This window comes from Plecotus auritus (assembly GCF_963455305.1).
Source record: "Plecotus auritus genome assembly, chromosome: 3".
Classification (NCBI taxonomy): domain Eukaryota; kingdom Metazoa; phylum Chordata; class Mammalia; order Chiroptera; family Vespertilionidae; genus Plecotus; species Plecotus auritus.
In genome coordinates this window covers 186,668,484-186,812,662 of record NC_137772.1, presented here as the reverse complement: position 1 = coordinate 186,812,662, position 144,179 = coordinate 186,668,484, and the positions used below count along the sequence as shown (strand labels likewise).

The 144,179-nt window shown below is 38.4% G+C and overlaps 1 protein-coding gene across 1 annotated transcript; it reads right to left on the bottom strand.

Moving 5' to 3' along the window:
- Nucleotides 1-44,613: 44,613 nt before the first annotated feature.
- Nucleotides 44,614-112,409, bottom strand: SYT10 (synaptotagmin 10; the record flags this gene model as incomplete). The annotated part of the gene is made up of 7 exons (XM_080662783.1): nt 44,614-44,988; nt 48,593-48,722; nt 51,164-51,335; nt 55,065-55,185; nt 76,979-77,546; nt 92,338-92,698; nt 112,259-112,409. The coding sequence occupies 7 exons, from the start codon at nt 112,407-112,409 to the stop codon at nt 44,917-44,919; spliced, it is 1,575 nt and encodes a 524-aa protein (XP_080518909.1). The 3' UTR covers nt 44,614-44,916.
- Between the last annotated feature and the right edge of the window lie 31,770 nt (nt 112,410-144,179).

The window sequence follows — 144,179 nt, the reverse complement described above, 5'->3', positions numbered from 1 at the left end:
TGTGTGTGTGTGTGTGTGTGTATATATATATATATATATATATATATATATTTTTTTTTTTTTTTTAAAGAATATGTACTCATTGGTTACAATGAGGAATTGATAAGTCTTTGTCAAATAATCAGAACAGTGCTTGGCATATGTCTTTGCTAGAATATTTTTGTATGTTCACATTTAAAAATTTGGAATAGCTATTGATTCTGGGATGTGGGGATAACAGTCTGGATATCTGTTTTCAGAAAAAGATGTGGTTTTCAGAGTATATTCTTACACTGTACATTTCCTACCAAATTTTTCTACCAATCATATAACTTAATTTGAAAAGACCCAAAATAAATGAGAGTACAATCAGTAGAATTTCACAACCATAAATTGCATTGCCAGTACAATCACAGAAAAGTAGATGGCAGATATCTGTGATTTTATTTTGGACATTTGATCATATTATTTTACACTATGAGAAAACTGAAAAACCAAGAAAACTGTTCATTTCAGAAGCACTGTCCTATACTTTAATATCCTATATAATTTTCATAAGATATTCTTCCTTTTAAGTAGTTCAAATATTTTTGGATAATATACATTTAAGATTTTCCCCATATATAACTATATATTCAATTGTCAGTTTGATCCCATTTGGAGAGTCTCCTATTTTGGACAATAGAAATGGATTTACAACAGTGTCTCTTCAACCTAAATACTAAAGATGAGCTCAGAAAAAAAACAAAAAGCTTTGCACACAGAAATAAAGACAATATAGTACCAGGACAGCCGTGTCTATGACATTATGATAATGTTTAAGAGGGGCTATAATCTATTCGACTGTGGGACCCCTGTGCCCACAAGAGGATAGAATATTAGGTTCAAGCATAAATTTTTAGTACCTTCGGGTAGGAATGAAAATGAGTCAATCCAATTCCCAGGATTAGCATTACCCACACAAAAAGAGAGAATGGGCCATTGTATTTCTAAATGTTGAATGGTAGAGACTCCTGAGTTGGAAGGAATGAGAATACAGCATACTGGAGAGGGACCACACTATGAGCCTCTCCTCAGCAAGGCAGTTGTCAGTCTCAGGGGAAGGAGTGAAACACAGAATTAGCATAGTGGAGAGCTGAGAGCAAGGACAGTCTCATTCTTGCCTAGAAGTTTATTATCTTGCTATTCTTGTGATTTAAGTCATCCATTGAATTACCAATATCTCTCTCTTTGGCATTACAAAAGCTTTAGAACCTCTTGTCCTTATTCCAGACTCTCCCACCCCCACCCCCATCCCCACTTTGGCATTAAGCATAAAATATTCTCCTTAATGGGATTTTTCTTCCAAATACCTCAATGTTTGTCTTCATTTTCTGGTACCAGATATTTGGCCAAATAGTGTAGAGGAAATGTCCTTTCCTGTCATGCCAGATGATAAATGTTTACATTTCTTTCAGATGGCAGCATCCAAGAGAACTACATGTTGGTCTTTGAGCCATAGGCTAAGGGCTCCTGCGTGTCTTTGCAGTAAGCTCCTGAGGATCATCCAGCTTATTTTCCCTCCCATCCCCAAGGTTATGGTCAGTAGGAACAAGAGGTGTTCAAATCTTAGGGAATATGATTTTCTGAGTTCTTTATGTGGTTAGCTACTAGAAAATAGGGATCCAAAGTAAACACACATGACACAAGTAACAGAAGTGTCTCAGTCACCTTCCAAGGGACTGCTATAACTATTATTTTTATAAATAACATATGTGAATTGAGTTAATATTTCATGTAATCTAGAATCTAAAAATTGGTGCCTTCTAGGCTTCAGGCTTCTCTTAGTACCTTCACCCCTATGAGGCTTCATACCCTGAAACTTCCTTCTGCTACAACAGCCACTGCAAAGCAAATGAATGAAACCTGCTGCTGTCAGGAAGTATTTCTATGGTGACAGTAGGTGACAAATCCCTTTTTGTTATAGATGACTAATATGGACTTCCCTGGGGACCACTGGCTATGAAAAGGCAGTAATGCAAAGCATTCAGGACATCTTATGGCATGGGACTCCCATGTAACTGAAGTGGCAAAGTGTGTCCTATTGTTATATTGTAAATCAGCGAGCTTAACAGAGGACGCCTTAGTAAGCCAAATTTGGAGTCTTTATTATGCTAGTGGTCTCAGAGGAGTTGTCTCTCAAAGTCTGAGCAAAAAACATGGAGGAAATTTTCCCTTTATACTTTCCCAGTGTCTGTGTCTCCCAAATAGGGGATTATACTTCCAGACCTTTCTCGGGCTTTGCAAAAAGCTCCATGTGCTGGGATGGGGGCAGTGAGATCATATCTCAAGGCCTGGCCTGGCGCCAGCATTGATAACTGTGTCTGGGGGTTGTATTGCTCATGGTTTATGGCTTCTCTAAAATGGGAGTAGTACTTTGGGTAAACAGGTCTCGCAGGACCAGATAAGTGAGCTCATTTTCCCTATTATTCGAGCAAGCGTGTTTACAGAAACTAAGAATAGCAGAGTTAATACACAGAACAAAGGACCATTTTAGTGGAAAATTTCAAACAGCAGTTTTTTACAACATAGAGGTTACTGGAACAAGATGGCCTATGCTTCACTATAATTTATGATGTGGAAAGTGTATCAGAGAATCAAATTTCCTAATTTACCTTCTCTTTAGATGCCTGTTTAGAATCACATTATTTGAGAGTTTAGTTTATACATATTTTATGTCTTAACATACCTTAATATTATGAAAACTAGAATTCTACTTGCTACAGAGATGTCTTCAGCTTCTGACAAAAATATGAAAAGGGAAGAGAGAATAGGATGGTGCTGTAGGCCCCAATAGAACTAACATGAAAAATACATCAGTTGGAGTTGCTTTGAGGCCCTAAATATGGTAAGTTCAGAATCCTTTCTCTATAGCCAACTACCTCCTTGCCTTCCCCTGACACAGAATGATATGGATTCCACAACACTGTTAACAACAGAGCTCAAGGATTTTCTTTTAAGTCATTTCTTACCCACAAGCATTTAATAACCTAACACTATACTAGGTTCTTTATTTTCCTTTTTGGGAACAAAGAAAGGGGGGCTTTAGATATGGTTCCAATATTCATCTAGTGAAATGTACAATCAGAAAAATATTTTGGATATAGAAAAGAAAGACACAACAGAGTTTTCTGAATAAAAGAGGTTCCATAGTAACTAAGGATATAGCTTATCATAAAGGAGACTCCTGTATCTGGTCTTTTTCAAGGATAGGGGAAGAGAAAGAAATGAACTGGTAACTTTTCTCTAACTTATATGCCTGGAGTTCTTGTATAATTGTCAGAAAGAAGAGACCAGTCCTTAAAAAGAAAAGAGGAAGCAGAAGCATGCTGCCTCCTCCTCTGAGTTTGGGAAGCTCGCTTCATGGCAGGGGTAAGCTAAAGGGCATTGACATGAGCTGATATATGGGAAGTGCTTAGAGTAATTGGCACTCTTATTATGCTCAGCACATAATACAGGGCTTGGAACATCATTGATAATCAGTATGTATTTATTAAATTAATAATTCAAGAAATGCTGGGCTCATGTATCATAGATGTTCAAAATATGTGAATCCTGGGTTGCAGATGTATAATCATGGAAATGAACTAAGGAAAGCAATGGGTCAAATCTGTAACTGTTAACCTATGGAGCTGTGTGAAAGGGAAAATTGAGAATTTAGAGTCTTTCTGGGTTGGGAATTTTAGCTCTATTTTGAGATAATGAATATGCAAAAAACTAAATAAACTCTGAAATATAATATTTACAAAGGTTTTAAAAAACAGAATACAAAGTATGTTTGATTTTATAAGTGAGTCCAGATGAGAGATGTAAAAAAAGCAGGAGTAAAATAAACACACACATATATGTACTGGGATATGTACTGTTTTTAAATGCTCTGGAAATATTAAAATTTTTAATTATGCAGAGTGTATGGAAGATTTGCAAATTCATATGGAAACAAAAAATGAAATGTAGGGCAATATAATTATAAGAATTAATTCTCCTTTTCAAAAGGTCAGAAAGTGAAGAGACAAAAAATATAAAGTACGGAGAATTATCATGCAAAAGAATAAAACATAAGGTTTAAAGAGCAAAAATTGATATTCTTTACTACACGCTCAATTAATTAAGTTATAGGCTAGAAAATTAAAGGTGAATATATTTATACAAAAATAGCAAAATCAGAATAAATGAGTAATTTTGCAGAAAGGTTTAAGGTTATGAAAATAGCAGATCAAGAAAGATTCAATATTTAATGATTGTGCAGGACAACTTCCGGGCACAATTAAAATGTGGTAAGATATAAAACTGTAAATAGGCTGGCATGAAAAATAAAAGAAACAAGAATAATTAACATTAACACATTAGAAAGGGGAAAGAGAGGATATAAAAATTAGTATGATTGTAATATTCTATTCAAGAATGTTTTTATAAAGACCGACAAAAGTAGCCCAAATCTGAGCAACCAAGGTACAGCAATACATAACAGACCCAAAATAGATGATTTCCATGGGAACTTAAAGAAAATGGATCAAAGGATGGAGTGGGGAATTTTTAAGTTTAGATCACCAAAATGCTTCTGCTTCAGTAAGTTTTGATATTCTCTTTAAGATTATGATATGCTAGTTATGTTAATGGAAAATTAGATTTTATTTACTAAAGTAATCCTGTATATCATAGTACATGTTACTTTGATAGGCAAGGAACATAATGGAATAAACTGAACCTTATGTTTTGACATGCCTGGCTTAAACTCCCACTTCAGCAATATTTGAGGTATATGTGTATCACTATGTGATCTGGGGTTAGTTCAATTTTTTTGAGGTTATAATTTTTTTCACCTAAAAAAAGATTACGAGTAGAGATAAAATATGTAAAATAAATTGCACAGAATCTGTTCAAGGTATTCAATAATTTGTTCTTCTTTCCTCTCTTCCAAATTGCACATTTTTCTCTACCTTCTTTCTGAAGTGGGGATGTATCTTAGAAATATCAAAAGAAACTTGCTGGCCACCAGGACAAGGAGTAAGTTTCTATTGCCTTTGCTTGTGAGGTTCCTTTTTACAGAGGTTCCTTTGATTGTCACCTCAATAGATTCACTTAAATTGATAACTAATTCCACAGGCAATAAAATAAGTTATTTCTGAATTCCTACTTCTTGCTTAAAGTGTCTTTGGAAAGACTGCATTGTGATGCCGCATTGAAATGTAAAGTTACATTGTGTACAGAAGATTACTTGTCACAAGCCAAGTAATTTAGTGACAGAAAAAATCTCTCAGAATAGAACATAGAAATTTTCAAAGCTAGGAGAGATTGAAGTGACTGATTAGTGTGCTATAAAAAACCATATCACTCAGATGCTATCAACGATCTGTCAAAAATTTCCAGGTGACTAATGAGAAGTGTTTAACTTCCATTGATACATACTTCAATTGATGACAGAGAGAGAAAGAGAGAGAGAGAGAGAGAAATAACTTAATAGGAATAACAGGGAGAAAAGCCCAGAATTTTTCAATATGCGTTATTGTCCAGCAAAAACAAAACAAACAACAAAAAACAGAACCCCCCCCAAAACATAAAGGAGCTACAATAACTATGAAAATCTGTAGTCTCCATGATGACTTATGTGTTAATTTTTAATTTATTTTAAAGTTCTGTCATAATAGTTACTATGAGCCAGGTATTTCTATATATTATCTTAATTACAAACTAACTTATTTAATCACAAATTAACTCATTTAATTTAGAAATATAAACTCAATTTCTCTAACAAATCCATTTATGAATGAGGAAGTTGAGGGATAGAAAAGATGAAAAGGTCACAGAATGAGTAAGTGGTAAAGCCAGGATTCAAACCTCCAGCAGGGGTCCTCAAACTACGGCCCGCAGGCCACATGTGGCCCGCCGAGGACATTTATCCGGCCCGCCAGGTGCCGCTGCCTGTCCTGCTTAGCAGCCGACTCGTCCCGGGCCCGCAGTGCGCATAGGAATTTGTTCATAGTTTTTTTTTTTAAACTATAGTCCGGCCCTCCAACGGTCTGAGGCACAGTGAACTGGCCCCCTGTTTAAAAAGTTTGAGGACCGCCAAAACCAGTTTGGCTCAGTGGATAGAGCGTCAGCCTGCGGACTGAAGGGTCCCAGGTTCGATTCCGGTCAAGGGCACGTAACTTGGTTGCGGGCACATCCCCAGTAGGAGGTGTGCAAGAGGCAGCTGATCCATGTTTCTCTCTCATCGATGTTTCTAGCTCTCTATCCCTCTTCCTTCCTCTCTGTAAAAAATCAATAAAATATATTAAAAAAAAAAAAGTTTGAGGACCTCTGCTCCAGAGTCTATGTTCTTATTCTCTAAACTGCTGTCTTTGAGACTTTGTATATAGGGAAACTTTAGTCTAAGTCTATCTTAACAGGTTCTGTTCTTAACATTTTTTTAAAATGTATAAATAGGTTTAAATCTTGCAAGTTCAGGAGATAGATACAATTTCTTAGAGCTACATAGAGGTGAGGTAAATTATCTTAACCATTAGGCTGAGCCTGCCTGGCTTCAGAACATAAGCAGCCAGTCTGGCTTTAGACACATGCCTGTAAGTTGTAAAGCAATTTCAAGAAGAACTTAAGTAATTAAAGATGCAATACAACCCTAGTTATCCAAACCTTTGTTTATTGCCACAAGGTCTTCTCTGTACAATTGATTTTCTTCACAAAATGGAAGCATGACAATGGATTACTGCATATAACAGCCCTAAGTGCTAAATTGAAATAATATGCTCATATATCTATTTATTTATCAACTCTGCTATGAAGAGGAAAATTTATCTCACCTCATAATCTCCTTTTTAATCCTTCAAATGTTTGTTATATTATTGGCTACTTTTTTTTTTAAATATATTTTATTGATATTTTACAGAGAGGAAGGGAGAGGGATAGAGAGCTAGAAACATCGATGAGAGAGAAACATCGATCAGCTGCCTCCTGCACACCCCCCACTGGGGATGTGCCCGCAACCACAGTACATGCCCTTGACCGGAATCGAACCTGGGACCCTTGAGTCCGCAGGCCGACGCTCTATCCACTGAGCCAAACCGGTTTCGGCTATTGGCTACTTTTAAATAATAAACGTACCCCTATTTTGTGTTTAATCAACATTCCTCAATATCTTGCCATTGCTCGATATAAAATAAGAATTATCATGATATCTCCTTTCTCTGTTTTTACTTCCTACCTTCTATCAGTTATACTTTTATGTTGCAAAGACTACCAATGTTTAAACCCAAACCAAGGATTAGTGCATTGTCCACAGGTTGACTTTAGATGTTGAAAATTGGTAACCACACCATTTATTTTATTATGACACCAGATATGTTTTACACCCACAACAAGTATTTATTCAGTATTTACTAAGTGCCTATCATGTGTCAGATACTGTTTTAGGCACCAAAAATATAACAGTAAACAGGATAGGTAAATAACCTATGCCCTTAGAGAACTTGCATTTTCTTGAATTTTTCAACTCTGTGGAGCCAATGTCACTGTCATTGCCTACCTGAAGGAAATGTTTCTAACAAGAAGGTTTAAAGTTTTCTTTCAATTATATCCCATTCATTACTTAAAATCATACCATATTTTACTTGTTACTGTTTATTTTTAATGGAAATGATAAGTAACTAATTTAGCACTTAATATGTGACAAACATTCTGCTAAATATTTCATGTATATTTTTATAACATCTCTCTGAGATAGGTATTGATATTATCATTATTTTATAGATAAGGAAAAGAATATATAAAAAGGTTAAATATGCCACAGAAGGGATGATGAATCTATAATCACTGAATAGAATCACACTCAAATATATGAAAAAAAAACTGTTAAAGATATAGGGAAATATTTTCAGAAATGTAATCATATGGAGAGCTTTTTCAAGCTGCAAAAATAAATCTATAAAACATAATGTAAGAAAATAAAGGTGCTAAATGACAAGGTTTATTTGAAATCTATAAAGAAAAACTCCTATAATTTATAGAGAATATAACCTTTCCCATGTGGCAATGGAATAATTATAAACATTTTATATAGTTTTAATAGTGATTTAAAATTATGGAACACAAAAATTTATAAATCCAAACATTCAGGAGTTATTGAAACTATATAAATTGATTCTTTTCCCTTCTAGCTTCCTTTCCTGCTGTTTCCTTCCTGGAATAATTAAGTGATGACCATGCTCCAACATCCATGTTGGAACACAAGGAAACTGACGTTGAAAGTCATGCACTGAGGATGGCCAAATAGAAACATAAACACTAATGACCAAGAAACAGTAATATCAATCCTGGCCTGTTTCAGGACTTCTTTAAAATTGAGAGAAAAAGAGCCCCACATACATTTAGCTAGTAGTATTGCTGGATTCTGTTGTTTCTGTCCCATGAAGCTAAATCTCCTTCTCACTGATAGATAATATTGCTCTCATTTTTATTCTATTCCCAAGCTTTTAACTAAAATAATCTAAGGCGATATGGTCTATAGATCGTATTATCTTTTAAGTAAGATCTTGATATGGGAAACAAAAGATAATTCTATCTGCTTAACCACTGCTTTGTGTAGATTTATAGGGGAGGTCCCTGAGATGCATAATTCCTCATTTTTGCTATTACATTACCCCGCCGCCCCGCTTTGTCTACGGGTAATATGTTCCAAGACCCACGGTAGATGCTTGAAATTGCAGATAGTACTGAATCCTATATATACTATGTTTTTCCTATGCATACATACCTATGATAAAGTTTAATTTGTAAGTTACACACAGTAAGAGATTAACAACAATAATAGAGCAATTATAACACCATCCTATCTAATAAAGAGGGAATATGCTAATTAACCATCACTCCATCACAAAGATGGCTGCACCTACAGCTGAGGCCAAGTTCCCATAAGGAGCCTTAATGAGCAATCAGCAGGGACCTGAGGCTATGCCCTCCCCCACCCCTGTGGAGCTTGAAAGGGGACCTCAGGCCTCGACCCCTGCCCGGTGGGGCTTGACGGGGACCTCAGGCCGCGACCCCCGCCCGGTGGGGCTTGATGGGGACCTCAAGGTGTGCTTCCCATCCTGGTGCTGGGCTAGGGGACCTCAGGCTGCTCCCCCCACCTCGGCGCCAGGCCAGGGGACCTAAGGCCATGCCCCCCGCCCTGCGGGGCTTGATGGGGGACCTCAAGGTGTGCTTCCTGTCCTGGTGCTGGGCCAGGGGACCTGAGGCTGTGCCCTCCTGCCTGGCGGCGCTTGACAGGAGACCTCAGGCCGTGCTCCCCACCCAGCGAGGCTTGACGGGGGAACTCAAGGTGCACCCCCAGTGCTGGGTTGGGGGAACTCAGGCTGCACCCCCCCACCCAGTGGGGCTTGACAGGGAACCAGGGGCTGCACCCTGCTGCCAGTGGGGCTTGACAGGGGACCTAAGGCTGTGCCCTCCTCCCGGTGCCAGGCCGGGGGACCTGAGGTTGCGCACTCCCACCTGGCGGGGCTTGACGGGGGACCTCAGGCCATGCCCCCCACCCAGCGGGGCTTGACAGGGGATCTCAGGCCATGTCCCACACCTGGCAGGACTTGACGGGGGACCTCAAAGCATGCCCCTGGCCCTGGTCTGGGCTGGGGGACCTCAGGCCATGCCCCCATCCTGGCGCCGGGCCAGGGGACCTGAGGCTACATCCCCTGCCTGGCAGGGCTTGACAAGGGTGGGACTGGCTGGGTCTGGATCTAGCCCAATTGGGGGGGGGGGGGGGGCGGCTGGGTCTGGATCTCACACGATTTTGAGGTGTGTGAGGGTGGGCGGGGACTTGACTCTGGGTCCCGTGGTGTGCCCCAGACTCTGACAGGAGGAAGGTTTTCATATACATTTTACTAATTTTCTTTCATCTCTGACACTTCTATTATAGAGAAAGGGCAAATAGCAATATTAAATTATTTCCTCTAAATAATCCCCTTTTAATGTACATGAATTTCATGTACTGGGCCACTAGTGCTGTAATAAAAGGTTTCTGAATGTGGTATCTTTCAAAACATCTAACTGAACCGTACTCACCTTCTTGTGCTGAGAGACGATAACATGCGGAAACAATTCCTGAATCTGTGTAACCATCCCTTACTTGTAGTAAAAGGTTCGATGCTACTTCTTTCATGGGATCCCTTGGTGAAGTCTTGGTGTGGCTCACCGCTCCCTGGCCCACATGTTGCCATCAACTGGAGCACATTCTCTGTTCCTGCCTTCCACCCACAAATGAATGCCTTCTCCATCTTAACTAAGCACTTATCAGGCACCGTGGCTGTAACTTTTGCAGTTTCAGGTGAGACAGCAAAACTAGCACGAATTTCTTTTTCCTTCTTCACAGTTTCATGGATAGAAGACCCCCTCTCACCATAGATCTCAGCAACCTCAGCAAACGCCGTTGTTTCCTTATTACCTCGAGAATTCCCACATAAAAGAAGCACTCCGGGCTTCCCTTTGCACACTCGAATCGCAGCAGCACTAATTTGCGCTTTGGGGCCACTGTTAAGTAAAATAAGTGTTACCTGAACACGTGCCGTGGGAAGCCTCACAGCAGAGAGCCCATTCCGTCCAGCAGGCAAGATGGAGGCCGCTGGGCGTGACCGAGGGGCGGGAGGTGTGCAGATTCCCGTCCGGGGTGAATCTCGCGAGAGTTCATCACGCCTCTCAGAATGGTGTGCAATTTAAAACGGATGAATTGCTTATTTATGAAATTTTCCACGTAATATTTTTCGGGCCACGGTAGGCTGTGGGTAACTGAAACCACAGAAATCAAAACTGCAGATAAGTGGAGATTGCTGTCGTTACAACCTCCGCCCACAGCTGCTTAAAGGATTCAACGTAAGCATTAGGGCGCCTTCCGAAGCAGAGGCAATAAAACACTTTTAAAGAAAGGGGGTCTAAGCAATCTCTGTGTGACTGGAAGTTATCTGGTGTTTAATGTGTTTCACAATATAACTACAATCCACTTTAAATAGCTAGATTTCTGTCGGAAGTTACACTCGATAGAAACATATGTTTGAGAGGTAAATGGAAAAGAAATATATCCTTATTGAGAATCCATTTTGGGGAGGGGTACATGTTGCCATCTCACTTAACCCCGAGTATTTTGTTAATCATTACAATAGTCTCAGCCCTAGCCGGTTTGGCTCAGTGGATAGAGCATTGGCCTATGGACCCAAGGGTCCCGGGTTCAATTCCGGTCAAGAGCACATACCTCCCCAAGCCCAGGCTCTGGTCAGGGCACGTGCGGAAGGCAACCAATGGATCTGTTTCTTGCACATTGATGCTTCTCTCTGTCTTTCCTCTCTCTTGCACTGTCTCTAAAAATCAATGGAAAAACATCTTCAGGTGAGGATTTGAAAAAAAAAAAAAAAGTCTCAGTATACATGAGCATTTATATTTTTTCGGACCACAGTAGACTGTGGGTAACTGAAACACAGAAATCAAAACTGCAGATAAGTGGGGATTGCTGCTATTACAACCTCTGCCCACAGCTGCTTAAAGGGTTCAATTTAAGCATTACCATGTCTTCCAAAGTAGAGCCAATAAATATTCTGTCCACTCAGTGCTCTTGTTTTTCACTTTAAAAAAACGTATTACAGATTACTCATTCATACTATAAAAATACACACTTTACATAATTATTTTCCGGCTTAACAAAATTCAAACACACTATTGCAAGACAGACTTGAATGAGAATGATGAGAAATGAATAGAGTTTTTGCTGTGATCTTAATGACAGGACTGCAATTAAGCTTTCAGAAGCTAAGAGAGAGAGAACACATGTGCACTCTGTGTTTGACTGGAGAACGCTGTTCAAGCGGAGCACATTATGTACAACAGATTCAAGGAAGCAGTCTGCATATCTGACATACAATAGGCGATGGGCCGTGAGATATTAGTCCCTGGAAACATCTCTACCATAGAGCTTACTCGCTTCACATAGTCTGCATGTATGCATGTAGACCTTTATATCTGAGTAGAATGAAAATATAAGCAGATCTAAAAATTAATACTGTAAATGAATAGGCTTTAGAATGAGTGATGATTTGATTGTTTGAGGACTTCCTTCTTAGGTCTCATGCACCTTGGTAGTGTGTGTTCAGGCACCAGAAGGCTGAGTCATATTTGACATTTCTGAGGTCTTAAGGCAGCTACCTTTTTGGGCAGGGTAACTGTTTCTCATGCTTTCTTATTAGTATCTTTGTAGGCTCAGAGCCCAATAAAAGTTACAAGATTTTTTTTTTTCAATGGAGATGTTAGCAGTTTGTATTATCTGAGAAGGATGCTAGGTCTATATAGCTCAGGTCCTGCAGGTGCTCCTTTACTATAAGCCATATTTTCTTCATGAATATAAAATATCTATGGAAGATTTGGAGGATAAAATAGAAAATGGGAGTAAAATCAGCCTATCCAAAAGGTCTGTCTTCAGTAAAACTTAGTCTTCTTTTTAAGTTTTTGTATTTTTCTGGATGACATGCCATTGCTCACCTATTGTTTCAGCTTCTAACGGACACAATTGGAATAAATGTGTGCAGTGCCTTATTTAGAGATGTGTCAGCAAAGTCATTAAAAGACGTAGGTTTTCTTGTTTCATAAAAGATGGGCTTAAAATGTAAAAGTCATGAGTCTGAAATATTTAAAAACTCTTTAAATTCAATTTTGCCACGGGAGGCTTTGGAAAAGGCACATGTGGTGGTTAATTTTATGTGTCAACTACACTGGACTCTGGGGTGACCAGATATTTGGCCAAATATTCTGGGTATTCCTATGAGGGTGTTTTTGGATATCTAATAAAAGAGTAATATGCAGATTGACCATCACTCCAACACACAAGGTGGCTGCCCCTATGTGGTCAAAGATCCTGCCCCCATGTGGACACAAGATGGCCACCACAAGATGGCCAGCAGGGAAGGGCAGTTGGGAGGGACCAGACCTGCAGGGAAGGGCAGTTGGGGGTGACCAGACCTGCAGGGGAGGGCAGTTAGGGGTGACCAGGCCTGCAGGGGATGGCAGTTAGGGGCAAACAGGCTGGCAGGGGAGCAGTTAGGCATCAATCAGGCTGTCAGGGGAGTGGTTAGGAGGTGATCAGGCTGGCAGGCAGAAGCGGTTAGGGGCAATCAGGAAGGCAGGCAGGCGAGCAGTTGGGAGCCAGCAATCCTGGATTGTGAGAGGGATGTCTGACTGCCCGTTTAGGCCCGATCCTACTGGGATAGGGCCTAAACGGGCAGTCAGACATCCTTTGAGGGGTCCCATATTGGAGATGGTGCAGGCTGGGCTGAGGGACACCCTCCCCCCCATGCACGAATTTCATGCGCCGGGCCTCTAGTTTTATTTATAAAACATTTACACATGAATAGGACTTGTTTTGTCAAAATGATTTACTTTGAAGATTAAGATGGTTGTGAATGAAGCTAGAAGACATGGAAAACTTTAAAGTATAGCTTCAGACTTCATTAGAGTTTAACAGGGTTATACAGTATAGGATGGCAAGATGAATGGATGCCATTTGGTACCTACTAGTAGTCATTTTCAGATTGTGTTTCTTATGAGAGGGTAAGGTATCCCTTGGGGGCTTTTTACAAAATGGGGTAGAGGCCCTAAAAATCATATCCTTTAAAAGACCTGCATTCTTTGTATACAAATTTTAGCAGTGATGAATTTAAGTTTGGACCATTCAATAGAAAAAGAATAGCCATAAGCTGCGCTAAGCACTCTGCTCAAATAATTGAGTTCTAGAGGGAGAAATGTTTACTTATTTAATTGGTTGCCTAAAGCTGATGTTTGAGGCAGAAAACCTTTTAGTCAAAGGTGGAAAGACAGGGAAGGAAGTTCTAAAAATGATTTATATTTAATTCTTTTATCTTCAGTTCTATGAAGATTTTTTTAAAAGCCCACCTGATATATAAAATGTGCTCATTCATATAGATAGAGTATGCTTTTTTCCCTGTTTTGGAACATCTGCTTTAAAAAATATCACTCTGTATCAATTTGTAGATATCTATGAAGCCTTTCTTAATTTCATTTCAGAACTGATCATTGATTTGTTTGACCATTCTATTAAGATAACACTTTGACATCATTGGAATTATCAAAATTAGTCCTTGAAGTTGGAGAGAATCAGGATTTAAATCTTATTCATTGTCTCACCCAAAGTCCAACTAGTCCCCTGGGGATCAGCAAAGTCCCAGTCTAGAATAAATATCCTCAGCATCCAATTGCTCTGAACTCAGAATGCTTGAGGACTTTGGTATTTGAACAGGTGAGAGAGTATGCAGTTTCCCAAGGGGCCTAACTAATGTTACAACTTACAGGGAGCTTCTTTTAATAGTAGCAATCAGAGGTTAGCCTATAACTCCCCTGAAGAATTTCTCCAGTGAAAACCTGCTTATTATGAAGTCCTGTGGATATAGGCCACCTCTGTCTTTGAAAAGGAACTTCTCTCATATTAAAGTTAGACTTCACTCTGCTTTGCTGATGGATACGGCAAACATAATTTATCACCCAAATTGAGACAATGAGAGTGAAGGGCACACTGATACTATACACAGGAATCCCAGTCATAAACCAGCACTGTCTCAGGACGTATATGGTCACCACACCAACAGAAATTCTGATAGGATGTTTGGTTCTGTTATTACATGAATCAGATTGTTTTCTTTTTTAACTTGTTTTATTTGGGGGGGATTGGATTGTGAGTTTATCTAGGCTGGGTATCAGATTGAAAGTTTCTCAAGGCAAGACATTATCTTTATTTCATTTTGAAGAAACTGCAGAGGAGTCTTGTTTTTTTGTTTGTTTGTTTGTTTGTTGCTTTTTTGTTTTATTCCACATACATCTATGTGATAGTGTAACTGGACAATCAATGGGTCCATGCTGCCTGTCACTACTTGAGTCAATTAAGCAGAGACAGGGTTGAATCATATGAGCATTCATTCCAATACTGCCAGCAGTATGGGAGAACAGCAGGTCATCCACAAAAATCTGCTCTGCCCCCCACCCCCACCTCCATAAGCCAGCTGCTTATATTGGATAGGACAAAGATTACATGGGGAAATAGGCAAAAGGGCATGCCAAATGGGCAGTTAGGTAATGCAAGCTGGAGATTTGCAAAGACCTGAGGGTATGCAAAGGGCTGGAAGTCTTCAAAGAGCTGACATCTCTGGTTTCTGCAACAAGGTTGTTAATCTTTCTGTGATAATAGGCATGATGGGGAGGATGGGCTGCATTTCCAGGTGAGCTTGCAGATCCCATATGCAACTCCCAGCCAGGTTAGAATGTGCCTTCTTTAATCAGAACAGAACAATCACAGTTAAAAGAGCATGATTAATATTTCTTACAATTTTAGCTGGTCCCCAATATTCTATTTCTGCCCCTATCAATAGGAATAAAGGAAAATTGCTTATGTCTTTTTCTTTCCTTTTCACCTCCATCTCCTCCCCAAACTTGTTCTCCCATTTGGCCCAGGTTTCTAAGGAGGAAGAATGACTTATAGCTTGGTCAGCTAAAAGTCTTTGTTGTGCTCACAAGACTAAACGTGCTGAATATAGGAGTAGGGACAGTGGAAGAAACTGAGAGGATAAGATGACCACCAGTATAGGAAATGCCAAAGAGAAATTAATCTGAGATTGGAAGTCAGGGGCTTTGTTGAATTTTGCAAATAGGAGCAGGGGTCCTCAAACTACGGCCCGCAGGCCACATGCGGCCCGCCGAGGACATTTATCCAGCCCGCCGGGTGCCGCTGCCTGTCCTGCTTAGCAGCTGACTCGTCCCGGGCCCGCAGTGCGCATAGGAATTTGTTCATAGTTTTTTTTTAAGCTATAGTCCGGCCCTCCAATGGTCTGAGGGACAGTGAACTGGCCCCCTGTTTAAAAAGTTTGAGGACCCCTGCTTTAGAGACTCCAGTCGCTGCTATTTAAAGTGACACTTAGAGGGAGTTGGGAACGTTTTACTGTTTAATGTGGAAAGTAATTCCAATACATTTTCAACTGAACTGTAATAAAGGTCAGCAATATTCTTAATGTTTTAAGGAACTGGACTTCTATATCTTTTGAATGTGATAAGATAACATAGTTTTGTGTATTGTATCTATTAAGCATGTATCAGATAGCAGGCAATCTATTTGAGGAGGCAATATTGAATAAAGCATATGCAATAGAGGATGTTTGTTGAGTGAATGAACAATGAGTGCATGAATAAATGACCCACGTGGAAGATCAGAAGTTTTTCTCCTCTGGAAAATTTAAGGCAAAGTTGCATACATTATGACCCTCTACCCCTAGTGTATTGTTTACTGGATCTTCTGGGAAGTTTTTCTAAATCTTAGTAGACTCTATCAGTGGCTCAGGAAACAATAGGAGGTCTAGACAGATTTAAATTGGTGTGAGCTTCCAAAGGTACCTAAAAGGAAAATTTGCAAATTTGTTACTGACAGGTCAGTGCCAAGATGTAAGTCTGCAATTCCTTGCTGCTTATTAAAATTTTGATCCTTTCAGTTAAGTTAAATAAGTTCTTAATTAGTTACTAGCATTTAACATAGGGATTTTGGCTGCTCTTTAAAATATGGAAGAGGTCAATGGGCGGTGGGGAGAGAGACATATGTAATACTTTCAACAATAAAGAATTTAAAAAAAAGATATGCATTTACAAGGCAACAATCTGCTATAGGTAATAAGCAGCTGACCTCTTTAGATGAAGTATATGGTTTGGTTCCTGCCACACCTGTTTCAATCATTTATATTCCCTGCCTGGCTCTGGGAGGCATTTGAGTTTCTGACATCTCTATTAAGGGCTTGGAAGCAGCCTGTTTCAGGAGGTGGAAACAGGGCCATGTCAAGGTGATAATTGCCCTCAGAGAACACACAGAACTCGGGGTGTTTCTTCTGTGGCTCCTTTGCCTTGGCCCCTGCTGTGGGTGATATTTCTTGGAAAAAATGACGGATTGACGGACTGACCCCAAGAGTCACTGTGACTCCTTAATTACAAACCTCTGAAAACCTTTCAGCCCTAGCGAGTTAACAGTTGTGATCGGGGAGGCAGTGCTCTCACTTAGACACAGTATCCATGCATGAGGCCAGGGCCAAGGACAGACTCGTGGAGCTTACACTGTTTGTTCAACTGGCAAGGCTTCCATCTTGCTGCTATTGGACTGGCCATTTCCTAAGAGGGGACCAGTAGAGGTAAGGAAGAAACATGGAAGCCATTGATTGGGTTGATCAAAAATATAAATGGCTTCATGTCATGATGTTGGCTAATACTCTTCTTTGGATTCCTGTTGCAAATGAGTAATGTCTTCTTTATCTGCTCACACTGCTCCTGACCCTCTCAGTGGTAGCTCCATTATAATCTTATGCTACTCTATCCCATTCACTTTGCTTCAAGCAACAGCTGTAGGTCTCCTGCAGGTTTTGGATGTCTGTATTGAAGGTTTGGAAGTAGTCTCTTTGGGGAGGTGGAAAACAGGGCTATTTCAGTATAATGATTTGCTCTGAAAGGACATTGATCCCAGCGTGTCTTCTTCAGGTTCCTCCAGTCTCTTCGTTGCCTAGGGGATTGGCTTTTGCTGTCGACTTTCATCTTAGCTGTCTCTTGTTCTCCTCTCATCTTGTAGGTCTCAGCTTAAATGTGCCATCCTCTAAAAGGTCTTCTTTGATTATCATATTCAAAGTGGGTTCACTCATTTACTCTTCATTCAGATTGATATCTTTATATTTAACCCAGTTATTAATTAACTGGAAAGAAACAAAGGGAAACCAAATATTATAGGCATTCCCAGTAAAGTCTGGGTGACTCAGGAAAGATAGTTGACTTTCGGCCATACCTAGACGCAGGTCATTGGCCAGAATGGGTGTGGCCACTGAAAGGGTGGGAAATCTGAGATACATAAGCTCTTGAACAAAGGAGGTCCCTCTCTTACACTCTTGCCTGCTCTTGCTGCTCGGCCTGACTCCTGGCTTGCAGTGCTCTCACACTCTGCACTCACCCACAGGGCCCACAGCCATGTGGACCCCACACACAATAGACTGATGGACTCGAACTAGCCTGGTGCTGTGCAAGTTCCACATGGAATGGAAACTTTGGACCCTGACTCTGCTTCTAGCTCTGCTCAATCCCCAGCTGCATCTTTTCCAGGACTGGTTTAAGGGAAAAGGGACTTTGCAACCCGAGAAATGTAATTCCACACAAATAAAGCTATCACATCTCATTCTCCTCTGGGGGCCTCTGGGAATTCATATTCCAGTGGCACCAGAAGAATCCTTCTCCTACTAGGAATAGAGAAGGGCAATCCACCCAATTCTCCGATAACAATATCACCTTATTTATTTTTATCTTAGCATTTATCACAATCTGGAATTATTTTTTATTTATTTTTATTGTCTATCTCTCTACCCCAGATCTGTATGTAAACTCTCTGACCACAGCAACTTTGTGTATCTTCTTACTGATATATTCTTAGCACCAAAGCAGTGCCTGGCTTATAGCTGTCATTTTGAGAAAGGTAATAGAATGAATAAATGTGTACCACATGTTGAATCCTTTTTTTTTACTTTGTAATTTCTGTCTTCAATTTCTAGAAATAAATTATATTATTGGAGGACATTATATTAATTATTTTCACTCTAGGTATAAACTAAACTGAGAGCGCCAAAGTATGGAAGAAGATTATCATTTATTCGAATTAAATATTGATTTAATGTTCTTAAAATAGAAATCAACAGTGCCATACACTTCTATTTCTAATAATCTTCTCCCATGATTCCTTTTGAAGGTCATAAGTTTAAAAACATGAGAGTAAACTTTGTGGATAAGATTGTGTCAATTTAATTTGAAGCACATTTATTTGATAGGCATGTCACATGAACACTATAATTACCAATAGGTTTTAATATATAATTAAAATTATTTTAAGTCAAACTCTGAGATTATAACAGCCAGTGCTTTATTTTCTACGTTCATTGGCATTTGATAATTCTAAAATAAATTTATTCTTTTTAAAAGTCAAGTTGACTTTCAGAGGATGTTATAGCTCTTGAAAGCTCACCTTTGCATTTCTCTAAACTGAATCTATCCAACCTCCTCTGTAGGTATAGATATACTCCATACTTATGATAGAGAAATTTAGGAATCTGTGCCATTTGCATATCCACTCAATTTTGAGTTAGCTGTTGCTGCTTCCAATATAACCTGAGGTTCCCCAAGCGGCAGTGGTAAGATTTACCACCCCGATGCCACAGAACCCAGCATCCACAGTCAGTCAGCCCCTTTTTTTTGGCTGTGTCCATCTTTTTGGGCCATCTATCCTTTGCCTTCTCCATTATTGTTCTAGATCTTAGTTTTTACTCCAACTTATATCAATTTTCATCTTACTCTATACCCATTGGACATGCAGTTATGTATATGATTCGTTTTTCACACTAGTCTACTTTTATTGTGTTTCACTTGTTTTTAGTTATATCAAGCTTTGTATTTCTCTTACAAATAATCCCAAATGAAAAATACTAGATATCATTATATTTATATAATGGACTCTGACTTTCAAGTTGAGTTTCATTAGAAACAGTCTTTAACATTTTCAGGTGTCCTTATTTTGATCATGATTCCCCTGGTGAGTTAATCTCTAGTCATCTCATTTTGATCATGGTTCCCTTGGTGAGTTCCTCTGTAGTCATCTCACCTCTTATTGACTTAGCTTTCTTGTTTCTAATTTTCTTAGGTCCACAGAAATGTCATTGCCTTCCTTATTTATGCTCACAGCATTGCCCAATACAAGTTCCATAGGAGATCTGATCTAAAATCAGACCAAACACCAGTGTTACTCTATCTCAAAGTATTTTCCTTCACTTCATTATTGGTTACCTTGAGTTCTAGTTTTAGCAACTCTTTATTCCCTGCAATAGTGCTTGTTGACTATCAAGCTGAGAGGGTTATTTCTGTGATTAAAATTTCATAGTTTCTTACATCTAAGTTCTTTGCTAGAGAGAACATTGAATATTCTCTGGAGGAAAAAGAAACAGCACAATAATTTTTTGTGTGTGCAGAAATTTACCATTACAAATTCTAAGGCATGCCCTTTCATTAGTTCTCTCCAGGTGAAACAGAGTAATGATAATAAGCTGCTTCGCTAAAATCAGGTTTGACAATTTGTATTTATAATAATAAAATAATGATATATTTTATATATGCAGGATGATTTTTTTCATCCAGATTTTAATTTTCTGGACCAAATAGAAAATAAAATTGAGACAATTAAAACAAGAATATGCTATATGAAAAATTTAGTCCTACATTATGCTATTTCCAGCCTTTCTATGGTTTATTGATTCTGCTAATATGATCATGTTCCTCAGAATTTTTTCTTAATAAACCAAGGATATGTTGTGCAATTAAAAATTTGGAAGAGGAATCTTAATTGAATTAAGAATTGACCATAAGGACACAAATGTAATACCTTAATCAATTAAAAAAAAAGCAAAAAACATTTATTATAATCCTGACATGTGCCTAGTTCTATATTGTTTACTACAGGAGTGGGAAAAAGTAGATTTATGGTTCTGAGTACACAAAACACAGGAGTTTATTTTTGTATTATTATTGTGAACAACTATAAACCTATGTTTTCAAACCCCTGTATGAAGAAATTAATTTCCTTTGCTGCTGTAAATTTATTAATCATGACAAGGAAACAAGTAGAAAGGGCAATCCATTATAGATATTATTAAGTTCTAGTTTATAACCTAAAAGCTAAAATATTTTTAAAAGTCTGCATGTTGAAATCTTAAGGGGTCATTAATTAAAGGGTGTGTGATTTTGATTATCTTTAAAGGGAGTATAGGAATTAAATTACTGGATGGGTGAGGAGGAAAAAGGAGAGGATGTAATAGAAAAGAGGCCAGTTTCCATCAAAGGGTGTGCAAACTTCTTCCTTCCAGGGCTGTAAATTTTTGTCTAATCCCCAAATTTCATTGGGCCAACCCTCCACAATGTGAATAGTGCTTCCTTCAGAACTCTAGGATTTCCAGGTTTCTTGCTGTTCATAGAAATGAACAGGCTTCATGGGGTGACTTATAACAACTGAATTAGAACACATTCAATGTTTTTCAATTTTGCCACATGTGTTGAGACACTGCCTTAGCTCTGGAAGTTATTTAGGTTTTATTTCAATAATAGGAGGTTAACTGGTAAGGTCGCATTGTGACTCAGAGAGGAAAGACAAAATGTTCTGAACCAGATAATGAAATAAAGCAAGACATATGGTCAAGATTGTTTTAGGTACTAGAATATGAAACATATTTTGTATGTTGGAGAAAAACAACAACAAAATTTGATGAAATATGTTGCACAAAAGAAGTAACGTGATGCTGACAATTTTTGCATATAGCATGCATCAAATTTTAAGTAGCTCCTAAGAGGTGGGGTTTTTAAAAAACATATTTTTATTGATTTCAGAGAGGAAGGAAGAGGGAGATAAAGAAACATCAAGGATGAGAAAGAATCATTGATCAGCTGCCTCTTGCATGCCTCCTACTGGGGATCAAGCCCACAACCCAGGCATGTGCCCTGACTGGGAATGGAACCATTACCTCCTGGTTCATAGGTCGACACTCAACCACTGAGCCACACCGGCTAGGAGAGGAGGGGATTTTTAATATCAAATAGAAATATTTAAGATTAGTGGCTTCTGGGAAGTTAGGGAAAATGATTTAGGACCACTTAACTTGGAATTTGTTCTCTTGTTATCAAAATTCAGAAACTATAGGACCTTCCCAGTGCTATTGTTGTATATGTGAAAGAAATTGAAAGTAGAGGTACAAAGAGGATTAAGATAACGAGAGACAGAGGCATACATAGAGACAGAGAAACTGAGAAAGAATAAGGCAAAGAGAAAGAGACTGGATGATGAGTAAAATACGATTATCAGCTCTTTCCTTTAATTCAATACTTACTGCTATGAACTGATTTATGTCCCCCCACTAACCCAATTCATTGTTTAAGACTTAACCCCTAATGTCACTATATTTAGAGATAGAGCCTTCAAGGAGGTGATTAAGATTAAGTGAGATCATAGGATAGATCCTTAATCCAATAGGACTAGTGTCCTTCTAAGAAGAAGATACACCTGAAATCTCTCTCTCTTTCCCTCTATGTCCACAAAGGCAAGGTCATGTAAAGGACACAGTGAGAAGGTAGCCATCTGTAAGCCAGGAAGAGAAGCCTTACAAGAAACCAACCCTGGTGGCACCTTAATCTTGGACTCCCATCCCTCAGAACTGTAAGAAAATAAACGTATGTTGCTTAAGCCACCCAGTCGGTGGTATTTTGTTATAGCAACCTGACCAGACCTAAAACACCCAGTATGCCAGTAAAGAAATAGTATGCTTTGCAGAACTGGTTGCAGTGTCCAGAAGTTAGGAAGACAGGTTGGGGCATTATCTGGAGATTGGTGGCTTCACCCCTTTTCTGTTCACTGTATTGTACTCAGCAGGTATACCTCAGAGTTTCTATCTGAGAAGTAAAGTCCAAAAGGAGCTGAGATGTATCTTCTCCATGACATGTACACACTTTTGCTTAAACCTGCTGGGTGAGCATAAAATTCAAATATAAAACACCACTATCTGCCCCTCTCCCCTAAACAAAACCTCAAACCAAGAACTCTGTGTGAACATGTAGATATGACTGTGAATCCTGGCTTCCCTGGGTCTACCTCGTCTGAGCCATGAAGCTGAAAAACAAAGAACATAGCATTAACTTGAGGTCAGACAGCTCCAAGGTGCATTTGGGGTGGGAGACCAGCAGCGCTGGGGCCAGCAGCCTGGCTTTCTAGCTCCTGAACATTGATATACCTATCAAAATCATGTTTGTCTTCCTTAATGTGACACTATCATTGCAGTAGACAGTTCAATACAACCAAGTCTTAAAAAAAATTAAAACATATTATTAATAAAACATTCTGTGAATACATAGTAAGTTATTCCAGTCTTGTTCTGTTAACACACATGTAATCCGGTGCCCATTGCAATGCTTACAAGTTGCTTTCTGAATCTCTTCATGTTTTCACTGGGCAGTAGGTTCTGTGCGAGGGGTTCACTCAGCCTATGCTCCTTATGTTCTGACATGGGGACTTGGAGGACCATGTGAGGCACCCACACTGCTGTGTTCAGGGTGAGTCCCTACTAGCAAAGTTAGGTCAAAACAAGTTTATTCTGGAACAAGAGCCACAGCAGCAACTTCTAATCTTGTACCTTTTAGAATGTAAGAAAGTTCTCAAGATGAAGACTTGGAAAGAGGAGAAAGGGAGCAAGAGGGAGGGTGAAGGGAAGTGAGGGGCAATCTGGGCTAAGTGAAACAACCATGTCTGCCTATATCCAGTCTATCATCCTTATTACATAACTAGAGGCCGGTGCATGAAATTCATGCACGGGGGGTGGGGGTGGGGGTGGGGGGTGGAGGTGTGTCTCTCAGCCCAGCCTTCACCCTCTCCAATCTGGGATCTCTCTCACAATCCAGGACTGCTGGTTCCCAACCGCTCGCCTGCCTGCCTGCCTGATTGCCCCTAACTGCTTCTGCCTGCAGCCTGATCACCCACTAACCACTCCCCTGCCAGCCTGATTGATGCCTAACTGCTCCCCTGCCAGCCCAATTGCCCCTAACTGCTCCCCTGCCGGCCCGATTGCTCCTAACTGCCCTCCCCTGCTGGCCCGGTCACCCCTAACTGCCCTCCCCTGCCAGCCTAGTTGCCCCTAACTGCCCTCCCCTGACAGCCTGATTGCCCCTAACTGCCCTCCCCTATAAGCCCGGTTGCCCCTAACTGCCCTCCCCTGCCGGCCTGGTCGCCCCTAACTGCTCTCCCCTGCTGGCCTGGTCACCCCCAACTTCCCTCCCCTGCAGGCCTGGTCCCTCCCAACTTCCCTCCCCTGCAGGCCTGATCACCCACAACTGCCCTCCCTTGATGGCCATCTTGTGGTGGCCATCCTATGTCCACATGGGGGCAGCCATCTTTGACTACATGGGGGTGGCCATCTTGTGTGTTGGCATCATGGTCAATTTGCATATTACCTCTTTATTATATAGGATGGCTCAGTAGTCAAGAGGAGCTCAATTTTTTTCACAGGGGTGTACATTCAGGGAAGACCCTACAGAGTATCTATATTTGTAGAAATGAGCTGAGTCATCTGCCATAAATATGTATGTGCTTCTAAAGCCAAACTAAGACAACAAATACAAAATAAAATAAAACAAACAAAAAAACTATCACCATTTCTTCTTATATTCCTTACTTCCTCACATCAAATAAACAAGCAAACAAACATACCAAATCTCATCCTTGAATAGCTTAACCACTGTCTTTCCTGTATGGAGAAATGAGATGAGCATCTTCATTTGTGTCTCAGTGGAGGTGACATCACACCTGAGTTGGCTTCCATTTTGCTAGCACAATGGGTATGCATTAGGCCACTGACCAGCTTACAAAGATCATGAGCTGCATTCCCACCCAAAACCAGTTACAGTGACGTTCCCTAAATTCAGTTCTATTACAAATTCAATCTCCACCCCTTCTTCCAAGAGATTGAAGTGAGTACTTTGTAATTGCAATACATCGGTAAGGGTCCAAGCAGCATTACAGCACTGGCAGACTCACTCCCTGCTAGGTGACACTCAGTTTAGAGTTGCCTGTGGTGCCAGAGAAGTCTTATAATCAGTAGGGAGCTTAACCAATGGGAATAGTGGTGGGTAGTGCTGCCTCCACTTTAACTGCGGAAGGTCAGCTTTTCTGTAGCTGCCAAGTGCTTAAATAAAGTGCTTCCTGAGAGTGATCCTTTGCTTCAAAATCCCTCATTCCTGTCATGTCAGGCCTTGTCATCCTGGCTCAGCTCCCCACCATCCAGCCTATAAAACCTGTTCTAGTCTCACAGGAGTTGAAGCGGAAAAAAACTCTGCCTTAATTTGACTAAGTCATCTCTGTGCCCCAATGAGTATTGGCTTTTGAAACAAAAAAGCCAAGAAGAAACTCTTTTTTTCTTTTGTCATGTTTCTCCCCTGAGAAAATGATCATGGAAAATACTGTACAGCTGCTTTGACTGTGGCAAGCAGAAGAAGAAAGAGTAAACAGAGAAGAAAAAGTAAACTCCAAGGAGGAAGGAAAAAGCAACAACATTGCTAAACCTCTGAAAATAGTTTCCTCTCATGCTTGTTATGCTACTGGTTGTATTCATGTATGCATGTAAAATGCTACAAGCCCTTTTCTACTAGCAGTTCCTTAAGAAGGAATTTAAAGAACTGGTGACCAATGGGAGCATGTTTAGAAATGTCACACAGGCTTAAACCATGGAGAAAGAAGTAATATCATTGCATCAGTAGTTGTCAATAAGAATGACACTCTCCCAGGATGTCATAGTCCTAACTCATTTAATGAGAAAAGACCAGAGGTGCTATTGTCCTGAAATATTCAGGGGCAGCCTTCACAAGAAAGAATTGTCCAGTATCCTGCATGATTTTCAATTGATCCACAGAACATCAGATAGATAAAAATCTACTCATAATTATCTAAACTTAAAACTTACCTCTGTTTTACATATAAACACAAAGTATTTTTGCATAGTGTTGAAATGCATTTAATTTTCCAGGAATAATGCTATTGAGGGGAGATTACACTTTGAAATTTGCCGCGAGTTGTTAACTGTTTGGAAAAATCATGCCTCCAAAGATAAATGGTGCTCTTTAGCAGTCTAAGTCCAAGCATCTGACTACATTATATATTGTAGTCATGCCCAGACAATTCCATATTTAAATATCTATTATTTTATTACAAACTAGAGGCCCGAGGCACAAGATTCGTGCAAGGGGCTTGGTCCTTGCAGCCGCAGCGGCTTGCCTCAGCCCTTGCAGCCCCGGCTTCGTCCGGAAGGACGTTTGGCTGTCCAGTCTAATTAGCATATTACACTTTTATTATAGATAACTTTCCTTCATGTGTTCTTTTATATTAAAGTAAATATCTTGTATGCTTAGAACAGAGTCCAGGGAGATCAGATTCAAGCTCATGGTTGTTGTCTCCCAGTGGAGTCACATGGACAGTGTTTAGTTCTTCTAGCCATAACATGTATGAAGTGTTGCCAACTCACTTAGACCATGGCACCCAGGATTTTTATTGGGGGTCAGTCACATAGCTATGGAATACCCATATGGCTGACCTTACTCAGTCTCCAGCAACTCCAAGATCAAATTGACACCATGTGGCTCCATAAATTACTTAGTTAACATAAACTGTCTGCTGTGACCCAAAGCCATAGGTAAACATAGACACTCTTTTCAGGCATAAGATTCTAAGGGCTCAGGTATTACCTTCCAGGAGCCAGTCAAGGGCCAAACCTTTGTTTGGAATGTGCAAGGTTTGGACAACTCAGGCCTGCTGAGTTAATCCTTTACTGAATGCTATCAACTTCATTTCAGAACATGAAATATTATATTTGGAATAATCACTGCATTGAGCATAGAAAGAGATTGAGAGACAATAGAACAAAATCGTATACTCTGGAAGGGAAGGAAAAGTCCACCCCCTCTTTCAGCCTCCTTAAGGTGGTGGAGTACAACTTTCAGTATATGAGTCTTTGGAGTTGGGCTTCTGGACTGAAAACCGGACCCTACTATTTATAACTAGTGTGATTCAGGGGAGGCTGTTGAAATGTTCCATGACTCAGTTTCTTCATCTGTTAGTAAACTAGAGTTGTAAATGCTCCTACCAAAAACATAGTCAGTTATGGATAAATGGTTCTTAATAAGCACTCAAAGTCTGTTAGGACTACTCATTGTATTAACTCTCCTAAGAGAAGAAATGGGATTACCAAATTCAGAAAGCAAAGGAAGGTTCATGCTCATTTGAAGTTTGGGAAGTGGTACCTTTTCAGGTTGGGGTTTTGGAGGGCTCTTGCTCTCAGTCTTTCTCCCAACTAATGAAAGGAACACATGCTATTGGAGATGAGTTTTGAATTCTGGGGAATGAGAAGCCAGGATAATGTGTCATTTATCTTCTGGGAGTTTGTTTAGTGCTTTTGGTTTAAAAAAAGAGAGAGAGAGCTTAAAGAAAAACCTCTTTTTTAAATTCCTAAATTGTCCCAAATTATTCTCTAAGGTACAAATAAGGGAGAGAGATTCAGGGCAGAAGCTCAAGTGATAAACATATTGGTGCCTCTCCCTTTGAGAGGCTTAGAATAGAGGCTGCATATGGTATGCTCCACACACATGACAGTTAATGGACAGCCTGAACTCATAAGACTTTTCTTACTGAGGGTGAACAAATCACATTACATAAAGAGATTCTGAACTGCTCTAGTCATTGCTTTCACAATATAGACACAACTGATAAGAGTATGAGAATGATTCATTTAGCCGAAATGGGTTACATAAATTGACTTGTCAAAAACAACTTAGAATAAGAGAATCAATTAATTACTGTATGACACCTCAGCTAAAGAATCTCCATTGATGGAGGAGGAACATACCACTTGATCCAAAGGTAAGTGTCATCAAGCATCAGAAAGTGAAAACACCTACTTTAGTACGTTAGAGAGCTTGCTTTCTAGGTCAGCCCACAGGGCAAGGGGGTGGTTCTTGGGGAGGAAGTGACTCATGCTCCCAACCCTCATTAAAAGCTATTAATTTTTCTTCTTTGGGGGGAAACCTGTTAACTTTTTCAGAGAATTAAAGTATAATTAAGCTGTTGGATACTGCAATTTCATAAAAGAAACATTTCCTAGGAGCTTTCCACAGCTGTCACTTAAAGATATCAAGAAATCTTCCCTCCTTGCCCCATCACAAACCACAGGCCCTCTTTTCCAAACTTCAGCAACCCTGGGAAGCTGAGAGCCCACCACCCTCCAGCAACTATTGAAGTGAAATCCGCTGCTTGGCGTTCCTGTGGTTCTAGACACCCTAGTCATTCTCAACCACTTTCAAGTTCACATTCTCACAATGCTCTGGGGTTTCTCTACTATGCTAGTCCCTCACACCTTTTACACGCCCTTTTCACTGTGTGTGCCATTTGCTATTCCTAATCCATGTTCAGCAAAATATTGTATAGCCTCAGTGTCTTCCACATGTTTGCTTTAACCTGATCTCCTCCTGGTTGTTCACCTGCTCTCATTCATCTCTAGGTCATATCATATGAAACACTTAAGCTACTATGCCTTGGTCACCTGCCTGAAGTGGTGTTATTTCATCCACCTGAGAGTCTCACCTCCCCATGTTCATCCTGTACCTTTTGTTCAACCTTAAAATACCCAATTCAGAAATTTGAATTAAGGCCACAACTTCTTATATTACTTGTCAGCTTATATAGCCTATTGGGATAATTGTTTTTCCCCAATTTGATTAAGATATAATTGACATATAATGATAATGTTGTGTAAGTTTGAGAAGTGTACTGTACCAATTTGATTGATAGATGTGGATATTACAAAATGATTACTACAATAAGGTTAGTGAACACATATAACTTTCTCACGTTCTTCAATAACTATTTTAGAATTTTCCTCTATTTCCTTAAGCACCTTACTTCCATCTTACTCTCAGCAAATAATTTGGACTACTTGCCATAGATATTTAGATCTTTCTGTCACCTCAAACTGAGTATGTGGAAAATATTTTTTGATCTCCCCTCCTCCATCAAAAATACCCCTTCTTCAGTGTTCTCTGTTTCACTCTTGTATCCTTACAGTCCATTCTATCAATATTTAAAAAGTGTAAACTGGAAACTCTCCAGTCTGGGCGGAGCGGGGGCGGGGGGAAGGATCCCATTCTCCTATTAGAAAGTCCAAATGATTAGTAGTCGCACTGCTGTGTAAGCTGGCTCCCACCTAGCTATCTCTCCAGCCACATATTGCACGGCTCCTCACTGCTAATCTTTTTGTTCTATCCGTAGTCAGCATCTTTTATTTCTTCTAATATACCCAGGGTCTTTGCACAGGCACTACTCTCTGTTTTCCATCACACCTACCACCTTTTCAGACTTCATGACTCAACTGAAATATCCCTTCTTCTAATGAAATTTCCATTGACCAAGCTCCAGCAGACTAGGCTAGGTCTAGCTGTTACACAATATTAAAAAGTTGCATGTCTCAATTAGAAGTATTGATTAAAATCTCTTTCCTACCTTAATTTATGCTCCATAATGGTAGAGTCTGGATCAATTTTGTTTACTCATATAGATCATCAATAACATCCATGAAAAAAGTGAATGGCCTGGCCAGCATGGCTCAGCGGTTGAGCATTGATCTATGAACCAGGACAGGAAGTCATGGTTCAATTCCCAGTCTGGACACATGCCTGGGTTGTGGGCTGGATCCCCAGTAGGAAACATGCAGGAGGCAGCTGATCGATGATTCTCACTCATCATTGATGTTTCTATCTCTTTCTCTCTTTTCCTTCCTCTCTTTGAAGTCAATAAAAAATAATATACATTTTTTTAAAAGTGAAGGAATGACTTTAAATCAGCCTGTTTACTACCTTTAAAAATTGCAAAATTTATAAAGATCTCTACAACACAACAAAACCCCAAAAATCTAATTAAAAAATGGGCACAGGACCTGAATAGACATTTCTCCCAAGAAGACATACAAATGGCCAATAGATATATGAAAAGATGCTCAACTTCTTAGCTTTTAGGGAAATACAAATCAAAATAAGATACCACCTCACATCTGTTAGAATGGCTATTATCAACAAGACAAGCAATAACATGTGTTCAAGAGGTTGTAGAGAAAAAGGAATCCTCATTGACTGCTGGGAAGAATGTAAAATGATATAGCTGCTATGGAAAAGAGTATGGAGGTACCTCAAAAATTAAGAATCCAGTACCATATGACACGATGACCTACTTTCTGGGTATCTACCCAAAACATTTGAAAACATTTATTTGCAAAGATATATGCACCCCTAGGTCATTGAGGCATTATTCACAGTGGCCAAGACATGGAAACAACTGAAGTGTTCTTTGATAGAGAGTTGCATAAAGAAGATGTGTTACATATATACAATGGAATACTATTCAGCCATAAGAAAAGATGAAATATTGCCATTTGCAACAACATGGATAAATCTTGAGACTATCATGCCAAGCAAAATACATCAGACAGAAAGGGTAAAGAACCATATAATTTCACTATGTAGTGTATAAAACTGAAAGTAACAAATGAACAAACAAGACAAACAAACAAAAACTCATAGACACAGACAACAATACGGTGGTTACCAGAGGGAAGGGGGTATTAAGGGTAAAGGAGGTCAAATATATGGCTATGGAAGGGGATTTGACTTTGGGTGGTAAACACAGTGCAATACACAGATAATGTATCATAGAATCAAGGGGCTTGCCCCCCTCCTCCCCCTGTTGCCACGGTGGCTTTGTCCAGAAGGTCACCTGGAAGGACCTCTGGTCTAATTAGCATATTATGTTTTTATTATTATAGATGTCATCCCAATAAATTTAATTAAAAAACCTTACAATTATTTCCTCTTTATTGTGACCAACAGCAGTATAATTTTCTTTTCTCATAGAAGACATAAATAACTGCAGCCCTCTATTTTCTCAATTTCATGCCTTGCTCTTGGGTCACTAGCTCCTATTTTTCCAGCTTACTTTCTTTGTTAATCCTATTCTATCAAAATTCTGTGCCTATACCCCTGAAGCTGAGCATGACTGGAGAAAAGCACACAGCCATGCTCACTGTTCCTACTTTAAATTCATGGTCACAAACCTAGAAGTAAAGATTAATTCTGCCCAGCAATCATATTACATTTTCCCCAGGCTGCTCACCCTCCACTCTTCTGAAAGATTTTCTCATCTCTTCCTTTCTCAAGATTGTTTTGTTTTTTTTTTTGTCTTTATTTTTTATTTTTAGTCTTTTTTAGTCTTTATTTTTAGTTTTTAAAGTATTACATATATCCCCTTTTATTCCCTATTGATCTCTTCTAGCCTGCCCCCTCCCCCACCCCCAGCCCCAGGCCTTCACCCCCCTATTGTCAGTGACCATGGATTATGCATATATGTGTACAAGTTCTTTGCTTGGTCTCTTCCCACCCACCCTCCCTCCCTTACCTTCCCTCTGGGGTTCCACAGTGTGTTCCTTGCTTCTATGTCTCTGGATCTATTTTGTTTATCAGTTTATTTTGAATACTTACCTGTGACCTTCACCCTTAACTGACATCCTTGCTTCCTTCTCCCCTGAGAACACTGAAGCATTCAAAGGAGCACTTCCCTCGATCCCACTACCGCATCTACCAATGTACCAACGACTGTAGCTAAAAGCTCTGAAACACATTGGTGCATGAGCTGCCCCTGAAGCATAGTAACCTCCATCTTGGGTAAAAACTGCTGTTTAAAATTTAATCCTGCTATTCTGGCTTCTGTAAACGTTTGCTTGCTTAAATAACAGGGAAAAATAAGACTGTTCCCCATTCCAGAGAGGCCATAAACTATGCTCCAGACAGAGTTGTCAGTGCTGGCACCAGGCCAGGCCTTGAGATATGGTCTCACGGCCCTATCCCAGCACACAGGACTTTTTCTCAGAAGGTCCAGAAGTCTCATTCCAAATTTGGAAAACAAAGAGCTGAAAAACATATAAATAGGAAAGACTTCCACCATATTGGGTCCCAGATTTTGAGAAGCAAGATTTCCTCTGGGCCTGCTAGCAAAATGAAAAGGACTCCAAATAAATTTGGCTTATTGATTAAGGCATCTTCTGATTAACAATCTAACACCCCTGCACCTGATTTAGGTGGATCCTTCCACTGGTGTATTTGACCTCAGCTCCTCTCACTCAGGTAAAGACATTGCTCCAGAAATCTGCCCCCCACTTCTTGTACTGTTTTCCTAGTTTATACTGTTATTCTCAAAAAGTACAAAGTTATTTTTCCCATCTGAAAAAAATATTAAATCTTTGTTTGATCCCACTTTCCCCACCAAATACAGTTTCATTCTTCTGCTCTTTATAGAATCTCATGTTCACTGACTCAAAATCCCTCACCTCTAATTTATCTCTTAACCCCCTGCTTTCCTTCTCCCAGCCAGATGTTGGCCCCACCCTTCTATTGTCTGACTATCTGGCTAGAATTTAATTCCCATAAGATCACAGATTTTGATTATTTTTGTATTTTGGATCATTTATAAATTTTACAACTCAAGAAAAATTTAGTAGCTGCTCAGTAGGTATTTATTGAATGAACTAATGACTAAAAGATTGTCTTTTGTTCTTCCTTGTTAGAAAATCATTGGCATGTATTGTAAAATGTGTTCTCTGTATGTGAAATGTATTAAAATAAAGAAGAAACCAATCACACCAGAGCACACTATCCTGAAACAGTCACCATTTTATCTACTTTTAAACTTTTTCTATAGAAGAAGATGTAACTGAGATGCCAATAAGACCACTCTACCTCTTCTACACTGCTGTGTGCTCTCTCTCCTCCCCTCACCATCACTCTCACATGGAACTTAGCACATTTACAAGTCCCCTACAGGATCTATCTGCTCACACAAATATCAATGTGAACAATGAAAACTTTATAGAAGAAAGAATGTTAAGGAGGGGTCACAACAGAATCTTAAAATCTCTTTAGGCACTGTGTTCTCTGATGCCCTTGGTTTTGCTGTCATCAGAAGTTTCTCTGAACTTTCCCTATAGTTCCCAAGTCTTGTTGGTGCCAATCTATCACTTCCCTCCTATTAAGTTCAAATACTTCTTTCTTTAATTTTGCAAGAGAATTCAGCTCTGTCTCAGTTTTTATGTTGAGATTGATATATAAAATTCCAAGGAGAAGATCAGCAAAACAAAAGACATTTTCACTAAACTTTCTTCCAAAAACACAAAAAAATGGCCAACAGACACATGAAAAGATGCACTACATCACTAATTGTCAGAGCAATGCAAATCAAAATCACAGTCTGGCCGAAACCGGTTTGGCTCAGTGGATAGAGCGTCGGCCTGCGGACTGAAGGGTCCCGGGTTCGATTCCGGTCAAGGGCATGTACCTTGGTTGCGGGCACATCCCCAGTGGTAGGTGTGCAGGAGGCAGCTGATCGATGTTTCTCTCTCATCGATGTTTCTAGCTTTCTATCCCTCTCCTTTCCTCTCTGTAAAATATCAATAAAATATATTTAAAAAAAAAAAAAAAAGAAAAAAAAAAATCACAGTCTGATATGAGCTCTCACCTGTTAAAATGGCTATTATCAAAAAGGCAAAAAAATAATAAATGTTGGTGAGGATGTGGAGAAAAAGGAACCCTCATAAGCTGTTGGTGGTAATCTTAACTGTTGCAGTCACTATGAAAAACAGTATGGAGATTCCTCAAATAATTAAAAATAGAACTATATAATCTAGCAATTCCACTTCTGGGTATTCATCTGAAGAAAACAAAAACACTAATTCGAAGAGATACATGCACCCTTATGATCACTGCAGTACTATTTACAATAGCCAATTTATGGAAGCAACCTAAGTAGAGAGTGTCTTCAATGAGAAGAATCTGGAGGTTGTTAAATCAATTGGTGAGACTTATAAAATGCCGATAAGAGGTTTCAGGGCCTGAACTCAAATAGTGGCAATGGAAAAGTAATTTTAAAATGAGATGTGATTAGCAGGAGTCTATCGAACTTGAGCTTATGCACCAGGTTCCTTCTCTTCCCTTCTTTGCTCTTTTTTCTAGTCAGGTCAGAGTCAATTTGGTGTATTAATTTCCTTCTTAGCAACTTGATCTGTACATACACCTATCTTAAGGCTCTTAAAAATACTTATCTCACCCATGGATTTCAAGTATTTATGATAGAAATAGTATTGGTTAAATAAAAAAACAACAACCTAGTAACTACTATTGGCATAGTGGTTTACATCTATGATAATAGAAGGGTAATAAGCTAATTAGACCAGATGTCCTTCCTGATGAAAGCCGGGGCCAGAGGGAAGCCAGCCTGAGTCCCGGGTGCCTGCTGGCAGCCGCCGGAGGAGGGAAGCCCAGATACGGGAGCAAAGCCGATGCCGGCAGCTGGGGGAAGGAAGGCCTACTCTTGCATGAATTTTTGTGCATCAGGCCTATAGTATTACATAATTGATACATACATTAACTAGTTGATAGGTCAGATACAATTGATATCAATTTATAGATGAGTAAAGGTCAATGAAGTTCACAATATCTTTCATCTTGGTGATTTATATAAAGAGGCACAAAAGTCAATGTTCTTCCTAGTTTCATAGCATATTTAGTGTGTTCTACTCAAAAAGCACCATGCCTGATGTGAATGTAGTTTGAGGGCCAAAGACATAGATTTGAGGCCAGTCCCACCTTTTATTACATGACCTTTAACCACAATCACCATCTCTGTGAAATGGGAGTGATAAAAACTTACATGCTTTGTGTTAAGATTTAAGCTACAGGAAGTGTAAAAGTATTATTTTAAGTTGAATAAATATTTGTTTTCATATTTCATGATATGTAGAGACTAGGAGGTCAGACTTTGGAATGAGTTAACCATGTGTTCAAAGCTGTGCTCTAGTATTAACTACATGTATATCCACTCAATTAATCTAAGCCTCAATTTCCACGCCTTAAAATAGTCGTACATCACAGGGATTTTGTACAGATTAGGGACAGGTTTGTAATGAGCACAGTGCTTGGTGCATGGTACATGTTCTGTATGTTTTAGGCAATATGTCCAACTTAAAAAAAAATCTAATTCTTGACTCTACTTTTCAATTACAGCTTCTGGGTAAGATAACTCTGTAGCGTTCAGTACTGCTTCTCCCTTATTATTCAGGTAATAAGATTTGTGTACCCTGGGAGGCATCATTTATACAGGCTATCGTGTGATTGATGCCTCCAGGAGTTGTGCAATTTGGTGGCTTGTTTGTGTCTTGTGTTTTCATAATGATCCTTACATATTAGGTCTTTTACTTTCCGGTTTGTGTTCCCATCACTGACTCAGGTTTAATTTCCCATTTAAAGTAACATTTTCAGTCATATATGTGCTGAAGTTTATCAAAGAAAAATAGTTGATAATGAAAATACACAGAAGCTAAACAATTAGACTCACTAAATGCATTCACAGTGGGAACTTATTCTGTTTAAACAATGTACACTTGCATTTGGAACTTTGGATGATTACTTTTTCATTATTTGGAAAACATGAAAACTATCAAGTGTCTTATTTGTGGTTACTATTCAAATTTTTGGTTGTATTCTCTGTAGACATTAATGAACATACCTTCCCTTTGTTCTATATTATTGTATGAGAGTGAATAAAATAAAAAATGTTTAAATATAGCACAAAAAGGAATTTTAAACAATAGCATAAATAATGACTTATCCATGAATTGGATGTTTTCAAATTCTTTCAGTGGTGACAGCCCAAAATTACTTAGAAAATTGTCAATATAACAACTCATACATTTCAAGAGTTCATTAACTTTTAATTGCATTTGCTTTCTATTTCTCACATGTTTTTCAATGTACTAGGTGTACCAGATAAAAATGTGGATTTTTTTCAATAGATGGAGTTACACATATGTTGATATATGTGACTCGATATGTATGCTATTTTGTTGTATTGACAGCAAGCTTCAAAACTTTATATGTCAAGTTTGCTGAAGGTGTTAACATCATAGATATTTTTACGCTTACAAATGTCGAATTTCATGCCAAAAAAAAAGAGCATTTGCGGGAATTTTAACTCATTACTTTATTTTGAAGAAAAAGTTATCGTGTACTTCGGGAAGCTTATGGTGAACATGCTCCATCTCAAGATACTTGTGAACGCTGGTTTAAATGCTTTAAAAGTGATGATTTCTATATGAAAGGCAAAGAACGTCCAGGTCAACTGAAAAAGTTTGAAGACCAATAATTACAAGCATTATTGGATGAAGATGCATGTCAAACTAAAAAACAACTTGCAGAAAGATTAAATGTTGCTCAGCAAACAATTTCTGATTGTTTACAAGCAATGGGAAAGACTTTAAAGAAAGGAAAATGGGTGCCACGTCAACTGAACGAAAGACAAATGGAAAACTGAAAAGTTATCAGTAAAATGTTGCTTCAATGGCACGAAAGTAAGTCTTTTTTGCATCAAATTGTGACTGGCGATGAAAAGTGGATTTATTTGGAGAATCCCAAATGCACAAAATCATGGGTTGGTCCAGGTCAACCATCAACATTGACTGCAAGACCAAATCGCTTGGGAAAGACAATGCTCTGCGTTTGATGGGATCAGGAAGCTGTGGTGTATTATGAGCTTCTAAAAATGGGTGAAACCATTAATACTGATCACTACTGACAACAAATAATCAATTTGAAACACGCTTTGATTGTGAAATCACCAGAATGTGCCAGAAGACACCACAAAGTAATTTTGCTTCATGATAACGCACCATCACACACTTCAAAACCAGTTAAAGACACTTTAAAAGATCTTGCCTGGAAAGTATTAACCCACTCGCTGTATTCACCAGACATTGCTCCTTCAGATTACCTTGTTCTGATTGATGGCACATGCACTTTCTGAACAGCCCTTAAAATTCCACAAATTACCTGAAAATGGGGGAAATGGGTAGCTAGCAATGGACATTACTTTGAATAAAGCACTTTTGATGTTTCTCTTGAAATTATTGTGTTTTCTTTGATTACAAAATCTGCTATTATTAACCGGTACACCTAGTATACGTTTTTCATTCATATATATTGTATAAATTGTCTTTACAGCCTATAACCTAATATTATGCCTGCTGCTTTGCAGAATGGAGATCAGTTTGAGATGTGGTCATATGAAGAATTTGTCTCCATTAAAAAGAAAACTAGAATAGAAACCTCTATAAATCAATTAGGAAGACAATTCTAACAGAAGAATGGGAAAAAATATTATACAATGAAATCCAAATTGCCAATCAATATATATGAAAAAAATGATCAATACCACCAGAAAAAAATTTTAAAACACTGATGAGATACCATTTTTGTCATGCACAAATTGGCAAAAATTCAAATAATAAGGCCAAGTATTTATCAGAGTATTGGAAACGTATGTATTGTTAGTGGGAGTATATATTTTTAAATCAGTGTAATTATAAACATACTAGAGGCCCGGTGCATGAAATTCATGCATGGTGGGGGGCGGTGTCCCTCAGCCCAGCCTGCACCCTCTCCAATCTGGAACCCCTCGAGGGATGTCCGACTGCCTGTTTGACAGTTTTGATGGGCAGTTGGACATCCCTCTCACAATCCAGGATTGCTGGCTCCCAACTGCTCACCTGCCTGCCTTCCTGATTGCCCCTAACCGCTTCTGCCTGCCAGCCTGATCACCCCCTAACCACTCCCCTGCCAGCCTGTTTGCTCCCAACTTCCCTCCCCTGCAGGCCTGGTCACCCCTAACTGCCCTCCCCCACAGGTTTGATTGCCCCCAACTACCCTCCCTTGCAAGCCTGGTCCCTACCAACTACGCTCCCCTGCTGGCCTGATCGCCCACAACTGCCCTCCCTTGCAGGCCTGGTCCCTCCCAACTGCCCTCCCCTGCTGGCCATCTTGTGGTGGCCATCTTGTGTCCACATGAGGGCAGGATCTTTGACCACATGGGGGCAGCCATCTTTTGTGTTGGAGTGATGGTCAATCTGCATATTACTCTTTTATTAGATAGGATAGAGGCCTGGTGCATGGGTGGGGGCTAGCTGGTTTGCCCTGAAAGGTGTCCAGGATCAGGATGGAGGTTCCCTTGGGGCATGGTGTGGCCTGGGCGAGGGGCATGTGGTGGTTTGCAGGCTGGCCACGCCCCCCGGTGGCCCAAGCGGAGGCCCTGGGATCTGGGATTTATTTATTTTCTACAATTGAAACTTTGTAGCCCGGAGTGGAGCCAAGCCTTCTGCTTGCTTCGTGGCCACAGCCATTTTTGTTGGGATTTATTTATCTTCTATAATTGAAACTTTGTAGCCTTAAGCAGAGGCCAAAGCAGGCCAGGGCTGCGGAAACTTGGCTTCCTCCATCGCCAGGGGCAACCCTAGCCTCCCGCTCTCTCCAGCTCCATGGCTGCCGCCATTCTTGTTGGGATTTATTTATCTTCTATAATTCAAACTTTGTAGCCTTAAGCGGAGGCCTGGGCCGGCCAGAGTGTGCGGAAAGCTTGGCTTCCTCTATCACCCAGGGAAACCCAAGCCTCCCTCCTGCTCTGTTCGTGGCTGCAGCCATCTTGGTTGGGTTAATTTGCATAGTCTCTCCTGATTGGCTTGTGGGCGTGGCTTGTTGGTATAGCAGTGATGGTTAATTTGCATATTACTCTTTTATTAGATAGGATACACTTCAAAAAAATAAATATAAATGCTTCCTGGGGAAATATTTAGAAATATTAACAAGAAGTGACCATTTGTTTTCAGAAGAAGTTTAGATTTCAATCAGGCTCCCCCATTTTTTGGATGTAAAGACTTAAGCAAGGGCAGACAAGTCAGATCATTGACTCTTCTTTACCCTGCATTCTATACAGATTTATTTACTTGCTTCTTTGAGCTGTATCTCTTTTATAACAATGATTCTAGGTACAGAACATCTGGTTTTTCAACGAATATAACTTCTTTTGAGCCAGTGCTGTATTGACTACCTAGTTGCTACAAACATTCCTTATGAAAATATTTTTTGAAAATTTGAGGCAAAGCAGAAACAAACAAACAAAAAATAACCAGTATACCCCAACTAATGGATCACCTGCTAAGGTATTTATAGGGACTTTTTCCAGATGAAAAAATGTAGCTAATATGTGTAAGTGGTATTTACCTCTTTTAACACTTGACTAATGATTGTTTAATTACCCCTTAATGGAAATTATCCAGAACCTTAAATTAATAATTTTCCGGGAAAAAATGTATGTATTAAGTAAAGTGTTTAAGATATAGTTGCTTGAACTGTTGAAATATTGATACATGGGTTACACTGCTCTCTCATGAGTGCCAAAAAGATGACTAATAAAGAAACACTTAGCAACACAGATGTCTCAAAATTAGATATGAAAAAAGTTATTTTCTTCAAAGACAGACAAAAATAATTTATAATCACTTTATTTATTTTTTCAAAATACATATGAAACAGTAAAATTATATTTCAAGTGCTTTTCCATTTTCTTTTACAAAAGTAATCATAAACTGTACACTTCATAACAGCTTTGAGGTTTCATTGTTACATAATTCATCTGAACCTGACAAATATGTTCACACATTCTAAAGAAGACATTGTAAAAATACTGAAATGTGTACATCTTTTAAAGGGGGTTGCAAAACATTTGTTCTCAGGAATACAATTATATGCTGTCAAGTTTCACAAATGGCTGGTTACTGTGTACAAAAGCCAGAAACACGAATTTCAAACGATTTCAAAATGTTTCTTCTATACTACGGAAGTCAACGATATTGATTTTAACAAAGGCTACGTATTACATCACAAAATTCAGTTAAAAAGTCACCTTATGAACAATGACTGAAGGATACAAAGAAGGATTAAATATGATGGATCCAAATTATTCAATTTTCATGGTTGCTGCCAGTTTAGAATAATTGGAAAATATATTGGACTATTCATTAGCGAAATTGCTACATTTACATTGTCAGGTAGTTCTTTTCTATTTCTGACTTCTTCTTTCTTCAGAATAAAATGAGGGTCTCACTTCATTGTGATCCATAATTTATCCCTATTTTGCAGATAAACGAAATCACATTTTTCAGTTGGAAAGGTCAATAAAAAGTTAATGCGAATGATATGAACCTGGGTTGAATGATTTGTTTACAAAAATTATAAATGCAAATATTTTGTATCTAGTCTACTTGCTTCTTTCTTATACAGTAATAGAATTTATAAAGTTAGTCACACTGGGGGTTATTGTGGTGTTTGTTTTTTTTTTTAAATAGAAAGCTTAGAGGATCTTTTTAAAAGAAAAGGCAAAAAGATTTATAATAAAGCCCACAATCTATATAAATAGAAAAAAATCATGCAATTTTTATAGCGAACGATTCTGTGGCCAGTTTGCACATAGCTTTAGGAATGATAGGGATTCTTTTGGTTCACAAATTTTATTCTACAGCAAAATCCTAGTTAAACATAATTTCATGTGTTGGTATTCAAATGGGGAAAATGTTCTTTGAAACACAGAAAAAGACAAAAATCCAATGTATTAACCTTTCAACGCTGAGACTTACTTCTCTTAACAATTTTGACTCAATTCTATAACATGCATTGTTTTCTAACAAATTAGTTTTTGAGGGAACAAAACATGAAATTGAATAATTGAAACCCACCACCCTGTACAGTCAATAGGGATTCTGTGCATAGCAAATGCAAATCTCATCATAATTTCCAAAGAAAATGGCCTATTTTTACCCTTTCATGACAAGATCAGGTATAGCTTGCTCTTTGGAGAAGGTTCTCATGACCCAGGTGAGCTTAGAAGTTATTGTCAGTTTGAGATGAAAGTGTTTCCATATAAATACTATCTCCATCTCTAGATCCATCAATATCAAGTCATTTCCAGTATGTCAGCATAGATACTAGTAAAAGTAGGATTATTCTAATCAATTCCTCCTTGTAGGAGTATATTTAAATCATTTCAGGCATGAAAACATCTATTTTTCTCTTAAACATCTTCCACTTTTTCTTCCAATCACCATTTCTAGTATTTAAAATGTTGGCATTCAATAAATCATTAAATCCCATCTCAAACCTTAATTTACTGATTTTTTTTAAAGTCTCTATGGCATAATATTGTCATCCCATCAAGTCAAACCCTGGTTACCTACCTTCATGATGAACAGGGCAAAAATAAAAACAATTCTTTACTTTGATGAGAAACACTTGAATTGAATATTAAATGCCTCTGTTCAAATATACGTATTTTGGTGAACTGTTAATGGCAGAAGACAATGCATCTTTTATTAAATTACAATTCACTCTAATTAATGTAAGATTGAGTCAATGTATGAAGTCTTTTAACGAAACAGAAAATTCTTACTTTAAAGAACATCATTGAATAACGCATTAGAAATAGCATTTAGTTTAATTAGCTCTGTTGCTTATGTAAAATACAAATTCACTATTTTCTTTACATAATGGGTCATAATAGTTTCAGATGAATCATATCCTGAGCCATTTCACTAACTAATAAAATAATGTGTCATGGGTTGTTTTTTTTTGAATAATATTAGAGGATTCACTTTCCATTAAAAGTTAAAATACTAAGGAGTTTTTTGTTTTGCATTCAGATATGTTTATTTCCATATGCTATAACGCATTCGTTTACCATTTATTTATGTAGATTCTTACTTTAAGTTATTTTATGTTCCTTGCTTTTGTATAATTTCTTATTGTCAGCAATACATTTTTAGACTGGAAACTGAGTGTATCAATTGAAGTACCTTGGAATAACCGGAGTTGTTTCAAAAAAAAAGTTGTGAAGAAAACAAATCTCCGCATTTTCACTTAAATTTAATAGAATCTCTTTCTTACATCCTTATCAACGCTAGTTTTCTTTTTTAAATTATCAGGTTATTAAATTACCTGGTCATAGTCACAACTAAGAAAAAAAAATTTCACATGGAACTCCATTCTACGAAAACTTTCATTCTGAGATAATATCAAGTACACTTTTTAAAGAAGTAATTTAAGAAATTACCACGTGTTCAATGTTAAGATTTTGTGTCTTTTTATTTGTAATAGTCCTTTGGCTCTCTGGATAACTTTCTGAAATAACTTACAATTTGTTTTATGGGTAGTAAAATTTGATAAAAGAGTGGAAGTTTGGCTTTTTCGTTTTTGAAACAGTTAATCATTAAGTGAGAAAGCCTTACGACATTGATAGTTCTTTATTGAGTCTGCAAAATGTTTAAATAATAAACATCACAGGAGAATAAACACAGGTGAAAATGTCAATTAAATATCACAACCAAACAGGTTCAAATATATTTGCTTTTATCTAAAACCTGAGTCAGTATTGATCAGTGTGATCTCCCTGCAGTAACTGGAACACACACTCACTCTCCAAACTGCATAAGAAAGTGGGTGCTTGGCTCTGCCTTCCTGTGTCTTGTTCCCTGGCAATAATCTGGGTGAAATTTTCACTCAACTGTGAATGTACGAATATCATGAGTTTTACATGTAAATAAAGTACCAGAAACAGGGCTGGTCTGACCAAAAAATTAAAATTGTCAAGAAAAATATTTTTAAGGAGCCAGTGTAAAAAAAAGTCAATTGTTCAGAATTCTGTGAGATTACATATTCCACAAGCACTAATGCTCTTCATATTCAGTTTCCTCATTCTCCTGATCACTTAGTGAATCAGGTAAAATAAATAAATAAATACATACATAAATAACCGAAAAAGAACATCGGTGGTGTTATGCGAATGAATCAACATTGGCTCCTTTTTCCTAGACTTAAGTTTGGCAAGTCCCTGAATAAATCCCTGAAAATTAGGCATTCGTTACCTAAACTGTAACTTCATAATGTGTCAGTGTTATCTTCAAAATGTGGTATCCCACACAAACTAGTGGAGGAAATCTGTAACATCAAACTTTGTTTTAAACACATTTCACCTTCAATCACAAGTAGAAAGAGGATAAATTCTGGTTGTATGAATGTGTGGCTGTGTAGAGTGAGGAAGTGTTGTATTGAAAAGTGGTGAGATTCCAATTTTATAATATGAGCTATCATTTTAAATGATTATGCTTTATCAATTATGAGTGTAAACCTCTCTCATGTATTGCATGAAAGACGACTTGCTGAGTTTATTTTAATCCATGGGAAACATTTCTTAAAAATTACCTTTAAAACTTATTTTAATCTACAATCCTGTTTGGCTGATGGCATTTTTTTTTTCTCATCACAATTGTTGGCTTTTTCTCCATATGAGGCAAAGAAAAGCATGAGCTTTAAGAATGAGTATAAAGTCCTGAAAATATGTTTGCAGATGAAAATAGTTATTACATTCACTTAAAAAATATATTTACTAATTAATCGTAAGCTGCAGCTACATCTACTAATAAAACAAGTGCCTCCAAAAATGTCATTTTATCAAGAGGATAACTTGTCTTCCCACATGACAATTGTTATTTTCCAATAAAATAAATAATTCCAAAATGGGAGTATCATATTCAGTGATTCTGTCTACAACAATGATTCTTTTAGGCTTGATAAGATAGCCAGGTATTTTCAAACAGGTTTCTTCTACTGTTTTCAATTAGAAAATTTAGCTAGAAATACTTGTTTTCATTAGGATGCTAATAAGCATTTGAAAAATTTTAGGAAATTGTGTTTGCCTTTATAATGTTCAAAGTGTAAATTACATCTTAATGAACAGTGATGCCATCATTATGAGAGATGCCAATAAACAAGTTTCAAGGTTTTAAAACTTTTTATTTTTTAATATTTAGAAATATGGGATAAAATTTTAAAATTGCTAATACAAATTTCTCATTTTGATGAAGGTGGTTTTATATATTAAGTACATACTTTCTTGCCTTTTTGTTGTATTCTTTTAACCTCCTATCTTGGGATAAGCTTGAAATATGCACTATCCACAGTACAAATCTCAAAAGTAAGGTTGGGTTGTTCAATACAGACACCTTCCAAAAGGGCCGAGAAGTATGACAATAAAAAGTTGACATGATTTAAAAGAAAGTTCTGTCTTGTAAAAACGTTTGCATAGTTTTTACCGCTAGTGACCTGATCCTTGATCCTTATTTAAGGCAAATGCCTTTTATGAAAGGACTGTGGGTCTGGGCCGTCTGAATTTATTTTTATTAAATGTTGAAATTGTATTATTTATGGTACATTTCCATAATTTCCTGAAAAATAGGTCATCCTTTTCTTTAAGAAAATACCCAATTTTAACGATTAGCTTCCGATTGGGTTTGAAAGTCACCAGTACTGTGTACAACCTAAATGACAATGAGCACAGATATTTATTGTACCTTTGGTGTCTGTTAGTATGATCTGTCAGAAACACAAGATCTACACAAACGCTTCATGTCACAAAATATACGTCACAGTACTTGAAAACCTTACGAACACAAAAAATGAACGAATTCTAATTACTTAGAATACTAGTGCTACATTTGAGATTAAGATTATTAGAATTTTAAAATATCAGTTAAACAGTGTAACAGATGTGTGAACTAATGTAACATTAAGATGGTATAAAATGGTAGCCCAAGTGGCTCAACCTCCATTTTCCAGCTATTAAATATTACTTTTTACATTTATATTCAAAATGTTTCTTTAAATTATAGTTTTAACTGTATGTTTTAAACAATAAGCTTGAGAGACAATGTTCTGAGTTTAGCAGAGCCAAAACTCATCAAGAAAATAATTTACTGAGATCAAAGATTATCAGAAAAGTAACATTAATTTGATGGCACAAGGATTTAATCCTGTGCAAATCACGTTCAAAATTTCCATTAAAGCTTATATAGAAATATGTGCATAATGAAAAATGAACAGTTTAATAAAATCAAAACCATACATATGTGATGTGCTACTTTATATAATAGCAGCATAGACTATATTAAATTTTAGATAAGTATCGATTCTTTTTAAAAATGTATTTCTTTGCTTATGCAAATAATTACAACTTAATAAAACACTCTTTGTGCTAATAGGCATGATGAAGAAGAATAAAAAGCCTTGTGGAAGTAAGGACTATCTGTTTTCAAGTAAAATATATCAAGATGTTCAAAGTTAATACACAGACAAAAATGTAAATGAAAAATTGCACAAGTTTGTTTACTACCAGGATATATTTTAAATGAGGAAATCAAACCTTCTGCTTTTTTTCTGATCTGATGAGCACATGTCATGGGTCCTCACTACAATGATCTTATTTTGGAGGCATTACGGTGTGGAAGGTGGTTTGGGAGATGAACAGGATCCTTGACTATCAAAACTGTTCGCCCGGCCAGGTAACTGAAAGACAATAATTTCATAATGTATGATCTAGTATAAAAATAATAAAGTGGGTAATTATTGCTACCTTTTATTTATTTTTAAAAAATTTATTTTTATTGATTTCAGGGAGAAAGGGAGAGGGAGGGAGGGAGAAAGAGAGAGAAAGGGAGAGAGAGAGAGAGAGAGAGAGAGAGAGAAATAGCAATGATGAGAGAGAGAGAGAGATAGAAACATCAATCAGCTGCCCCCCTGCACGCCTCCTACCGTGGATCAAGCCTGCAACCTGGGCACGTGCCCTGACCGGGAATCAAACCTTGATATCCTGGCTTATAGGTCGACACTCAATTATTGATCCACACCAGCCTGGCTGTTGCTACCTTTTAACAGTGAATATTCACTCATGATATGCAAGCCTCTGAAGAGAAAATATACACAACTCCCCCTGCCCTCAACAACTCACCTCCTCAAGTCACATGAGAGGACACAAATATATCATAGAGATGTAGGCAGGGTATGGTACACAGATGGTATGCAGAGCAGCCAGGCATGGACAACTATTCCTTTCACAGTCTATGACAGGTGCTTAGTTCTTATTGTAAATTAATTACTGGTTTACTGTAATGGGGGGGGGGGTGGCAATTGCTAGGTAAATGCAATAAGAGATTCTAGACACAATAGACTGCATTTCACTTGCTCCAAAGCAGAAAGTGACTTTTATAGGAGCAATTAATGAGATGACAGGGACTAAGTTTGGCAAATGGGAGCCACAAGTGATGAAGAATAATTTCTTTCAGTCCCCAAATATTATGTGTATTTTAAAAGTTTAGTTACAACAGAATAAATTCGTGATCATCTAGGTAGAAGTAACCAGATTTTCTAAATGATGCTTTAGTCTCTGTCCCACCAACTTACCCAGCTCTGGAATTGTTCCCTTCTCATTTTAATCCTTTCTCTGGCAACAAAACACATAATTACACACGCATCACTCTCCCACAGTGCAAAATCCAGCCAGTTCTTAGGTCTCTAGTCCATATGTTCTGTTTGACCATTGAATGTAGGTACAGGAGTTGGATAAAAGGTGCTGTTTGCTGGAGAAAGTATATTTACATATTTTAGTCCACTTATCCTGATACTCCACTGCTAGAAAAATATCTGGGATCTTCTGATATCCATATTGTAGCTTATTCTTCCTGTATATCCTACAATGACTGATACAAATACATGCCTAGTCCATAGCTCCCTTTCATCAGATAACATATAACTGCTTATTAAACAGTCATATGTCATTATAATATGCCTTGGGTTGCACAACATATGCTTTTTCATTAAAGTTCTTGCTCACATTACCTCATTTCTCCCTACATAGTGCCTGTGAAGTCTGAGGGGCATGCATTTCCATTTTCATTAACTATGGAGAAATGCAGCTGTAGGCAGAGTGAGTGGTCTGCCCAGGATTATCCAGCCAGAGGAGGAAGATTAGAATCCATGTCTCCCCTTCAGTGTGGTTCTCTGCCCAGCAAATTTCACTCCCAGGCCTGGATTCTTAAAATTAATATATACTTTTCACCCAGCCAGTGTGAACCAGGGGTCACTGGTTTGATTTCTGCTTGGGGCACATACCCAGGTTGTGGGCTCGATCCCCAGTGGAGGGTGAGCAGGAGGCAGCCCATTGAGGTTTCTCTCTCTCATCAGTCTTCCTATCTCTCTATCCCTTCCCCTTCATCTCTCTCTTTTAAAAAGTCAATAAAAACATATTTAAAAAAATAAATTAATATTCACTTTTCAATCCTTAAATAAAAACAAAGAGGAAAATGATCGTAAATGTACAATAAGCAGTAGAGTATACTTTATACTTGAGACAAAAACACTGTTGAAATAAAATACAACCTTCCCAAGACTCACTGAACTATTTAGAGCAGTGGTTCTCAACCTTTCTTATGCCGCGACCCTTTAATACAGTTCCTCATGTTGTAGTGACCCCCAACCATAAAATTATTTTCGTTGCTACTTCATAACTGTAATTTTGCTGTTAATGAATTGTAATGTAAATATCTGTGTTTTCCGATGGTCTTAGGCGACCCTGCTAGCGGTTCTCAACCTGTGGGTCGCGACCTACAGGTTGAGAACCGCTGCTGTAGAGCCTAAGACATCGGAAAACACAGATATTTACATCACGATTCATTAACAGTAGCAAAATTACAGTTATGAAGTAGCAACGAAAATAATTTTATGGTTGGGGGTCACCACAACATGAACTGTATTAAAGGGTCGCGGCATCAGAAAGGTTGAGAACCACTGATTTAGAGGATATACTTGTCTCTCTTTCTCAAGCACTCTAGGGGAAAGTGCTGTGTACGTGTGCATTTGTGTGAGTGTCTGACTTTTAAATGATGATGTGAGGTAAACATGTGAAACACCCACACATAAGCAGATATCTTTGATGACAGTTCACCTCTGTTGTCTGAGCATGCAATATTCACACCACATTCATCCAGTTTTCTCTATAATATCCTGAGTAACATGGCCAAGGTCACATTTTTGTGACTAAGCTAAGATTAGGACCTGAGCCCACTGGCATTTAGTAGTTAATTACACTGCACCCAGTGCCAGAACAAGCAGCAGAATCGTATCCACAGCGAGACAGCAATACATCATCCACTTACCATGTGGTTATCATAACTGTTCTTTTTATTGAATTGCATAAATTCCATCATCTGCCACAAATTTTTTTGCCAACATGCATCACCTCTCAGTTAACCAGGTCATATAAATGACTTACTCTGTGACTCTTCCAGAGGCTCCAACAACTGCCTTTCCATCTAGCAACATTCAGTGTTTCGAGTAGACTGACAATTAACTTCACGGCTAAAAATCCTGATAGAAGCTGGTATTGATACCCATTCTGGCTAAGTAACTATTATTATAATCAAAGCTAACACTGCGTCACACTCAGGGCTAAGAGTTCACCATTCAGCATGTTATTTAGTTTTACTCTCTCAGTTTACTACTATGACAGAGTAATAGCAGAACTTAAGTTAAAGTAACGTGCCCCAAGCTTCTCCAATATGTAGTCACATAGCACAGGCACGCTTTGGTCTCAAACAAGCGGACTCCTCTATATTTAAAAAAATCTGTGAGCACTTTTACTTCCTGGCCAGAGTTGGGGTAGATATACCTGTCCTCTGACATAGATGAGTGATATTCATTGACAGGACCTCCAGTTAGGGTTTCTGGAAAAGTTTGGTTGAGGTGGCAGTTTTCACAAAAGAAAAGCACCGACATTCCTTTTCCAGTTGGTAATGAATTTACTGGAGCGCCCCACCATTCATTGATGTAAGTTTTCCCGCTATGGAAAGAAAATAATAGACTTGCAGTTTTTAGGGGCTTACTGTCCAAAGGAATATCAAACCCAGAAAGCTGAGTGATTTTGGAAATCTAACAAGACACAGAGAACTTTGAATACTGGATGACAGAGTCTGTGGGGCAAAGCAAGAGAAACATCTGAGTGGTGTTTTTAAAAAAATAGGTGAATATATAAAACATCAGAGAATGGTTAGCAGATAACATATTTAAGCAAAAGAGATTTTTAAATAGAGAGTAGGTGTCAGGGAGTCACACTCACCTCCAGCAAGGGGTGCCAATGTGTTATTGGTTTTCGGTGATAGGCCAGCATTTCATTCCAGTGGTCTCGCCCAAGGCCCTCAGCGTCCAGTCCTGTCCTACACACTCCTATGACCTCATTGTGTCCCACCCTACAATTCAGAGAATGTTACATTTTCATTTCCATATTCAAAGATACATGGAGTTTCACACATCTTAGCAGAATTTTAAACATATGATTTAAACACTAGATTTTGTGACAGGTTCTAAATGATTTTGCCAATCAAACTACTTTAGGGCAAATAAGAAAATCTTAAGTAAACTGAAAGTTTCTAAACAGAAGCAGCATTCAAAAATGAATTTGTAAAGGTGCACATACAAACCATTTTAGTGCTCTGTAACTTGAGCACTTTGTACCATAATAAACATAGTGTGAATGAGGAATGCCAGCTGGTCCTTACCTATATGATGAGTTTCTTTCTTGGAAGCTATCCTATTAACGTTAAGTGATGTGAATCATAATCTTGTTCTTACCACAAGGCTTAGTGTTTTGTAATGATGCTCATATTTCTCACCAAGACCTCAGTGTCCACTTTTTTTTGTATAAATGACCATATTTAATTGACTCTAAATGATGTGTCAGTGAATGTTATACTTATACTATAATTAAACAGGACAGGGCTATGTTCAATACCACAGATTTATCATTGCATAGCAGCAGAGCATACTGAACAACATTGCTATTTTCCATTCATGTCCTGTTTTTACAGCAACAAATCAAAATAATAATGACAGTTAATATTTTGGGATCTTATTATATACCAGACACTGTTCTAAGTAATTTAAAGGTACTGCCTCACTTAATCCTCACACCAAGACAATGAGAGACATCACCACCATCTCATTTTACAGACAGAGACAAACACCTAGAAGTCCAGGGACCTGCCTGCCTTACATGCTTAGTAAAAGGTCGAGGCAGCATTTGAATTGAGACAATTGACTCAAGTGTGCAAGTGGTTAGATTGCTTCTCAAGAATGGAGTATAATTTAAAGGCATTTCTAAAGGTTGTTTTGACAGACATCTCTAAGGAGACTTTGAGATTATTTTTAGGACATTGTATTACTTTCTTCCTGTCATTGATACCGGTTTTTATGTTTACTATCATTTTCCTCAATATTGTTTCCCAAACAAACATACTTTAAAAAATAAGTTTTTTTCATCTTCCTGTTTTGTATATTGTCAGGATCCATTTCCCTAAACTTGTCTGAATGACAAATTCTCCATTGGATCTACCTGCAATCACTGTGGTGAGAAATCAATAGGAGTCATTTTCTTGGTAAAGCAGGACAAGGGCTCCCAATGAAAACAGCACAACATGTTTAGCATTTGAAATTTCAGCTAACTCAAGAGCTCTCTCTTTCTTAGGTAGGATAGCTTTCTTTGTAAACTGTGATATAATTTAATTTCAAATATTAGATGATACATGTCATTTTATTTTTCACTGCTTCATTTTGTTAGCTCTGAGCCAGAAGATAGCATATTAATTTCTCAAGTTTATAGGGTCCTGGTTACTACCATTTTCATGGTCCTATATAGTGGACACTTTTTAAAAATATTTACGTAAGTGTGTTCCATTCCACTTGTGTTATTATTAGAACAAAATAAATGTAACAAGATACTGTCTATTGCTGATAATTTTGTAGGTTAAACATACAATAGTCCTTTCCAAGAAGAATTTATAAATATGAAAAGCAAAACAATAGAAAGAAGTATAGAGCAAGGACCAAAGAGGAGTTATGAATGTTTAAGGTGGGACAAGAGTTCAGAGGAAGAAGAGGTAGGTTAGTGGAGAAAGTCAGAAGTGGTGACTTGAGCAGGGCTGTAAGGCACGGGTGGGATGAGATACAAAGAGCGAGGTGATACTATCTCAGACAAGGGAAGGGTGGGAAGATAAAAGGTAAGGGCTGCAGTAGGAGGAACCTTCAGAGCTGTACCTGGGAGTTTGCAATTTCTCTCATGAAAGGAGAAGTGACTCCATGTGTGTGAGCTGGAAGAGCTGGCCACACAGCAATGTTTTAAGATAGATGTGAGAGCATCAAGGCTGCATTCCTATGGCCACTAGTAACTTCTCCTCTTAATGCTCACTGTTCACAGTTCCATATTATGCTGATGTTTTACAAATGGGAAAGCAAATCCCCAAGAGATTGCATAACTTTCCCTTACAAGCCAGTTAATGACAGAGCTCTGATAAGAATCATAATATTCATATTCCAGCCCAGTTGGGAAAACAAACTCCGTTGATTTTAATTTCTGTTGTCACTGTCAAAAGGCTTCACACAGTGCTTTCTATAATGTGTTCCATACTGCGTCTGTGTACCCATTCTTTCACCAGCCCCAGGTGTCCCATTCTTCAACTAACAGTGACTTCTTTTGGAGAAGAAAAAAAAAAAAGAAATATTATAACATGGAATAAATGAGTTTTGAATGAATAACTTTTTCCTCTTCCAATTGACATTAAAACTGCTACAGCGGAATATGGTTTGCATATAACTAAACATGACTGTTCATCAGTGAGTACACAGATACACGTACCTGTCATAATCCATGACCGCGATGGAGAGGCTGACCTGCTCCACATTCTCCGGAGGGATGTCAAAAATAATGGCCTCATTGTACACAGGGTTTAGAGTGTTTTTCTTTGTAGTTGTTTTCCTCTTTTTTAATCTTCGACCCTCACACATCAGAGACACTTTGACATAAGGATCTAGGAGTGGGAAGGTAATTTTGTTAAAATACAAGTAATGGTACGAAGTAGAAATAAAATTGCTGTTAATTGTTACTAAGAAAAGTGGCATTTAAGCTACTTAATATTACCAGTTTTAAATTCAAATGACTTATTTGGGGGCAGTAGACTCTCTAGGACTTCTTACTTTAAGTATAAGCATTTATCTTGGATGAACTTGAAAATAATTAACTTGATCTCACTATTTATACTATAACAGAGAAAACTCACTCGTTTCTCAAGAGCCAATCCAGAGCTACAACGAGTCTTTTAGTCACAGCTATGTGAGGACACAGCATGTTAGAAGTGATTTCTAAGGAATGGGATCCTAACAAGTAAGGATAATTATATTAAAGTTAATTTCTTTCAAAATAATTTAGAATAAGAATACTAAAATGCATGAAAGAGCAACACTCTATCTAGACCAGTATATATAGTCATAACAAGTAGAAATTAGAAAGCAACAACTATGATAGCTGGCATTTTCTTCAATCATTGGAAAAGATACTACAATCAGAAGTCTCATTTTAATCATAGCATTAGTGCTTAATAAAGAGATCAGATTGAAGAAATGATTACTACACATAATTATTAGATGTTCAAGAGCATAAAAAAGAGGGCAATATGTGCCTTAAAGATGGCCACAAGGAAGGTTTCTATTATGACATTGTTTATATGATGCCAATTGGAAAGAGAAAAATTTACTTGTTATATTTGTCTCTACTGTCTTACTCCTGACACCTTATGTAGAACAACTGTTACAGTACTACAGAAAGTTATATAGTACTAGAGGCCTGGTGCACGAAATTCATGCACGGGGGGGGGGGGGGGTGTCCCTCAGCCCAGCCTGCACCCTCTCCAATCTGGGACATCCCTCTCACAATCCAGGACTGCTGGCTCCCAACTGCTCGCCTGCCTGCCTTCCTGATTGCCCCTAACTGCTTCTGCCTGCCAGCCTGATCACCCCCTAACCACTCCCCTGCCAGCCTGATTGCCCCTAACAGCCCTCCCCTGCAGGCCTAGTCACCCCTAACTGCCCTCCCCTGCAGGCCTAGTCACCCCTAACTGCCCTCCCCTGCAGTCCCGGTCTCCCCCCAACTGCTCTCCCCTGCAGGCCTGGGTCCCCCCCAACTTCCCTCCTCTGCCAGCCTGGTCACCCCTAACTGCCCTTCCCTGCAGGCCTGGTCACCCCTAACTGCCCTCCCCTGCAGGCCTGGTCACCCCTAACTGCCCTCCCCTGCAGGCCTGGTCCCCCCCCCCGCCCCCCAACTGCCCTCCCTTGCAGACCTGGTCCCTCCCAACTGCCCTTTCCTGCTGGCCATCTTGTGGTGGCCATCTTGTGTCCACATGGAGGCAGCCATCTTGTGTGTTGGAGTGATGGTCAGTTTGCATATTACTCTTTTATTAGATAGGATCATACAAAGTTTCTTTTAAAGCCTTTACTCTTATAAAAAGGAGGCATGGCTTTGGGAGGGGGTGTTGGCATGGTAGATGGTTAAAACAATCCATTTCTAAGCTCTATTTTTATGTTTTTATTTTCTGGTCATCCTCCAACTATAGCACCACCACCTTTTCTCTTTCCACCAATGTAATAATAAATCTTATTTCCTTAGAATAGGCCAAAATGATGGCAATATTAATTTAGTTGAGCAAATTAATGTTTTTTGATCTTTAGAAAAATGTATCTATGTATTTTATAAGCATATCCTCCATGGGTTAAAAACATATTTTGTGGCTAGAACTGAGGTATGGAGAAGAAAACAAGGTGAAAGGGCAATGTTCAATGACTGTTTTCCATTTATTTTCATTTATTTATTTTGCAAAAAAAAGTATATATTTAGATTTTTCAATAACTGGAAGTATGTTCTAAGGAAGAAGCTCATTTTTTGTTATCTGTTTTTGTGTATGAGCCCCTAGGCCTAGGCATTTCATTAACAATGGGAACAAGGCCCGGTTTATCCTTCCATGCCCCCCTCGTGTCTCTGATGACATTTCTCTACTCTACTCATGACAAGGATAATTTACCAGCTCCTGAGTTGATTCACAAGCCTTTTGTGAGAATTAATGAGGTGGTGTTCTTAAAGCATGCACTCATTTCATAAAAAGCCTCATATAAATAAAAAGTAATCTTGTACTTAATTACACCTTTGATGCTGTTTGCTTGTCTCAAAATTGGATCTCTTTTGATTCATGGTAGAAAGAATAGAATAAACAATAATTTGCGAGTACACTGTTTAACTTAAGTTCTTCAACATTTGTTGACCCAATAATTTTTCTTGGGTTATTTAAAAATAAATGTGAAATTTACTTACTTTCTTCTACATTTATGTATCAACTATGTATTGCAAATTAAAAAAAAAAAAATGAATAGGCCCATGAACTCAGACAATGGGGTGGTGAGGGCCTGGGGTGGGGAGCGGGAGTGGGCTGGAGGGAGTCAATGGGGGGGGAAAAGGGACATATGTAATACTTTCAACAATAAACATTAGAAAAAATAAAAAAATATAAACAATAAAATGGCAACAAATACAATAAATAAATAAATAGTAAATCATGACATAGTTCAAAAGTCAAGATGCTAGAAAAGGATGTGCAATAAGAAGTCTCTCTCCCATCTGTCTCCCTACCTCTCAACTCCAACCCCAATTTTTTTGTGTACCATTCCAGTATTTATTTATGCTAATGTTAGCAACATGAACATATATCCTAAAAATTCCCATTCTTACATAGAAGGGAGCATGATATCCATGTTTACATTTGCATCTCATTTTTTTTTATTTATATACTAAATCCTGTCCCTCTTTCCACACTAGAATTTAGTTTCCTCAGGCTTTTTGTAAAGCAAATTTAGGGGTATTTTTGTTCTTAAGAACCACAACATTATAAATTACCCCCCATGTCATCCTTTATTATATCTCTATTACTATTTATTATTTCTGTGCATTTCAACAAATGGTTACTGACCTCCCTACTCTGCTCTTATTTTTCCTTCCCCAGAGTATGCCAAAGGTCACATATTCAGTTATAAATAATCCTCCAGAACTGCAATGATGTAAATGAAGGGATAAAAGAATGAGGTGGCTTTAACACTAACAAAGTTAGCACAAAAAATATTTCCTTCAAGAATGTTTTTAAGAAACTTCAAGAAGCATTTATTTATTTTATTATTTCTTTCCATCCCTTAGAACATACTTCCAATTATTGCCAAATTTTTAGTTAGGTAGCGAGAATGCAAATGCAAATGGTGTTCTTGAAACCTGGTTATTCCTCTGCAGATCAGGTTAGGGAAACAAATTCAGTCTAAATATGTCTTCAAGTGGTCCCCAGTCATAGACTAATGCAAGTTCGAAGTACATGCCTTCAAGTCCAACAATCGTCTTTTATAAGCAAGTGATTAGCTGCAAGTAGGGAAGTGGATGGTAAATCACATACTTTTCAGAAAGAGTTAATCAGTAGAGGAAGAAATAAAAATAAAAACCCAAGTTCAAAGTCAATCTATTTGGTAATACCTTTTAAAATTTTGTGATGATAATGCAAATAAAAGAGGTTATTTGGAGCACTTCAGTTGGTAATCTCTTTTTCCACTTTTATAGTACCCCAATACAGACAAATGAACTCATTAATTCCATCGCCACACATACTTTTGGGCAGGTACATGGACTATTTTATTCGGGAATGTATCTTTGGCTCACTAACCACTCTTGTGCATACCTGATGCGCCAGTAATATCCATAGCCTTCAGATTTCTGCACTTGATGACCGTCAATGTCATACGTCCAGCAGTTGGCAAATAACAAAGGGAAAACATGATTTCACCCAGGTCTACGCTTTCCTAGAAAGGCAATTGGTAATGTTAGCAATTTCAAACACCAGAGAGTGAATACAAAATGTAACTGAAGGGGTTAAGTGAAGAATCACTTTAATAGAATATTTTAATGTCATTTTAAATTGTTTTATTGAGGATACAAATAACATTGCGAGAAAGCTGTTCCACATGGAGAAAGAAAAGAGAATATATCCTATCTCAGATATTTACTTAACATCTCTACTTGTATTTCTGTTTTTAAAAGTATATTTTTATTGATTTCATAGAGGAAGAGAAGGGAGAGATAGAAACATCAATGGTGAGAGAGAATCACTGATTGGCTGCTCCTGCACGCCCCCTATTGGGGATCTAGCCTGCAACCCGGGAATGTGCCCTGACCAGGAATTGAACCGTGAACTCTCCTGGTTCATAGGTTGAAGCTCAACCACTGAGGCATGCCAGCCGGACTTCACTTGTATTTTTAACAGGAATCTCAAACTTAATAGAGTCAAAACCAAACTGTTGATTTCACTCATCCCCCATCATCTTCTGAAACCAATGCCTCTGTCAATCTTTCCACAATCAGCAAATAGTAGCATTCCAGAGGCTGGAGCCAAAAACCTAGCAGTTACTTTTATTCTTAGCTTTCCCTCATGCCTACATCCAACCCATGTCTTATCTACATTATCTACAAAATGTATCCCAAATTACTGAATTTCTTTTCAACTATATTACTATCATTCAAGCCATTATCACCTCTTACCAGGATTATTTCATTAGTCTCTAAAATTGACCTCCCATTTCATGAGTTAACCTTCAAACAGTGGTCAATGACGTTATTTATAAATACAAATCAAATTATTTCACTTTCCTACTTAATACCATCTAAAGGCTCATGACTATACTATAATAAATTAAAATTATTTACCCTGGCATATAACTGGGGTAACTATAAATCCTGCTATATCTGGAAAATTCTGGCTTTCTACCTATTGTCTGGTGTAATTAAGAACATCCCATTTAATTCTTATATATGTCTTTGTTTGGACAATGCATTACAAGGTTGTACATACAGGGCCCTAATGATCTGGACCATGCCTATCTCTCTAAGTCTATCTCTTGCCTCTCCCCTCAGCTCACTCTGATGCAGATACAAAAGCCTTTTTGCCTTTTTTTCCCTGTTGTTCAAACAAATGAATTTTGTTCTTGTTTTTGGTCTTGAATTTTCTATTTTGTAAATCTTCACATGGCTGACTCCTTTTCACCATGCAGGACTCAGCTCAAATAGCATCTCTCCCATGAGGCCTTCCCCTTTCCTATCCTACACTCACCCTACTCACAGATCCCTCACATTTTTTTTTCCATAGAAGTTACCATCATCAGAAATTATCCTTGAAATTCACTTTTTGTTTCCCTGGTTCCCAAATGTAAGAGCAGGGTGCTTGTCTGTCTTATTTTTGCATCCTACTGAAGTGGCTGGTGCATAGCTAGCTCTCAGTGCACTTTTTTGAAGGAATGAAAAGATTATTAAGTAACCTGGATAAAAAATGACCTACTTTGTTTCATTTATAAACTGTCCACAGTGCCCTGATAGAGATATATTTGCTGTCATTGGCGCATAGATTGTGGACAAATGAAAATGAGTGTGAACAATGCCCATTTAGGATGCTTCTCAAAAAGTCATTTACAGGATTTAATCAAATCATTCCTAGTTAAGACAATTTGTGGTGGATTTAATTTGGGGGGAAATAGGTTGCTATGCATTTAGGTCAAAGAACTAGGCTCTCAAAAACTGTTCAGGACAAGCTATTATCATTTATTGGACATATTCTCACAGATCAGGTTCTGATTTATGTATTCCCATTTCTTTATTCATGGTCTAGAAGTGGTAAAGCCAAATAATTAACAGAATAAACTTTGAGTCAGTTAAACTTGGTTTTGATTCCTGTTTTCTGCTTCTCAGCTGTGAGATCCTACAAAAGTTAATTACTAGTAAGCTTCGACTCTCTGAAACTTCATTTTTAAATTGAGGAAAATGCCCATGCCACAAGGGTTTTAATCAACATGCTCTAAACAAACCCCAACTTATTTAACAGTATCTGGCATATGGTAAAAGGTGCTATTCATTGCTGTATTGCTATTGCATGGAGCAGTGCCTTATACATATCAGGTGCTCTGTAAGTACTGGATAAATAAAAAAAATTAATAAGGTGAAGCAAATATTATTTTTAAGAAAATTATTAAAAATAAGTATTTTATTAAAAAGTTATATCCAACTGGGTCTCCTCTGTGCTATTGGATTGTTGCAGACCCAAAGTAGTGAGCAAGACCTAATATGGGAGGCCTCAGGGAAAACAGCTTCCTGCCAAGGATTCATTCTTTTCACCACCAAGCAAGTACTGAGTATTACTTCCTGGGCCCATGGTAGGTGCTAGAGACACCAAGATAGACGTGGCAGGATTCTGCCCTTGAAGATCTCAGTTGAAAAGGAAGAGTAGTCTGCAAAGGGCAAATAAAATAATTCTGAATTCTATCTTTATCTGATGAGTCTCTCCTTGTTTCACTTTCTATCTCTTTCTCAAAATGTTCCTTTAGGCTTAGTCAAGGGGCTGAAGCTTCCTGTCGGCAGCCATCCCCTCCTGCACTGGGTATTCCTCCTCCCAGGAACTATCAATGAGAGTCAGCTGGTAAAAATTATGAATGTAGAGCAAGGTACCAAGTTCCACCAAGAAACATGGGGGTGAGAGGTGGTGATGGAGGAGCAAGCAATGAAATAGGAGACAAGGTCTCAGAGGTGAGATGCTTGGAATCCAATGGGAAGTGCACCAGGCGCAACCTCGAAAAAAGTGTGAAGAGGCATCTAAAGGGATTCGTAAATAAAACATTTTCATGTGTCTGACTGACATGGATTTACTTTTACACATTAAATAATCAGAGGGAGTAATTTTGTACTTCTCTGGGTATATGACATGCTTACTAGCTGAAACAAAGAAAGTTCATCATGTTTGGTCCTATCTCTCAAAGACCCTTTCTATGGATCCAGATGCAACATAATTTTGACAGTTATTAACAGGTATTAGTAAACAAAGAGTCTAAAGTGAGGAGTTGACCAAAGTACTAGCCCAAATATATGGAAAACAAAAAGCAAGATCTCTGAGCAGCTCCGATTAACAAGTTAGCTGGCTTTATGCCTAGTCCAGTAATAAGAAACCTACTTAAATATTTAAACTACATGTAGTCAGGAGTTTTTGGGTTTTTTTAATTGGAATGAACTGGGTGGTAAAAATTGATTTATAATATGCATCCATGATAATTGCACAAAAGTTTCATTCTTCAGTAGACTAAATGATCCTTCAGGAAGTATAGCTATGGAAGAACTAGAACTGCCTGCATACTGAAAGGGCAGAATGCTCTCTAAGGTAAATGCCATAATTCTTCAACTTAAAATCTGGAAGCGATCAAAGAGATAATCATGAAAAATGAACTTAATGAAGAAAAATGGCTATGGGACCTTAAAAAAAGGTCCTCCAGCAGATGTAGCAGCAGAATTCTGGATTTTAGCTACAGTGCTCTGAGCTGGTGTGCACTGACTGATCCCACTGCCCACCACCGAGTCTGTCCTGGTTGATGGCCCAATTCCAGGGAGCCGGTCAAGTTCTAATTGCTACCTCTTCTCTCTCTGCTCCAGACCACTATGGTTTATAAGGCCACACTCAGTCTCAACAATCCGAACCCTCTGACGCCTAGCAAAGAACCAGGAAATAAGTTGAAAGGTGTTTGCACAACCAGCATAAATATAAAAAGTTAGGCAGTAAATAAGCCTCTTATTTAATGAGACTATATCATTTCTTATTCAACACCCATTTACTATTATTTTAGACAAAACTCTAACAAAAATGTTTACTTAGTATATCAATATATAACAGGTCAAAACTCATGCGAAATGTGGAGGTGGGGAAACTTATAGCTTTAGGTCTAGCGGAGACAGAAATAAATGATGGCTGCAAAGACGCCATACATATAAAAGAGAAGCCAATATTCTGAAAAGGATAGCAATCTAGGTCATTTTGTATCATGGGGAACTAACATTAATGCCTCAGCAACTTAAAAACAAGAGTTTGTTACAGACTTGAAAAGAAATTAACATTCAAAATGATGACTCTGAGTCATCAAGCTAAGGGAAAATATCCTAAATGTTCGGTTGAAGAAGGTAGAGACATGTACACTATTTTTTACAGTTATTTTTATCCAAAATCCTTAAAATGTTTGAAGTGTTAATTTTGGCTTACAATGAAAAGTACTGAGTTTCTAACATTTTTATTTATGGGTAATTTTATTTACTGCAATTCTATATAAATATGAACTTTACATAGTAAATTTTAAAACACTGGTATCTTTGGGCAAATAATCATTTGAAAGCTGGCTATAAAGTCTAGGATACAGTATTCTAAGAACTTTCATTTCAGACACACTAATATATTTGGTTGAACATTCACCCTGACCCAGTCTTCTGGCTGCGTCAGGGCCTGTACATTTGATTTCTTCACCCTGGGTCCACACACAGAATTGGGTGATGGGCTATAGTCAACCTCACAAACGAAGTCACAGTGATAAAGTAGTTTTGTTCCATGCACTATCTCACCAACATAAAAACCATTGGAAAAATAAATTGATATACAAGTAGTTGCACTGGACATCCTATTTCAGGGCTAACAGAACTAATAGCAAGATCGAACTACAGCAATTGAGTGTAAGAGACCTAGAGAAGGCACACCGAGAGCTCCATACTCGAGGGTGTGATAGCCAAGGGAAGTATTCCGGGAGGAGAATAATCATTACACTGGGGTTCGAAAAATTAAACAGATGGGATTTAGAGGGAAGAAGAGGAATAACGATGTATGTGAGAACTATAGTTAGTAGGAATGGTAACGAAATTTGAAAAATGTTTCTTTATTTTGAGAAAGCTAGGTTAGAATGGAAAAAGAAGAGGGAGGGCATTGAAGTAAACAGGTGTGGGAAGATGCTGGCTGAAGAAAGGTTTGAATTCAGTGATATATTAGAAAGTAAAAATCATTAAGACTTATTGGAAAAAAACACACACCATTAAACAAGCAGTTGGTTGCCAAGGTGACAACAGCCATCACATCCACTTAGCACCCTAAATGCAGCCTGCCTTCTACATTTCCTGGTTGGCAAGAGAACGGATGGTTTTCCACACACTGTTAAACAATGAGTTACTAGAGCAAACGAGATTCTTCATCAAATTACTTTAGTCCTTCATCCACCTGCTCATAAAATGAAGCTAGAGTGAAATGCAGACCCAGAAAGTTCTACTGGATTCAAAGTACCCTAACATTTTTATTTCTCTCTGATGCACAGCTCCCATTTGCCTAAAAAAGATTATGGCATTTAACCTTGAGCAATACGCTTAACCTCACTTGATCTCAGCTTTTTTGGTGTAAAATGAGGGTGCTCAAATAGATGAACTAATTTATCTTTAGTTCTAAAAGTTATTCATTTTAAGCACTGGCAAAATGAAGATTAATTAGCACATATAGTTCAGGCATGTTCAGGAATGTATGGACAGGTATTTTCAGGCTCTGTTTGCTATAGAACTGGTAGAGCCTCATAAGAAAGACCACAAAGGATCAACTGGTGCTAATAACTTGATTTCAAGTTCAAGAACAGATGGTCACACAAAATGGCTATCATGCTGATTTCCAGATGACACACTAGATGAGGAGGATGCAATCCGTAAGGCAGAGTGCATCAGTGTTGATCTGGTTGGAGATCATGAGGAAAGACCTTACAGGATAATGAACGTGATTGTCATTTATATTGTCTCCTGGCTGTGCTAAAAATCTCAAGAGGGTTGTTTTTTAATCTCTGAAATGTGTTGGACACACAGGGCCTGAAATATAGAGTCCACCCTCCTCCACATTACACACGTGTTTCCTAAGAATCTGGTCCCTGTGTGTTTTTCTACATTCACCTTACAAATTTCTTGTGATGTTTCCACAACCCCAAAACTCTGCACTATAGCAATATCAAATGCCATGTCAATCTCTAAACATTTTTTTTCATTCATTAGCAAACTCTTATTTATTGAGAGCATCCAGAATGCCAGGCAATGTTCTAGTTATTGGGAGAACACTGATGACCAAGACAAAATTTTTCTCCTTATAAGGTGATTTAAATAAGTCATGTAACCTCTCAGGATATCACACAATTAATCAGGAAACAAGCTAGCAGAAACACATAATTTTACAGTGCATGCTTTTTGTTTGTTTGTTTGTTTTGTTGATTTTTTTTTGGGGGGGGGATCCAGTGTTGCAAGTGATTTCTAGAGAAATTCTTGGGTTTTAATTATAGGAACAGAGATAAAAAGTACCCAATTCTTCCCATGAGGATCTCGGAGGACTTGAGAGTAATTAAATGTGTGACATTTAATCTGAACCTTTAAGAATGAGTAAAGGTAAAGGGAATTAAAAACAGAAGTAGATGCATATAAAGAGGCTTTGAGGGTTGGAATGTCCCACAAGGAACAGAAGGCAAACAGAGACCACAGGCTCTGGCAATGACAGAGTACAATTTAAATGGCAACACACTGACCGTATTCTCAGGACCCCTCAGAATACTTATTCAGGTCAACCCTGATTTTCTCTGCAGTCAGGATAAGATCCATTTCCATAGCCAATAACAACTTACTGGGTAGGTTGCATTTAGATTTAAAAGGGCTAATATAAAAATATAATGTATGTCATGGGTTTCATTTGCTGCCTGACACACAGTAGATATTCAAACATTACTATTTTTTTTCTTGTTTAAAACAATTCTTCTGGGGTCAGTGACTGGCATAAGGTTGATGCTTAATACAAAGTTTATTGAATGAAGAAGTGAATGAATACATCGAAAAAGCATCAGGCCTGATCACGGCTTCAATGGCAGCAGGGATGGCTGCTCAAAGAGTGACGACTACTCAGTAAGCAGGGGACAAGTGAGCAAATTGCAACACTGTTTGTGGGTGTTGTGGGCTTTGTGAGTGGAACCCCTGAGAACTGTGCAAGGGCATGTCTGTATATTGTGGCCCTGTGAGTACCATAAACTAACAGTCGTAACAGTTCTGAGCCATTTAAAGATATATTTATGGTTTGGGGAGCTAAAGTTAGAGGATACTTATCAATTAGTTTTATTGAACTTTATTTCTCTACAGGTCCTTCTGGTTTAGTGTGATTTTGGATACTGTGTGCTATAATTCCATAGCACATTGGCATTTTGGAGCCAAATGTATCCCTAAGGTGTATACATTGCTTTTTGTCTTTGAACATCTGGCCACCTCCTCCAAGCCACCGGCAGAAGCTGTTTAGTGAGTCTGAGAGGCACAGGAGAAGGAGGAAACTGTCTGATATGCTTCCTACCTTGATATACAATTAGGAAATGTAATTAACATTATAACCCTTCCTCGCTTTCTAGCCCGCTTCCCTCCTTTTCTTTCAAAGAACTACAGTTTTCACATAGCACTTCTTCCCTGCCCTTTTTTTCTTTCGGTGATTCTGATTAAATTAGATTTCATCATGTTCAATCAGGGTGGGGGCAGGAAGAGGCAAAGGAGTGTTCTCTCACAAAACCAAGTTAGATTCCTGGAGTTTTCTATCACATTTTCCATGATGGATTCTTTCCTGCCATTTCCACTTGAAGATAGTGAAAATGCTACCAGATCCCCTTCAGTAGGACCTGCTTGTTTTTCTGCAAGAAGGAAGAGATGCACTTTGTATTAAGCATATACTGTTAGGAATTGTGCTTGGCCATGGTACACAATCCAGGTGAAATTTTCTGAACTCAGGGCAGAAAAGGGCAGAGAACATGGCAGTGTTAGGGACGGGGTAATTACAACCCCCAAGGAGCATTAGGTGATTAACAGTCGCAACTTAGAGCAATTGTTGCCAGGGATGCTATTTAATCCTGCCATGTGGCTGCTCAGTGGGAGAACCATTTTCAGCTCCAATGCAAGTGGGAAATATCTCTGCCTGCCAAAATGGTTTAGCTCTTATTCTATCCTACACAGCTGTGGACTTAGCTACCACCAGCCATGATGTGCTCTGGTTGTAGAGATAGAGCTGAGGCCTTAAAACAGCCTTTCCTGGATTTAGCAAATCAAGTCTCATAACTACCTCTGATATAAGGAGCCTGAACCAAAGAGGGGCCTGAAGCAAAGCCCAATACAGACACTGGGATAAGAGCTTCTTGGTGAGCGGGGCTAGAGGCTTATTCTCAAACCTTAATCATTAGTTATAGATAGGGGCATAGAAACTAGTGTAATAAACTGTACTAGTATACAGCTCTCCTTGGAGCATTTGATGCTTTTAAGTGCCTTTACAAAATCCCTAACGAAAGGAATCCCTGTCAGTATTGCTGTACATAACCTTGGTCTGGATGAACTTGGCTTCACAATTCTCAAGTCTACCTTCACAATTCTCAAGTCTACCTTATGGCTTCATTCCTGCTCCCCAAAGTCTATTCTTCACATAGTAGCCAGAGATTGATTGATAATGAGAAGATGGCTCACTTCTGATCAAAAGTCCTGAATAATCTTCAGAGGCACTCAGAATAAAATTCAAAGTTCTTTTCATGGCCGAAGGCCTCTCAATAATCTGACCCTCAGCTGTCTTTCTGATCTCATCTGCTATCACTCTTATCAGAGGCCTTATCTGACCACCCTATCTAGAGTGTCCCTGCCCTACTGCCACATCCTATCCCCTACTCTGCCTCATGTTTCTTAAAGCACTTGCATTCATTGGGCATATTATATATTTCATTTGTTATTACATGTCTCCTTTCTTACAAAGTAGGACTCAGAGAATGGGGACATTTTATGTCCTGTAACATCCAGGAGAGTGGGTGGTAAATAGAAAAACTAAACAGAAGTTGGTTGAATTGATGAATTCAAAATGCTTCTTCTAAAAAACAAACAAAAAACACACGCTTGTTCTACAAGTGGACAGAGCAGGTAGCAAGCCACTATTACAAAATGTTTATTTAGCCATTATTTTCTCTGGATGAGCAAGATATAACAATTGCTTTTCTCCATATAACTAGGTCACAAGTTAAAACATTTGCAGTCTACTTGGTATGATAGCAATCTATTTGGCATAATTTTCTGCTTTTGTTATCTATGCTCTTCTGTAGACTGGTATTTGATAGGTGCCTACAGCATTTGTAAAGCATCCCTTTACTTACTAAGGGGTATGGGATTGTGCACAGTTTTAAAAAATTAAAAGCACCCCCGAAAACATCAATAAAATTGATGTTTGGTCAGTAAGATCTTTGGTTTACTTAGTTTATGGAAAGACCTCATGCAATATATGCCATGGTATAATCTTTTACAACATTGTTGTATTTTATTCAATTTCAAGATTGAGTTCAAGAGTACAGAATAAGTATCCCTCCCTCATTAAAAAATACACAAGGGTATACTTTTAAAAAATTTAAATAATAGGGTGAGACATTCAAGACATGAAAGAAATTGGGATATTAGTAATCAACTGGGTAGCAAATAGTTGTTTTCTTTATGTGCAAGATTATGACACTTGGCAACTTTAAATTTTACAGAAACTTCACATTTATTATCTCATTTTATTTCAAAATATTCCTATGGGTTTGATATTATTATAAACCTATTTTTTTAAATGGATGAATTAACAAGTTCAGAAATGCTAAGCAGCTTACCCAAGTGAGAGAGAAGAAGGCAGCAGAGCCAGGATTCTAGTTAAAGAACACCCATTTCACTTCCTGGAGTTTTCTCTTTCCCTCTGCACCCTCCCTAATGGAAATAGTGCTTCAAATGCTACTAGTTAGAGAAGCAAACAAAACTATTTTCATGGTCTTAGATGGCAAAGCTAGCAGATGAAAAATGTTTAGAAACTAGAAAATCAGTGACCTGATTTACAGGAAACTGTTTAATGCAGTCTATTACGGAGGAGAATATGTTGAACATTCACACTTATAATTGAACTGCATATTCTTTTCATTGTATAATAGCATGTTAATAATTAATGACTAAACTAGTTACATGCAAGAGAGATAGGGTAACCCAACAGTACCTTTAGAAATATACTAAACTCCTAAAACTTGCAACAGATCATATATTACTAAAACACTGTGGGCTAAAAAGCTTCTCCTTATCTTCTACAACCCCCAAGCTGTAAAATACCGCAAGATGCAAATGATCCAGTTAAATTATATCCCAAATATACCGTTTTCATTAATTGCATTTAAGAGAAAAACATTGCCTACAAATTTGAATGATGCTCAGAATTATTGCTTAGTTCTTCATGAATTTAGATAAAAATTGTTAACAAGTTGGATTTTATAAGATTGTAAGTTGTAAAGATCATGTATATATATTTTGTCGTATCATTAACATTTAATTTAATTTAAATTATATAAGTATTCTGCGATTTCAATTCTGTAAGTCAAAAGTTGAACTTTCATGTTAAAAATAGTCGATTCTTTCCAATTCTTTTTAGCATGGTAATACTTTGATATAAGTCAAGGCAAATAACACTGAACTAAGAGTTAAAGGTTTAGAGTCTAGTTTTTTTTAATCATCTGAGTGAATTTAAGTGATTTTTTAAACTATAAAATGGAATGATCACACTCGAACTCTACCAGTTCTACAATAATATGCTCATAAGATCTAGACATAACACTTCTCAAAAATTCTACTCAGCTCATACCGATGAACTTTTAAGTTAATATAAAAACACTCCTGACCTGTTACAAGTCTCATGCACTTTATTCTGAGAACAAGATCTCAGGGCATTGTTTAAGATTTATTTATTTTATTTATACACAAGTCTCCCAACTTAGGTGTTTTATTATACAATCCGAAAGCAACAAATTGGAGATGTAAAGAATGCAGGAAGCATGTACCTTTATAGTGGAGATAAAACAGTGTAATAGAAGAGCAATCAACAGAAATAAAAGCCTGCCTGTAAAATGTATTGTCATGGCTACTGGTGCTAAAGATCACCACTATTAAGAAAAGGTTAAATTATTCAGTAGATTCTACTTAAAAAGCAGGGTCAGGTATATAATTTTAGAAGTAACACTGAAATTTTTATTTTAAATTTCTAAAGTAAGACATTGAATAGATAAATCTGTGTTTTGAAACCTATGAAATTAACGTAAAATTATTTTTTCCAGATTGTTCTAAATAAATAATGTATTATTCTTGACTGAAACCTAGAATTTAAGTGACAGGAACTCTAGCTTTTTAAAATTTTGATGAAATGTGACATTCCAGTTTAAGGAGTCCCTTTGAAATTTTCTGTGTCATGAAGATTAGAAGGTTTTAGCAGTGGTCATGGTTCCCTCTCACTTTCTATGGTGGAAGAAAAGACTTGTCTTAATATCAAGATTTTAAGGAATTAATTTGGTGTCTCCCAAGGTAATGAACACACAGAGTATCATAGGTACATGGCACCGTCCTAGGTGGTTCAAGGAAGTTAACCTGATTGTAATCAGGAATATTTTTCTTTCTTCAGGATATTAGTCAGGGATCCAGGAGGAAGCAGAAGGCATGCACAAATTAGAGTAACTCCATGGGGCCTAACCAAGGGACCACTTACAGATATGTGAGCAGGGAGTAGGAAACGGCAAGAGTTGGTACAAGTGTCCTGAGGCTGGTGACAGGAGAGGCTGTAAGGACCCCTAAGTCTGAAAGGGCAAGGGAGGGGACAGTTACCTGGATTCAAGAGAAAAGTCTACTCTGAGAAGAACTACCTCAGGTGAAGGACACACCAGCCCGGGGTAATCTCACAGAGGAAGATCTGAAGAGAATACATATCTGAATGTCACTTTCCTCCTGACCTCACATCTCTGCAGAGGGCAGAGAATCTTGGCACCAAACAAAGCAGCCTCTGCGGCACCAAACAGGGAAGAGAACAGTGGAGAGTGAGCCTAAAGGGCACACAGAAGATACCCAGCATCCTTAGCTCTTGAGGTTTTAAAAGGTGCACTTCATAAGAGCATGCACAGACTGGTGAAGGAACACAGAGGAAGAAGTGCCTAGTGGAAAGGGAAGAGTCAAATCAAGTGGGAGATGAGGGCATGCTAGGTGACAGTATATCTATCTATCTATCTATCATCTATCTATCTATCTATCTATCTATCATCTATCTATCTATCTATCTATCATGTATCATAAAAAGAAAAAACAAACCAGTATCTACTCAGAGTCACAGCATACAGTAACTAAAAAGATTTAAATTACTCCTCACACAAAACTTTCTGACCCAAGTAGAAAAACACAACCTAAAGGTAGCTCCTACCGTAGTAATAGGACAGCCATTTTTAGCACCAAGATCTACTTTCCTATTTAAAATGTAAGCTACATCAACAACCAAAAACATATCCTGAGATATCATTCTGCTAATACTTTGCAGTTAACATACAGTGAGGATTTACAAATGTCTGGCTCTGTGCTAAGGGCGTATCTTATTTAGTTTATTTAACAAATTATGGTTGGCCTTCTTGCCTTGTCATAATTCCCATTGCACAGATAAAATAATTACAACTTAGAGAGAGTTAGTAACATGCTCAAAGCCATATAGGCTACACTGTTTCAATAAGAGAGAAAGAGAGAGAGAGAGGTGTGTGGAGGGAGGGGCTAGATGGCAGTTGTAATCTTTAGAGGTAGAACAATGAAGAAATTTAGATTGTAAATTATGTAGATACAAAGAATTTGGGAAAAAATCATCTTGTTTTATAAACAACCACAAATATCATGATTAAAATATGGTTAGCTTTCACTACTAAGTTCTGAATGACATTCTTTCACTGAATCAAAATATCACACTGTGTTTACCTAACAATTCTGTATTTATTTAAAAAGTAAGGCATCAATGTTGAATTAAGTCTAAATCTGGTGGCACAAATTTAAGTTTTAAATATGCTTAATTCTGATTAAGCATGGATAGAACTGGAGAGCATTATGCTAAGTGAAATAAGCCAGTCAGTGAAAGATAAATACCACATGATCTCACTCATTTATGGATAATAAAGAACATTATAAGCTGCTGAACAAAAGTAGACAGAAGCAAAGAAGCATCGAATAGACTGTCTAACTATAGTGGGAAGGTAGGGGAGGGTTGTGGGGGGGGGGGGGGCGGTAAGAGATCAACCGAAGGACTTGTATGCATGCATATAAGCACAACCAACAGAGGTAATACACTGGGTGGGAGGGTGAGGGCAAGTGTGGGAGGGCAGGCAAGGTGGGGGTGGGGGGTGGGGGGGAGGGAGGTCAATGGGGATAAAAAAGGAAACATATGTACTACTACTTGTAATACCCTAAACAATAAAATTTAAAAAAATAAAAAAATAAATCCTTCTTGTATAGAAATAATTTATTAGTAAGGAAATTATGAATATAAAATGTGTGACTCTTGTTTCAATTTGATAGAATTTTTGACAATAAATTAAGATAGTCTTAGTTTATTTTACAAATAAATTTGTGCCATAGACTGAATAAGAAAAAACAAACAAACACCTGTCTATAGAAAGTAGTTAATGTTAACAAATATAACTAAGCATATATTTATTAATTTGTAATTAGAAGGGTACATCACTGCATTGTTTTTTTCCAGTGGTAGATTTGTACTTACATACATTCTTACAATTGACCTTCTATGAAAATTTATTTTAAAATTAACCACTGAATGCTCGTATATGCCATGCAGAGTGCAAGAGATGCCTAAGATAATTGCTTCTTCCAGAAATCAGAGGCAAGTGGCAGACATAACACATATACTTCTAGAATGCTGACATAAGTGCAACAGATAATGCTTTCATTAATACATATTACTTTCTTTTCATTTCCATTGCTCCCAGCCTCAGACTTTATTTCATCTAATTTACACTGCTGTTAAACTCCTTCCTGACATCCTCTATTTCATAATCCTTCACCTATCCACTAAACACACCAAGATGCCACACAAGATATTTCCAGTAGTTTCACTCCCCTAATGAAAACAAAATAAATGTGAATCCCTATGGTATTGAAAGTCCTCTTGATTGTAGTTTAAATAACACATTCTACTTGTTTGGGTTCTCTTTAGTACCTTCATCCCATATTCCCACTCACAAGTCTACTGTTTTTCCCCCTGAAAACATTCGAGTCTCAACTTATTTTCTTTACCTCATGCTGTTTTCTCTTCAGGGAACATCTATCTCCTTTTTTTCAGAATTCTATCATGATCTAAATACTATTTTCATATGAGATACAATCTGTGCCAAAAAGTGTGTGTGTGTGTGTGTGTGTGTGTGTGTGTGTGTGTATAGACAATAGCATGTTTGTGGAGATTATCAGGAAATAATTAGATAGCATTATTTTTATGTTGGCATATACTCTATTTTTTGGTATACTGGTTATTCCATTAGATTAAATTTCTTGGCCAAAATTTGTATTTAGAGTGTTCTCAGTAAATATTTATGTAATCAAACTGAAGTTATTTAAATCAAATGCTATAGAAAAAAATTTCATTTCATAAACTGGCCTAAAAGGATTTTTTGAATAAGACTTTGGGCAGGCCTTTGGATATATAAAAAAATGTGACAAATTCTATGATGAAAATTTGGTGGTGTGAGACACATACAATAATTAAAAACAACAATTCGATAAAAAGCAGCTACTCTGATTTCCACAAAGTTCTATTTTCAACAGTTATAAGAGAAGGAAAAAAAGAGGTCCATAGTACTGATATAAATATGCTAGAAAAGCGGACTTGATACTCAAGAGATTCATTAGAAATTAAAGATATATCAACTATTTCTTTACAAATTGATGACAAATGTTTTTTTCCTACTAAATTTTGATTAAATTTGAGATTTGTAGTTACATAAAGACACTCTTTAAAAACTCATACATGATTATTTCAAGTAAAAATATTTTAAGAATGTTTTTTTAAAAGATCTGTGCTTAAGTAGGTAGTTATTTATACTGTCATCAGTGTCTCCTAATACATAAATAGCAAATATATTAATTCAAATATATGTTTTATGTAAATTCTTTTAGGTCTATGTTTATATAGCTGGATTACCTGGGTTCCATAGGATTTGGATGAGTGAGGGCATGTTATTATATTTCTTTCTTTCCTTTTTCCTTCTTCTTTGTATAGCTGTCTATAATTTATGTATAAATTTATTTAAAGTTAAAGAAAGGTTAGAAAAGAAAGTTTCTTAAGCAAATTTCAACCTATACATTTTTTTTCATTTTATTAATCTGAAGATATAAAATTGTTTCATGATTTTTCAAAAGTTAAAAGAGGTTTTAATTAAGTACTATACTAGTCATGAAGATAATACTCTTGAGGATGATACTACTGTATATTGTGGATTTTGGTCCCATAGCCAAGACATTTAGGTTTCATTACTATCTTCTCAATAAAAAACTCATAAGCTGTATCTGGAACTGTGTGTTGCTCAATGTTCCAGTTAAAGAGAAATGTCATTTGACTAGAACAGTGGTCGGCAAACTGCGGCCTGTGAGCCGCAGTTTGCCGCTCTGTTGACTAATGAGTTTGCCGACCACTGCCTTAGGGAAAAATAGTTAAAAAACATTTTAATAATGTACTAATGTCTTTAACCTGAAGTCAAAACTTCTGGGTAAGGGTAATGCCTTACGCAGTGGTCAGCAAACTCATTAGTCAACAGAGCGGCAAACCGCGGGGGCTCGTGAGCCGCAGTTTGCCGACCACTGGACTAGAATAATATAATAATACATTTCATTATCTACCTATTTATTTTTCTTTCTAGAATATTGAAATGAAACTGTCCAAACATGTGGTATGCAGAATAAAGGCACATCAAAGATAGCCACATCCTGATTCCCAGAATCTCTGAATATGTTACCTAAATGGCAAAAGGAATGTTGCAGATGTGATTATGATTATAAAGCTTGACCCCAGCCGGTGTGGCTCAGCAGTTGAGCATGGACCCAGGAACCAGGCGGCTACTGGTTCGCTACCAGGTCAGAGCACATGCCCTGGATGCAGGCTTGATACCCAGTATGGGGTGTGTAAGAGGCAGCCGATGGATGATGTCCCTCTCTCATCGATGTTTCTCTCTATATATACCCTCTCCTTTCCTCTCACTCTAAAAATCAATAAAAACATATTATTTAAAAATTATTATAGAAGAGAAACCAAGATGACGGCATAGGTAAACACCTGAACTTGCTGCCTTGCACAACCACTTCAAAATTACAACTAAAAGACAAAATGGACATCATCCAGAACCACAGGAAGGCTGGCTGAGTGGAAATTCTACAACTAGAAGGAAAGAGAAAAGCACACTGAGACTCAGAGTAGGTGTGGAAGTAAAGTGCGGAGGTACGGCGGCACGCGTGGAAAGGGCTAGCAACTGAGGATGCGGTTGTCTTTTTCAATCAGGAGGGAGACACAAGCTCCCGACTGTTCTGAACTCCAGTTCTGGGTGAGACTGTGGGGACCTAGACTCATAAAGGGGGAGTGGGGGGGACTGGACTGTCTGGAATCAGGCCTGAACACGAGGGAGGCTTTCTCTCAGAGGGGCTTGCAGCTATTACCACGGGACACTGAGACCTGGGGGCCTCTTAGGGCAGGGCCGAAGGTCAGTCATTGCTGTTTGCTCCACCCTGTTGATTCCCTGAGACCCTGCCCCACCCCAGCTGTGCAGAGACATTTGCATATGAATGGCCTGGCACTTTGCAATCTAAAATTACCTAACAAACTGCAGCTGGGTCAGAGAGGCCCAGAACTTCCAAAAGAAGGCCCAAGGCTCCACAGCAGCTTACGTTGCTTCACAGTTGGGCCTCATCTGGGCACCTCCAAACCCCAAACAAAGAAGAGGAATCTGCAGATCTCTCCATAGCTCCTGCTGGGTGGCCTCAGGCAGAGCTAAATTTGCATCTCCTTGGAGATCCAAGAGCCACTGTACCCAGTGGTCAGAGTGGGACCATCCAGATTACAACTCCTCAGATCCATAAGGGACACACTCAGGGGGCAGACTCAGTGAACACCAAAGCCTCATTGAAGCAAGTCCTGCCCCATAAGGGTGTCTACAGGACAGAAGTTCTCCCATTGTAGACACAACTAATCCTCACAGACAATTGGCCTGGAGGTCAATTCCTCCCAGTGAAACCAACAACAATCAAGGCTTAACTACAACAAGACTGTGCACACAGCCCACAAAGGGGTGTACTGAGAGTGTCCAACTCAGGTAATTGGGGAGGCTGAGCCACTGGGCCCTATAGGACACCTAGCACACAAAGCCACTCTAACAACACAGGGAAGCAACTAAAATGCAGAGACAAAGAAACAGGTCACAAATGACAGAAATGGAGGAAAGCAAACTACTGGATATAGAGTTCAAAACCACGGTTATAAGGTTATTCAAGAATCTTCTAGAAACCGCCAATAAATTTAGTGAGTCCCTCGAGGATATGAAAAAGGACCAACTGGAAAGTAAGCATACACTGACTGAAATAAAGAGATCCAACAACAGACTAGAGGATCACAAGAATCAAGTCAAAGATTTGAAATACGAAGAAGCAAAAAACACCCAACCGGAAAAGAAAAAAGAATCCAAAAATATGAAGATAGTGTAAGGAGCCTCTGGGACAACTTCAAGCCTACCAACATCTGAATTATGGGAAGAAGAGAGAGAGCAAGATACTGAAAATCTAATTGAAGAAATAATGACACAAAACTTCCCCCACCTGGTGAAAGAAATAGACTTACAAGTCCAGGAAGCGCATAGAACCCCAAACAAAAGGAATCCAAAGAGGACCACACCAAGACACATCATAATTAAAATGCCAAGAACAAAAGACAAAGAGAGAATATTAAAAGCAGCAAGAGAAAAACAGTTAGTTAGCAACAAGGGAGTACCCATACAATTGTCAGCTGATTTCTCAACAGAAACTATGCAGGCCAGACGGGAGTGGCTAGAAATATTCAAAGTGATGAATAGCAAGAACCTACAACCAAGATTACTCTACCCAGCAAAGCTATCATTTAGAATCGAAGGTCAGATAAAGAGCTTCACAGATAAGAAAAAGCCAAAGGAGTTCATCACTGCCAAACCAGTATTATATGAAATGCTGAAAGGTATTCTTTAAGAAGAGGAAGAAGAAGAAAAAGGTAAAGATAAAAATTATGAACAACAAATACATATCTATCAACAAGTGAATCTAAAAATCAAGTGAATAAAAAAATCTGATGAACAGAATAAACTGGTGAATATAATAGAATCAGGGGCATAGAAAGGCAGTGGACTGACAATTCTCGGGGGAAAGGGGCGTGGGGGGTGTGGAAAGAGACTGGACAAAAATCGTACACTTATGGATGAAGACAGTGGGGAGGGGGTAAGGGCAGAGGGTGGGGTGGGAACCAGGTGGAGGGGAGCTATGGGGGGAAAAACGAGGAACAACTGTAATAATCTGAACAATAAAGATTTATTAAAAAAAAAAAGGTTTAAAAATTATTATAAACCTTGAGATGGGGATATTATGCTAGATTACCCAAGTGGGCCCAATCTTATCAAAGGAATTACTGTGGCTCCTAGAAGCAGGAAAAAAGGAAATGGATCTTCCCTAGTGACTCCAGAAAGAAATACAGACCTGATTTTTATCCAATAAGACCACGTCACACTTATAACCTACAGAACTGTAAGATGATAAATGGTTGTTTTAAGACACTAAACTTGTAGTGAATTTTACAGAAGAAATAGAAAATTAATAAATCAGGCATATGAAGAGTTGAAAATAAAACTGAAGAAGTTATTAATATTTACCCAAAACAAACATGTCCAAATTGAAGTTTCCACAAAAGAATCCCTACATTTTTAAGGACCAGTTTAAAACACAAAAACTTACAAATGTAAAAAAAAAAATAATTTCACTGTCAATTTCTTAAAAGATTATACTAATTTTTAGACTTCATTTGGGGGTTACTTACCCCTGACCTTAAATATATGAACAAAACATACTTGTAAAAATTTTTGGTATCCCTATTATTTAGACCATGCCAAATACTCAAAATATTTGTTGAATGAATTAAAGAGGAAATAATATAAGATTGGGGAATCAAGAGAAACAATGTAACAAATAATTGTTACCTGTTTTTATAGAATTCTAGAAGGTGTCATATTTTTTAAAACAGTAAAAATAGGTACTCACCATTTTTACCCCTGTAAGAATATAAGTAATAAGGTAAAAACAATATGAAATCAAGAGTCCTAATACCTTTGAAATATGTTCCAGGTTCAAAATTTCTTCTTTGTTACTTAATATATAGATCACAATGGAGACCATAAAATAAAAACACAACTGGAAATGTTATGATTATGTAATGCAATAAACTTGACAGTATAAATTTTAAAATTAATTTACCATATAATTTATAGTGAAAATATGACCCCAAATATTGATTGTAATTAGTAAAATATTGATAGGCAGAAAAATACAAAAGGAACTACTTTGAATTTAAGTATAATGCTCTTATTTTTTTTAAATAATGCCTTGTCTATATTCATAACTTCTATATTTTAAGCTTATAAATTATGGCGATACTTAGACAACAGATGGTAAGTGCATAAAGACAACTTGGTAGTAAAAAATTAAATGCCTCCATTTAAAAACCAACAAATCAAAATAATCCAGCAATCTAATCTAAGGGATCAGCTCTCTAATTCTATTTCTATAATTTTATCCTGGACAAATAATTTCAAATAAAAACAAACAAACACATTTAGAGCCCTAGCCAGTTTGGCTCGGTGGATAAAGCATCAGCCTATGGACTGAAGGGTCCTGGATTCAATTCTGGTCAAGGGCATGTACCTCGGATGCAGGCTAGATCCCCAGCCCTGGTTGAGGTGCATGCGGGAAGGCAACCAATCAATGTTTCTCTTTCTCTGTTTCTCCCCCTCCCTTTCACTCTCTATAAAAATCAGTGGACATGGGTAAGGATTAATAAACAACAACAAAAAACAGTTATATCAAAAACACAATAATTTTTAGTATAACAAAATTTATGCCTAACTCAAATGTCCAACAATAAAAGAATGGTTAGGTAAATGGATCATAAATGTAAACATCATGCACCAAAACAAATATAGCATGAAAGAAAATAAGTGGAAATATTTTAAAACTTAGTTTGATCTTAGTAATTTTAAACACGCGTTGAAAAAAATTTAAAAGCAATATGTCATGATATTATATATAACTAGAGGCCTCGTGCATGAAATTCGTGCACAGGGGGGTCCCTCAACCTAACCTGCACCCTCTCCAATCTGGGGCCCCTTTGGGGATGTCCAACTGCCGGTTTCAGGCCTAAACCGGTAGTCAGACATCCCTCTTGCAATCCGGGACCACTGGCTCTTAACCACTTACCTGCTTGCCTGCCTGATTGCCCCTAACCCCTCTGCCTGCCTGCCTGATTGCCCCTAACTGCCCTCTCCTGCCAACCTGATTGACCCTAACTGCCCTCATCTGCCAGTCTAATTGCGCCTAACTGCCCTCCCCTGCCATCCTGATCACCCCTAACTGCCTCTGCCTCAGGGCCCCCCCCCCCCCCCCCCCCCGTGGCTTTTTCTGGAAGGAGGACCAGACGACTGGAAGATGTCTGGTCTAATTAGCATATTACCCTTTTATTAGTATAGATTGATAGCATTATAGAGTACTTTAACTCTATGCTTTTTTCCAAATTTTTCATATTAAAGTTATTTTATAATCAGAAAAGGCATTTTGTAGTAAAAACTTCTAATGTAAAAAACCACTTGTTGACCATTCAGCATTTCTAATACTGTAATTGTGTCTATTCCAAAAAAGCTTCTGAAGGAATGGGCTGTTTTAGACCAAACCAAAGACTTTTCAAAATATTATCAAAATACATTTTAGGCTTGATCTGAGTAACATGATCATCTTAAATACATCAATATTAACTATGAGGTAATTAAGTGCTGGGAATAGGTGACAAATAAATATTTTATTTATGTTTATTTTTAAAAATTTATCATTATTATTTAAAGTATTATAGATGTCCTGTTTTTAAAACCCATTGACCCTCTGCACCCTGCATCCCCTCATGTCTTCATTGAACTATTGTCTGTGTCCATGGGTTATGCATATGTGCATATAAATTCTTTGGTTAATCTCTTCCCACCCCCTACCTCCCCTCTTCACTCTGAAATTCATCAGTCTGTTCCCTGCTTCTATGTCTCTGGATCTATTTTTTTAGTCAGCTTATTTTGTTCATTAGATTCCACATATAAGTGAGATCATGTGATACTTATCTTTCTCTGACTGACTTATTTTACTTAGCATAATACTCTCCAGGTCCCTTCATGCTGTCTCAAAGAGTGAAATCCTACTTTTTAACTACTACATAGTATTCCATGGCATAAATGTACTACAGCTTTTTTATCCACTCCTCAATGGGCACTTGGGCTGTTTCCAGATCTTAGCTATTGTAAATAGACCTGCTATAAACAGAGGGGTGCATATATTCTTTCTGATTGGTGTTTTGGGATTCTTAGAACTATTGTTTTTAGTAACTTATAAGAACATTTTTTAAAATTTATCCAATCACTAATGTTAGCTACTAGTATGTACTGTTAGATACCTGAGTTTTTACTTGCATGTAATCAAGTCCTAACTTTGCAGGTTCTTTGCACATAAATTCCATAACTTTGTAAACTTATTTCAATAAGTTGGGTAAGTCTTTGTTTTATATACCACTGCAGGTCAAATAAAAAGCAATATATTAGTAGAACTATTACTTACTGCGGTAGCCCAATGGATATCTCTCCATACTGTGGCTTCCCTGGAGAGATCAGAGATATCAAACAAATTATCAAGAATCACTTCTCCAATCATGTCATGTCTAGAAAATCTGTCAAAGTCATATACACTGAAATGCAGTTTTCGGTTGCTTATTTGATCATATGCTACAGGAAATTGAAAAGTTTCATCAAATTGAGGATTTAAAGTCTTTCTGTGCACACGGGTCTGGAATTTCTTTTTCCTATCTGGGAGAAGATACATCTTCACATACGGGTCAGACGTTCCTGTGAAGTCTTTAGCAGGGAGATCTAAAGCTTTGATGAGTTTAACAACCAGAAGTTCATTTTCATAATCATACTGGAGAGTAAAGTTAAGTTTCCCACAGGTTTTGACATCTTCTTTCCTGTTGCCCTCGGAGTCGACTGATTTCTGTTTGTAGAGCTCTGGTTTTATCCTCCCAATGCTGGTTGTTGTTTCTCCTCTTTGTAAAACGGGTTCTGTGCCTATACTAAAATCGACACTGGACACATGCATTTGCCGTGGTAGGTGTCTCTTGAAAGAACTGTGGCTGTACACACAAACATACACACAAGATCATTTAGGTAGACTATTGGTGACAATATTTAATAGTGGCATATAAACTGTCTCCCACCCCCATGATAATGAAAGCATTATATTTATATCAATAAAAGATAGAAACGCACACACACACACACACACACACACACAAGAACAGATACTAAACCAGAAATGCAATAATTCAAAGGGAAGTTCTCCTAAAATTATAGAAACACTGGAAACACACAAATGCAAATATTTATGACCTTTGAAATTTTGTAATTTTAGTTGTAAAGAAACACAATTACCAACCAAGTTCAATATTTCACAAAATACTATGAATCATCAATTGTCTGGGCATATTTAAATGTAAATATTATGTAGAAAAATCATGCAGATGGCTGGTTTCTTTTCATCTGGATATTTATGTCTCATGGATTCCATGTTTCAGTGACTGAAGCATTAAAATAAAAAACATTAGTCTGCATTTTCTTATAGAGTGTTAATTATTTCTAATACTTAAGATAACTAAATGACTATTTACTTTTAAAAAGCTTATATAGTTGTGACAGCCCAAATGAGTACATTTTCCTTTTTTCAACAGGGAGTGGGCTTCAGAAATTCCAAGGATTAAAAAAATGTAGACTTTCAGAATTTGGGACATAATAACATAATCAAGTTTTTAAAATTCAAACTGATTTTCTTATAGTTTCACCTAGTCAACATTTCCAGAACATTAGCTCTATAACCTTACTAGTGTCCTGTAAATGTGATTGACATTAAGATCTGCTACTCTTATACTTCCTCCCTGATTTCTGGCATGGGCATGTCAACTACTAGTATGTGTCTCTTTAAAACTTGGTCCCAGGTCTTTTGTTCTTTTCTTTCCTCATCTATCCATTAAACTAATCATCAGTTCTTGGACTACAATTATTATCTTGAATCTGATGGTTATCTAGATATATCTCAGATACATGTACTTCCAGTTCCATTCTCTATTTAATCTTCAAGAGAGATTTCTAAATGGATGTCCTAATTTTGTCTCAATTTCAGTGACTGAAGCATTAAAATTAAACTCATTATTTTCTCGATTTGCTCTCAAACTAGGTCTCTATTCTAGTCTCTGGCAATAGCGTTAACATTTTTTATCAGTCACTCATGTTAGGAAACTGTATGTTTTGAATCACCTTTATCCATGGGATTTACTCAATTTTCTAAATCCTGAAAATGTGTGCATTGAAACACCACATATAATTGTCCATTCTGTTCCATTTTCATCACTACGCAATCCAGATCCTCATCATCTTATACTTCGTTTTCTAGAGTAGCTTTCAGCTGACTTTCCTTTCAGCTCTCTCTTACATTTAATACGTATCTAGTACTTACTTCAAAATCCTTTACTTACCTGTTGTCTACATCAGGTCTACATATTTTATAGCACAAATACTGATGACACTGTTTAATAAATACGTGATGCACACATATGGACTCATTTAAGAGTAATAAAAAGTTGGTAAGTATCCAGAAGTAAAATACCTAACCATGATACCATTTGAAAAGTAGTTAGAGGAGCTGAGATTGTTAAGTCTAGAAAGAAGATTAAGAAGCAGGAGTAGAGAACAAAAATGGGATTAATGCTGGCAGTCTTCCACTATCTGAAGGACTGTCATGACATAATTAATCAGATTTGTGGGAGTTAGAGGTAGCCAGATTTTGGTTTATATAAAGGAACATTTAAACACTAGAGGCCCACTGCATGAAATTCGTGCATGGGTAGGGTCCCTAGCGGCTGTTGGATGCCAGCCAGGTCCTTCTTTCGTTCTGCACCACCCCCTGGTGGTCAGTGCACGTCATAGTGAGCGATTGAAGTCCCGAGGGGACACTTTGCATATCAGGCTTTTATATATAGAGATATCTAGAGCTGTCTAAAATGGAGAAGTAATAAACTTCCCTAAACAGGAAATGTAGAAACGAAGTTAGATGTTGAACAAAAACATTTCTGTCTCAGGTAAGATGCTAGACCTCTAAGTGTTTTCTAATATTTAATTTCTATAATTCTTTGTCATTCTGTGGTTCTTTGTTAATTTTATAGGTCTAAATATTTAATATATCATTATTATGTATATTAATAAAGTGGAATTTTTAAAAATAAAAATTATAACCTGAGGTGTTCCAAGTTCACTCTCTTACATTTAATTAGCTTATTTTCTCTAACTGGACTGAAATACCAAACAATTAATTGGACACCATAAAAAATGCTTAAGTTGTATTGAAATGAATTCAACCTCTCAATAGTCCCTTTTATACAAATGAAGACAACCCAAAATGAGCTGTGTGAGTATCAGGAATTTTTTGCCTTTCACTGTGTTATTTATGGGCTTCTCAAAAAGCTTTTAAAAATTAACTAGAGTGTTGTAATTGCTGGGGAGGAGGTAAAGGGGGGTTTAGTTGGAAGAAGGTAATAGGGTAGAAAATGGTGACAAAAAAATAAAAGAAGAAAGGAAAAAAAGAAACAACAAAAAAGGAACTATAGTTCAGCACATAGGCTGCAAATTGAGGTAATGCTTGAGGCTGGTAACACAGAGGAAGAGACCACAGGTGAAAACACACTGCAGAATTTCTGCATGATCTTCTCTTCGTGCCCAAGAGAGAGGCCTTCAGTGCGATGTCTTAGAGACTTCTATGAAAGAGAGAAGGCTTAAGGAAAAAATTATATTCCAGTATTTTGAAGAAATAATACTCAATGAAAAGATGGATGAAATAAAAGATTAATTAAACACAGGAAAAAATGAAAAGTATATGCTATAAAATTTTCACAATTAAAAATTAAAGTGTGATCTTCCTCTTCAGATTTTGCCAGTAAAGGTTAATATAGTACTGAGTGCTTACTATGTGGAGGGTACAGCTGTAAATTCTTCATCAACTCACTTGATCCTCGTGTAACCCTATAAGGTACTTAGCATTATGTTCCCCATTTTACAAATTAGGTCACTGAGGCACAAGTGATAGTAACTTATTTAAATGTTAAGTGAAATAAGCCAGGCAGAGAAAGATAAATACCACATGATCTCACTCATTTGTGGAATATAATGAACGGCATAGACTGATAAACAAGAACAGATCCAGAGACTGAGAAACGTTGATCAGCACGTCATACCTCAGGGAAGGTAGGGGAGGGTGGGGGTAAGATGGAGAGATCAACCAAGGGACTTGTGTGCATGCATATGAGCCTAATCAATGGACACATGTTGTGGAGTGAATGTGAGTAAAGACCACTGGAGTCCAGACCAAATTAAAATTTAGGGAGCCTTTATTGCCGGCTGGCGACTGCTCCCTCTCCACGCAGGGAGGTCAGAGAGCAGCCCCGACCCTTTGTGCGGGACCACTTTTAAGCACATTAACCACATCCTGTTTTTGCAGAGTAAGTAACCCAAGACAAAACAGTTTTTCCCAAATAATGTCAGGGCCATGCTATTGACGACCATGTTATTTACAGGGTTATCCTGTTCTTTAGAAAGCTGACAGTGTTCTATCTTTCGAGGCTATTTTGTGAGGTGCAAGGGGAAAGGGGCCATGCGACCCTATCTCAAGGCCTGGCCTGGTGTCAGCACTGACAACCCTATCTGGGGCATAGTCCACGGCCTCTCTGGAGTGCTCAGAAATTCCCACTCTCTAACACACAGACAACAAGGGGGTGGGGCATAAGTGGGGGGTGGGGGGTTATGGGGGAATAAGGACGCATGTAAAAAATAAAAATTAAAAAAAAAATTAAAAAAAATTATTAAAAAATAAAATAAAATAAAAATAAAATATTAAATCTAATCCATACTAGTGGTCACCATAACCTTAAGAGAAATTGTTTCATGTGACAAAGATTTTTAAATGAAACTCTCTGTAGCCTGAAAATTATTTTGGAAGGAAACAAAGAGAAGTTTCCTTCAAAAGTCGTAAGGATTGTAATTGAAAGTCAATATATTTGGCCTCTTGAACTAAACTAAGTAAGTTTTTGCCTCCCTGACAAAGTTTATATAAAATTACAAAATGAAATTGACAGCCAGTTTGAAATTGAATTGCCATGGCCTAGAGCAATGAATACCCTTACATGATATTATTCTACAATGTCATTATAATTTTAGATATTTTACAACAGCATATTGTACAATTATCCCAAACAAACTTACAAACTAATTCTTTGAATGTTTGACAGCAATTTAAAAAAAAGGACATGAAAGGATTTAATCCCTTTCAGAAGGAATTAGGGCGCCGGGAAGGCACTTGAGCATTCTATATTGGCCCCTCTTGCCTTTTGTGCCACAATCCAATTGCCCACAGCTGTTGCCTGAGCTTTCTGTTTATGCTGAGCTTGAAGCCTCGTGGTGGCTGGTACCATGGATCTGTCTCTCGCCCAATCGTGTGAGCTGGGCCCTCCCTGGAGAAGAAACCTGAGTTCTCCGAGATATGTGATCAGTGCTGGGGCCCCGCCAGCAGGCCAGGGGATCCCAAGGCAGGTGCTGGGAGTGGAGGCCACGGGGCATAGGCTACCAAGGAGACAGAACTGAACCTCACATCACCCTACTTGGCCCTGGAGGATGGCTGGTTAGCCAGAGACGGGTAAGATTCCTAAGGGAAGGAACAACCTAAGACAGGCACAGTCGCAGAGGGGCCATCAGGAGAGAACTTGGGGGCCAACAGAGGTGGGGCACAGACCCTCATCCCCCGCAACCTTGCAAGGGCCTGAACCCTCACCCTGTCTGAGGGAGGTCTCCTGTCCCCATGGCTGCTTTGCTTCCCACGCCCAGCTCAGATCGGGACACAGGTGACAGACAGTGACTTGGCCCAGCTCAGATTGGGACCCAGGTAACAGACAGAGACTTGGCCGACAGCAGCTGCCCTATAACTAAATCCAGCCTAGCATCAGGAATGCTCAGGGCCTACTCAAGAATGCAAATAATCCTTTCCACTAATATTTACAGGGTAAACTAAGATTGTTGGTAGAGTATTAAATTTGACAGTAAAATAATAATCAAGTTTTCAGATTAATTTAAATAGGCTAATTGAAATAAGTGAATATTCAAGAAAATTTCATTGTACTGGACAAAAAGCTGTTCCTAAAGTGGTAACTAAAATTTCTATTGGTAGTTCATCTCATGGTAAAATTCCTGAACATGCAAAGAACCTAAAGCAGTCATATTTTTGTGCAAAAAATTAAAATTTAAAGTTATCAAGATTGCATTATAAAATTTACAAAAGCCTCCATTGATCAAAAAAAGGGGGGATAGTAGGGTAATATCATGTAAGGAAAAATATCTTGTAAGTAAATTACATCTAGAAAATTTTTACTTTACAAAATTAATTTTCTTTTGTAATGCTAACAGCAAGACACCCATGAAAAACACACATGGTCTCTAAATAAGACAAAGGAAAATCGTTTGGGCAAAAATAAAAAGGATCCCAAATCAATTATATAGAAAAGATTCCTTTATTAACTTTTGGTCGAGAATATGTTTGCATATTTTCAGAAAACAACTCCAAGACCATGTGGATTCCTGCAACAGAGAGGAATTGACAGGTCTGCTCCAACCACGAAGACAAGAGGAGAAACAGTCCAGAGATGGAAGACGCTGACGCTGCCTTGCCACGCTAGCAGTCAGCAGCTGTGTGTTGCAGCAGGTTGCCTAGGACCAAACCAGAGAGGGTCGGACCTGCATTGCCACCATGTGCCCACCATCCAGATATCATTGCTGACATGTACACATAAGGAACTGTTTGACACTGAAACGGGGACTCAGAACTGTTGGACATTGAAATTGAGACTCAAACATTTTTTGTTATTATATGTTCATTTCTAGTCTGCAGAGGCAAGATTTTTTAAAGGAAAGAAATGGGGGGAAAATAGATACAGAGGCAAAGAAGCATTGAACAGACTGTCAAACTACTAGCAGGAAGGCAGGGGAGGTTGGGGGGGACCTATAAGAGATCAACCGAAGGACTTGTACGCATGCATATAAGCATAACCAATGGATACAAGACACTGGGGGGGGGGGGGCAAGTAAAGGCATGTACTGGGGGGAAGGGGAGGGTGGGGGGAGGTCAATGGGGAAAAAAAAAAGGAGACATATGTACTACTATTTGTAATACTTTAAACAATAAAAATCCAATTAATGAAAGAGTAATAGGCAAATTAACCATCACTCTGCTACACCCACAAGCCACGCCCACAAGCCACACCCACCAGCCAATCAGGACCAAATATGCAAATAAACCCAACCAAGATGGCTACTACCACAGAGAGCAGGAGGGAGGCTTGGGTTTCCCCAGCAATGGAGGAAGCCAAGCTTTCCGCTGCCCTTGCTGGCCTAGGCCTCCACTCAAGGCTACAAAGTTTCAATGATAGAAGATACATAAACCCAAACAGAAATGGCGGCAGCCACGGAGCTGGAAAGAGCAGGAGGCTAGGGTTGCCCCCGGTGATGGAGGAAGCCAAGCTTTCCGCACACCCTGGCTGGCCCAGGCCTCCGCTTAAGGCTACAAAGTTTCAATTATAGAAGATACATAAATCCCCCCAAAAATGGCTGCCACCATGGAGCAAGCAGAAGGCTTGGCTCTGCTCCAGGCTACAAAGTCTCAATTGTAGAAGATAAATAAACTCCAGATACCAGGGCCTCCACTTGGGTCACCAGAGGGTGTGGCCGGCCTGAAAACCACCACAGGCCCCTCACCCAGGTCGCCCCACACCCCAAGGGAACCCCCACCCTGATGCGGGACACCCTTCAGGGCAAACCAGCTGGCCCCCACCTGTGCACCAGGCCTCTATCCTATCTAATAAAAGAGTAATATGCAGATTGACCATCACTCCAACACACAAGATGGCTGCCCCCATGTGGTCAAAGATCCTGCCCCCATGTGGACACAAGATGGCCACCACAAGATGGCCAGCAGGGGAGGTCAGTTGGGAGGAACCAGGCCTGCAAGGGAGGGCAGTTGGGGGCAATCAAGCCTGCAGGATAGGGCAGTTAGGGGTGACCAAGCCAGCAGAGGGAAGTTGGGGGCGACCAGGCCTGCAGGGAAAGGCAGTTGGGGGGGGGACCCAGGCCTGCAGGGGAGAGCAGTTGGGGGGGGGACAAGGCCTGCAGGGGAGGGCAGTTAGGGGTGACCAGGCCTGCAGGGGAGGGCAGTTAGGGGTGACCAGGCCTGCAGGGGAGGGCAGTTTGGGTCAAACAGGCTGGCAAGGGAGCAGTTAGGCATCAATCAGGCTGGCAGTGGAGTGGTTAGGGGGAGATCAGGCTTAAACGGGCAGTCGGACATCCCTCGAGGGGTCCCAGATTGGAGAGGGTGCAGTTGGACATCCCTCCAGGGGTCCCAGATTGGAGAGGGTGCAGTCAGATATCTCTCGAGGGTTCCCAGATTGGAGAGGGTACAGGCTGGGCTGAGGGACACACACCCCCGTGCATGAATTTCGTGCACCGGGCCTCTAGTAAATAAATAAATAAAGTCACATAGCTAGGCAGGTGCTAAAATTGAAATTTGACCAATATGGTTGAGGCAGTCTGAGTCTACTAGCTATGCCCTTTAACCCTGTACTGTCATAATGGTGGCCCATTTGACTGAATTATTTCTAAGTAACCATAGATAGATAGATAGATAGATAGATAGATAGATAGATAGACAGACAGACAAGGCTAATATGCTAAGTGTCCGTCTGACCAGTTGCTATGATGTGCACTGACCACCAGGGGGCAGACGTGCAACACAGAAGCTGCCATGTCGTGCACTGGCCATTTACAGAGAAACAGTACCATGGACCTGGTGCACACAAAGCAACACTCGGCTTCTCTCAAGTGGGACACAGGCTCTACCACCACCCCAGAGCGACACCCCACCAAATCACAGCCAACACTGCTGAGACCCCATGGCACAAAATGTGGCCCACAGCCCAGCCCAGCCCAGAGACGGTCACTGTGGGAGCCAGGTAATGATGTCATGTAGCAATGCCCGGCTTCCTCTCCCTAACAACTAGCCTCCTTGCTTTATAGCCAGGTGGAAACATTTTACACTTTAACCAAATGTCTGTGAAGCGTTTTCCCATGCCTAATTTCATTTGATTCTCACAGAAGTCCTGGAGTAGGTATATAGGAGACTCAGTGGAATCCTATTTTCTTTTCATTAGCCAGAAAAAGGAGATTTGGAAAGGTTAGAAACTTGACCCAACTGAAAAGAAGTAAGAAATGGTGGACCTTGAAAATGACTTCAGGTTTTCTCACTGCTCAGAATATAGTCAAACACTGCTGCAGTTAAATATTTTACCCTTTGTTCTCTCTGCATGATCTACAATAATAATCTGCTTTGTGTAAATATTTACCGCTGTGTTGTTGACAATTACCTGAAAGAGAAGTTGGGGTGCTTCACTGGGCTGGAAAAGTTTAGCTAAATCAGAAAGCTGGTCTAATTAAGCAACTTTATTCTATCTATATATATAAAACCCTAAGTGACCGGGCAACCGTTCAACCGGTCAACCGTTTAACCAGTAGCTATTATGTGCACTGACCACCAGGGGGCAGATGCTCGACACAGGAGCTGCCCCTGGTGGTCAGTGTGCTCCTACAGCAGGGGTCCTCTCAGCGAGCTTATCGAGCGGCCACAGCAGAAGCAGCGGGGTCAGGATGAGCGGGAGTGCCACAGCACCCAGCCAGGGCTCAGGCTCCTCCCCAGCCGCCTGCCACTTCGTGCACTACTACATCCCTCGGTGGTATGTTGGACTGCTGGTTTCGGCCTGATTCCAGGCTGGTGAGAGGGCACAGGCCAGGCTGAGGGACCCCACAAATCCGTGCACTGGGCCTCTAGTATAAATATAAAAGGCTAAGTTGACTCGTACATATAAGGTACTTGCCAATCGCACATGTGTGTTTCGATCTGTCATTGTTGATCGTGAATTTGGTTGGCACTTCTATTATAAAGAAAGGGCAAATAGCGATATTAAAATATTTCTTCTAATTAGTTTCCTTTCAATGTGCACAAATTAATGCACTGGGCCACTAGTATAAAATAATTAACAATATTTATAGTATATATTTTATTAAGTTTTTCTTCTTACACATGAAATATGACATTATTTAATCCACTAAAGTACAAAGTTTACTTGGTTCAAATAATTTGAGATGTTTTAAACATTTTTAGCTAGTTACCACAAATTGAAAGAAAGCAAAGATGTTTAATTCATAAGTTATGATCAGACATATACAAAATTCTTATTAATTCTACAGTTTTTATTTTATATGAAACAACATGTTTTGAAAATACTAAGTACCAAAAAGAAATTTGTAAGGTAATTTATGCTGTATTAAACATTGAAAACTAATTAAGATATGATAATAATAAAAATATTATTTCTATGTAAAGAAATATAGTAAGACTATTCTATCTTATATGAGGGAATTAGCTCCTAATCAAAACCATACTGAGTTTAAGACCCAATATTATAGTTAAAGATATAGATACAGATATATGCAGAAACTATCTATACCTATACCTATGCCTATATCTATCTTTATTGGCTTACACTTGAAATAATCTGACACACAAATTGATCCCATTTAAATGCATTAATGATACTATTAAATATATTTTGACCTTGAGATATACTGGATCAAAATCAGGGGCTAAATTAGTGTCAAGGAACCATCAGAGAGCATTTATGAAGTAAGAATGTAAAAAGGCATACAGGTAGTACATATTATTGTGAATTGTTAAAAGGGCCTGGTATAACCCAGTTTAAATATTCAATGTTCCTAATAGATTTTGAATATTTTATTAAATAATCTAATATTTCTATCAAAAATCATTTTCACTTATGCACCAATTTTTATTTTTGTAAGCAAAAAAAAACCCCTAAAAATTAATTCCTCATTTTTTATAGATTGGTTCCATAACTTCACACTCACTTATACTTTTCAATATAATGAAATTTTAATCTTCTATCCTCTCCCTAAAAATCAGTAATTTCTTTCTTATGCTTCAGAATATAATTGTAGAGCTGTAAAGAGCCCCTTTCTAACAGGAATCAGAGTAGTAACATTTTTGTTCTAGTAAGCCAGTGCCCTAATTATAGGGTAAATAGTGCATATTCTAAGTCACAGTTGAGCTAGTCAGCTAAGAGAAGCTTTAATTATTACAATGTTAAACTATTACCATGACAACACAGATCCTCTTGCTTGCTTTTTCTTCTCTTCTTTCTTTTGGAATGACAGAGATAAGTGGCTATTTAGTGTCACACAAATATTCAACCAATCCAAGTGTAGGCCATTTGATTATTTCTGATCCCATTCTTACCCTTCAAATCTAGGAAAGCACCACCCAAGTACTTTTTCAGATGGTGAAGGAAAAGCTTTCCCCATCTTATCTGAACACCTGAAAGTAGCTAGATATAGTCAATATTACTTGATGCATGCCTCTCTCTGATCAACATCTTATCTCTTCTACTCCAACTTAGACAACTTTCCCAACTCAACAGAACCTCCAATCCATAGATCTTACTACCATTTCATAATCATGAATGCCTTAATATAATTTTCCCTCTTTACCCAGTTTCAACCCCACGATTAGTCATTAAAGCCATTCTATGCATACATCCCCAATTCCCTTATTGCTCTCTACTTTCTTAGTTCTGGAGCAAAACCACAGCACCAGTTAAATTCAATTTTCCATCATTGCTACACCTGCACATGTGCAAGTGAATTTGACTGGAGTAAAACATAAAACAACTCTCACAGTTTCACTTCAAATTCAAGACCACATTTCTCATGTTGACCCTATTGCTGCACAGCAATCAATTCTCTCTCTTAAATCTCTAGATCTCAAGAAGACTATTTCACACTTTCCCACCTTTCTTTACACATTCGTCAACTTCTTCCTCAGTCCCAGTCTCCATTAATGACCAGATTTTGCACTTCACTAAGAAAATTGAGGCAAAGAGCAGAAACCTTCCAGACTCACAATACCTCATCAACACTTCTATCTGAATCTGTACCCGTATATTTTGCCTTCCAGTTGATATAAAATTAACCACCTATGCTCCTATCTAAAGCCAATCCCTCCACTTGTAGACTAATTCCCTTTTTCTCTCATGTTACCTTCAAGAATGCTCCTCTCTAATTCCTGCATAATTCTCCCTCTTTATTAGATTATTGCCATAAGCATAACAGCATACTCTTATTTCTCCTATCTTAAAGGAACCTTCTATTCACCTCACTTTCTCTCTTTGTGCTGCTCTGTTTCTCTAACACATTTGCAGCAAATTCCTTGAAAGAGTTAAGGATGGAATGTTCACCGTCTAGTTTATCTCTTCCCATTCTATTTAAACCCACTCTAATTAGTTTTTCACATCCCAACTCCAGCATTACTGATCTTGAGAACATCACCAATGAATCCCGCATATTACTAAACTCACAGGTCAATCCACAGTCCTCAACCAAGCTGGGAAGATCGGAGTCACTCCTGTTTGTTCACATACTCTCTTCACTTGGTTTCTGGGTTATTTCCTCCTGGCTTCCCTCCTACTTCATGCATCTCTACTTCTCATTCTACTATGTGTTCCTTATGTCTTAACACTAGAGTCCCTCACAAATTCATCTCTGGTTTTCTATTTTTTTAAATCCACAATCACCTCTTTGATGATATCATCTCTTGTTTCTGGACATTAGCTGTAACCCCTGTAACCCAAATTTATATACGTATCACAGATTCTCTCCAGAATTCAAGTATTATCCAGTTGCCTACTCAAATTCTCCACTTTGATTTCTCATAGAATTCTGAAACTCAACAGAAATAGATCTCCCACTCACCCCATCTACAGTCTTGTCTATCTCAACGTGATCTTTCCAGCTGCTCAGGCCAGGGCCTAGGAGTCTTCCTTGACTCCCCTCTTTTTACTCATATGCCTCAGCTAATCTGTCAAGGTATTCTGTTTAGTCCAGCCAGAGTGGCTCAGTGGTTGAGTGTGGACCTATGAACCAGGAGGTCACGGTTCGATTCCCGGTCAGGGCATACGCCAGGGCTGCAGGCTCGATCCCCAGTGGTGTGTGTGTGTGTGTGTGTGTGTGTGTGTGTGTGAGAGAGAGAGAGAGAGAGAGAGAGAGAGAGAGAGAGAGAGAGAGAGAGAAGGGCGTTCAGGAGGCAGCTAATTGATGATTCTCTCTCATTATGATTTTTCTATCTCTCTCCCTCTCCTTTCCTCTCTGAGGTCAATAAAATTGTATTTTAAAAAAGATAGTCTGTTTGTTCTACCTTCAAAATAGATCCTGAATCCAGCCAGTTCTTACCATCATTAATACCACCTTCCTGGTCTCACTTACCATCACCTGTGGTCTGGATTATATAGCCTCCATAATGGCCTTTCTATTTCTATCCTTGTGCCTCTGTCAATGTTCATTTTCAAAACAACAGAATTATCTTTTCAAAGCATAAGTCAGATCATGCCACCCCTTTGAAAAAAAAACCCTTAAGTGGCTTCTCATTTTACTCAGGGTAAAAGCCAAAAATGTTTTAGCTCAAATGTTTCAGCTCCTATTACAACTCTGATTTTTCTCCCAGCATTCTCCATCTTGGCCTCCTGGCTGCAGTTGGAACACAAGTGGCAAGTTCTAGCTTCAGGGCCTTTGCATGGAGAGCTCTTCCCAGGCACTCTCATGCTCACCCTCCCACCTCTTCAAGTTTTTTGCCGAAACATCTCAGCAAACTCCATACTATCATATTTGAAATTACAATGCTACCCCTCTCCCATTTAGACCCAACAATCTCTTTATTTGGCACTATTATTTTCTATAGAACTTATTACCTTCTAATACATCATGTAATTTACTTAGTTATGTTGTGTGGTTCTTTTTCACAAGAATGTGGGTAGGAATTTTTGGCCATTTTGTTCCCTAATATATATCAGATGTTTAGAAAAATGCCTGGCACATAACAAGTGTTCAATAAATATCACTGAATTAATAAATTAATTGAATGCTTTCTTCCCAAAAAATTAGGTATCTCATAAACAATCCAATAACAACAAAAGTTGTTTAGAGGGAAAACTGTTTTCTTCTCAATTATGCAATATAATAATTAAAATTCAGTTAAGTAATCTATTTTTATTCTGTTCAATTTACCAGCAATCTATAAATTAATAACAATTAATAAAATAAAGGTTCAAACAAAGGTTATTCTGAAAACACTTCCTCCTGATCTTTTTCCATGTTAAAAAAAAAGTATAAAAGTCATAACAGGTGATAAACAATTGCTTTTGCTCTAATATATATTTACAGACATGCTATGAAGCTATTAATTAGGTTGGGAAATATATCTTGCTAGTTTTCAATCTACAAATAAAGTTCTGAGAACATATTTAATACTAGAGGCCCAGTGCACGAAATTCATGCATGGGGGAGGGGGCATCCCTCAGCCCAACTTGCACCCTCTTGCAATCCGGGACCCCTTGGGGGATGTCCGACTGCCAATTTAGAGGGATTGGGCCTAAACTGGCAATCGGACATCCCTCTCGCAATCCGGGAACGCTAGCTCCTAACCTCTGGCCTGCCTGCCTGAATGCCCCTAACCACTCTGCCTGCCTGCCTGATGCCCCTAACTACTCACCTGCCTGCCTGATAGCCCGTAACTGCCTCTGCCTTGGCCCCCACACCGGGGCTCAGGCTTCCCCGCTTTGGCTGGCTGCAGGCAACTGGGACCCAGGCTTCCCTCCCTCTGGCTGACTGCAGGCACCTGAGACCTGAGCCGGCTTCACCCGGGCAGGCACCTGGGACCGTGGGCAGCTTCTTTGCCTCCGTCCTGGGCCATAGGCACCCAGGACCGCAACTGGGGCGGCTTCTCTGCCTCCAGGGTGGCTTCCCCTGGGCCGGGCCCGGCTTTATCTGGAAGGACATCGGACGTCCGGAAGACGTCTAGTTGATCCGGTCTGATTAACATATTACCCTTTTATTAGTATAGATTACTAAAAAGAAGCAATACAAAATGAAGCCTTAAAAAATATATATATATATATATATACACACACATATATATATATATATATATATATGTATATATATATATATATATATATATATGGCTTATTATATATTTTAAGGATTGAAGACCACACACATTTAGTAGGAAAAAACGACTCCTCATAAGAATCTCTTCTTCCTTTACAGTTAACACAATCTAAAATACACTATAGCAACTTATTTTCATTCAAGCAAATTTTAAATAATTTTTTTCCAGGCTGAGGTAAAATGTCTCTCTCTTTGTTCCTTTCATGTCTGTTCCTGATATTCAACAGAGCTCTCTCGTGGAACCTACCATACTCTGTCCAGTGTAAGAGTATGGTCTATGTAAATTCAAAGAAGCAATGAACATTTCCAGCAACCCCACGTTTATGGTGTCGTGCTAAACAACTGTAGACTCAACATCAACCTCTGTTCCTAGGCTTTGATTGTGAACTTCTAGATGATATCATGCCATGTCTGTTTTCTTGATATTTATTGGTTGAATTCAACTAAATTGAAAGATTATAAGCAGTAATTATCAACTAATGATATTTCAAAGGAAAGAGTCAATAATAATCATTTGTCCTACCCATTCCCTCTATCCAATTATGTCTCATATGTATTTCTCATTTCTTCTGTTTATCTTTTTTTCTCCTTTTTCCATCTGTTTTTCTCTCTTCTGAAATCACACAATACTCACACAACACACATACATAACACATACATAACACACACACACACACACACACACACAGTTTTAAATGTTTCAACTTCCCTTACCGGGTTGAAGATGCAGGCTCAGTAATTTGTCTTTGCACACGTGCATGCTTAATCAAATGTTCTTTTAAAGCAGTTTGAACTTCTGCTGGGATATCGGGGGAAGTGTGGCTGATTTTTATTGCAGGCTCAATAGCTTTCAGTGCTGGCTTTCCATTTTCTTTAAGCTCTTTCTTCTCTTCAGTCTCAAGCACTTCTTCGGCAGGAGCACTCTCAGGGGTCTGCGGGACAGCATTGATGTCTGAGGGCACGGGATTGCTCTCCCAGCAAGGCCGGCACAACTTCCAGAAGACAAAAAGAGAGACCACCAACAGGGCCAGGCCACAGAAGCTGACGACGACTGCTAACAAGCTGACTGAAATATCTGGGGAAAAATTACAATGTGAAGAAATATTAGTTCATCGATACGTATATAAAAGAGCAGAAGTGGTGAGGTGATTTTACATTGTAACTATTAATAATAGCTTCCTCATTTAGAATTTCAAAAATTTAATTTTAAGTTATCTTAGTAGGGAGAAGAAGTTAGTAATTATGTCAGAAAATTCTCAAAGGACATATTTGAAAAATCCCATCTCAGAGAAAGTTTTGATTGTATACCAAAAAAGCATGATAGATGCATATTATTTCCAAGGACATGACAAGGGGTCCAAGAGTTTGCAAAATGAAGGTTGGCTACTTGCAAAATGCCATGAAGTCATGAAGCTTAAGAAACTCAGAAACTGCATAAGCAGAAAAAGCTTCATTTGCTTCACCTTTAATTCAACTTTCTCTCTCTCTCTGAGCAGGGAATAATGTTAAATATTTGTATAAACCACTTTATATAGTGTAAATGAGAATAACATATTACTCATAGAGAATGTGTAAACTATTAGCTATATTTTCAAACCCCATAGTTTGATAACCTTGCATACTCCTAATTTCCAAAGTCCAAAACTAGCTTAGGATTTGTTATCTAAGTCCCTTTACAATATTCTTATTGCAAAATATTTACAAATTAATATATACTTATTATGTAAAATGATTCAAAGAAATATAATACAAACATTAATAAGATCGACTAAATAAATGGGAGAGAACTGACACATTAATTATGCAGAAGAATTACAAACAATTTATGGAGATATTTTGCCCTCAGGAAGGTGGAGCACATGCCCTTACTCAAGTGTGGATTGCATACAGTAACTTCCTGCCAAAGAATACAGTATGGAAAGGGGTAAAAGAGGTGTAACTTTACAGTGGAGAAGCCTCACCCAGGTGGTCAAGTTGAATATCAAGAGTGATAAATCGTATTGATAGCATGTACACTTCATATGACCTGATGGAAATGACACTTTACCTCTGTGGTCTTCCTCCCTTAAACCTGTAGCCTGAGTCCAATTATGAGAAAAACATAAGACAAATTGCAGTAGTAGAGCATTCTACAAAATACCTGACTGGTACTCTTCAAAATTGTCAAGGTCATCAAAAATAAAATAGAGTTTGAGAAACTGTCACAGCCAAGAGGAGACTAAGGAGACATGACAACTAAGTGCAATGTGGTATCCTAGGTGGAATCCTGGAATAAAAAAGGATATTAGGTAAACACTAAGGAAATTTGAATAAAGTATACACTTCAGTTAACAATGTTCCAATACTGGTTCATTAATTGCAATAAATGTACTATTCTAACATAAAGTCATAATAAAAGAAAATTTGCATTATCTTTATAATTTTTCCTGTACATCTAAAACCATTCTAAAAATTTAAGTCTATTTTAAAAAAGTAAATATATCCCTACCTTCTTCCATTTTCATATTCCTAATTAACCAATGCTAGCAATCCGGTGTTCTAGTATTCTTCAAGTTCTGAAGACCAAATAGATTTCCTATGAAGGAAAATTGTTCTAGATTCAAATACCTTTGCAATTTATTTCACAAATTAATTTAGTTTCCATGTCAAATATGAATCCAATTTCTTCATTTGTTTTAAATAAAAATGTTAGGAATATGTTATAAGCTGAATTATGTCTGTTCCTCTACCCCATCCAAATTCGTATGTTGAAGTCCTAACCCCCAGTTCCTCAGACTGTGACTGCATTTGGAGATAGGGCCTTTAAATTAGTGATTAAGGTAAAATAAGGTCATATGGATGGGCCCTCATCCAATATGACTGGCGTCTTTCCAAGAAGAGGAGATTGGGACAGAGACACTCACAGAGGGATGACCATGTGAAGACAAAGGGAGAAAGTGGCCCTCTGCAAGCTAAGACGAGAGAACTCAGAAGAAATCAACCCTTCCTGACACCTTTACCTCAAGCCAACTCTGCCTGCGGAACTTTGTTTTGGCAACCTTAGCAAACGAATACAGAATAAACCTAATTTCCTTCAACCGGCGCTGTAAATCCAGGCGTTCTTTTCCTCCCCAGAAGCAACCACTGATCTCAGTTAGGTGTGTATCTATGCAGGCCAAGCACTAATAAACAAAAATATCTCTTGAAAAACATAAAAACACAGAATTGTTTAACATACTTTTTACAGCCCTACCTGGTTTGGCTCAGTGGATAGAGCGTCAGCCTGTGGACTGAAGGGTCCTGGGTTTGATTCCAGTCAAGGGCACATGCCCGGGTTATGGGCTCGAACCCCAGTAGGGGGAGTGCAGGAGGCAGCCAATCAATGATTCTCTCTCATCACTGATGTTTCTATCTCTCTCTCCCTCTCCCTTCCTCTCTGAAATAAATAAAAATACATATATAAAAACAAAAACATACTTTTTACATAAGTGGTTTACTTCATATTTCTTCAGTTTGCTTTATTTTTTTTTTATTCAGCAACACTTGAGGTCCAAGTTCATGTCACATAACACTCTATAATACGTCATCATAATGGATATGTAGTTTATGCCCAATGTCATGCTATTACAACACAACTATAATTAGTGTCCTTGTACCCTCTTCCATATGCATATTTGGGGATGTTTCTCTAAGGTTAATATCCAGAAAGAATTGTAGGGTCACAGGTTATGCACATATCTAGTTTTACTAGATATTTCCAAATATTGACCCCAGAGTGGCTGTAACAAAAACATCACGTGAGTTTGTCAGTTCCTATAATCTCAGAGAAATATTGTTGTACTTTAATTTTCACTTATCTGATGGGAGAAATGATACCTTATTTTAATTTACATTTTCCTGATTAGTAAGATAAAATGGTTCTGTTTACACTCCCAATTTGTAGCTAATGAAAATCCATTCAGAAATTAAAATAATTCCAAGTTTTTACTGCTACTTAATTATAAGGATAAATATTAATTTGATATGATGTGATATAGAGACATTAATATTTTCCTCACTTTCCAGTCATCAATAATTGAATATATTTCCCATTTATATTCCCTTGGTGAAGAATGTCTGATCATATTTTATATTTTGTACTTCACTTTATTTTTACTTTTTATTTTCATCAGCAGCATACTTGTGGGAAAGACAAAAAAATATAAAATTATGGTGCTTCCTATTAACTATGGTTTTTTTTAATATATTTATTTTTATTAATTTTTTACAGAGAGGAAGGGAGAGGGATAGAGAGTTAGAAACATCGATCAGCTGCCTCCTGCACACCACCCACTGGGGATGTGCCCGCAACCAAGGTACATGCCCTTGACCGGAATCGAACCCGGGACCCTTGAGTCCGCAGGCCGACGCTGAGCCAAACCGGTCAGGGCTTAACTATGGTTTTAAAATGGAAGAACAAATATGACAATTATGGCTTCCTAATTTTTAAAAAAAATATATTTTATTGATTTTTTACAGAGAGGAAGAGAGAGGGATAGAGAGTTAGAAACATTGATGAGAGCGAAACATCGATCAGCTGACTCCTGCACACCTCATATTGGGGATGTGCCCACAACCAAGGTACATGCCCTTGACCGGAATTGAACCTGGGACCTTTCAGTCCGCAGGCCAATGCTCTATCCACTGAGCCAAACCAGTTAGGGCTGGCTTCCTAATCTTCATGTATTTTCAGCCCCATTTACATTGTATTTTATGAATATTTTAACCAAATTAACTTCTCCAACAGTCTAACTTCTCCAAACACCAAGATATAAGAAAACTGGGACAATGTGAGGTAGGGAAAAGGAGGAAAGTAGTTTTCAGTCTATAACGGAACACTCCTCCTTTCTTACTAAGAGGGGTCAGACATTAGAGATCTTTTATTACTCCACCCACAAGGATTTTATGAAATTCTCTTATGCCCTTGTTCCTTAGTGATGGGCTTTGGCATGCATAAGGTTGTTCTCATCTTAGAGAAAAGCCCTGTGGAAATCTCTGACCCCAGTTCCATCTTGCCCATTGCTGACAATTTTCTTTCTAAAATCAATATCTGGTTCTATCATTTGGAGGAACCATAAAACATTTCAACCAAGTCACTTTTGAAAGTGAAAGGCTGTGCTATCAATAATTCCAGGGTAGCATGAAGAAAAACCAAGTCATGTCCTGGCAACTGAGTTATATATTCACTGTCTTAGCTCTCTTAGTCTAACATCCTTTCAGGTCACCCCTTAGCCAAACTTTGCATGGCATTCCATAGCATCTTTGTGATTTGACTCCTGGCTATTGACCCAGCTTCATTCTTCTGCTACTCTCCTACCTATACTTCTTACTCTGACTACACCATTACTCTCTCAGGAATTTGTCCAGGCTGTTTCATGTAGCTCCACTATATTTTCTCCTCCTATTTGGCTGCCTGGAAAATTCCTATTCATTCTTCAATAATAAGATACAATAATGCCTCTTGCCTGAAGCTCTCTCTGCTTCTCCTATTCCTACAGGCTTTTAAAGCACACCCACCACTCTAACACTAGTATTATAATAATTGACTGGCCTATAATTCTTTAACCCACACTCTTAGAACATGATATGTTTCAAAATTATAATTATTTTCTTTTGGATATTACAAAGGTAACATGGTACACATTATCCGGGATAACATCTAGTAATTAAACACATTAATATATCTATAATGAGCTATATGAATTAGTTAACACTGAGTGGGATGATTGAAGACTGTAAGTAGTTAATGCCAATTCAGGTGAGGTGTTAATACCAAATTGTCATAATTTACAAAATAATGTTCAGTTTTCAGGATTTTGAGGTTTCATAATTGTGAATAAGGGATTATGGATCTGTACTTATTTTGCTTTTCCAAATGTTCCCATACTGCCAATACACTCACTCCCCTATCCTTCAGAACAAAATCCAAATTTATTCACTTTCTTATTTCTAGCGTCTAGTATATATCACAAAGTCAAAAATGTTTATTGAACTACTGAGTATATATTTTGGGAGTTGTCTAAAAAAAAAACTCAAATGTCTGTGGAGTTCAAGGTGGCTGACTGACCTAAAGTTGACTGATTTGGAGGGAATATGCAGAAACACTTCTACTAAGAAGATAGTATAACAGCTTATACTGTGGAACAATTTAGACATGGATTCAAATGTCAACTCCACCATTGTGTGATTTTTGGGCAAGCTGTTTAGGTTTTAAGAACCTCAGTAAAGTAGGGATATTTATTTCATAGAAATGTTGTGAGATTTAAATAAGAAAATGTATATAAAGTATTTAAGTAATTCACATAATATATATGAAAATGGGTTGCTATTATTATCAATTATCTTTTTTTAAACCAAGAGTAAGTACTGAGGAGAAAAGAGGCAAAGACATGGATTGGGTATAAATTGAAAGTTGGGTCACAGTTTAGAAAGGAGAGCAGAGACTCATCTTTTTTTTTTTTTTTTAAATAAATCTTTATTCAGATTATTACAATTATTTCTCCTTTTTCCCCCCATAGCTCCCCTCCACCCATTTCCCACCCCACCTTCTGCCCTTACCTCCCCCCCACTGTCCTCATCCATAGGTGTATGATTTTTGTCCATTCTCTTCATGAACCCCCCATACCCCTTTCCCCCTGAGAGCTATCAGTCCACTCCCTTTCTATGCCCCTGATTCTATTATATTCACCAGATTATTCTGTTCCTCAGGTTTTTAATTCACTTGATTTTTAGGTTCACTTGTTGATAGATATGTATTTGTTGTTCATAATTTTTCTCTTTACTTTTTTCTTCTTCCTCTTCTTTAAGAATACCTTTCAGCATTTCATATAATACTGGTTTGGTGGTGATGAACTCCTTCAGCTTTTTCTTATCTGTGAAGCTCTTTATCTGCCCTTCAATTCTGAATGATAGCTTTGCTGGGTAGAGTAATCTTGGTTGTAGGTTCTTGCTATTCATCACATTGAAAATTTCTTGCCACTCCCGTCTGGCCTGCATAGTTTCTGTTGAGAAGTCAGCTGACAGTCGTATGGGTGCTCCCTTGTAGGTAATTAAAACTGTTTTTCTCTTGCTGCTTTTAATATTCTCTCTTTGTCTTTTGCCCTTGGCATTTTAATTATGATGTGTCTTGGTGTGGTCCTCTTTGGATTCCTTTTGTTTGGGGTTCTGTGGGCTTCCTGGACTTGTAAGTCTATTTCTTTCACCAGGTGGGGGAAGTTTTCAGTCATTATTTCTTCAAATAGGTTTTCAGTATCTTGCTCTCTCTCTTCTTCTGGCACCCCCATAATTCTGATGTTGGTACGCTTGAAGTTGTCCCAGAGTCTTCTTACGTTATCTTCAACTTTTTGGATTTTTTTTTTTGCTTTTTGCTTTTTCGGTTGAGTGTTTTTTGCTTCTTAGTATTTCAATTCTTTGACTTGATTCTTGTGTTCCTCTATTCTGTTTCTGGGTCTCTGTATAATATTTTTTATTTCAGTCAGTGTATGTTTAATTTCTAGTTGGTCCTTTTTCATATCTTCGAGGGTCTCGTTATATTTATCGGCCTTTTCTAGGATATTCTTTAAAAGTCTTATAACCATGGTTTTGAATTCTATATCCAGTCGTTTGTTTTCCTCCATTTCTTTCATTTGTGATCTGATTCTTGGACGCCGCATTTTCACTGATTCCCTGAGTTGGTAAGGTAGATATTTGTGCTAGGTTTCCAATATGGCCCAGTGGGTCTGCTTCCCCAGTTAACCTGAGGTTGACACTCTTGGTGCACCCCTTTGTGGACTGTGTGTACAGCCTTGTTGTAATTAAGTCTTTATTGTTGTTGGTATCACTGGGAAGAATTCACCTCCGGGCCAGTTGGCTGTAAGGATCAGCTGTGTCTATGCTGGGAGAAGTTCGGTGCCGGAGACAGCCTTATAGGATTAGACTTGCCAAATTGCAATAGCCTCTGTGCTCAGCTTGGATGGGGTGGAGTCTCAGTCTTGGCTTCCTGTCAGCCTTGCCCTTGCACGCATGTGCGCTTTCAGTCCTCCGCCTTCCCCAGCTCGAGTCTCCGCCCGAGAGTTCAGACTCCCCCACAAGAGCGTGGGTCCCCAGGGGCTCGCCTGGAACTGGGGTTCACTGCAGTCAGAACTGGGGCTCAGTGCAGTCAGAATCCTCTGACTCCCTTCCACTAGGGAAAGCCTGTGGCAACTTCCGCAGCCTTTGTGCGCACTGGCGCGCGTGCACGGGCACTTTCAGTCCTCCGCCTTCCCCGGCTCCCGAGTCTCCGCCCGAGAGTCCAGACTCCCCCCGTAAGAGCGTGGGTCCCCAGGGGTTTGCCCGGAACTGGGGTTCAGTGCTGTCAGAACTGGGGTTCAGTGCGGTCGGAAGCTTCCTTCCCCCTTCCGCCAGAGAAAGTCAGCCAGGCTCTCAGCCGCCCTTCCTCTCTGCGCGCACAAAGCCCCTTTGCCGTACCTCCAATTCTCTGTGAGCTTTCCTCTTTCCTTCAAGTTGTAGAATTTTCACTCAGCCAGCTTTCCTGTGGTTCTGGATGGTGTCCGTTCTGTCTTTTAGTTGTAGTTTTGAAATTGTTGTGCGAGGCAGCAGTTCAGGTGTTTACCTATGCTGCCATCTTGGTTTCTCCAGAGACTCATCTTGTGATGGTATCTGGTACTGAAGAGTGAGTTTTTTATAATGGAGATCAATATTTCTAAGTAAATGTTAATGTTTAGGAAGCTAATAAATAACATTCTATTTTACTACTTATTTGTGCATAGCACAGCTGAGGGACAGACATAGTATTCAAGCTGGTAGCAATTAAAATACTTGGGAATATCACCTTAGGTCTATTAGGAAGTGGACTTGCTAATATATCACCTTGAATTAATTAAACTTACCCATACGGGCACAGGCCTGGCTGGACAACCATAGGTGTTCCCCATCACGACTCAATCCTGTAAAATTCACTACATGGAGGAGCAGAGAATATTTGTTTCCCGAGCATACACCTCAAAGGAAGGGTAACTGCTAAGTCATATCTCAGAGATGGGAGTGGGATAAGGTTCCATAAATATTCCCATCTTGCATCTCCTTCCATCCAGAAATATAAAGCAAGGGGACAAGGTATTTCCCCTCAATAGCAACAAGTGAAAGAAGGTAGATTAAATACAATTTTATTTTTTGAAAAATGAAAAAAATACTATAAAAATAAGCTTCTTGCATTTTATATAATTTTACATTCCTTGCAATTATGACTAATCATTAAAAATATTTTAAAAATCTGTTTAATACTTAGATTTTTTCAACAAAATCTGCTTAACAAAATAAAAAATAATCTATCAAAAGATTATGGGAGGATTTATAAAGTCATCAAAATGTTTTAAATGATTCTTTTGTGATTGTGATTCAACATTTAACCATGATATAAAGAATATTATGACTTTGGATTTAGTGCAGAGAAAAACAAGTAGCCCTAGTAACATTTTTAAGTCAATTACTGAAATGGTCCAGTATACATTTCAGAAATGCTGCTCTGACTAGGGAGAAGATAAGAGTGCAAAGCCAGAGTAGAAGAGAAACTACCTAACAGAATTACAATAGTCATCCACATAAAGATTATAGCGGCTCCAAATGAGGGTTTCTCAAATGGGGAAAAAGATCAGATTCCGGAGATAATTGGGAAGTCAAAGCTGTAGTGAAAGAGTGTGGACTGAAGGACAAGAATGTGACACTTTAGGAGACAAACAGGATGATGATGTAAGGTAGACCCTGACTTCAGCTTTGGCCTTACTGAGTTTCCAGTACCTGTGGTCATGCTAGTAGAAATTCTGAGCAAACTGCAACTCAAGATAAAATTGAAGGACTTACTTAAATAGTGGAATATGAATCCAAGAAAGAGAAGATAAACTCCTCCACAAAATCCTGATTACACCAATATTTAACAAATATAACTTTAAGGAACAAAAAGCCTGCATGGATAAAGTTTGGTAAAGAGTAGGAGTATAAAAAAAAAATCAGATCAATGTGTTTTCATAAGTCTGAAGGAGAATAATTTGAGGGTTAAGTAACTATTAACTTTAACAAGTAGGTCTTTAATGAATTCAATGAGGCTAGTGAAACAAAGGTGTTAACTAGATTAATGGAGTGAGGATGTGAATTCTAGGAGTAGATAATTCCTTCAGGAAACCAGATTTAGGAAAAGAGGAGAGTTAGAGCAACAACTCGAGTAGAATGTGGCATTGATGAAGGTACTTTTAGTAGGAAGTGTAATACTTAAGTACGTTTTAAAACTTATGGGAAGGAATGAGTAGACAGAAAGAGATAGAAAGTTAAGCAGAGTGAATAATTAATAATGAAGTCCCATAACACACGAAAATGGATGGGGGCTGACGCAAAGGTAAAATAATTGGATCGCTTCTTCCTTTCTAAGCAGTGTGGTTCTGGAATAAGGTAAGTTTGTATGTCTTTGGTAGGAAGTCAAGTAAATTCTTGTTTGTATTTTCTCTCTAAAGTGGAAGTTAGGGTTAACCACCAGTTATTTGGGAATAGTTTGGAATATTTAACTAGAGTGGGAAAGTTTGAAATAGGAACATAGAGGACAAAAGAAAACTCAATAGGAAAAAAATAGAATTTTTGGTCAAATTTGAAGCTTCTTTTGAAATTTTATACTAATAGAGTGATACTAGTCTGCCTGGTTTTAAAATCGCCTAGTTATTCAATTGCTTTGGTGTAGGGATAGAGAGACAGATGAATTTGTCCACGAATGAGGTCCCTCCCTATCCAGGAGACTGTGATAAACCTCAGAGGAGAAAGTGACTGCAATGATGAAGGATGCCTTATAAGTGTGATGCCATATTTTATTGATAGGGAATTCACAGAGAAGTAGAAAGGTGAACGTTTTGAAGTTTCTACATGAGAAAGATGAAATTATAGGAGTTTTTGGTTGTAGGCTGAGATACCTGAATTTATAATTCTAAGATAGTATTTTTTCAGCATAATAGCAAGTGTTTGGGCATGATCATAAAGAAAAGAGATAAGGTGGTGAAGAAGAGAAGATCACTGGAGGAAAGGTGCCACCACGGAGTCCAGGGTGATAAGTATGAATGGCTTGCCTTTTCCATATGGACTATGAAGTTGCTCATTGCAGTGGGCCAACTTGATGAGTAGGACTTGCTGGCTAAAATCTTTAATGTCTTTGTATAATTAAAAAGAATCCACTATATAAAATTCATCCTATTATATCCTGGTAAGACTAAAAGTTAATGAAATTTTAAAAAATTAGAGTAGGCTATAAGATAATTAGATTTAAAATTGCTCAAGTTCTGGTTTGCTTACATACATATATAACCATTGCTCTACCACTCTCTATCTGTTTGACTGTATATCTCTGACTCATTTTTTTTTCTATAGAAATCACACTCTGTTATACCATCTTGGTATCTTGAAATAAAGTGACACAGATCTGAAAAACTGAGAAAACAGAGTAAGCCTAAAAATGCCAATTTCTCAGGAACTTTTACTAAACTCTGTATAACCAGATCATAACATCCACATGGTCCTGTTCACTGTGGATTGTGAAAACTTAACTCTAATTATCTACTCCCCATGCAGATGGCTATTATCACACAGAAAAGCATAGACCAACTGGCATGCTCTGAATTCCCAATTACCACTGCTTTCGTTGATACTCTTATCTGCACTTTCTGTATCTTGTTTCCAAATTTTTAAATGCTAGTAAATTTTCAAAATGTACAAAAATTTATTTCTCATAATTAATCAAATTCTAATTTAGTTCACGGATATTCCTAGCCTTTTGTTTTTATGGTGGTTTCTCATTGTTGCCTGACCACATTTATGGCATCATTCTGTCAAGAAAGAGGGGGAATAAAACTTAAATCAAAGTAAAACTCCTATTCAAAAAAGCTGAAGTGAGCTGCCTCAGGGAAGTTGAGGCAAGCTGCTGCTAAGATGAAAATTTGGAATTACTTATGGTAATACTATTGTAATAGGGCATACTTCTGATTTCTATAACAAGGGACAAAATTAGTAGTGGTTTAAACAAGACAGAAGTTTCTTGCTCAGGTAACTAACTGTCCTGGCATAAGCAGGCCAGGGCAGTACATTAGCTTCAAGGAGTCTGGAATCCTGGTTTCTTCTGCATTTTTGCTTTGCTATGCAAAGGGTTTTGCCTTTTCCTTCAAGTCCAAGATGGCAAGACACCATGTCCACATTCCAGGCGGCTGAATGGAGGAAGAATAACAAGGGACAAGGGATGATGAGTGACAGTCCTTTCATTTTAAGGGCACAATCTGGAAGAAGTGCACATCACTGCTGCTGACATTCCTAGCAACAGAACTTAGTCATGTGGCTGCACCAAACTACAAGCGAGACTGAGAAAAGTTGTCCTTTTTAAGTTTTTTTGTGTTTTTTTTTTGTTTTGTTTTTTGTTTTTTAATTCTGCCACATGCCACTTAAAAAGAAAGGATTCCAATCTGTGAAACAGACGGGGAAAGCGAATATTGGGAAACAACTAGCAGTCTCTTCCTCATCTACAAATTCAATACATAATCATTCAATGTTCTTATCCTTGCAGCAATGCCTCTTACAGTTTCCACTTGAATAGTATTGCTTTTGCCTTTGTTTTGAATTTCAGTAAATGATTAAAAAAAAAAACAACTTTATATCATACTAGAGGCCTGATGCATGAAATGTGTGCAAAGGGCTTGGCCCTCGCAGCCCCGGCTTCATCCAGAAGGTCATCCAGAAGGTCGTCTGGAAGATTGTTCAGCCATCCAGTCTAATTAGCGTATTACGATTTTATTATTATAGATTTGATTATAAAATCAATATTTTTAAACATTTTCACTTCCTGAAATCAGAGTGAATATCAGTATCAATTGCTTGTTACAATCACTAATAGCCAGAAAGTAATGGTGCCATTGCTTTCTCTATGTATGCACCACAGGAAAAGCATCATTACTGAAGGCCATTGAATAAATCTCAGTGGCTGGGAAGGAAACATTGGAGAGAACAGTGAAGCATACCTTTGACCCTTTAAGCCAAACTTTTGTTGGGATTAGGTGGGAAAATAGTGTGTGTCAGATGAGTTTGGCAACATTGCCTACATTCCACATAATTGTACAGCTAGCTTAGGAGCACAACAAAAATAGCCTTTGTGTTTTTATAAATTATTTTAAGAAAAAAAAAAAAGCATCAATAGCTTTCTTGACAGCACTCTTGATGGCGTACAGTCTAATAATGAGTGGAATAACAAAGGCATCTTCAATTCTGAATCAAAAAAGCATTCAGAAAGATTAGACTCAGAACTTTAAAGTTACTTTAACCCATTTGGTTGTTTTATTTTTCTGGTACCATGTAAAATAATGGTGCATCTCATAATCAATAACATCTTAGATTCAATAAAAATTAGATTAGGCTCTAAGATAATATGATATCCCAATATGGTATTCAAATATCCAAATTTATAATAAAAGTCTTTATATATGCTCTTCCTGAGTAAATGATTTATAACCTGTGATTGTATGTTAATTAGATATTTAAATTAACTTGCACAACTATGCACAGCATTCAATTAATGGCACCAGTATATTTTACTATCTGGAACAGTGGCTTTCACATAGTAAGTGCTCAATAAATAATTGTTGAATAAAAGTATAAGACTAAAACCACTTCGTGTATACATTAATAACTCATACAGAAACATATTAGAAATGATAGTAAGCTTTTTAATATTGTTATATCAATTATCTCTTAAATTTGTAACTTCTGAAACAGAACTATAAGGATAATGAAGGCTAAAGAGAATACAATAGCCTTTGCTGTTCATTTAAAATAATTCTGCCCTATGAACAAACTGACATTTACAAGATTTAAAAAATTGACTGTAATTGTTTTCTATTTAATGATGTAATGTTAGACAGTAGATTATAACACACTTCAGGATGTACCTGAATGAAATAAATAGTTATTAATATCAGTCGCCTCCCCCATCCCATCCCAACCACCCCAAGATGATTCTACTTTTGTAGCTCTGAGGCCATCACAGCACAATTCCAATTATATGTGGTGTTTTGTTTTCTAATAGTCTACATAGGTCATGTTAATGTCAGCTCTCACAGCTTCAGTGGCCACTTAGGATATTTAATGTTATGAGGAAAAGAAAAACTAATGTATGAGATAATAACAAGAAGCTATCTCTTCAGTCAGGGATTTTGTTTCTAAACTTGGCCAGTGTTGGGTATTCCACCAACAAAACAAATTGGTATTGTACAAATTAGATACAAGTAAAATAATTTATTGATCTTTAATAACACTCCCTATCAGGAGGTCTAGTTTTCTTTGACACATTCATACCAATTATACTTTGGAATCTTTAAATAGATAACTCTCATCTCTTTTGTAATATTCTGTCTTCAATGCTCATAATACTGAATTTTAATAATAATATGGGCTGTTAATTACTTAGCTAAAATATGGTGGGAAAATAAACCAATGCAATTTTAATGTATTGTTTTTCTAATTAAAAATTAAAAACACCTTAGCCGTTTTGGCTCAGTGGATAGAGCATTGGCTTATGGACTGAAGGGTCCCAGGTTTAATTCCAAGTCAAGGGCACGTGCCCAGGTTGTGGGCTTAATCCCCAGTGGGGGGCGTGCAAGAGACAGCCAACCAATAATTCTCTCACATCATGATGTTTCTATCTCTCTCTCTCCCTCTCTCTTCCTCTCTGAAATCAATAAAAATATATTTAAAAAAATTAAAAACAATTTAACTGGTAATTTAATATCTGCTTTCATTATCGGTTTTTTTTATGAACATATAAAAGCTATATTTATAATTATATCAGTTCAAAGCTGTGTATTTGAAACACACTAAAACCTTTTACAAGATTTTACTGTTGAAATAAATCAATTATATATTTGGCAAAGAATATGAGTAAACAGTTGTTATACTTAAGTGCATATGCATGCATATATTCAAGTAAAAAATGAACACTGTATCTTATATTTGGGTGACAGCAAATATAATAAAAAGAAAGTTTAGGGTTTGGGTCATAATTGTATACTAAGAAATCTTATTGATACCTTATGGTATACCACTAATTACAACCAACAATACAATAATAGTTAAGGGTCTATCTTTACAAACATTTGTTCCAATGCCCTTTAGCACCATGAATGCCCCCAGGATCTCCTCTTATTCCAACTTTTTGTTGAGCCTAGGATCTTAGGAGCCCTGGGTTCCTAGCTCCATCACTAACTAGTTGTGATTTGTAGGGAAGTTGCCAACTTTTCCTGCATTAGTTTTCACAACTGCAAAACAATGATTTCTACTTCTAACTGGAATGACTAACAGCAATTTGAATAATGATATATTATTTTCAAGCTCATTTCTACTTAAGGAAACAGGCTTTCCTTTTACTACTATACATGGATATATTAAACAGACATATACACTTTAGTAGAACTTCAATAAACTCATACATTTATTATACAACACAAATATAGTGACGGTGTCCATTGCTTTTTCATGAGCATGTTGCTCATTACATTTTAGCTTCTAAATGCCTCAAGTGCTGTAATTCCTTTCATTCCAGAAATTAAATATTTTGATGCTTACCTACATAAGATACTGTATTAGAAACTGGAGGCACAAACATACAACTATATACAATTTCTTTACAAAAGGGATTTGGAGGTTATTAAATACCACCCATAATTTTATAAATAAGGAAGTTGAGGCTTCTTGAGGACAAATTCATTGATTCAACTATTCATTCCTCTATTCATTGAGATTCCATTAGGAGCCACAGATTTTTCTAGGCACTAAGGACAAAACAGTAAACAAACAATTGTCCTCAAAGCGTTTATATTCTATTGACTTAATGTGCACATCATTAGTAGATTACAATGTAAATCAGGAAGGACACAATTATATTTTCAAGTATAGATCATTTTAATTGGCACTGGAAATTTTATTAAATATTTATGATGTTTGTTTTCTGCCAGAATTTTATACAACAAATGAATCAGATATACCCCCAAAATAACTTTTTTTTTTTGCCACTAAACAAGATTACAATAATGATTAGGTTTTAAAGAAAATGTGATTTGAATAAAATGGGTAGCTATATACTTTGTACATAAAATCAATCTTGTAAGAATCAGATGTCAGAGACTTACTGCTCAAATAAAGAGAATTTACAGATCTTAATTTGTTACAAGAGAAAATATCCTGCTAACACTGCAAAAATATTGATGTTTTAGAATTAAGAAAATTAGATGCTTGCTGGGACCTGTTTGGCCTTTGAAAGTAGTTGTCCATTTCCCTTTAGAGAAAATTAGACAAAGCACAACATGTATTGATGAGCAAGCAAAACTGAGACCAGAAATATAAGAACCAGGTCATTCATCAGTGGAGTGACAATGGAGAGGAAGGAAGAAATTCTCTTATGCATCTTCTTCAAATGGTCCATACTTCTGAATTCATTGTGATTTACTTTGCTTTCTTCCAAATTTACAAGTCACACAAAAAAATTTCCACTGTTTCTAAATTGTAATTCTTTATACACTGATTAGAATGTGTAAAACTCAGCCGTTTAATGATATAACAATTATAAATAAATTAACTGAGTAATCATTGCTTTATGTCTGTAGAGAAAAACTTACGAAGTCCCTTACTCATTTTAAGCTCTTATGTTAAAATTTAAATTCCTTAATCACAGAGGAAAATCATGATGTAACTTATTAAATTTTACATAGCTATCTCTTTTCTTAATAATTAACTTCAATGAAATTCTTTGCCATTTGCCTACTCAGCACTACATCTAAAACTTTTATTTTAAAATTTTAGTTTCAAATTAAAAGTGACAAAATGCAAAATTAAATCATTGATGTATTAAATGTTTATTTCAACTATTTACAGTAAACCAGATCTATATAACTGTGATATGACTAAGTTTAAGTGGGTTTGGTTAGCCATGATTTATGAGGTCTGCCTTGCAAACAACCTAGTTTTCTAAAACCTTAAAAGCATTTGGACATGGAGTAGTAATTAAAGACTGACTGGAAATGAACCCAAATCCAGCTCAGAAAATATTACATATATTTAGTCACAGTATATCTAAAAAAAAATATTTGAGACCAATATATTGTTTTGTATTTTCTCTAAGTGTTTTAGTATTAAATCATATTGTGCATTAAGATGATTTAGTGGGTGACATATCTCTTCATATATATACCAGAGGCCCGATGCACAAAATTCATGCAAGGGGCTCGGCCCTCACAGCCCTGGCTTCATCCGGAAGGTCATCCGGATGGTCGTTGCACTGTTTGGCCGTCCGGTCTAATTAGCATATTATGCTTTTATTATAGATATTTATTGATTTCAGAGAGAAAGGGAGAGGGAGAGAGAGAAAGAAACATCAATGATGAGAGAGAATCATTGATTGGCTGCCTCCTGCACGCCCCCTACTGGAGGTGGAACCCGCAACCTGAGCATGTGCCCTTGACCGAAAACGAACACGGGACCCTTCAGTCCACAGGCCGACACTCTATCCACTGAGCCAAACCAGCTAAGGTAGACATATCTCTTTAAGGGGAGGGGAGAATCAGTGGTAAAAAGACTGAAAATCTGATTTCTAAAAATTACACATAATGAACTTTCTAGTGTACTAGTGATGTTGACATCAATGATGTCTTTAACAAACTATTCCAAAAGAGTAAATTAACTAGTGCTGGTAGCTGCAGGAAGTCTAAGTCTTTACAAATTTTACTGAAATATGGGATCGGTCAACTTAATTGGTAAACTCTCAATATCAATATCACTGCTACTGCTGATACGGAGAAAGGGGTGGTGAAACTTGCTCTTTATTGACATTTTAAAAACCTGTAGGGTAATGTCTTATTTAAATATGTAACTCATGACTTCTTTAATGCAGATTGAGTTTAATTGGGATTACCTCAATTTGTCTCCCGCTACTCCATGTGAAAGCACTAAAAATACACACAATCTGGAAGCCTGCAATTGTCACTGCAACCTTAGATTAACTGACACCATCTGGGCCGTGCTGATTAACATTCAAAGTAAATAGCCACTGTACTATTCAATGTCGAGGACCTCCTACCAGTGACGTGCTTCTAATTAGGCGAACAGTGAGTAGAAGGATCACCTACTGAAAGTGTTATTTTGGAACCTATGATAAAGGGCACAGGTGCATAAGTTATAAGAAAATCTACTTTAAAACACGTGAGGCTGAGTGGCTGATTAATACAATTAAAGATTTGGTAACTAATCCTAAAATTCACTTCATAGATACCTCTTGCTATTGGGAGTTTATTTGCCAATTAAAGCATTTTACTTCTGTTGCCTAGATTTACAAATGAAAAGTGTGATGAAATCTGGTACATCTTTGTATGTCAGACACAGCCTAGCAGAGTGTCTTCTTTAGTGACAGCCACTCAATATATATTCATATGTCAAATTAAATACCACATTTGAATAGCATATATTTTCCCTAAGGGGGAAAATGTCCATGAATTTGTTCTAGACTAACTTCCCTTTTTTTGTTCCCAAGGGAGAGTCCAAAGGAATTAGGATGACTCAGACCCCTTTCTTCAATTCACGTACAGCACTGTGTTTTACCTTAGGCTAACAGGGTTGTGCATTTACAAAGATTTAGAAGCTAGTACTATTTGGTTTCCAACCCTCACAAATTTTCCACATTATCAGCCAGTCCGAGACCCAGGAAAACACTACTTGGTGTATGATCACAAAGGGGAAGGAAGGGAAGAAATTAGTATTTTTCTCCACAGCATCAACTGTTAAATGACCCCCCCCCCCAAAAAAAAAAACACACACACACACACACAAAAAAAAAACGGGTCTTTAGACGGGTCATTTCTTCCACTGTACACCCTTTTCTGAGTCTAATCTTTAGCATGTGAATCCCTAAAGACATTTCAGAGCTTATCCAGTATCACCACGGAGAACGTTATGGTCACACTATTTTGACTGTTTATCCCATGCTTAGCAACCATACAAATGGCACGCATATATGTGATGTTCACCCAGTCGCTTCCTCTAATAGCCGAGTATCATACATTCCTAGGAATTTAACACCTACTGAACAAATGGAAAAGACTTCTGTTGTGGTTACGATAGATTCATAAAACGTCTAAGTTTCCAGCGGGTGGACAGCAGCAATAATGGATTATGCTGCTCCGGGGTCCAAGGAGCAGCATCTCCTCAGGTTCTGCCAAGTGCCCACGGGAGCCTCTCTAGGTTTCTCTTACCTATGATCAGAGAATTCAAAACCCTGCAGACATTCCATTTAAATTACGGTGCGTAAAAGCTAAACCAAATTTATTCCCACCTCCATCCCCTCTCCCTCTGTTTTGGTGGTGGTGGTGGGGAGGGTGGGGGTGTGCACCCTTCTGGCCTCCTTCCCAGCAAGCAAGGCTCTCTGCAGTCGCGCTCCTCCCAGAGCTTAGAGGTCCAGCTCTTACTTGTTGCCCTGGCTACTTGAAACGCACAAAGCCCCTCTGGGAGACTAAAGGGAGGGGGAAGCAAAGGGGAAGAAACAAGACCCTCCAGGAGGCATGGAAACCTTTCAGCCCTATGCCCAAAATCCCATAGCCAGTGTTTACCTCCCAAAGCAACAAGTGACTCTCTCAGGGAACCCTGGCTAACACGCGAACCACAAACCCGGAGTCCGTCTCTCCCATGTGAACAGCACAACAGGCTGACCACATCATTGCGCAGGTGGTTAAGACCCTTGCCCCCAAAGCGTGGCCAAAACAGAGGTTCTGAGAAGGTCCCTCCCTCCATCCCTCCCTCTTGAGAGAAGTCTGCCACCTGAGATTTCTTCCCATCTCCAGATTTCTGATGCTCAATGTCCTCCTTCATCCCACCCCATTTATTTCCAAGTTTCCTAAAAGGGTGGGAAGACGCCTGTAGGTTGGGGTGTGTATGAGAGCGTGTGCGAGGAAAGGATTTATAACCTTTTCCCTCTCCTCCACTCACTCTGTATGTGTCCTGAGGGGCGATCAATAACCCCTGCTGTTTTGCCAACGTTGACATGAAGCCTTGGAAAATCATATATATTAAAGGGCTTTGGAAACTATCAAGTGTTCAACAGGTTGCAGCTTCGAGTTACCCTTTCCAGGATCCTCTCTGCCTTCCGAGGCCAAGGCAGCCAGCCCCTCGTGCAAGGCAATTCTTTGCATCCAAGCACGGACGCCAGGCCCCTTCCCCAAGCCCGCGACACGGGGCAAGGTCGGGCAGCCCGAGTCCCCCAGGCGAGCGGTCCCTGCGCCGCAGCCCGCGCTAGCCGCTCCACTCCGGGAGGGAGACGCGAGGCGTGGGAGTGCGCGGCGAAGGGGCGCAGAAGCCAGGGAGCCAGACGGCGGGCAAGGAGCAGACCAGAGAAGTAGAAGGAGCCGGGCGGGTGGAGATGGGGAGATAACCCAGGAAAAGCCCGCACTCCAAGTAGCCAGCTGCGGAGTAGGAGGAAGGAGCAAGGTAGGAAGGCGCTGCGTCCTAAAGATGCCGCCAGCGCGGCGCGGGAGGACGGCACCGGGAGCTAGGAGGGGAGCGCGAGGACGCGAGCGGGGCCCACCCCGGTTACCTGTGCTGCCTCCGCCCTGGCTGCCTCGGCCCGGGGGGAAGATGTCCGAGCACTTCTCCCCCTCCACCTGGCCCGCGAAACACAGCTCGGTGACGATGTGCAGCGCCTTCTGGCACAGGTTGTTCACTCCGTCCTTCTTGTGGAAACTCATCGTTTGGCTTCTTTTTCCTCAGTTGGCTGCCCTCCCCTTGCCTTTACCTCTAGGCTGGCCCCTCTTGCGTCCTAAGCCATATCCCGCCCGCGGGGACTTTGGCCGGAGCGCGCGCGGCTGAGAGGCGGCAACTCTTAGGAGCCCCAAGTTGGCCCCATGGCGCGAGCGGAGGGCGCGGGAGCAGGCGGAGGGACTGGGAGGGAGCCCACGCGAGGCGGCTGCGGCGAGGTGTGCGCCAACTCCCGGCCGCTGAGAGCAAGCCGAGGCGAGCTGCCTAGAGAGCCAGGGCATGGAGTGCGGAGGAGAGGGGGAGACGGAATGAAGCAAAAGCCCTGGACTCCCAAGAACGCCCCCCTCCCTTCCCAGCGCTTTTGTGTTCCTGGCGGGTGCCTGAGGCTGGCGCGTCCAATCGCTGCTCCGCGCGGGTCCGGACGACTCAAGGGGAGCGCACAGCGCCCCTACCGCACTCAGCTGGGGAGGGTGGGCGCCCGAGGGGGCGGTCCGGCGCTGGTGCTGGGCCTTCCTGCTGAGGCCGGGGGTGCACGGGTTGGTGCGCAGCGGGGCGGAGAGATCTCAGTTTTCTCTGTACTTTTCCCAGGCTCAGACCCCGCCCCCCCCAATCCTAGTCCTTTTAACTTTACTACAGATATGTTCTCCTGTGTTCTCTCCGCTTCTTCTTTAATGAAGCGTCAATCCAACGGAAGACAAATGGAAAAAGTTAAATTTTAAAAATGTCTAGATGAATAATCTAACCAGACGTGCATAGGAAGAAGAAAGACATCCCTGGAAAGCATTTTTAAAATGATTTCTAATGGTGATCGTTTAACACAGAATATTTAACCTAGAGGTCTTATTATTAATAGTAGTAAAATTCAACATGAGGTGCGTTTATTTTTCACCCAGTTCAGTTTTTCTTTATGCATAAATACAGTGAATAGGCAAATTTAAATTGTTTGTTTTTTATTTTTTTGACCCTCTTAGAAGATCACAAAACGAAGTGTGTTATTTGTATTAGTAGTCAAAATTGTGTCGATTAATCCGTTAATGGCAATTGAGAATGCACAACTTGGTAAATCCCCTTTGTCACATGTGCAAGGGACTTAAGTACGGAAAAGACAAGGCATGTATGTTAAAGGGGAGAAAGGTTAAATTCAAATCTGTCACACAACCTCTGCTTACCCTTGAAGAAATTGCTTTCAGGTCTTTATCTCAGTCTGTAAAATGAGGGGATTGGACTTCCTGTTCTTATACTTCTTTAATGTAAACGGGTGCAAATTACTTATGGTGCTAACGCTACAAAATAATGTTGATAAGCACGAACCACAAGGTTACAGTACATGCATTTACCTTGTTTTTAAATTGTTTTTAGGCAGAGTTTGATCCCATATTGTAACCTGCGGATTGATTTAACCTTTAATTAGATGAGGATTCTTTATTTTTGAAGTGGAATATCCAGAACTTGTTAGCATATCTTTTACTAGTAAAATAGATAATCTTATTTCCAACTACTGTTCAGTTTATGATAAATTATTTCCTCTGTAAGGACACTATGGTAAAACTTACTATAATTATTAGGCACAGCCTCCCAGTAGGTAAGCATTCATTAGTTGAATCATTTTGACCTGATTCATAGAACAATTTCTATAACTAGGACTATTTTTATCATGAATGAAGACAAACTAAAATCTGCAGGCTTCATTTGCTTTTTTCTTTATGCACATTGATTTGGGTGTTTTTTAGATCTGATTAACTAAAGAAATAAATTCACTGTCACTTAAAACATTAAATATCTGCTGTATGTTTGAAGAGAAGTAACACACCTTAATAAGGCCCTCTCCAGTTGTTCTTGCTCTCCAGTTCTCCACAATCTAGACTGAAATGCAATGCTGTGGTTTGTATTTACTGTATGAACACACTGCTGTGTGGGAGGACCAACTGAGTACCTTATACCACTTACAGACTCTAATTGCTTAACTGGAGTCATGCAGAAGGTCTGTCTAATATGACCCTCTTATGTTTGATTTCAGTGTTCAATACTAAGTAAACACATTCAGAAAATAATTTTTCTGGTATTTGTTTATGCTGTTCCTGACCTGTTGCTGCTCTCACTATTTCCACAACAAACAGAGTTAATTTCATGTGGATATTCATTCATTTTTCTGAATTTGCTTGCAATATTTTTGTTTTCATCTAAAACTAATACCATAGGGTTTTGATGTTTTTTTCCTTTGTTCTTTAGATTATCTCACAGCTCATCAGTAGGTGAATCAAACCAGTTTTTCTTATCACGTATTAACAGCTCAGGTAAGGGTTAGGGAAAAGTAGAAACTGCATTCAAGGTAATTTTTTTTCAACGATGAGGAATAAGATGACAAGAATTTCAATTTTCAATCTTTAAAAAAATCACTAATTATTTCAACTAGCAAGAGCCTGATAAGTATGCCAAACAATACAGATTTGCATATTCTTCTTCACCCACACTTTGAAATTGCTTAAACAATAAAGAAAAGGAGAGCATGTTAGACTGATACTGAGCACCATTTGCTGTGTGAAGTGCTATATGAGACATTGATAGTAAAAATATATGTACTGTAAGGGTGTCTGCCTCAGCTTCCTTCTGAGACCTCTGCATTAAGTAGAGGAAGAGTTGGTTTGGAGGGGAAGACTTAAGAGAATTCCCTTGTGAGCTAACCTAACCTCTTGAGTGATAAACTTGAACACTCAACATTCATTTCCCTGCTTGCTCAAGCCTCTTCTGATTCTTTCTTTCTCCCCTTCCCACGCCCCTGTCAAAGTCTGGAGGGGTAGGGGTTATCTCCTGAAGCAGAGATATCCCTAAGGTAAGGGGAATTTGGGAATCATTTCTGAGATTATAATTTCAAACATTACTTAACCCCCAAGACAAGAACCAAGAGGTTGGGTAAATGAGGAAATCTCACAACAGCCGAGCTTGGTCTGGATGAAAATCCAAGGCACATATTAAATTTCAGTTTACCTTAAAAATTCTGTGGTGAGGACATGGTGCAATAGACAGATCTTGTAACAAAGAAACCTACGCCTGAAACCTGTATGTTCATGTCAACTAATGTCAACCAATTAATTTAATAAGAAAAGAAGGAAGGGAGGGAGGGAGGGAAGGAGGGAGGGAGGGAGGGAGGGAGGAAGAAAGGGAAAGAAAGAAGTTATAGGCCTGGGGTGAAAAATCCCTACCTTACTTCTCTGTGTTCTATAGCTAACTCAGATTCATAAGAGTCCAATTGTAACTTCTTGTACACGCTTTGGCCTGCTCCTGTATTCCTTAATTCAGAAAAATGAAGGATGACCATCATTCCAAATGGTGATGATGATGACCAGACTTCTGATTTGCATGGATGGGTATTGCTACTGAGAAGTCCAGTTCTATTATAACTCAACTCTGAAGGTTTGGTGTCTTCTCATTGTTCATTCATTCACTTTGTTCATTCATCCTGACAGGTACTATTCATTTCAGAGACTCAGTTTTGAGTTCTTCAATTTTGAGAAATTCTATTGATTTATTCCTTCAATAATTCTCTGCCTTCCATTTTTTTGTGCAGTCCCTCCCTGGAACTCATTTATGTTGGATTATTTACTACCAGAATTGAATCTCCAATGTGTATTTCTCTTCAATTTCCATCTCTATCACCTTTTACTCCTTGTACTTAGATTTTAGGGAGATTTCTTTGACTTTTTCTTCTGAGCCTTCTGAATAATGATATTACTACGGTTTCAACTATTAGTTATCATGGTTTTAAAATATGCATACTTTTTGTTTATTGAATTTTTGTTTCTTATTTTATGGCTACACTAGGGGCCCAGTGCACAAATTTGTGCACTTTGAAAGGAACTGTGGGCTGGGAGGCTGCAGGTGGCACAGGGGCGGGTCTCGGCCCATCCTCTGTGCCCCCGCCTGGCTACTCCCACCATGCCCCGGTCCCCTGTCTGCTAGCAGCCCTACTCCCACTGCCGCCGCTCCCATGTGCTGACGGTGCAGAGTGATTGGGGCCAGCGCCAGCAGTGGGTGCAAGCGTGAGACAGCACCATCAGCAGGTGTGAGCGGCGGCTACTGCCCCAATCACCCCTCAGGAGCAGAGTGAGGTGGAGAAGCCCTTAGGGGTGATTGGTGCTGGCAGCCGCTGCTCACACCTGCTGATGGTGCTGAGCAATAAGGACTGGCGCCATGCACTAGCAGTGGGTGTGAGTTGCGGCTCTGGCATCAGCAGCGGTTGTGACAGGGCCAGCACCAGCAGCAGGTGCGAGCACCAGGCGGGACCGTGGTGCGTGGGAGCAAAGAATTTTCAGTAACCACCAGAGGCTCGTCTGGATGACAGCAACCGGTGCCCTGCCTTGATCTGGCACCCCCTGCTCACCTGCTCCACCATCCTGCCACAGCCGACGCTGGCATGTTCCATGTGTGCCCCCTGGTGGTCAGTGCACGTCATAGCGACCAGTTGTTCAGTTGTTCCGCCATTTGGTCTATTTGCATATTAGGGTTTTATATATATATATATATATATATATATATATATATATATATATATATAGACTAGAGCAGCCGTGGGCAAACTATGGCCTGCGGGCCGGATTCGGCCCGTTCGGCTGTTATATCCGGCCCGCGGAGCCGAAAGAGCGGAGGGTTCTCTTGCTCTCCCCTCCGCTCCTTTACTTTGAATTTATATTAGTTCACACAAACACTCCATCCATGCTTTTGTTCCGGCCCTCCGGTCCAGTTTAAGAACCCATTGTGGCCCTCGAGTCAAAAAGTTTGCCCACCCCTGGACTAGAGGCCCAGTGCACAAAATTTGTGCATGGGGGGTGCTGTCTCTCAGCCGCTCCTGCACCTTCTTCAATCTGGGACATCCCTCTCACAATCCGGGACTGCTGGCTCCTAACCGCTCACCTGCCTGCCTGCCTGATTGCCCCTAACCGTTTCTGCCTGCTAGCCTGATCGCCCCCTAACCGCTCCCCTGCCAGCCTGATTGATGCCTAACTGCTCCCCTGCCAGTTTGATCACCCGCAACTGCCCTCCCCTGCTGGCCCGATCACCCCAACTGCCCTTCCCTGCTGACCCATTCACCCCCAACTTCTCTCCCCTGCAGGCCCGGTCGCTCCCAACTGCCCTCTCCTCCTGGCCTGTTTTCCTCCCAACTGCCCTTCCCTACAGGCCCAGTCGCCCCCAACTTCCCTCCCCTGAAGGCCTGGTCACCCCCAACTGCTCTCCCCTGCCAGCCCGGTCACCCCCAATTGCCCTCCACTGCAGGCCTGGTCACCCCCAACTGCCCTCCCCTGCTGGCCTGATCTCACCCCCAACTGCCCTCCCCTGCAGGCCTGGTAGCCCCAACTGCCCTCCCTTGTTGACCTGGTTGCCCCAACTGTCCTCCCCTGTAGGCCTGGTCATCCCCAACTGCCCTCCCCTGCCGACCCGGTCACCCCCAACTGCCCTCCCCTGCTGGCCTGATCACCTACAATTGCCCTTCCCTGCCAGCCATCTTGTGGAGGCCATCTTGTGATGACGTTGCGCAATGCCACCTAGGTTTTTATTATATAGGATAATCTGTGCTTATTTCTCTAACCATATTAACAATGTATTTTAGTTTACTCTCCCCATTTCTGTCTTGTGTCTTTTTTCTCTAAATAACATCCTGTTGCTGTTGTTTAGTTGTTCTTCACACTGTAGGATTATTTCAGGTATCTGCTGATATAAATGACTAAATGTAAATACTTTCCAGTTATAGTTAAGAGCAATATAGTATGGAGTTGAAGCTCCAAGTGCATTAGTAAGGCTTACTAGTATAACCACGGGCTTCACTGATGGGTGATTCACGGTATTTTGAATTGGAGAACCCCAAATATTAAAGAGGGACTATTTAATTAGGGATGTGGAGTAATAATTAAAACATGCCTGCTTGTACTTAACCCTCCATTTTCAATTTGGGATCTCATTCTGCTCTCCTGTAGTTTTGGTGTTTTGAGTTGGAGCCTTTCTAGTTTAATAGTGTTAGGGATAGACTCTCTTATTTGCAAGTTTGGGGAAAGGTAATTACCTGACTAAAGAGTTGTGTGATTGGAGACCTGAGCTTCAAGAGGCCTTAAGAATTACAACTCCAACCCCACCTCTTTCAGCCTCTCACCTTGCCCCTCTTTTGCAGAATCAGTACAAGGTGCCTCCATTTCTGGTTTTGCCTGAGGCTCTGAGAGGTGAAGCACTAGCTTCCCATTGTTTTCTCCCTCAGTGGTTCTCAACCTTCCTAATGCCGCGACCCTTTAACACAGTTCCTCATGTTGTGGTGACCCCCAACCATAAAATTATTTTCGTTGCTACTTCATAACTAATTTTGCTACTGTTAATGAATTATAATGTAAATATCTGTGTTTCCCGATGGTCTTAGGCTCTGCAGCAGCGGTTTAGCTAGAGATTTAGCTCCCTCTGCTCAGCAATTTCTATTCCTTCACCTGTTCCATCTTCAGAAACTGCTGACATCTTTTGGCCTTTTGTTGTCTTCGGTGTCCTCTTCTATTCTTTTTTGTTCTTTTGGATTTATAGCTTTCATTGCTCTATTGTCATTTCAGTGTAATTTTAGGTGGGAAAGGAACACCTGCATGTCTCTATTCCGTCATTCTTAATTAGCTGTTTAAAGGGCAATTCTGGTTATGTCACTTCTGGTGCCTTCCCATTGTGCTTTAGATACAGCAAGCACCTTGAATGTGGCCTTCTTGACCTGGCCTCTGTCTATTTCCTTTGGAATTCTTTGACTTTGTGCTTTCTTTTCATTCTCTATTTCCTTTTTGTAGCACATGGAATTTAAATCAAATAATTGGATAAACTCTGTTAGGTAGAGAACATTTTTTCCTTTGTCTCTGTTCTTTTCCAAGTGTCTTGTATGGTGCCACCAATAATAGTCACAAAGTAAATATTTGCTGAGTGAATAATGTAGGCCATTTATTAACCCTATCTTTTTTCCCTCTAGTTGTCAGCAATAAAAGCTTTATCCTTGTTTCAGGAATACCAGGGTATAGTAGAAACTAATAAATGGTTCTTTCCAGGGAAATTGGGAGAGGAGCAAGTAGAAGGAAGAGTGAGTGGTAGTAGTGGAATTTGTCCTTTAAAAAGGAATAACATGGTCATTTGTATCTTAGGCACAGAGACTCACTTTGGAGCACCTACTTTGTGTCAGTTCTATTGTTTATCTTATACATATGATTTAATAATGATAATCTACATTTGTTATATAAAACTAAGTACTTTGTAAGCTAATTGTTTTAGTAACTCAGGTACTAACATTAGAACAGTGACAGGCATAGTTCTAAGCTTTTTAGGATGTGAACCCACTTAATTCTTACAATAAACTTGTGAGATAGGTGCTATTCGATTCCCATTTTACAGATTTGAAAACTAAGCCACAGATAGCGGGAGTAGACTTTCTTAGGCCATGCTGCATTTGTAGCAGACAGGGTCTGGATTTGGAATTAGATCTTAAGGTTATAGAATTTAGGTTCTGAACTATTGCAGTATGCTGATTTTCTTGTAACCTCACGAGATGATTATACAGTAGGCAGAATGAGATTAAAGTGCTATTCAGCCTGGCAGCTGAACTTGATAAAAACATGTTATGATAAAAGTATAGCATAGCCTTTACCTACTTCTTCATTCACATTAGAAAAAAGTCCTTGTCTCCAATAATTATGCCATTTAAGAAATTTGTGTGCATCTTGTCAAATTCTTCTCCTCTTTCATATAATTAAAAAAGCATGTAGGTAGATGTGTAGATAAATAGGTGTTGTTCTGTCATTGTCTATTTTTCCAAAAAGTGCAGTTCGTACCCAACAATAATCAATGAAATCCCTTCAGTTCAACTGGGTACCTTTAACTAGTTATTTTAAATGACTATAGGTTTTTCAATGGGATGATATACCAGAATTTACTCAACTGTTTTCCTACTCATGGGGATTCACTTTATGTTTCATTATTCACCACTGTGGGTCCTCTGTCATGCATTCCCACATGTTGTAGTAGTGCATAGAGGTAAACATCCTTGTAATATTTATTTATATACTGAGATTTCATTTATATGATCTGGATTCCCAAGGAAGAGAATTCTGCTACATGAAATCATGTTTAAATTCACATTTCCACCAGAAATATGTAAGAATATATTTTCTTCACAATCCCTGCTTACAAAAATAGGTGCTACTATTTTTGAATTCTTGCCATTATTTTGAGTATATTTTTCAAAGACTGCACTAGAAAACTGTCAGTGGCATGGCCATATTTATACATATTTGTAAATTTTAATCTATATAATATGTATGTGTATAAATGAAGTTAATATGAAAGTTTAAAATATTTTTTAATTATAAAAAGGATATGGAGGTAGGCAGAATTACTTGGAAGGCTTGTTAAAATAAAAATTCTGGGCCTATAAATAATGTATGTCATTTGTTAATTCTGGGCCTCACTTCCAGAGTTTCTGATTCAATAAGCCTGAAATGTGGTCTGAGAATTTGCATTTTCAACAACTTCCCAGGTGATGATGCTGCTGGTCCTGGGACCACACCTAGAGAGTCACTGTTCTGTATGGCCTCCTTAAAACCAAAAAGTATTCCTAACAATGTACAAGAGAACTCAGTTCCCCAACATTCATAACTAGTCAATTCAAATAACCAATCTAAAATAGCAAAGATTGTGCGTGTTAGTCAAATTAGATAGAAAACCTTAGTCATGGTCTGGGTTCCGTCGTTTGCTAGCTGTGTGGTATATAACTTACCCAGACTCTTTGAACTTCGATTTACTTTTCTACTGTTAGAATAATAGTGTGTTTCACTTTTATCAAAGGATTGTCCTGAGACTCAAAAGAGACAGTGAGTTTGAAAGTGCTCAAAAACGTATGGAACACTATGCCAATACAAATCATCGCCATCATTCTTTGGATTAGGATTACATGATACAAGAACCAGTTACAACTCAGCCTTGTTACTCCCTGTCAAGGCCTTTCTCAAATCAACATTTCATTCTAAAGTAAAACAGTTGAGACTCACAAAATCCTTAAAAAGTAGCAATGCAACTTTCTCAGGAGGCAAGAAGTGATGAATAACCTCACCCAGCACACCATTAACCTCCCTAAAATCATTCTTGAGGCAATGTTCTCCAATTTCTACTTGCTGAGGAGGACGCAGGTTTTTTTGTTTTGTTTTGTTTTGTTTTTGTTGTTATTGTTAATCCTCACCCTGAGGATATTTTCCCACTGATTTTTAGGGAGAGTGGGAGAGAGAGGGAAAGACAGACAGAAACATCAATGTGAGAGAAACACATTGATTGGTTGCCTCCTACACAAGCCCTGACCAGGCCCCAGGCCTGGGAGGAGCCTACAACCAAGGTACATGCACTTGACCAGAATAGAACCTGGGACCTTTGGTCCACAGGCTGACGCTCTATCCACTGAGCAAAACTGGCTAAAGTAAGGTCCCAGTTGTTTTAAATCATACTAGGATATCTCTATAGCACTAGCCCCTTTCTGAAAAATATATTTAAAAAACAAAGATGTAGAATTAGCATACAATATCTTATGTCAGGTGTACCTAATATGACTTGATATTTATATATATTACAAAAGTATTCCCATGATAAGGTTAGTTGCCATTTGTCACAATACAAAGTTATTACAGCATTATTGATTTTATTGCCTATACTGTATTCCCATGACATACTATTTTATAACTGGAAGTTTGTACCTCTTGCTCGCTTGTGTGTTTACATTCTATCTTCCCCATACTTGAGTGCAGACTCCATGAAAGCCAGATCTCTGACTTTTTCACCCACTACACCCCCAAAACAGAGAACAATGATGGCAGATTAGGAATAAAACAACAATTTAGTTTTTTAGTGATGAAATGAAACTGTATAATATCTTGTAAGCAGCTTTCATCTGGGACTGACAAGTTTGAACTAGGAGCTTAAGTGTGCTATACCAGTTTTTAAACATCAGAAAATTTAAACATTACTAGTTTATTTTGAGAAGTGTCATAGGGAGAATATGTAGAACAAAGGCTTCGTAAATTACTGTGATTACAATTTCTTCATTGAGCAAATATTCATATAATTTATACATGATAAAAAAAAATAGCATGTACATTTTCAGCAACTTTTGAATTCCAAGTCCTGTTCTTGCAAGAAAACTAACCTAGAAAAAAGCAATACTAACTTGGTAGACTTCAAGTGATTCTCCTAATATCAAGTACACTTCCCATCAGAAAAGATGATGAAATTGTGTTCTACTCTTGAGAACAGAAATAGGATAAAAGGTGTAGGTTCCAGGAAGACAGCTTTGGGTTAATATGAGAAATGACTGTCTGAGAATGATTACTGTTCTCACAATATTTCAATTTTAATTTGTTGAAGTGTTTGTAATATTCTTGGCTCCCAACATTAAAGAATAAGTACTAAAACATAGACTGTGCCTATAAAGTAAGCAGTATATTATTGTTCTGAATAGTTATTTTTATAAGGTTACCACTCATTTCCATATTGCTACATTCACAAAAATATTTTTGGGTTTCCTTCTTCACCTGTTATGAGGAAAACCCAGAGAACTTCAGGATAACACTAATATTTTAAAACCCAAATTGTAATAGTGTTATCTGATTAAATATTTTACTTATCAATCTTGAATACTGGCTGATAAATATGATCTACTTTAAAAACAAATATATTAAAAACCTTTTATGATAAAAACATTCAATAAATTAGGAATATAGGGAGACTTCCTCAACCTAATAAGGGGCATACATAAAAAAAACAACAACAACGACATCATAGTAATGGTGAAAGACTGAAAGCTTTCCTCTTAAGATCAGGTTACTTGCCCTTTTTAGTCAACATTGTACTGGAAATTCTAGCTAGGGAAATTAGGCAAGAAAATGAAATAAAAAGGTGTCCATATTGAAAGGAAGAAGTAAAACTATCTTTGTTTGCAGAGGACATGATCTTAAAAATCCTAAGGACTCTGTATCAAAATTATTAGAGCTAATAAACAAGTTCAGCAAGGTTGCAGGATACAAGGCCTATGTTTTAAAAACTGTGTTCCTGTACATTAGCAATTAACAATTCAAAATGAAATTAAGTAAACAGTTCTATTTATAATAGCAAGAAAAGAATAAAATACGTAAGAACACAGTTAATGAGAGAAATGCAAGACCAGAACCCTCAAAACTACAAAACATTGTTGAAAGAATTTAAAGACCCTTAATAAGTGAAAAGTTCCCCATGTTCATGAGTCAAAAAATTCATCTGCAAATATAATGCTATCCTTATAAAAATCCCATCTGCCTTTTTTGCAGAAATTGATGGAATATTCTTATAATTAATATGGAAATGTAAGTCACTCAGAATAATCAAAATAATATTGAAAAGAAGAAGAAAGTTGGAGGACACACACTTCACATTTTTAAACTTACTGCAAAGCTTGACAGTAATTCAGTAGTGAGGTATTGGTATAGACACATAGATTAATGGACTAGAATTGGGAGCCCAGAAATAAACTCTTATATTTATGGACAATTGATAGTTAACAAGGAGACCAGTACAATTAAATGGGAAGAATATTCTTTTCAGCAACTGGGGCTGGCACAACTGGTATCCACATACAAAAGAATGAAGGTAGACCTTTTCTTTCACATTATCAAAATTACCTCACAATGGATCATAGGCCTAAATATAAAAGCTAACATTATAAACTTTTTAAAAGAAGATAGGAAATTTATTAGTGACCTTTTGTTAGAAAATGATTGCTTAGATATGACACCTAAAGCTCAATTAATGAAGAAAAAAAAAGGTAAATTCAACTTCATGAAAATTAAAACTTGTTCTTCAAAGGAAACCACCAAGAAAGTGAAAAGGTAACCCACACATGTGGAGAAAATATTGCAAAACACACATATAATAAGGGACTTTTTAATCCAGAAAATGTAAAAAACTCACAAGTCAACAATAAAAAGACAGATAACACAATTTTTTTAAATGGGCAAAGGATTTGAATAGATATTTCTCCAAAGAAGATAAATAAACGATTATTAAGCATATGAAAAGATGCACAACAAAAATAAATAAATAAAAATTTTTAAAAAGATGCTCAACATTAGTCATTAAGGAAATGCCAATTAAAACTATAATGTTAACACCACTTCAAATTTACTAAGGCAGTTATTACTAAAAAGACAAACATAATATGATTTGGAGAGAATGTGGACTAAGTACGTAGAACTTTCATGCGTTTTTGTGGAAATATAAATGATGTGGTCACTTTGGAAAATAGTTTGAAACTTCCTACTAGGTATCTATGCACTAATTCACTACTTAATATCTACCCAAGAAAACTGGAAACGTGTTCACACACAAAAAAATTGTACACTGATGTTAACAGCAGCTTTATTCCTAGTAATCAATAAGAGGTAGCCTCTATCAGTTGATGAATGATAAACAAAATGTGGCATATCCATACAATGGAATATTTTTGTCAATAAAAAGGCGTAAATTATTGACATGTGCATAGGTTAGCCACAAAAATTTGTCTTAAATGAAAGAAGCCAGTTCCAAAAGAATACATACTGTATGATACTATTTATACAAAATGTCCAGCATATAAATACATAGAGACAGAAAATAGATTACTGTCTTCCAGGGTCCGAGTGGATGGAGAATGGCTGCTAATAGAGATGAGGTTTCTTTGTGGAGTGATGAAAATATTCCAGAATTAAATAATGGGATGTTTGCACAAGTCTATGAATACACTAAAGTCCACTGAATCACAGAATTTTAAAGGCAACTCTTATGGTATGTGAATTATATCTCACTGAAGTTATCTTTTTAAAGCTAATTTATCACAATAGACCTCATTTAATTTTAAATGCCTTAAATATGTAAAATTATTCATAAAATGAAAATTTCTTTTAGAGAATCTTAAATTGTAAAAATTGAAACATATAGGACAAAAATATACTGAAAAGATTCCATTAAAAATTGAACTGAAAATAATTGAACTCTTGCATATAAGCAAAAAAGGTTAATGACAATATTAAAATAACATCCTATCTAATAAAAGAGTAATATGAAATTAACCATCACTCTGCTACACTCACAAGCCATGCCCACCAGCCAATCAAGACCAAGTATGCAAATTAACCCAACCAAGATGGCTGAAGCCACAGAGTGAGTAGGAGGCTTGGGTTTCCCTGGCAATGGAGGAAGCCAAGCTTTCCACACACCCTGGCAGGCCCAGTCCTCCACTCAAGGCTACAAAGTTTCAATTATAGAAGATAAATAAATACCAACAAAAATGGCCGCAGTCACAGAGCTGGAGAGAGCAGGAGGCTTGAGTTGCCCTCGATGATGGAGGAACACAAGCTTTCCGCACACACTCGCCTGCCTTGGTCTCCACTCCAGGCTACAAAGTTTCAATTGTAGAAGATAAATAAATCCCAGATAGCAGGGCCTCTGCTTGGGTCGCCGGGGGGTGTGGCCAGCCTGCAAACCACCACAGGCCCCTCGCCCAGGCCACCCCATGCCCCAAGGGAATCCCCATCCTGATTCAGGACACCCTTCAGGGCAAACCAGCTGGCCCCCACCCATGCACCAGGCCTCTATCCTATCTAATAAAAGAGTAATATGCAAATTGACCATCACTCCAACACACAAGATGGCTGCCCCCATGTGGTCAAAGATCCTGCCCCCATGTGGACACAAGATGGCCACCACAAGCCCTAACCGGTTTGGCTCAGTGGATAGAGTGTCGGCCTGCGGACTCAAGGGTCCCAGGTTTGATTCCAGTCAAGGGCATGTACCTTGGTTGCAGGCACATCCCCAGTAGGGAGTGTGCAGGAGGCAGCTGATCAATGTTTCTCTCTCATTGATGTTTCTAACTCTCTATCCCTCTCCCTTCCTCTCTGTAAAAAATCAATAAAATATATTAAAAAAAAAAAAAAAAGATGGCCGCCACAAGATAGCCAGCAGGGGAGGGCAGTTGGGAGGGACCAGGCCTGAAGGGAGGGCAGTTGTGGGCGATCAGGCCAGCAGGGGAGGGCAGTTGGGAGGGACAAAGCTGGCAGAAGAGGGGAGTTGGGGGCGACCAGGCCTGCAGGGGGGAGCAGTTAGGCATCAATCAGGCTGGCAGGGGAGTGCCTAGGGGGTGATCAGGCTGGCAGGCAGAAGTGGTTAGGGGCAATCAGGAAGGCAGGCAGGCGAGCAGTTGGGAGCCAGCAGTTGTGAGCCAGCAGTCCAGTAGGATCGGGCCTAAACGGGCAGTCGGACATCCCTCAAGGGGTCCCAGATTGGAGGGGGTGCAGGCTGGGCTGAGGAACACCCCCCCCCCGTGCACTAATTTCGTGCACCATGCCTCTCATCTTAATAATAATTAAAGATATCTTACAAATTAATTAAAACAAAATCTTAATTTTAATAATGAATTAGTAAACCATATTTAAAAAATGTATATATGACAAATAAACATATAAAATTAAATTCATTAATAGTCAAGTAACTACAAAGTTTAACAATATGATAATCCTTTTAAAAATGATAAGACCTATTGTGGGCCAGATTTGGGAGAAATGGAAATTGTGTGCACTGCTGGTTTGAAAATAAATTGATACAATATTTCTCTAAACTAACATCAGTGCAGCTTTGCATACTTAGAAATCCACTTCTAACAATTCATCTAAGGAAAATATCAAAATATCATAAATGTGTTCATTGATTTAGCAATAAAAATACTTCTTGAAACATTATTTGTAATATTAAAATGTTAGAACAATCTGCATTTTCAAAATGGGCGATTTATTACATCAATTGCTGTATATCCGTAAAATTGAACAACTATTCAGCTGTTTAATTTTAAAAATCAGATTATAGAGAAGTAGGTACAAATGCATTGACTTAATGATAGTAAGAAAAAGCAACAAACTGCTCACAGTCCTTATGCTAGAAGTTGGGATTAGTGGCAATGATCACTGGTGCTCAACATCTCCTCCGAATTCTTCTCTAGTGGTTTCCTAAAATGTAGAGACTAGAAAGTTAGAAATTCCACTCCTTAGACTCCTCTGAAGCTTGTAATTAACATCCATGAGCCCCATGTCATTGTAAGAGCTTTGGAAGGTGCCAGCAAGGCAGAAGCTATACTTTTGTTACTTCTCTGTTTCTACTGGCAAGCATGTCTCAGAAGTATTTGAATTTTTTTTTTTTTTTTTGGCTGTAGCATCATCAGGGGTTCCAAAGTCAAGCCACTTGCACCATGATTGTCATGAAGCTGTGCATGGAACATCCATTCTGCTGTTGTGGGTATAGCAGGCACAGGGTAGATAGTGGAACAGTTTACTAGGTCTGGCAGCAGCGGCATGGTTTTGAATCCTAACTTCTAATCTTTGAAGAATCAATAGTATGGCTGTGGGATTCATTTCTGAAAGCATAACCTGGAATCGGTCTCCTTACTCTCTACAAAAGTTATGTAAGCCTTTTAGGACTTAGTAAAATCTTAGTAAATGCTGGAAGAAAGATTCTTTCCTCCTCAAATGAACACTGAACATTGATACAAGTGGATTATTTTTGTTTTCATTCCTTAGCTTATGTGCATTATTTAAATGTTTTACAACAATTGTGTATTATTTTCCTATATAATAAAAGCCTAATATGCTAAGTGTCTGGTCATCCGGTCGTCCATTCAACTCATCAAAGTGTAATATGCTAATGATATGCTAAGGCCACTTAACTGCTTGCCATGATGTGTACTGACCATCAGGGGGCAGACACTCCAACCAGTAGGTTAGCTTGCTGCTGGGGTCCAGCCAATTGGGACTGAGCGAGAAGGGCTCAACATGCCCTGGAGCCCTCCTGTGGTCCCTCCCCAGCTGGCCAACCTCCTGCATCCCTCCCCAGCCTGGCAATTGTGCACTGGTGGGGTCCCTTGGCCTGGCCTGTGCCCTCTCACAATCCGGGACCCCTTGAGGGATGTCGGAAAGCCTGTTTTGGACTGACCCCACTCAACACAAGAGCTGCTCCCTGGTAGTCAGTGTGCTCCCACAGGGGGAGTGCCGCTCAGCCAGAAGCCAGGCTCATGGCTGGTGAGTGCAGTGGCAGTGGCAAGAGCCTCTCCTGCCTCTGTGGCAGTCGGACATCCCCCAAGGGCTCCTGGACTGCAAAAGGGTGCAGGCCAGGCTGAGGGACCCCCCCACAACCCCGCAGTGCATGAATTTCATGCACCGGGCCTCTAGTTGTAATATAAAAACAATATATAGTGGTAATGATAATAGTATTAATGTTTGAAATAAATCTGAAGTTTACAATGGGGTTTCTTTTAAGATTGCAATTAAAACATTTTTAAATTAAATTTATTGGTGTGGTATCCTATATAATAAAAGGGTAATACATAAATCAACCGAATAGCCGAACGACTGGTCTCTATGATGCACACTGACCACCAGGGGGCAGATGCTCAATGCAGGAGCTGCCCCCTGGTGGTCAGTGCACTCCCACAGGGGAGCGCTGCTCAGCCAGAAGCTAGGCTCACGGCTGGAGAGTGCAGTGGTGATGGCGGGAGCCTCTCTCGCCTCCACGGCACCGCTAAGGATGTTCGACTGATGGCTTAGGCCCACTCCCTCCTAGGGGAAGCGGGCCTAAGCCATTAGTCAAACATCCCCGAGGGCTCCCAGACTGCGAGAGGGCGCAGGCCGGGCTGAGGGACCCCTCGCAGTTCACGAATTTTGTGCACTCGGCCTCTAGTTGGTTATTAAGAATATATAGGTTTCAAGTGCATTGGAACAAAATATTATAGTTTAGTAATTAAGAGTCTGGGCTCTGAAAACATTGTAGGTTTAAATCCCAGCACCGCAACTTCCTCTCTGAGAATTCTCAAGCAATAACACTTCCAAAACTTCAAAGTTATTTTCTATAAACTAAAAATATGTCAATTTATGATGTGAAGATTAAATGAGATAATTGTATAAAGCAGAGATCTCAAAGTTTAAATTTTACAGGAATTCAATAAATGGTGGGAGCCTTTGCTGTCTCCCTTAAACTTTCATAGAGCTCACATTTTCTATCATGCTCATAAGAACAACCATGCATATCTTTCTTAAATGCTTTTCTTTGAACTGCATTTCATTATACCACATCAAAATAAAGCTTGAAAAATGTCCTGATCTCATTTAAATTAGATGCCAGGAGAATGAAAATATTTCTTCATATGAGTTCATACTTCATTATCATTGACACTACTGGAGAAAATAAATGTTACTTTGGACTCAAGTGACTTTAGGATTCTTTCAGTTCACTAATTGTTTCAAATTGAAACAAGTACCAGCCTGGTATTTCAAATACAGCAGCACATCAATGTCTGATAATTAAGAAGTCTGTGCTTTCATAGATACACATCACAACTCTTAGCAGAGTAAATAGCAAATGAGGGCACGCAGTGAATTTCCGACAAATTTAAAATAAGAATATGCTTTTGAACGCTTTTTAACTCAATATGCAGAGTATTATGTGTACACCTAAATATTGTGTGATTATCAGTAGATCTCAAAAACTGTCAGTGAGCTCAAAGCTCCTTGTTTAGTAGAGCTAATGGTTTCTACTGATGTCCTTGCAGTCACATTCTTTTGCAATGCTGAATTGCCTCAGGAGAGGAATGCAACAAGTGGTCACAGCACAAACAAATAGAAAACCACCTTTTATGGAATTCAAAATTATCACCTTAGTTTTGCTGGCATATACTGAGCTGATCTGCTAAGTATTAATTATGAGTAAATCACGATATGTCACTATTAGTTACTTTAAATGTATAATTCCTGCATTCTTGAGAAAAATGATGTTCATGAGGATTATCCCTTGAGATGTGCTCCTGAGTTGTAGGTAACTATTTGAAATGACTTCCTGCTTTAACTAATGAGAATGAGATTAGGGATGACTTCCTTGCTTACAACCTCTTACTATAAATAATCGTTTGCCACTAATTTGTTAAAGTGAGAACTTGTTAGTAAGTACTAGAACTATGTTCATTTGTTTGTTCATTCATTCAACTTACTCATTCATTGAGACCTACTAGGCAGTGTTCTAAGTGCTGGAGATACAGCAGTGAGCAAAGAAGCAAGGAATGTAAATTGTGCAGCCACTTTGGAAAATAGGTTGGACGTTTCTCAAAATGTTTAATATAGGGTTAGCATACAACCAGAAATTCCACTCCTAGAAATTTATCCAAAAGAGTTCACATGAGATGTTCACACTCACAAAAATTGTGCACTAATATTCATAACATCATTATTTTTAGATATTTAGTAATATCTATCAACTAACGCAGGGAAGGGAATCATTTTTCTGCCAAGTGCCATTTGGATATTGATAACATCATTCGTGGGCCATCAAAATTGTCAGATTAAAAGTTAGCCTGCTATATTTGGTCAAACATTTAATTAACTCACCCCTAATGCCTTGGCAGGACTGGACCAAATGATCTCATGGGCCTTATACGGCCTGTGGGCCAGACGTTCCCCACCCCTGAACTAATGGATGGATAAACAAATGTGTTATATTTTTTTACTGGACTATATTTGTCAATAAAAATGAAATATTGATACATATTATAGCATGGATGAACCTTGTAACATTGTGCTAAGCGAAAGAAGTCAATCACAAAAGACCACATATTATCTGATTCCATTTATATGAAGTATTCAGAGTACGCAAATCCATAGAGCCAGAACCCAGAGAGACAGAAAGTAGATTAATCACTCTCTAGAGTAAGAGGGGGAAATGAGGGAATGGGGAATGATTGCTAGTGGATACGGGATTTCTTTCTGGGGTCATGAAAAAATTTTAAAATTGTGTAGTGGTGATGTTAGACAACTCTGCGATTGTACTAAGAAAAACAACACTAGATTATACATTTTTAAAAGCTTGAATGTTATGTATGGTATGTGATTTATATTTCATAAAGCTTGTGTGTTAACATTGAAAAATTAATTGTGGATCCTCTTTATGCCAGGTAATGTTTCAGGATCTAGGGGCACTTTAGGTGTCAAAAAGCATAAACCTGCATTCACAGCTAAACATTTCCAATACATGTTTTTGAAACTGGAAGACCATGCACTATGTTTGAACAAAGGCTTATCATAAATGAAATTATTACTGGGTGTTATAGTTGGAGGACTATTATCTGGAAGGGGTAGGATTCTTCCTCTTACAATATTATGTAAGGAGCTCAGAATCATGAGGATGAATTGGAGCATGACAGAAATTATCACTAAAGAAATGGAGCATACCCCTTCTATTTAAGATAAATTTTAAAACACCGATGAAGCTTTTAGAAACATATTTTTCTATACTTTTACATCAGAATTTCATGGAAGATGTTCACAACTTATAAAAAACTTTAAGAAGTGACACCAGTGAACTCTGCACCTACCCTTGTATTGGAATATCAGTGTACCTGCTGACGACATTGTGTCAAGGCAATATGCCTCTCTCTCTCTCTCTCTCTCTCTCTCTCTCTCTTTTGCAGTGTGAATGTTGGTAAATAGACAACATTGTGTTTGTTATATATGTGCATTTTTCTAATTAACATTTGGATAGCACTATAAACAAAAATGGAATTAAAATTTTGAAACATTATTGAGCTTATTTCATTTGAATTGAAATGAAATAAAGAACTAAATGAAATCAGGAGACTAATGTCTTATAAGATAGAGAATACCAATAAGGGCATAGAAATTATAAAAAGGAACAAAATAGAAAATTTGGAGCTGAAAAAAATATACACTTAGCTGAAATAAAAGATTCCCTAAAGGGGATAAAATGTATATTTGAGTAGGCAGGAAAAAAATCAATAAACTTAAATATAGGACAGTTGAAATTACCTGTTCTGAGTAATAGGGAAGAAAAAAAATGAAGTAAAATAAACAGATACTAAGGAAGCTTTGGGGCACTGTCAATTGTAGTAACAGAATTATGGGAGCCCCAGAAAGAGAAGAGAGAGAGTTAAAGAGGAAGAAAGAAAATAAGAAGACATATGGCTGGAGAAACCTTACAAATTTGATGACATACATAAAGCTACAAATACAAAAGTTCATCAAATTTTAATATGATAAAGTAAAAGAGATTCACATTCAGACACATTACAATTAAACTGTCAAAAGTCAAAGAGAGAATCTTGAAAGTAGCAAGAGAGAAGTGATTCATCACCTACCAAATGATCCTCAATAAGATTAGTAACTGATTTCCCATTAGACATCATATAGGCCAGAAAACAGTGGAAAGAAAAAAGTTATCAACCCCAGATTGTATATCTGGGGAAACTATCCTTCAAAAATGAAAGGATAATTAAGACACTCAGAGAGAAACAAAAGCCATATAAGAAATGTTAAAGAAAGTCCTTTATGGTGTAAGTAAAATATATTAGACAGTAAGGTAAAGACATACATGAAGTAAAGAACTCCCTTCAAACTTTTAAAAGAGCTAATAAATGAGTTCAGCAAAATTGCTCTGTGCAGTTGTTTTTCAACAATCACATACACACCTGAAACCAATACAAAATGAAATTAAAAGAAAAGAACTTTAAAAAGAAGAAAAATTAAATACATGAAAAATAAGTTATATTTCTATATAAGAACAATTAATAATCTGAAAAGAAAATTGAGAAAACAATTCCATTTACATTACTGAAAGAATAAAACACTAAATGTAACCAATGAAGTGTAAGACTTATACACTAAAAATTATAAAATGATACTGAAAGAATTTAAAGACCTAAATAAATGAAGAAAAATCCTATATTAATGGGTTGGAAGACAATATTGTGAAGATGGTAGTATTACCCTAAAAGGAGTAGGGTTTTAATGCAATTCCTATCAAAATTCTAACATCCTTTATTATAGATTTAGAAATGCCAATTCTCAAATTCATATGAAATTTCAAGGAGCTCTGAATAGCCAAAACAGTAATAAAAAAGAATAAAACAGTTGGAGAACTCACATTTTTTTTATTTCAAACTTAATACAAAGCTGCAGTTAATAGTGATACCGAATTTTTGGACTGGACCCCGGATTCTTTGTCTGCCAGAATCGAAGAATGAATCCACGGACAGAAAGTGGTATAGCTGAAGCATCCATCTTATATAAAAACTGCTGTTTGAAATTTTAACCCTGCTATTTGGCTTCTGTAAATGCTTGCTTGCTTAAATAATAAGGAAAATGAGACTACTCCCACTTCAGAGAGGACATTAAACCTTCCCCGGACAAAATTATCAGTGCTGGCACCAGGCCAGGCCTTTGGTTGAGGTCTCAAGGCCCCAGCACATAGGGGCTCTTTAAGAACTTGCAAAGGGGGCTGGAAACACCCCATATTTGGGAGACAAAGAAGGTAAAAACATATAAATAGGGAAAATTCCTCCATGTTGGGGCCCAGAATTTGAGAGACATTTTCCTCTGGACCCACATGTAATAAATGTAACTCCATCTCTCTAAGTATTGCTTGGTTCTTCTCCAGTTTTCTGTAACATAGCAAAGGTGGAGATTTATTGAAGAACAAGTACAGACTCCCACGTAGGGAAGGGGAAGAGTCACACTGGGTTCCCTATCCCTATGGCTTATATAGGCTGCAGATCCTGGTGCCTTGATATCCCCTCTGATTGGTCACTATTTCCTTAGACTGGTTACTATAGTAACTCCTGGGCTCAAAGGTTGAACCTCACATGGCACATGTGAGGTTCTCCCTGCCCTCCTTCCTCAGTGTTTCTCTATTCCCTTTGGGCTTTCTTCTTCTCCTTCTGGATGAAGGGCTTTCTTCTCTTTATTTTGTAAATAAAGACCTTTCTTGGCTACTTCCAGTTCCCTTGTCTTATGTAAATATACCTGTTGCTGCTTCCTTGTCTTATGGAAATGTAACTGCACCTGGCTTCCTGGTGTTATGGAAATGTACCTTCTCCCAGTCTGCAGCCCTGTGCTTTTCCCATGGATGCCAAATCTAAAAAATCCCTAAGCTTGCCTATGTCCCCCTAAAATTCCTGCTTCAATAGAAGTGTGGTACCAACATAAGAACAAACATACAGAAAGATGGAATACAATTGAAAGTCCAGAAATAAACCTATACATCATCCACTTGATTTTCAACAAGAGTGCCAACTCCAATCAATGGGGAAATAATGGTCTCTAAACAATAATGGTGGCACAATTGGATATCCACATGAAAAAGAATAAAACGATTCTTACCTCATACTAGATATAATAATTAACTCAAAATGGATCAATGACCTAAATATAAATGTCAAAATCACTATATTGTACACCTGAAATTAATATTATATACCAACTATGCTTAAATAAAAAATAAAGATAAAAAAAGAACAAAGTACTAAGCAATACATTTAACCAAGGAGTTGAAAGCCTTACATATTGAAAACTACAAGACATTAATGTAAGAAATTAAAGAATACACAAATCAAAATACATTTCATGCTATGGATTGGAAAAAAATAATATTGTTAAAATGTCTATATTACCCAAAGCAATATACAGATTCAGTGCAATTGTATTAAAATGGCATTTTCCCAAGAAATAGAACAAATCTTAACATTTTTATGGAACCACAACTTCCCCCAATAGCTAAAGCAATTTTGAGAAAGAAGAACAAATCTGGAGGCACCCTGATTCTAGACCAGGGGTGGGCAAACTTTTTGACTCGAGGGCCACAATGGGTTCTTAAACTGGACCGGAGGGCCGGAACAAAAGCATGGATGGAGTGTTTGTGTGAACTAATATAAATTCAAAGGAGCGGAGGGGAGAGCAAGAGAACCCTCCGGACATTTCGGCTCCGCGGGCCGGATAGAACAGCCAAACGAGCTGGATCTGGCCCACGGGCCATAGTTTGCCCATGGCTGTTCTAGACTATATTACAGAGCTATAATCATTAAAACAGTATGTTATTGGCATAAAAAACAGATACAGAGATCAATGGAACAGAATAGGGAGCTCCAAGCAATTGATTTATAACACAGGAGAGAAGAATATACAATGGGGAAAGGACAGTCTCTTCAATAAGTAGAGTTGGGACAACTAGACAGCCACATGCAAAAGAATGTAAATGGACCACTATCATTTTTTTTAAATTCTTTGTTGTTTAAAGTATATAATAGTACATATGTCTCTTTTTTACCCCATTGACCTCTCCCCGGCCACCCCCACCCCCAGCACATGCCCTTATCCCCCTAGTGTCTGTTAGGCTGTTTCCAAATCTTAGTTATGGTGAATTGGGCTGCTATGAACATAGAGATGCATATGTCCTTTCTGATAGGTATTTCTGATTTCTTGGGATATATTCCTAGAAGTGGGATTACTGGGTCAAATGGGAGCTCCATTTTTAATTCTTTGAGGAAACTCCATATTGTTCTCCACAGTGGCTGCACCAGTCTGCACTCCCACCAGCAGTGCACAAGTGGACCACTATCTTATATCATAAACAAAAATTAATTCCGAATTGATTAAAGACTTGAATGTAAGACCTGAAACTGTAAAACTCCTAGTAAAAAACATAGGTGGTAAGTAAGCCCCTTGACATAGGTTTTGGCAATGATAGCTTTAAATTTCACATCAAAAGCAAAAACAACAAAAGCAAAAGTAAGTGGGACCACATCAAATTAAAAAGCTTTTGCACAGCAAAGGAAACCATCAATGAAATAAAAAGACAACCTACTGAATGGGAGAAAATATTTGCAAATCATATATCTGATAAGGGGCTAATATCCAAATTATATAAATAACTTGTACAACTCAATAGTAAAAATAATCAAACTGATTAAAAAATGAGCAGAGGATCTGAGCAAACATTTTTCTAAAGAAGACCTATAGAGGGCCAAGAGGTACATGAAAAGAGATCAACATTACTAATCATCAGGGAAATACAAACCAAAACTACATTGAGATATCCTCACACCTGTTAAAATGGCTATTATAAAAAAGACAAGAAATAATATGTGCTGTCAAGGATGTAGATAAGGGAAACCCTGGTGCACTATTGGTAGGACTGTAATTGGTGCTGTCACTATGAAAAACAGTATAGAAGTTCTTCCAAAATTTTTTTTTTAATTTTTTATTAAGGTATTATATGTGTACATATCTTACCATTGCCCCCCCCCACCCCACTCCCATACCTGCCCTCACCTCCCAATGTTTTGCATCCGTTGGTTACTCTTATATGCATGCATAGAAGTCCTTCAGTTGATCTCTTATTTCCCCCACCTCTCCCTAACCTTACCGCTGTAATTAGACACTCTGTTTGATGCTTTACTGCCTCTGTAACTATCTTTTTGTTCATCAGTTTATAATGTTTTTCATTATCCCTAAATGAGTGAGATCATGTGGTATTTTTCTTTCATTGACTGGCTTATTTCACTTAGCATAATGTTCTCTAATTCCATCCAGGTGTCTACAAATGGTAGTAATTCCTTCTTTTTTATGGCAGCATAGTATTCCATTGTGTAGATGTACCATAGTTTTCTGATCCAGTCATCTGCTGACGGGCACCTAGGCTGTTTCCAAATCTTAGCTATTGTAAATTGTGCTGCTATGAACATAGGGGTGCATATATCCTTTCTGATTGGTGTTTCTGGTTTCTTAGGATATATTCCTAGGAGTGGGATTACTGGGTCAAATGGGAGTTCCATTTTCAGTTTTTTGAGGAAACTCCATACTGTTCTCCACAGTGGCTGCACCAGTCTGCATTCCCACCAGCAGTGCACGAGGGTTCCTTTTTCTCCGCATCCTCGCCAACACTTGTCGTTTGTTGATTTGTTGATGATAGCCATTCTGACAGGTGTGAGATGGTATCGCATTGTCGTTTTGATTTGCATCTCTCGGATAATAAGTGACTTTGAGCATGTTTTCATGTGTCTCTTGGCCTTCCTTCTGTCTTCTTTCGAAAAGATTCTATTTAGGTCCGTTGCCCATTTTTTTATTGGATCATTTATCTTCCTTTTATTAAGTTGTATAAGCTGCCTGTAGATGTTGGAAATTAAACCTGTATCAGTGATACCATTTACAAATATGTTCTCCCATACAGTGGGGTTTCTTGTTGTTTTGTTGATGGTTTCTTTTGCTGTGCAAAAGCTTTTTATTTTGATGTAGTCCCATTTGTTTATTTTCTCTTTGGCTTCCATTGCCATAGGGGCAGTATCACTGAAAAAGTTCTTTTGGCATATGTCTGAGATTTTGCTGCCTGAGGATTCCTCTAGTATTTTTATGGTTTCCCGTCTTATATTTAAGTCCTGTATCCATTTTGAGTTTATTTTTGTGTATGGTGTAAGTTGGTGATCTAGTTTCATTTTTTTGCATGTATCTGTCCAATTTTCCCAACACCATTTATTGAAGAGACTGTCTTGACTCCATTGTATGCTCATGCCTCCTTTGTCAAATATTAATTGCGCATATTGGTTTGGGTCGATATCTGGATTCTCTATTCTATTCCATTGATCTATATGTCTGTTCTTGTGCCAGTACCAGGCTATTTTGAGGACAGTGGCTTTGTAATACAGCTTGAAATCTGGTATTGAGATCCCTCCTACTTTATTCTTCTTTCTCAGGATTGCTGTGGCTATTCGGGGTCTTTTTTTATTCCAGATGAATTTTTGGAGAGTTCTTTCTAAGTCTGTGAAATATGCTGTTGGTATTTTAATGGGGAGTGCATTGAATCTATAGATTGCTTTGGGTAGTATGGACATTTTGATGATGTTGATTCTACCAATCCATGAACATGGTATGTTCTTCCATCTGTTTACATCTTCCTCTATCTCTTTTTTCAGTGTCCTGTAGTTTTCCGCATATAGGTCTTTTACCTCCTTGGTTAGGTTTATTCCTAAGTATCTTAATTTTTTTGGTGCGATGGAAAATGGGATTGCTTTTTTAGTCTCTCTTTCTGTAAGTTCACTGTTGGTGTATAGAAATGCCATAGATTTCTTGGCGTTAATTTTGTATCCTGCTACCTTGCCGAATTCATTTATTAAGTCTGTTAGTTTTTTGATAGAATCTTTCGGGTTTTTTATGTACAATATCATGTCATCTGCAAATAAGGACAGCTTTACTTCTTCTTTTCCAATTTGGATGCCTTTTATTTCTTCTTCTTGTCTAATTGCAATGGCTAATACTTCCAGTACTATGTTAAACAGGAGTGGTGAGAGTGGGCATCCTTGTCTTGTTCCTGTTCTTAGGGGAAATGGTTTTAGTTTTTGCCCATTGAGTATGATGTTAGCTGTGGGTTTATCATATATAGCTTTTATTATGTTGAGGTATGATCCTTCTATTCCCACCTTGTTGAGAGTTTTTATCAAGAAAGGGTGTTGGATTTTGTCAAATGCTTTTTCTGCATCAATTGATATGACTATGTGATTTTTATCTCTCAATTTGTTTATGTGATGTATCACATTTATTGATTTGCAGATATTGTACCATTCTTGCATTCCCAGGATAAACCCTACTTGGTCATGGTGTATGATCTTTCTGATGTACTGCTGGATCCGATTTGCTAGAGTTTTGTTGAGGATTTTGGCATCTACATTCATGAGGGATATTGGCCTGTAATTCTCTTTCCTTGTGTTGTCTTTATCTGGTTTTGGTATTAGGGTGATGCTGGCTTCATAGAAGGAGCTTGGAAGTGTTCCTTCCTCTTGAATTTTTTGGAATAGTCTGAGGAGGATAGGTTTTAGTTCTTCCTTGAATGTTTGGTAAAACTCTCCTGTGAAGCCGTCTGGCCCCGGGCTTTTGTTTGCCGGAAGCTCTTTGATGACTGCTTCAATTTCTTCCATAGTTATTGGCATATTGAGCTGTTTAGATTCTTCCTGATTGAGTTTTGGAAGGTTATATTTTTCTAGGAATCTGTCCATTTCCTCCAGGTTGTCCAGTTTGTTGGAATAGAGTTGTTCATAGTATTTTTTAACAATCCTTTGTATTTCAGTGGGATCTGTTGTTATTTCACCTCTTTCATTTCTGATTTTGTTTATTTGGGTCCTCTCTCTTTGCTTCTTGGTGAGCCTGGCTAGAGGTTCATCAATCTTGTTTATCCTTTCAAAGAACCAGCTCTTGGTTTTGTTGATCTTTTGTATTGTTTCTTTGGTCTCTATGTCGTTTATCTGTGCTCTGATCTTTATTATTTCCTTCCTTCTGCTTACACTGGGCTTTTCTTGTTGCTCTTTTTCTAACTCTTTGAGTTGTTGGGTTAGGTAATTTATTACCCCTGTTTCTTGTTTTTTGTAGTAGGCTTGTAGAGCTATGAACTTCCCTCTCAAGACTGCTTTCGCTGTGTCCCATAGATTTTGGATTGTAGTGTTTTCATTGTCATTTGTTGTCATGATGTTTTTTATTTCTTCTTTGATCTCTCTGGTAACCCAGTCATGGTTTAATAGCATGCTGTTTAGTCTCCATGTGTTTGATTTCTTTGGGTTGTTTTTATTGTAGTTGATTTCCAGTTTTATGCCACTGTGGTCTGAGAAGATGCTTGATATGATTTCTATCTTCTTGAATTTGAAGAGACTTTGCCTATGTCCCAACATATGGTCTATCTTTGAAAATGACCCATGTGCACTTGAGAAGAATGTATATTCTGTGGCTTTGGGGTGAAATGTTCTGAAGATGTCAATTAATTCCATCTGGTCTAGTGAGTCATTTAGGATTGATGTTTCTTTGCTGATTTTTTGTTTAGAGGATTTGTCCAATGGTGATAGTGGGGTATTAAAGTCTCCTACTATGATTGTATTGCTGTCAATCTCTCCCTTGATATCCTCCAGGAGTTTTTTTATGTATTTGGGTGCTCCTGTATTGGGTGCATATATGTTTACCAGAGTTATTTCTTCTTGTTGGATTGATCCCTTTAGTATTATGAAGTGGCCTTCCTTATCTCTTGTTATGTCCTTCAGTTTGAGATCTAATTTGTCAGATATAAGTATTGCTACCCCAGCTTTTTTTTCAGTTCCATTTGCCTGGAAAACCTTTTTCCATCCCTTCACCCTCAGTCTGTGTGCGTCTTTTTTTCTGAGGTGGGTTTCTTGTAGACAGCAGATATATGGGTCATGTTTTCTTATCCAATCCATTACCCTATGTCTTTTGATTGGGGCATTTAATCCGTTTACATTTAAAGTTATTATTGATAGGTACTTATTTGTCGCCATTCCTATTCTTTACACCTGTGTTCCTTCTTCGCTTCCTATTTCTTTTTTTTTTTTTTTACAGCAGACCCTTTAGCATTTCTTGCATTGCTGGTTTGGTGGTAATAAATTCCCTTAGTCCTTTTTTGTCTGTGAAGCTCCTGATTTCACCTTCAATTTTGATTGACAGCCTTGCTGGGTACAGTATTCTTGGATTCAGACCCTTCCTTTGCATGACTTTGTATATTTCATTCCATTCCCTTCTGGCCTGATGAGTTTCTGTTGAGAAATCAGTTGCTAGTCTGATGGGGGTTCCTTTGTATGTAACTTTCTGTCTCTCTCTGGCCGCTTTTAAGATTCTTACTTTGTCGTTGGTGTTTGCCAATTTAATTATAATGTGCCTTGGCGTCGGTCTTTTGGGGTTCATTTTGCTTGAGACTCTGTGAGCTTCTTGGATTTGTGTGGGTTTTTTCTTCTCTATATCAGGGAAATTTTCTGTCATTATTTCTTCAAATAGGTTTTCTATTCCTTGCTCAGCTTCCTTTCCTTCTGGAACCCCTATTATGCGGATGTTGTTTTGTTTCGTGTTGTCCCAAAGTTCCCTTAGGCTCTCCTCCTGCCTTTTAATTTTTTTTTCTAGAAGTTGCTCTACTTGGGTATTTTTTCCCATCTTGTCTTCTAGCTCACTGATGCGGTCCTCTGCTTCTTCTAGTCTACTCTTGATGCTTTCTATTGAGTTCTTTACAGCAGCGATGTCATTTTTCATTTCTTCTTGGTTCTTCTTCATTTCCTCTTGGTTCTTGCTCATATTGTCGAATTTGTCTTCCATTCTTTTCAGCCACCTTATGACCATTTCTCTGAATTCTTTTCCTGGAAGGTTGCTTGCTTCCATTTCGTTTACTTCCTTTTCTGGTGATGCCTGCTTTTCTTTCATATGCGGGCTGTGTCTTTGTCTCCCCATGGTCTCTCTTCTCTGGGTGTCTGGTTATGTAGTTCTCTCTCTCCTGCGTAGATTTAAAGGCACAAAATACAGCACTACCAGGTACAACACACAAGGCACTGAACAGAAATGTATTCACGATATTAACAACCTCCAATAAAGGTGACCACCAGAGAAAGGCAAACCAGGGGATAGTAGAGAAAGAAGAAGAGGAAAAAGAAAGAAAGAAGAAGAAAAAAAAAGGGGGTGTCAAAATGGAATTGGGAAAAGGGAAAAAAAGAAGAAAAAAAAGTAAGAGAGACAAGAAAGAGACTAAGAGAGAAAGGGAAACAGACTATATATATTGGGGATAAAACTCCAATAGAACAATCACTTATCCCAGCAAATGCCAGCAACAAGTACCTGGGGATTAATACAAATTACAACACCAACTAATATTAAGTGAGGCAAGGGAAAACAGAAGCACTAAACAAACAAAAAAAATAAACAGAAGAAGAATAAGCAAAACAATCTCACAAAAAAGCATAAAAATTCGATATAATCTACATTCAAACGAACAACAACAAAAGGGCAGAGAGAAGAACAATTTTTTGGATAGTTAAGACAGCGAAGAGAGAAATGTGTATGGACTTGGAGCAGAGGATTGGAGATTAGATATATAAGTAGGGTGAAATTTTAAAAGGGAGTAAACAGAAAGAATAGGGAAAATCTAAAGCAGGAAAGGGGTAAGATAAACAGGACACTGAAAAGGGAAAAGTGAGGAAGAGAGTGATGGCATAAAGGTAGATTTGAGATAGAGTAAAATGATGCTAAAGGAAAGATAAAAATAGAATGTAGAACATTAATCCCAAAACAAAATGAAGAGAAAATAAAATGACACTTAAAAAAAAAAAAAAGATAAAATAGCAGTAGTGATAATACGGATTGAAAATAAAAATGTAATAATTAAAAAGGTAAAATCAAGTGAGGAAAAAAATTAGTTTCTTGAGTAAAAGATGCAAAAAATGAAAATTAAAAAATAAAAAATAAAAATAAAATATGGAGTAGTGAAGGTCATTCACTTCCTCTGTTGTTCTGTTTGGCACGCCTGTTTCTCAGTCCGGACAGTATTGCAGTTCCCTGCGTTCCACTGCTCTTCAGTGATGTAAGCCAGTCCTGATTTTAAGCAGGCGGTGTGTCTTAATTCGTATTCCTTTATTTTTTATTACACAAGAGTCAATTTGTGATTCAGCCCCTGGGTGGCAGTGTTTCTGGATTGACTTCCGGGTTTATCTATGGCCTCTCTAGGGAGTGTTAGAGCCTTCTTTCCCTGTGGCACTCACTACCGGTTTGTGGGAGTGGGCTGCCTCAGTGCTGGCTCTCCGATGGTCACTCCCCGCTCCGATCCCCAGGTTCCAGAAAAACAACTTTCCCCTGCAGTCTCCCAGGGTGTCCCCAACTGGGTGAACCTATGAATTGGGCTTAGTAATCAGAAGCAAGAATTTCAAGAGGAAAAAGCCCAAGTGTGCGCACTCCGTGGCTGCGCGTAAGTCTAGCACACCCCTGAAATTCTTAGGGTGTCCCTGCACTTCAGATCAAAATGGGTTGCTTTTTAGAGAGCCCTTCTGTTAGCAGCTCTGAGGACCCCCTTCTACATTCATAGATCACTCCAGCCCCAGCAGCCACCGATTTTTCTAGGCACAGACTTCCCTGGTCCTCCAGCTCCCACAAAACGCGCGTTCCTCTCTCGCGCTGGGACCAGAGACCTCACCTTATCCTAGGTGAAATCTGACCTTTCCGTGGTGGAGTGTAGAGCTCCTCTGAACCTGTGTGTTTGCGCCAATTGGGGAGCGTTGTTCTGGGGCTCGCAGCTGTTCCGTGGGTGCCGCAGTTGTGGATTCTCAGGCTTCCGATAAGCTCCACTTTCCCGTTCCAGATGGCGGCGACTCTGCGTCCAAGCCCGCAGCTCCGGGAGGGGACCCAGCCGCAGTGGGAGCTGCCAGGTCAGGGGAACCCCGTTTAGCAGTCTCCCACCTTCTTCTGGAGTTCAGCTGTCCCCCAACTTGCCAACAAACACTCCTAGTGCGACCCTCAGCTGTTCTTTCTTTCTGCTCCGGGACAAGGCTCGGAATACGTCTGTCTATTCCGCCGCCATTTTTCTCCCCCCCCCCCCGAAGTTCTTCCAAAAATTAAAAACAGAACTACCATACAATCTAGCAATTCTACTTCTGGGTATTTATTCAAACAAAATGAAAATACTAAGTGGATAAGATATATGCACCCCCATGTTTATTACAGCATTATCTGTCAAGATATGGCAACAACCTAAGTGCCCTTTAATGGGTAAATGGGTAAAGAATATACCATATATATATATATATATATATATATATATATATACACAATGGAATATTATTCAGCCATAAAAAGGAATGGAATATTGCCATTTATGACAATATGAATGGACCTCGAGGGAATTATAAGTGAAATAAGTCAGAGAAAGACATATGTCATATTATCTCTCTTATATGTGAAATCTAAAAAAATTGCTCTTAGATCAGAGAACAGATTGTTGGGAGTAGCAGTGGAGTAATGGTGAAGGGGTCAATAAAAAAAAGAAAAACAAACATAAAAGATATATAATTGGGAAAGAAGTAGGTATAGTACTTATGG